General features: G+C 49.2%; 1 protein-coding gene across 3 annotated transcripts; it reads left to right on the top strand.

Moving 5' to 3' along the window:
* The first annotated feature begins 9,400 nt into the window (after nucleotides 1-9,400).
* Nucleotides 9,401-115,940, top strand: LOC144113830 (sodium-dependent noradrenaline transporter-like). 3 transcript variants are annotated; one of them, XM_077647171.1, is made up of 15 exons: nucleotides 9,401-10,305; nucleotides 78,173-78,472; nucleotides 78,846-79,070; nucleotides 82,753-82,884; nucleotides 83,578-83,806; nucleotides 88,241-88,379; nucleotides 88,432-88,566; nucleotides 90,018-90,121; nucleotides 95,060-95,297; nucleotides 96,750-96,890; nucleotides 105,355-105,454; nucleotides 105,717-105,817; nucleotides 106,530-106,697; nucleotides 108,343-108,417; nucleotides 110,393-115,940. In XM_077647171.1, exons 2-15 carry the CDS (start codon nucleotides 78,226-78,228, stop codon nucleotides 110,414-110,416), a joined length of 2,058 nt encoding a protein of 685 aa, XP_077503297.1. In that variant the 5' UTR covers nucleotides 9,401-10,305; nucleotides 78,173-78,225; the 3' UTR covers nucleotides 110,417-115,940. The 3 variants fall into 3 exon arrangements, with proteins under 3 accessions (XP_077503297.1, XP_077503296.1, XP_077503298.1); XM_077647170.1 differs by lacking the exon at nucleotides 9,401-10,305 and adding an exon at nucleotides 58,230-58,332 and having other exon boundaries at nucleotides 110,393-115,900; XM_077647172.1 differs by lacking the exon at nucleotides 9,401-10,305 and adding an exon at nucleotides 71,342-71,464 and having other exon boundaries at nucleotides 110,393-115,900.
* The last annotated feature ends 14,340 nt before the right edge of the window (nucleotides 115,941-130,280 follow it).

Here is a 130,280-nt window from a genome sequence, read left to right as displayed (position 1 = left end):
ATATGCTGCGCAGGGTCTTCCTCTGCGTTTTGCAGCATGCCAGCAGCGCCAAGAGGAGAGGAAAAAGCTCAGTGACAACACAACGGCAGTGCCATTTAAAGCTGTCTCACAGCCTCGTTAGGATTTGCCACGAGCATGCTTTTTTGTTCATTGGCCGCATTTACCGCGGCTTAACGTCCGGTCGCAGCCATGCTGAAACGCAGCGTTGCGCGTCGGATTCCTCATCCCTTGCCTCATCGCTGTGTTGAGACAGGCTGCGGAAGTGCTCAACCACCGCGTGGTTTCTGAAGTTGTCCATTCCAGTGCACTGCCCGCTCACTCCTCGCCGCTACTTCCCTCTCGTTCTCTCTGCACCTCGCTCTCTAAAGCTTCACCCTAGTACTTAGGTGTGTTGCAAAAAAGCGCACTTGTTGTGAAGTTGGCACATGCCCGAGCGTGTGTACGTTAAAAGCGTGTGGAAATATGGGGGACCGCCTTCCGCCCCCCCCCCCCCTCCCGCACTCCCACTCCGCGGATGCAGTGTTCCCGCTCGCTAACCGCGGAGGGGTTCGTGCTCGAGGGAAACAAAGGGAGGGGAGGGGGGAAACAGGTTCTCCACAAGCGCTATGTACAGTCGCGAGTAAAAATGATTAGCACTAGTGACGTACCACCACAGCGGCAGATAGCAACGCTCGGAGCTGCAGTTACGAACACGCCGATAACAAAAGTGCCAGGTGTGTTCGCAAAGTCCGAAGTTACGCCAGCCGCGCGGTGCGATTTTCACCGCTGCGGTGACGTCGCTGTGCTAATCTTTTTTACTCGCGACTGTAGCTAAAGTATGTTATGTGGGAATAGAACCAGTTGTCTGAAAAAAATCAAATTATATACGGTGCTGCATTATGAGCGGTTATATTAATAGCTTCAAATGCTATTGTATGGCACTGGCGAATGCCGCCCAAAGCGGTAAGGCCATCCTTCCGCAGCTCTACATGTCTTACGGTAAGCGGGAAAATCAATATTTTCACGCATAGAGTCATGCCACTGACCGGTATTAAGCGCGATAGGAGCTTCTCGGCGGCGTATGCTTTGTTTTGACCAACACGTGACTCAAAATACGCGTTGTTTTCCTCCATCCAAGCGTGACGCTGGCCGACGAAACCTGAGCAGGCATTGAAAGGTGGCGCTAGCTTCAATGATTTTGGCGGGAAAACGTGGTGTGACCGCCGGAGCCAGTAGCCATAGCAGTCTCTTTTGTGCGTCGTGCCTGCCTGCGTTTCAAGCGTGTGCTGTGTGGCGTGCTCGTTTCTGACGGTGAAGAGTGTCGGAGAAGCAACAATGTTTATAAGTACGTTGAAATCGGTTGACCTGCTTGGTGTGCCGCGCGGTAGGTGCAGGAACACCGACTACGACTGCCCAGAGTTCAGGTGCAACAATAGCGCCGCTCTCCGCGAACTGTGGGCGCTCATCGGCATTCACGACCTTTTCGAATATCTATGTAAACAAATCGTCTTTTAATATCCTTGCTCAATATATTTTTTAGAATTAATTTTCCAACAGCGACGTTTTCAGGGTGATGTGTAGGGGATCTTCGTATTCACCTCCGAACTTCGCCTCAGGGTCAGGCTAAATTATTTATAGCTGCCATTAGACTCGGGTCGTGTTGTCAATCGGGAAAGATGACAAGAAAGAAGGAAAAAGAGTTGCTCTCGCTGCCGTTGCTGTAAGTCGTCTCGTTCGCCGTCTGCTTTCGGCCTGTCTCGGCGCCTTGCGCTCGTTAGCGTTTGCTCTTTGGCGCCAAAGTTTCGCGGCCGCGTCGCGGTTCGCGTCGGTGGCCATTTTTGGGAGAGGAAGAGTGGCGCCAACAGCGCCCCCCAAGCCGCCTGGCTCTTCGAGCGATGGGGCAGAATGCGCCCGCTCCCTTCGTCCTCCGCGGAGCGCGTCGAAAATTACGAAAAATATGGTTGATGATGTTTGACGTCCCAAAGCGACTCAGGCTATGAGGGACGCCATAGTGAAGGACTCCTTTAATGGTTCTTTAATAGGGTTCTTTAACGTGCACTGAGATGACACAGTACACGGGCCTCTAGAATTTTTCCTCAATCGAAATTGGACCGCCGAGGCCGGGATCGAACCCGCGTCTTTCGGGTCAGCAGCCGAACGCCATAACCACTCAGCCACCGCGGCGGCCTAGACGAAAAATATGGCATGCCGCGATTCACACAGTCGACACGAACATTAACGGACGCGTTGAAACTTTTGCCACGTTACACAGAACCGACTAGTACGTGTGGCCAGTGCTGCTCTCGGGCGGTGGTGCTAGCTGCAGCGGCAGCAAAGATGGAGCACCGTGGCTCTCATGCTGTGTTCTCATAATGACAGCATACGGACGGGCAGCAAAGCTGTTTTCTCTAAGCGGCTCAAGAACAGCAGACGTGTTAAAGCCGTCAGTTCGGACTTGCAGCGTTAACTGCAAATCCACTAAAAAATGTCGTGAGTACAAAAAGTGGGTGCTTCGTTTGGTGCCAAAAGTGCTGTCTATCTCTCGACTGCTTTTCCTGAAATTCGAGAGGAATGCTTCATTGATTACATCGAAATGTACTCATGTTATGCGAAATGTTATGCAATGATTCTTTGAAAAATACTCTTTGAGCAATGCTGCGCAATTTGGCTTCGCAAGCAACAGAAGTACGACTACTCTTCTCGAAGAATTTTCAGACTATGTTTACAATGCACTATAATATAATCACTCTGTGTTAGCCTTATTTCTGGACTTAACTAAGGCATGTTACACGATTGCCGATACGCTACTACTCGAAAAATTAAGCTCACTTGGTTACCGCGGTCATTTTAACAAGTTTTTTTGTCAATTATTTTACAGATAGGTTGCAGTGTGGGATGCTTGATACACTTAAAAAATGCGTATTTTGCTGCCGGACAAACGTTAACATACCAAGAAAGCACCAAACAATAAATTATTATTGGGAACAACATTTGCATGGGGTTCCCCGGAGTGTACCTTTAGGGCCGAGAAGATTCGCAACTTGTAAGCCGAGGAAAAAAAATTGCGAAGTAAGCCTTGGGGAACGAGAAAACTCTTGAAAAGGCTTAAAATTCTGCAAGTCAAATTTTTTAAAACTGTGCAGCTCAACCAACCAGGCGTCGTGAATTCTGGTAGGTATTTATTTATTACAAATTTTTATCCGTCTTATCTCTTGAAAGGTTTAAGAATGTTCGCATCTCACGTTCTCGCGAGGGAATTGTTTTGGTAGCAAGCTACACGTGGGGCAGAAGACGACATTGTGGGCATCAAATAAAGATAATGGTTAGACAGTTTGCAACAAAGCTCTGCTTCTCTCTAGGATGGTGGAAACATGCGACGAGGACATGAAAGAAGCAGTTTTGGTCTCCCCAACGGCGTCGACCACAGAACAGTAAAGAAAGCGAGGCAGGAGAGAAAAGGCAGACTTTCTTTAAAACCTAAGCGCCACACTTTTTGCGGTAAGAAAGGATGCCTACTTGTACAGCACGTTGACTGTGAAACAGCTCTGTTCGGCTCGACCTACAATCAGCAGTATAAGTTATTACCCATATAAAAGTCAGAGAACCAGTTCTTAATTAGAATAATAATTGGCTGGAGCTGTTTTTGCTCGTGCTTAGGTGTAATGCCCATTCCAGTTGTTCATCAATCTCGAAAGATAAATTTAACGCCTCACGAAAGTCCGCAAGAAAGATATGTGCGCCTCTTCTCTGCATGAAATTGTACGTTTGAAATGGTTATTCGCGATACCTGTCATAATCCGAAATTAACGTTCTCCATAGGGTAAGTTAGATCCGTATAGCTTTCTTGTTATGCGCCCCGCTTTTGAAAATTAAGCCGGCTATAGCTACTTAGTTTAGGCTGGTATCTCCCCTCTAGAAATAAGTAGTAAGAAGCGACAATAAACCACAATTAAATTCATCAAAGTTTCTGAAAAAATTAGAAATTTAGATTAAATTGACTCCGAAGGGTTAATTAGGCTTAAAACAGAAATATAGTCAAGTTAATTCCGTGAGCTATACGTTGAACCAGCTGAATTGTGCCACGAAAAGCACGTTTTAGAGTGCGGTCTCACAGCACCTGGCACAATAGAAATAGAATTTGTTGAATTCAATTCTAATATTTTGAATAAAATTAGAAATTAGTAAAAGTACAGATCAGTCTTGGCTTATGCGCCTGTTCACATTGAATTAAGTTTATTTCTACACTGTTGAAATTGATGCCGCAACTCGACATGAGAAGGCGCGCGCTCTGCTTGATCTTTAAAAAAGTACTTCTGTGATTGTTGACAGTATTTCAGCTGACATCTCTGCTTGCTCTCAGGCACGTGGTATTATTAGTGTTGGCTGCTCGGCCCACCTGTTTCTAGTTTTAAAATGGCGGAATTTGTAGTAACGTAAGGAGTGAGTCGACGGGAGGTGAGCTAACAACTTTTTATTCGGAAAGCTTTCCTGCGCATATTTCGGTTCTTTTATCAAGCAAGAACAAAGCGAAGCCAAGGTTTCTACATTTATGCTGCTAAAAGTTAGTATATCGAACGCACACTGCCGTGTCGTAAATGGGTCTACCTATTTGAAAACTTTCATTAAAGTTTAGGTTTGCGGAAAGGAAAGGCGCAGTAACTGTCTCACTTCTCGGTGAACACCTCAACCGCGCCGTGAGTGAAGGGATGGAGAGACTTTGTAAGAACTAAGACCGAAAGAGGCGCCGTAGTGGAGGGCTGCGGATTAACCCCGACCATCTGGTGTTCTTTACCGCGCGCTGACATCGTATACAGGGCACATGCGTTTTTTTTTTGCATTTAGCTTCCATGTAAACGCGGCCGCCGCGCCCGAGATTTGATCCCGTGTCCTCGAGTTCAGCAGCAGAGAGCTTTAACCACTGATCCAGCGTGGAGGGTTATCTGATTTCTTACGGACATGGAGTTCCTCCAGCAGCTCACGAGCGCCACTTCTGTGGCTTCTGCCCAAGGCATTGACACCTATTAAGCGTGTCTTACAGACATAGCAACGGTTGCCTTGCAACAGGACAAGGGCTGCTAGCAATCCCCAGCTCTTCCTGTCTCGATCTTTGTAAGAAGAGAAGAGAGAAGAGGACTCTAAGACGGTTAAATCAAGAGATTATAACAGAACCACATACAGGAGAGCACTGACATGATGTGCCTAGGTATAACATTGTTGTGTCTAATACGAAACTGCAGTTTTGGCGAGTTGCTGTACAGAGGTGAGCAGGCTTGACTACAGTGCTCGAGCGGTGTGCTGCTGAGCAGACGAAGTGAAATTTTAACGAAGCTGCCTTGCTATAGGGTTAAGTCGTTTGCACCTCTCGCGGTTTGTATGTCTGTCCGGCTGCGAGCGCAAGTATTATCGGCAAAAATCCCTATCTCGCTTCCTTTCCTCCTCACAGCACCGCTAGAGCGCTCTAGACGAGTGTGTTCACCTAAGTACAAGCCCTTCAGCGGCAGTGCATAACACACAAAGACGAAACCAGCGTTCCTTTCGCCTTCATTTCTTTTGAAGCGAAAAGCTTCACTAGGCTCTTCAACACCGGGCTTCGCGTGAGCCACACTACAGATTTGCCACAGCTGCGCATGCGCGAAACCGAGTGACGTCACGCGGAGCGCAGGCGGTCGCTGCTGCCGCAGCCGTCGTAGCCACCGCGCGCTGACTGTCGTCTGACCGTGAAACCGAGTGACGTCACGCGGAGCGCAGGTGGCCGCCGCGCGCTGCCTCCGTCGTCTGACCTTTCGCCATGGAAGGAGGAGAAGAAGACCCAGAAGTGGTAGCGTGGGAGTTGGCTCAAAAGCAGCGAAGATATGAGAAGTGCAAGGATAGACAAGCGGCTGAAACGCCAGAATCACGAGAGGCACGCCTTTCTAAACGCTTTTCGCTTCGAGATATCCAAGCTTAACACTATTGCTAAGCCTCAGCCCAACTTTTGTTTTTGTGCTTGTGCTTGTTTTGCGTTACGCCTGTTTACAGCGTCGTAACAACCGCAAAGTGGTCGCCAAGCAGCTCTTGTATGGAACGCCCCGCCAAAGACGGGCTGTGTTAGTTCAAGCTTAATTTAGCTTGCTTATTAAAAGCGAAACATCTTGGCACCCTCCTCAGCCGGTGTTTCTGCAGCTATAGCTGACCTTTGAAATGGCCGAAATTTGGAAGCCAACGAAACGAACGCAGTGATGTGAAGGATCAAATCTACTGCCACAGAGGGAGATGTAGCTTAATAGCAGGTGATAAATTTATCGATTTCCTTTCCTTCCTTTTTTCCTTTTTTTCTCTCTGACGGTCATCAAAATTCCCGCAAGGCTTTTCCACGGTCACTGGTCGCCGTCTTTATTTTTTCTTTCGCGCCGACGCGTCATTGGTCAGGTTGTGGGCCTTCTCTGTTACTGGTGCGTTCACCATCCAGACTTCCTAACATCGACGGATAAATGCTACCGAATCGTATTTAGCACAAAGACGCCAGCCGCGTCCCCATCCGCACTTCCGACCGCCGCTTCGTACGATCCTACAGCTTCGCTAAAGCGGGGTTTTATATGCATGTCGTGTGGTATTTCACATGATATGGAAGCAGTGTCCGTGTCTGCGTGGGTAGGGGTAGTCGCTGCGGAACCCATTCACGCTCTGGCGTCATACCCTTAAAGGCGGAGCTTAAGTGTCACCCCATTTCTTTTCTTTACAGTTGAAGTCCCGTTTATGGATCGGCGTTGCTTTTACCCTTTTACCAACCACTATGCTTTCCGGATGGGGATGGCCGACAGTCCTGCCTGTGAGAGCTGTGGTTGTGAGGAGACCATCGCTCATCTTCTCTGTGAGTGTCCTGCATTTTCGAGTCCAAGACATACACTGTGTTGTGCCCTGGACCGCCTCGATCCTCGCCCATTAACAGAGCAAAAGATCCTCGGTCCGTGGCCACAGCAGTCGACTGCCCTCACGGCATACAAGGCACTCTTTGCCTACTTGATAGCGACTGGATTGAGTGACAAATTGTGACATCGGTGTGCGTGTGTGTTATGCCTTTTTCTCCTTCTCTCTTCCTCCTTTCAGTCTCCTAATTCCTCTTCCCCAGTGCAGGGTAGCCAACCGGAACCCCTTTCTGGTTAACATCCCTGCCTTTCCCTCCTCCTCTTTATCTATCTATCTTATCTGAAGTCCGTCTGCCTATATGGGAAACGCTTCGCTGTAGTCAGACACAACTCAAGAACGAAGCGGGAGGTGCCCCCTACAGCCAATGGCGTCGACCGATTTTCACGACGCCGCGGTTAATCCAATTAAACCGTTGTTATTCCCCAATCATCCGCCACCCCCTGCGATTTCACACTAGCAGGCCCAAGGGGATCGCTCAAGGGGGAGGATCGGTCGACGCCATTGGCTGGAGGGCGCACCTCCCGCTTCGTTCTTGAGTTGTATCCGACTATAGGTGTGACGCGAGTCGTATACAGCGTCGGCTCCACACCGAGCGCGGCCATCGCCCTCCGCTTCATCCTACAGCAAAGTGGGAAACCGGCTGTGTGGACTGCGCCCAAGACTTAGTCTTTCCTGCTCTGTGTCCTCATGGGCTTACGCACGACGAGCGTCATGAATCACACCCAGTCTAACTAAGATTATTGTTGTTTTTATTATTAAGCCTTCTTGGAAGATTGGAAGGTAAGCAGACAGGAAGACACACATACCGTTTATATTAATGTTAAAAGTTGCACGGAGAAAAACGCACATAGTCGTGTCGCATGACGAAATAAAACGATTTTTGGCTCAGTGAAATAATCATTAAATAGCCATGCTTGCTAGCAAAAGTTGAAGATGAAAATGCGTAAACTGAGTTCCTAAGCCTAAAAAAAAAACAGACTCATCGGCCATCATCCTCTCAGTGAATTACCAGAAGGTCGCTGCCGCGAGGCATCAGCGAACGAGAATCAGCTTCGCTCATAATATACGCTGCGCTTATAAAGAAACATAATGCGCCGTTACAGGGAGCATACCGATCGAAGTAGACTTAAAGCTCGCGATTCTCTATTTTGCTGTTGTTATTGCCCGGATTGGTCGTAAACAGCAAGCCTTCTGTAACACTAGGGGATTTTTACTGCAGGCAGCTACAAAGCAGAAAGGGCACTGACCCCCCCCCCCCCCCCCATTTGCACTTACTGATCTCGCATGCACCTGTAGGCAGATGTTTTATAAGTGCTCTGCCTGTGTACGATGGCCGCCTTCTGAATCTCCTTTTGCGGGTTGCCGATAATTAAATGTGCGGCACTCTAATCATTAAATTCCACATTTCCCTGTTTCGTCTTCTGAGCACATTAACAAGCATCCAGTCCTTAAGTACAAAACAATGCGTTGCTATGTGCAAAGGCTAATTAAAAAAATTTCAGCGTCAATGCCCTCGACTGCAAAGTCAGCTAACGGCTCAAGTCTCCCGAACATAAAAGAAAAATATAATCGAGCAGTGGTCTAAATAAACGTCCCGAGCCTGTTCAGGGTCGAGCTCGGTCGAAGAACTGGTAGTGGCTGGATATCTCTCAGTTCATGCTCTTTCAAAGGTAGAGTAATAAATACCAGGCCCTCAAAACGACAAGTAACTGAAAGAAAGCTTGAATGTTTAGAAATAACGTCTGCCGTCGCAAAATAGTCACCATTTCGCAGCCTCATATTGAATCCCTCCTGCAAGAATTCGCTTCGTGGGACACGTCAAAGCTTCACGCTACGAAGCTCTGAGCAGATGCGCAACGTTAATTAAAACCGTCCTCTCCTCATCAGCACGTGAACGACATCAAACGCCGTCATTTTTCTTCGCCCTGTGCCCGGCGGTCCAGCGTACTTTTCCCGGCCCCGGGTTTCGACGTCACGCGGGCCCCAGACCCCACGCGCCTTCCTTCCCCTACCAAGCGGACGTCACCCCGGGGCGACTCCAGCGCCGCCCCCAGAACACAACACAAACTCAAAAGCGTACAGCCAATGCGGCGGCGCAAAAAAGTTCGGCTCAAGATTCCGAACGAAAGGAGGGAGAGGCAGAGAGAGGGAAAAAAATGGAGCGGTAAGAAAGAAACGTCAGCGCGCCAAGCGGTCGTTCCGCTGAGGAACTGAAACGGATTAGAGAAAGCCGTTGCTTTCGTGTTGTATTGTCATGTCCCGAATGATCGCTTTTAGCGGTAGTGAGGATCTCGACGCGTTACTTGTTTTGCAGCGCCGAGCTGCTGGCGCATTTTGAACACATCTTCATTGGTGATCGTCTGTAGAATGCGGCGTCGGCGATCCGAATTTTCCCGCCCGCGCCGCCTCTTTTGCGGGGCGCCCGCTGATTGGCCGAGAGGCGTCCGGGGCTGAGAAAGCAGCGGTGAGGAGGAAAGGCCGGTGGGAGAGGAGTGCGCGGCGCCGCTCTTCTCGCGTTCGCAGGTGAAAGACGTCCGAAGCCGGCGGGCACATGGCACTAGTCCTCGACGGCGTCTCTGTGCAGGCGGCGGCCGCAGACCGCTCAGCCGCGGCAGCTTCGACCACGGCCAGGTCGCCGGCCAACTTCCGTTGGGACAGTTGTGACCAAAGTGCGTTGGCGTGAAGCGGCAACGTGACAGCGTCACGTCGTCTTGCCGAACGTCTTGTGACTGGTCCGGGTGCAGGTACTCTCTCTGGTGCGCGTGGCATCGCTCTGAGCTTTCCCGCAAGTTCCCTGCTTGGAGAAACTGTTTTTCGGAGCCTGAGAGCATTGCGGAGTGGTACATTGGTTCTGTGCATCTCCACTGCGAGCGGTGCGCTGAAGTTTTGAACGAGCGAAACTTCAGAAGCAACGCTTACTTTTTCGTTAGTTTCTTGTGGGCTTGCACAGGTCAGCGTATATCCGAGTGCTTAAAACAGTGTCACGTCAGCTTAAATTACCTTCTAGTGTCCTGTTACCTCACTTAGTGAGAGTGTTAACGAATCAGAAAAAAAAAATCCATAGTCTGCAGAGAGTGCCCCGAGGAAAACCAAAGATGGGAATGCCATGACAGTCTCCGCGTACGCTTCTGCTCCCGAAGTACGGATCTCCCTACTCGCTCCTATACGGCGAATCCTTGCTGCAACTATCAGCCGCTAGGATTCTGAGGATCAGCTCCCCAGAGGTCCCGCTCCAGGAACTGTCAACTATATCCCTGTCACCGCGGTCCCTCAAACCTCACGTCTGCGCTGCTCGTGCTTAGCTACGCCTATACCAGCCAGCAGAGGTGCAAGTGAGCCAAGGCCGACTCTACTGACGGCGGCTCTCCGTGTCATGGAACGGCGGCCGGCCGGCGCAAGAGCTACAGAAAGCTTCTGCTGGTAAGTGACTTTTTGTGCAATACTCTGTGACCTGAACGCTCTCTCGACGCCAGTGACCGGAGCGATTCGCTCGACGCATCGCTCCACTTCGGCCGTCACTCGCTGCAGCTGCCTCAAGAACCGGTTTCGTGGTCCGGTCCTCTGCCACGACTGACGGCCAGAGAACATGAAGCCAGGCCAATATGATCAGTTTATCTCAGCTTTGAGAGCAGGCCCCGTTGTAGAGTCCATCGTGGCGGAAAAGAACCGTCAGCGGTAACCGAAGGAGTCGGAAACGAGAGCGCATCTCAAAACACGGCCCGTTTTGAGATACGCCGTCGTGTTTCCGCATCGTGTTTAACGCGAGTCGAGAACGAGCTGCTCGATGAACCTCACACACGATGGGAGCGCAGATACACTTGGCGAGTGCCAGTGTTTATGCTTTGTTGTAAATTTACATAGTAGCGGGCGCAGCGCTGTCATCCTCCAACGCAACTCGCTTGCTTTTGCAGCACCGTGATCATAGTTTCGTTTCGTGCTCTGTTGGTGCTGAGAATGTTGTCGCGTGGAACATAAACGGCGCCTTGCTATTTCAGAAGGGCTGTCGTCGCGAAATAGTAAGGCTTCAGTCGAGTAGACGTCGTCAGCAGCACTGACAAACCAAAAAGGGAGCATTTTAGAACACCAAAGACAGTGTGTCGGCAATAGATTTCATCAAATCACATAAAAAAACAACAACTGAGAAACAAAAGAAACTTAATCTAAACATTGCTGTCTGTAGGGCCTGTCTGCCTGTAGGGCCAGTGTGGAAAACTTTTCTAAGCATTGTTCTTGTTTCCGCAAACAGCTCATGTAGTATTGTTATCGCGTGGAAACAGGACGCAGTTCTGCAACTAAAGGGACTCGCTAGCAAGCTGTGATCGCTACTTGATTAATTTCTCATGCAGCGAATATCGCTTGTTTCGGCTGCGAAATAACGTTTTAAATGTTGAATGTTGTGTTTGGTCTGGACATGTCGAGAAATCCAATGCTGGAAAGGCAAACCTTGACGTGTAGAACGTAACGAAGCTGTTCAGTCCTGAAGCGTGCTGCGCGAAAAGGCGAACGGTCTAGAAACAGGAAATACACGCGCTCGAAAGTGCACCTTGGGCCGTGTGTTTTTGCCTTTTCCTTTCGTCTTTTTCAAAGCGCACTTTCTAGACTCAATTCGGCCAACTGGCCAAACTTCCAATTCGGCTAAGAATTTCATCATTCACTTAAATGATGTTCCTTACTATGTGTCCGTTTTCAGCTCCGAACGCTTCGCCAAGCCCCCGTCACGTCCTATCGCGAGTTTGATCTATTGTAATATGCGAGAGGGGCTGCGCGAACTCTCTTTCATTTTTTTCTTTCGTTTTTATTTTTGCCTATTGATCAGCTGTTATCAGGCGTGCTTCCATACTTTCTCCGCTCGAGCAAACTGAAACCGCGAAACAATGAGCTCGGCGTTATCTGTGTTTGTAACGATGTGTTGTGCTAGAGCGACGCTCCAAGCCGTGCCGTTATGCTTGCCGGGGCAACTGCGTCGCAGACTGGCTTCTCCGCACGCCTTTCCGAACCAACGGGAAAGGAATCAACGAGGGGCAGTGGTCGCAACTCGTTAGCGATTTAGACGCTCAATTATTTCGACACTCCTAATGCGGAGCGCCTCACAAAGTCCCGGAGCCGAGAAACATGCACCAAAACCGCACCTCCGACACCACACACAGGTGTTCTTTTCCGCTGCTGTATAGCGCCAAGATTGAGAGAGTTACCGGTGCTTTGTCAGCGTCAACCAGCGTTCGGTTCTTCTACAAGCATCCCCTTCAGCAGCACCTTGACGCTTTCTTATCGTGTGGAACTGAACGACCGCACTTTTCCCGTTAAGACACATGTCTGGACTCCTTGCGGGGTCTGCGCGAATAGTGGTTGCAGATAAAGAGTTGCGGCGTGGTTGGTGAAGACTATTTCCTTGGTCGAAGCTGAAATGAGTTACCTCTTTGCCTTAGTCTTGTTGCGACAGCCCGCGTTGCTTTGAGTTCTATGCCACGCGTCGTTATCCCGTCCGTCGAAAACCTTCATACCACGCGCAGTTTTACTTCTCGTTAAAGTGTTTCAGTGTTTTGCAAGCTTAATAAGTGTTTGTTTTTCGTAGCAGAACATCGTAGGCATTACGTCACCTTCCGTTCACAGTCCTAAACTTCAGTTTCACGTCCCTCTTCGAATAGCACGACGCAATCCAAGGCGCTAAATACCGCTGAGCGATAATGGAAGAGTGTTCGGTGACCTCCAGTTTCTCACGTGCAGTGAAAGGATCAGCACGAGAGAAGGAAGTGTCATTTAAATCATATTATTTTGCTTGCATCTGCTAGTAAATGAGATAGCTGAGGTGCGCAGTACCATGGGCAGGTAATGTTCGTGTCGTCACACCGGTCCGCGCTCCTGTGCAATGAACTCAGTGGAACGAGTCGGCGAGCTATTTCCAGCACGTGTACAGTATGTGTCACATTCATACGTAAACGCTTCGTTACGACCTCGTATATGAATCTTCGGATGCAGAAACTACACGACAAAACACATCGTGAGTTAAAATATGACTCTCGGCATCCGAAAAGTCCATTCCAATTCCTAACCAAGAAAAATTGCTCAACATCTGCGGTCATTTGGAGTGATGTGATCGATCACTGGCGGAATGGTCGTCCGTTGTGGTCGTTTGCTACAGCAGCGCTGGTAAATCGACGCGCTTTCCCTTTTCGTCTTAAACTGCCGCGTAAATGATACCGTCATTTGATCGCTGCGTAGTTAACCTGACCTAAATGCGAGGCTGTAGGCCGAGAAAGGAGTCCGGCACACGCCGTAAGGATATAACGTGACGCATAGCCGCAGTGCAAGTGACGCCCCGAAGTGAATGGAGCAGTGGTATCATTCCTACCGCTTCGCTTTCGTACGCGCATTCATCAGTTGCCGCCTCATGCACGCGTTGCGCATGTACACGTTGCTCCAGTGAAAGACTCGGTGCATAACACTAGGCTGTCTCCCTCTGTACGCACTGGCTGCACATTTCGCCGAACATTGAGAGCGAACTATCTTCAAAACAGCTCTGGCAATCATTCGCACCGGGCCGTTAGCAGTTAAAATTACGACGTTTAGTCATAACTGGCACGGGTGTAGGTCGCAGCGGATGCCACATTCAGCACACGTGTGAGGCACCAGCAGGGACTAGTTCACATTTCATACCTTCAGGAACGGGGTGCGTTATAGCGAGCGAACAGAGCATGGATGGGAGAAAAAAAAAACGTTACGGGCCTCGGGAAGCTAACGGGCGATTCATACTGACGCGAAGTTTCTTGCGTGAAACATTGCACTTGCTCGGAAACATTTCACTGCTAAAGTAGAGTAGTCAGCAAGTCCCCTTTTGCGGGGCTAAGCTCAGACAAAGAAATTTTACTGCGCGTCGTTTCGGATGTAAACGATCTACGCAGAGAGGGAAAGAACCTCGAATGAGTTCTGTGCCGCGCGTTGTGGTATCGCTGCCAGGTGAGAAAGAAACGGGCGAGAGAGTGCGAAACGAATATAGGAAAACTGATGCTGAGTATGGATTTTTATGGCTCAAGGGCATCTGTGGCCAAAGAGCGCCATGGCACAAAGTGTTTTCGACTACTCAAGGTGGGGTCAAAGAGCCATTTCCCAAGAATTTCACCCCAGATAAGCCAAGAACCAGGCCAGGGGAATGCTTGTACCTATTGAATTACCGGTGGGTGCCCGGCAGCACTGGTGGTCGAACCCCGCACCTCCCGCATGAGAGGTGGATGCTCAACCACTTGGCCACCGAAGTGTGACCTTGTGGTAGAGAATCCGCCTCGCATTCGGGAGGTGCTGGTGTGGCCAAGTGGTTGAGCATCCGCCTCTCATGCGGGAGGTGCGGGGTTCGACCACCAGTGCCGCCGGGCACCCACCGGTAATTAAATGGGTACAAGCAATCCCCTTGCCTGGTTCTTGGCTTATCTGGGGTGAAATTCTTGGGAAATGGGTCTCGGACCAAACCGTTGCCTTGACGGATCAGTGATAAGTTCCGCCGTCAAGCAACGCTAAATTCGCCTCGTGTGGCAGAAGCCCAGCTTCTGGCCCTTTTACAATTTGCCTGTGAGTCTACTCTCGACGTTTGTTCCAAGCCCACAGGGACGGGATTTGAAGGCGGAGGCTCCTTTGCCAAGCCATGCAACCCTAGCAAGCCGAGCACCAGACCGGGACATAGCTGGTACCCATTTTGAGGAAACCGGTGGGTAACCGACTGGCAGCGGGAGTCGAACCCACTATCTCCCGAAGCCGAAGCGGGTGTTAGGAAAACTAGCTCAGAAAAAGTAAGAGGAAATTTAGTGATAAACAGTTCGGGAAAGACTCAAACACAGATCTAGCCTGAGTCGAGGAGTCAAAGCGCCGCTCTGCCAAAAACGTGTCGAGAATGCTTGACCCTAGCCTGCCCAAAAGTGGTCAAGACGTTCTCGATAGTATAAACATTCTGCTGGTCCAGCTTGTTCCGCATATTTATTGCACAGGAGCGCCAAAACCAGGAGGGGACAAAGTGGAGAACCACTCCCACCTTAGGCGTACTATCAAATAAGTGTTTATTTCTTATTTTCGCGCAGTCTACGCACCATGTCGCGAGACGAGTTCGTAAACGTAAAAAAAGTGCAATGATATAAATGCGAAGATGCCTATACAGTCGCACATTTCAAGCCTCTTGTATACAGCAAGGTAAGAACGTTTATTTGCTACATTGCTACAGCACAGATAAGAAATTCATTTCGGTAGAGGTGAAATGCTTAGAAACCTTTGTGCTAGCGATGTCGGTGAACGTGTGAGAATCTCAGATGGCCGAAACTGATCCGGAGCCCTCCACCACGACGTCTTTTACTCTCTGCCTTCTTTCACCCCGTCATATGTTCCTTCCCTCAGCATCTTCATGTTTTTTCAATGTAGTTTTTAAGCACAGAATGATTTTAGTTCCCATCATTCTTTAGCTCCAGCAGAATGGTGGGTCTAAAGATTATCATGCAGAAAACTAAAGTAATGTTCAACAGTCTAGCAAGGAACAGCAGCTCACAATTGGTAGCGAGGTACTGGAAGTGGTAAAGGAATACGTCTACTTAGGGCAGGTAGTGGCCACTGATCCGAATCATGAGAGGAAAACATCTAGAAGAATAAGAATGGGGTGGAGCGCATATGGCAGGTTCTATCAGATCATAAATGGCAGTTTACCAATATTCCTCAAGACAAAAGTTTACAACAGCTGTAGTTTACCGATGCTCACCTACGGGGCAGAAACGTGGAGGCTAACGAAAAGGGTTCAGCTCAAGTTAAGGACAACGCAGTGAGCCATGGAAAGAAAAATGATAGGTGCAACGTTAAGAAACCGGAAGCGGGCAGAGTGGGTGAGGGAACAAACGCGGGTTAATGACATCATAGTCAAAATCAAGAGGAATAAATGGGCTTGGGCAGGGCATGTAATGCGAAGGCAATATAACCGCTGGTCCTTAAGGGTAACGGAGTGGACTCCAAGAGAAGGCAAGCATAGCAGGGGGCGGCAGAAAGTTAGGTTGGCGGATGAGATTAAGAAGTTTGCAGGCATAGGGTGGATGCGTCTGGCGAAGGACAGAGTTAATTGGAGAGACATGAGAGAGTGAGCAGTGGGCGCAGTGAGGCTGATGATGATGATGATGATGATTCTCTTCAAACTCAGGCCAACATCGTCCGGGAACTACAGCGAATTCCTGAAGCCGAACATGAGGCCAAAGTGATCCGAAAGCTTCCGAACTTTGCCGTCACAAGGTATTCAGGAGAAAAAGAACTTGAACCGCGAGCGGGATTCGAACCAGAGACGGCGCTAGCACCGAAGCTTCGTTTTCCGATGCCTTATAGACCGCTCGGCCATCGCCTCTCTCGCGGCGCATCCTTATTGGTAGCCTCTCGTGCTACATCCGCTCCTTCTGGGCCGCAAAAGTTTGCTGAGGCGGCTGAAGAGCGGCAGTATCTCGTTAAAGAGCGAAAGCAGCGAGATACAATAAGCACGCTAGAAAAAGCAGCGACTGAACGCGTTGGAACGTAAAGCACCGTAAACGGTGGAAAAAAGCAAAGCGCACTGTCCGGCTAAAGAAAACGGTGGCATACGGCGTGGCTTCTGAAGCCGCTGTCCAACAGGGCTGTGAATGCAAGCGCTCGAAGGCGGGATCATGTTCAGCAGACAAAGAGGCCAGACCAATAACCGAGTGCGGATGCGCGTACTAGGAATCGCTGCGCCTTTCCTGCGGTGTGTATCACGCTTACATTTAACCTCGACGACGGGATGGAGCATACATTTTTAACACGCTTTTTAACAGCTGTTACTTAACTTACTCTGCACAAACAAGAAGTAAACATTTAGTCTGTATTGAACAAAGTGCGTGTTCAGTTTGTCTCTTTCGGCTTCAGGCGCTCGTGTGCGTAGAAACTTGGTCATAGTAAACAAATATATGTATAATAAATATGCGCGTAGACTAAGGTGTACAGGCCAGTTTTTAGCGCAGCATGATTTGGTGGGATGCCAAAACTGCATCGCAGTAACTGAGACTACACGCATAGTGTGGGCGGAAATGGCAAGGAAATGCAGGGAGTTTAACCAGAAGAAGGTTCGAGTTAGCTGCCCTGCATCGGCGGACAGAAGGGAAAGGAGGACTGAAATGGGGAAGAGTGAAGGGCGCTAGAAGACGCATACGCACACTATACGAGGTAGCCTGCGCGCGGGATTTCCTCTCTCACTGCTGTGTTTGCTGTTATTTTCATCCGTGCTTTCGTTAAGAATGCATACAAACGGCATGCGTGCCCGTGTTAAGAAATATGTGCGTCAGACGACGCATGCGGCTATCTCTTGCACATGCTGCCGTCGTTAGCTTTACGGCAACGCGCGTGCCACGATTTTTTTTTTTTTTTGAAGCCGTATCCTTCGCGCTGTGTGGGTACAACGCTGCCAGTGGTGATTTCCTGTTTTTGCGGTTTGGAGCGCGAAGTTGGAATATAAATCTCGGAGCGCCACGCCTTGGCGAGCACAAATAAAATACAGGGAAGCGAACAGCTCAGCGTCGCTGGCGGCAAGGCGGAGTTGGGACAGACCCATTTATATGGTAAAAACGCGCGAAGATACCACTGAGGCGACAACGCCATTGAAACGGATCGATTATCATTTCCTCTTCTCCCGCATCACCTCGCGGCGGCACCTTGGCGGCCCGATGCATTTCGACGGGGCAAAGAAGAGAACAGATGGATAAGAACACCGGGGACACGGCGCGGAGAACACCGGCGCGCATCTTGCTCTGGCAAACTCGAAAGGCTTCAGGTGAAAAGCAAAATTTGCCTTGACCCTCGAAAGCGATGGAGAGAGAAAAAGGCACAGCATGACACGCGGTGCGTATTCCCTATGCCCGGGAACAACGTGCGAACACGAACGAAAGCGAAACTTGCCCCCTTTTTATTTTTCTTCGCGCGGTCTGAGTTGACGTCAGCAAAGCAGGAAAGGGGGCGAATCTGTGTCGTCCCGAATCGGCGGCGTGAAACCCATTTGGTGCCGGGCGCCAGCGGGAATCAGCTTGGCGAACGCGCGCTTGAGGAGAAAGGTGGCTGCTGCTGCTGCTCCAGAGGGGGTCGAAAGCGGTCTGGCCCTGTTCCTTTTTACTCGCACCAGGGCCGCTTCGCTCGGACGGTCCGCATTTAGTCTGGTTGCGCCTGTCTCACCCGAATGCGTCAGGCTTCCCGTTCAGAAGGGACGTGCACACAACAGGTGTCAAGAAGCACCGTAGTATAGAGCAGTATTGGAAATGACTTGGGATCGTCCTGTTGGGGTGAACAAAATCTCAGTGGTTCTGCCCTGAAACAACGACCGTCTGGCACGAGTCGCAGGGGCTGGATTACATCCCGACAAGCCAGGAAACTAAACGCGTTTGGTGGCCGAGAAGTTGAATAAGCCACTCATACGAGTCGCAAGCACTCACGCATTGACTCGTGCAGAGGCTCGATGAAAATCAAGCCTCTTAGCTGTTATCTGCGTCACCATGGGAACGGCCGGCTGCTGTCAGACGCTTCCAGTTGCTTTCCCTCCTCCTCTTTATCTATCTATCCAGCTGCATCGCACACAAGAGCACTGTGCGCGTGGCTTCTGCCGCTGTTTGTATTCGGAAGAACGTGCACTAATGCCTATTGCTTGCAAAAGTCAGACATGGTGACAACTGCTCCGTTGTTAAGGCGAAAAGGAAGCGCGTTCTAAGCTGGAGAAAGGATATATAATCGTACATATGATTGAGGTAAGATTCACTTCAATGCCACTATATGCAGCAATATCCGGAATTGTGAGTAGTTTTAGTAGCAAAAAGCTGGGCTGTAGAAACTGTGTTCGGTTGCCTGTCCATAGAGCTTAAGCTTCAAGACTACGTTTCAGTTTCTAGTCAACCTCGGCAAGAATGCGTCGTGTACTTCGTCGACATATCGAACATTATCTAATTTCTCGTATACGCGGAAGAAAACGAAGGTTTCATTGAAATTTAACCGCGAAAACTGACTAGAGTGAGATGACCGATTACCCCCCCCCCCCCCCCCCCCCCCCCCCTTAATCTACGGAGCGGGCAGAGAATTTCACATTTGTAGTTACAACCAAACATACACGAGCGCGCACAAATATGCCCGTGCACACATCGCAGAGCGGTAGTTTCATATCCACCGTGGTTACAAATCATGTTTCAAGCATACATTCGGCATGCAGCCGGTTCACTAAGGCAGGAAGATGAATTATATGAAATACATCATCTTTCAACCCACGCTATCTTGTTCTTTGTTATCCGTTTTCAAGACAATGCGCAGGAGATCTATTCGCGTCATGATGCGTCATCAGAGTACACGGATCTCAAGCAACTTTTTATGTGTCAACAATGACGCCGTTACTGTAATGCATCACTGCCCCAAGCAACACCGGAAGCGTTCGGCAATAAAACACGGTGGCACGCCTTTCAACGGCCCTCGTCAGTGTAGCCGGGACCTGTCTCGCCGGAGCCTAGCCGCGAACTGCAAGCATAGCTTTCGCGTCGTCGACAGTGCACAGCGCACTTGCATTACGCGCATTTTCTTCTTCTTTTAATTCTTTGTTTTTTTGGGAGGTAGAGGGGGGGGGGGGATAGGGGCGTTTTAGAGATACTGAGAGTTTCCGGCCTTGACTTTTTCTCAACAGTCGATGTGATTAAGAATTTTCACATTTCGTCTGGCGCTTTCAGTTGGGCGTCATGCCGCATATTGCCGGTTCGCGCAGCGCTTGCCAGTCTCTGTGTGTGTATGTGGTCTAGTGTGAAACCCGTCTGCTTTATAAAACTAGCAGTCTTAACGCAAGGGGATAGACGTAGTCCATTCTACATGCCAGGCATTTTCCGTTTCATAGAAACACATAGGCGGGAGAATAAGCGACCGCCCTGTCACTCAGATGTCAACTCGTCTCCCACCTCCTGACACCAGTGGACGCGATGACAGGGCCCGGGTCACCATTCAGCTGCCTGGCTTACATTGTTTCTTTTCCTGAGTGCATTCGTGCGCCGGGCTGCTCCCATGCCATCCGTTTCTCCACGAAGGGCCTCGAAAGAGGGTGTTTGCCCTTTCAGCTTTGGTTCCTTTGATCCATGCACAAAGGCACGAGGAGGGGAGAAAGAAATGAAGAAAAGGCACAGCCTGGCACCGCTTCCCATGAACAAGCGCTTAGCAGGGAAGCCACATGTAGCACGTCCAAAGCGGCGCAGGAGAAACGCTTTATATACATAGCGATACTAGAGAGAATGAAGTATAACAAACGATGCAGTTGACTTGAGTGCCCGAGACTATAGAGCGGCAAACGACTTCTTCTTTTGCAATGCTGGGAACATCCATATACAGTCAGACTTAAATGAAACACGAACACGCATATAGGTTTATTTGATTCCTCAAGGGTCTCATGTTGAGACATTACACGAGGGAGTGGGCGTTACTTGCCCTACTTTCCTACTTTGCAGCGAGATGTTCCTGTACAACCGGTTTATGGATGTCCACTTCGGCAGACAGTTTACCCAGAAACATGTATCAGGCTAGTTGTACACTAGATCTGAAAGTACACACGTAAAATATTTAGTTTTGTTCACAGGCGCTGTTCGCGTTTCGTTACGGCCTGACTCTACGATTCAAGGTTCTGGAATGGCAAGTAAAGAATGAATTTAAAATGTTAGTTAACTAATCAGTTTCTCCTTCAAAACTTCAGCGACCGAGAAAATGAACATCGCAACGCGGGAAGGAACAATTATGCATGCGAAGTCAACGTGCGACAAATGGGACAGCGATGAAAAGAAACATAGTTGTAGACACAAGTGCTGCAATCATGTGCCAACTTGTCCGCCTACTTCCGTAGTACAGTTAATGAGACGGATACTGTATAAAAATAAGAAAAAAAACAGCGGATGACTGGAAAACGAAGATGGTGCATTCTTCAAACGCACCGACACTTCCGCGGGTGTGATGTTGTTCGATGTAGCGTTCTTTTTTTACGTAAAAAACATCCACCCCCTCCCACCTTCCCTCCAGCGGTGAATCTCTTCCATTACCGGAGCACCGGCTCTTGGACGGCGTCGGACAAGGGCGGCTGTTTTGCTTCACTACGCGAACCTTAGAGCCTAGGGCCTGGCGGCATCGGACGATAGCCCAAACTGAAGGAACACGCGGAGGGCACGCACCCGGCGTTCAACAAAGAGGTCATCTAATGCAGTGTGTTGTTGGTATCGCCAATAACCATCGGTATTCTTCCACAACGGCATGCGGAGGCTATTGCAGGGGTGACGTACGTACTGTACCGTCACTGGTGGGGCCTTCATAGAAAAGTGACGTGCTCTTCGGAAACGGGACGTTTCAAACTTTAACTTGAATGTAACATCTCTGCCTTCCATCGCTTATTAAAAATTCAACGCTCAGGAAGCAAAAGTTATCGAACGCTCCTCGTACATGTGTCTACGACTGCTACAAACAAGCACAAGTTGTGCAGAAAGGACGTAATGCAACGCCACGCCGAAATGTGCGTACGGCCGACACGACACAAAGACTGCAAGTACGGAGAGAAGCGCTATAGCTTCGGGGTGGAGCAAAAAAGAAGTGAGCGCACAAAAGTACTGCCGTGTATTGCCGTAAAGCCGCCAGGTTGCATTAAGGAGATGGACGTGACCCAGTTTATCCAAGGGGCTTGTATCTGCCGTTAGCAGCACGTCAGCTTTCCTCGTCATCATAGCCTCCCTCTCTCTCTCTCGGTTCTGCGCGAACATCTTTCCGTTTCCTTTTCCCTCGCGAAGGTGCGAGCACGTATAGAAAAGCTTACCCAACCGCGCGGCCGATAACAGCGCGCGCCCTTGAAAAAAGAGCTTCGAGCGGAATGCTCGACCGGAAACGGAGTGGCGCTGCCAGAAGGAAGGAAGAAAGCCGCGGAAGGCGCGCCGAGAATACTCCTCGCTTCCTTTATTTCGGCTCGCGCCGTCCTTTCAGAGAGAGAGACGTTGCGAGCTTTATCTTGCGGCGCGTCTCTAGGGAGTGCGCGAAATGTTTTTTTTTTCTTTCGCGGGCTCGAATTACGCAGTTTTCACCTCTTCGCTGTCGCCATGTTGGCGAACGGCGATTGACGCACTTGCAGCGGACGTTCCTTATGGCGACATTTTTAAAGGTGTGAAAAGATGGGTATCGCCTCGGAAAGGCTTGGCCCACTCAGGCGCTGTAATTTATTTCTCAAGCATCGCTCTGTAAACACCGGCGAGCAACAGGCAGCTCGGGAGGGGTCTATGTTCACTCAGCGATAATTACGGGGTTTCATAAATCTCAAATAGAAGCAGAATCACGAGGAAAATTTCCGCGAAAACCTCGGGGTTAAGACGGGGATTGACGATTGAAAGCACAAAATACTTAACTGGAATTGTTTCTTAAGCAAGTGGCCGCTCTGGAGAAGAAATATTACATGTACCTGGACTACGAGGTAGTGTATAGGCATACTTCTTGTGTTATTTTACCAAATCTATATAGGCATTTGTGGTTCGACGTGCATCTCAGGAACAGAGTGGCAATGGCTCCCAAAGACGAACCGACAACTTGAGGAAGGAGACAGCTAATGCGGGTGGTTTAAAAAGAAATTTGAATGCTTCCTGAGCCGAGAATGTCGACCGCGCAATCATACCGTGAGTAAGGAATGAAAGATGCACGTGGAGTAGGAGGCACTCTTTAATATTTTGTGCATATGTGGCAGGTACGCGATTTAATGAACGAATGCACATGCTTTAAGGCACCAATCTCGCATTTATTCCTGGTATGAAGCGCTGTTTATGGCTAGTCTTTCTCGCTTTACCTAACAATGGCTTCCTTCAAATGTATGAAAATACTCGTTTGTACGTATTACTAAAGTACTAAGGTAACACGACAGCTTTTGTCAAAAGTTTTGAGCACATGGGGGTTTGCTTCAAAGCCGTATAGTAAGGCTCTTGTAACATCCATGGAAGTCCTGAAGTTTGAAGTGGTGAGGACGATAATTCTTCTCATCTTCCAGAGAGGTAGAACACGGGCTGCATAACGACCAGAACTGTGTGGCCCAGATACTAACCACCCTGAGCTCTTAGACTTTTCAGACAGACTCTACGTCGCAACTGATGTATGCCCGTTAGTGCCCGAGGACACCGTTATGTGCAGCGATTGCATGGGGCGAGAGCAGAAATTTAACACGACCACACCACAGCGCCATGACGGACGCGAGTGCGTCATTTATTGCAGTATGACGTCACGAAACTCTTGTTAAGCTAGCGAAATTCAAAGACACTAGCAGAGAGGGAGATAAAGGATGGGGAAGGAGTAAAGGCAGCGAGGTCAACCAGCCAAAATGCCCGTTTCACTGCCACACACATGGGGACATGAAATGTAGTGGGACAGACACCCGGAAAGGAACTAAAAACTAAAATGTCCAGCTTGTGTCACCTACACGTGGGGAGGAGGTTACGGAGAGAGAGAGAGAGAGAGAGAGAAGAAAACTTGACTCGGTCGTGTTGATGATGTCGAACCCCGACAATGAATTGCCGCAAACTGGGAATTCATGACTTCAGGCTTCTTGCGTCCCACAGAGAAGTCGTTTTAAAGCCTCTGTATTCCTCACGCAGCGAGAGCAGCGGGCAACCACGGAGTTATTAGCGGCTCTGAAGCACTGAACTGAGGGCGCCCAAGACCTTGCGGAGTACTGAAATTTCAGCTCACAAATAGTTTCAAACACATACAGTGAATAATTAATTATATCCGATATTTCTTTTTTATTGTGACTGAGCGTGGCGTAACTCGCGAAACCAACGACTTGAGGCACGCAAGCCTTTGTAAGCATAATGCATAGCAGCGCTGTCGTACACTCTGTCCGATCCGTTTACCATCAATGCGTGCGCCATAAGCCAGTGGGAACGGCGCGTCGCTTGCCGGTTGCTAAAGCCACATCCGCTTCACGAGCACAGTTAACGGGCCCCGTGAATGGGCTTTAATCTTAGTTGCTTTTCGGAGCCGCGCTTGCTTCAACCGTCAGAAAGGCAGTCAAATGGAGGCACGGTGAAAACAATGCTACGGAGAGTAAGTGTGGAGAGCAATTCGTACATAAAAGCAGGCCACGTTCCGCGCTCTACCCCTCGTGGCTGGCTACAGCCAGTTCTTCCGCAGGAAACGCTCGACGGAGTGAACAACCAGGACAGATGTTGCTTCAAGTCGCCGATGACTTGTTCGCATAGCACACTGGCTTGTACAAGACAGTTAACTTTCTCGGACAAACGAGTAGAGCGCAGAGCGGCATCTCAGAAGAGCACGCTCTTTTAAATTAACGAAATTATGTGAAAGTTAAAGCAACATGCGGTCTAGTTTAAATGCTTCCTTTGAGACACTCCAGTTAACCGATTTTAATCTGTGGCTTGACAGAAAGCCAAATGCAATACATTATTTCATGGACGAAATGTACGAAAGATGTGCCTATTACTGATTGTTTTACGAGCCAAGGAATTGTGCCAACAGTTTACAGCCACGGTGTATAGCACAAATGTTCTATAAATGCAAGGCTACGTAATGACATTTTTTTCGATGGTTTCAAAAAATCCAGGCATTGATAAGGTGTGTTTTATTACTGTTCGTACGATTTCATTCTGAAATCGCCACTCTTCTCCGTCAAGCACCACGCACAGAGGTGTTTCCCCTTGAAGGTGGGTAGCACCGCAACCTGTCCTTTCTTGCCGTCCACTGCAGTGCAGAGATGACAACTTAGTGTGTCCTTTAACTTACCTTTGACATAGAAATTTCTAGAGCGGTCTTTAAAAACTTAATCTCGCTCTTTTTTTTTCGCAAGAAAACTTTCACGGATTGGAACTGATTACTTTGTAAGATTTGAATGGAACTTGTGGCTGCGATGACGCAAAGAAAGGTTACTAGACGGGACCTATTTGAGTGATGAAATGTGTTTGATTCACTGTAGTTGATCACCAGTGCTTCCTTAATCTCTCGCACCAGTTTGTTTCTCCCTTTTTCAACCGCAGTGACCTTCCGCATGAAGGCAAACATTTATTTCTCACGTTTTATGACCTTTTTATATTTTATAATCAACCTGAGTTTGAAATTTTTGCGTCCTTTTGCGGTTGAGGCAGTAGAGTGTATGTCACTATCTTTCTCTGGAATAGGGAAAGCAAAATAGTGAACAGTGCACAAAAAAGTGCACAAAAAGTGCACAAGGTGCACAGTTCACAAAATTTGTTCAAAAGAACAGCGAAAAGGGCGAGTAGGCGACCCTTGTCGAGGTTACTTCGGAAGACGTTGCTTTTTAAATACTAGTTCAAAAACAGCGGAATACCGCGCCAAGTGGATATGGATGTTTTTCGTCTAACGACAGAAAATTGCAGAAAGCGTGCAGGGGCGTCTTCCGTGCTTGCTGACCTCTGCGTTGCAAACAACGTTTTCTGAGTCGCGAGAGATATCAGCAGAGCGTCTGCGCTTCACTGGCCCATCACCGGAGGCATAGGGCTTCGGAACGAAAAGCGCAATTTTGCTCTCCAGTGATTATTCAAAGCTGTTCACGAGTATTCTGGAAAGAAAAGAGACGACCCACCGAACGCGCGGATGCCGGTACGCGGATGCAGCAAAACAATGCAGCGTAAATGCACAGCCGCTACGGCTCACCCAAGCATATGCTCACCGCAACACTTTTGCGACCCGCAGAAGAAAGTGAAAATTGGCAGCTTACATGTGCACGATGTCCTCGCATGCAAATCGAGCGCCTTTTCGATTCATAGGCTCCGGAATTGGGATCGAGTTACCTGAGTTATGCTGTTCCGGGAAAAACGTTAGGGTAAATAGGAGCGCAATGCTGTTCCGAGAGTGCCAACAAGACAAGGAAAAAGATCAATCAGGCTAACGAGAGGAAATGGAAATGCGACATATTTTTGTTATTGTCTAATTTGGGGCCCACAGCACCTAACATTTACAATGGTATGCATTCTGGTGGGTTGCTACAACGTAGTTAAAAAAACGGTACTAAAGTGACTCCATGCATTGTCCATTTTTTTTTCAGAAAGTAGAATTCAACGTTTCAAGAAAACATGTTCTGCGTTTCGAACTGCTTGTTTTTTTCTCGCAAGAAAAGAAAAAGAGTAATGCGTTCTATTGCGCCTTTATATTTTCCGTGCGATTTCAGTGTCACTGGGATGCAATGCATGACCTGATTAGAGAAGCCCTTATGAGCGAGTTTTGGTGGCCCATCATTCTGACAGAACGCGACCATTTGGCTCGTTTTGCGTCACACAACTAGTACACACCAGCATCACAGACGTCGTGGGGGGGGGGGGGGGAATAACTGAGCATTATCGCGCGAAAAAAGCACGCACACAAGTAGGGGAACAGACAAGGAGCTCTGTTGTCTGTTCGTCTTCCTCTGTCCGTGGTCACCTTGCTCCGGGGCTGAAACAAACAAACCAACAAACGCCGGGTTAGAAGGACATGATTCACACGTGTAATCATTCTGTCATTCTATGCCACGTGCACCGCTCTCAGCAGTACTCGTGGTTTCTCTTCTCAAACAATGCAGTCGGAGTCTCGCTGACGCCTCTTTTTCTACTTTCTGTCTAGCACATTTCTCTTTTTAGCTAATCGAGACTTGTGCCGACCACAGCGCTTGTCAACATATAGGCGACAGTCACACTTTTTACAGTACTTGCACCAGGGTTCCTTCCAACTCACCACAAGCATACACTTCCGACTTGTTGCTTAAAGATCTGCCATGTTGATCGATCATGCTGCTTAGTGATCGGCAGGGTGAATACGGTCGCAGTGTTCGAGGCCGGTTGGACGGACAGCTGGCTAACCACTGCAGACGTGCTGCTCTCAACACGAGTTTGAATAATCTTTGGCGATTTGGAGTCCCAAACACTCAATGAGACAAATCATAGAGGTATAGGACACGTCCTCTTCTGGTGAGGATTGCGCCAGGGAGGGGCAAGATTTCGTTTGAAAAAGGAATTTGGCGTTTCCAGGTAGTGCTCGTTGTGGTATGACGACTGTGCAGTTGCTGCAGTTATAACAGCAACAATGCGAGCATTGTGCAAGCGTCGATTGAGCGCCGAGGCCTTTACTACTTTCTGAAAACAGAGGCGTGAACGTACTGCCTTCTTTGGCATTTTCAAGATATAATACAAATACCTTTAGTTCAACATCAGGGATGTTAGGGGTGCATCCAAAAAGCCTATGACTGGCTAGACAGAGGTGCGTACCCCCGTACATAAAAACCGGCAGCAACAGAACATGGACAGAACAAAAAAAAAAGATTACAGTGCATAGGTAAATATCATATTCAATAAAAAATTAGTGAACATCCTCTTGCAATAATAAATAAGTGAAGTCGGCAGAATTAAGACGAAACGCTCGGGAACACTGAAGAATGCAAAACGAAGAATAACAATAAGAACGGAAAAAGGGAGAAAGGAGGAGAAATATTGCAGGAAGAAAAACCGTATCATAAGGTCCTCAGGGCTCGTAGCGCCGATTAAGAAGAGTCGGAATTAAATGTCGGGGCATTTGACGACCGTAATTAGTACGAAAGGATGGCACATAACAGACGTCGTTGTTACGCTACCAAACCAGTGGCGAGCGAACAGAGAGTTTGGCTCATCATATCCGTATTATATAATTATTTAACCTCTAGACTTTCAGCCTGTATCAATTAATGTCTAGTCACTTGTGTACCATTCCGACTGCTGCTATCCGGTGCGCAAATAAATAGGAACAGCAGAACCGGCCTTTCCCCACGCGCCCACTCGCAACAAGAAAGAGAAATGAAAATATGTGATCGTGCTCAGGAACTAACGCGTCTGCCGAGAAGCGGATTGTAAATTGCGGGGTTTTAACGTGCCGAAGCTACGCACGGGCTGTGAGGGATACGACGCCGAAGTGGGGGGGGCTCCGGATTAATTTCGACCACCTGGGGATATTTAATGTGCGTCGACATCGCACAGCACATGGCCGTCTTTGTATTCCGCCTGTATCGAAATATGGCCGCCGCAGCCGGGATTCGATCCCGCGACCTTGGGCTCAACAGCCACACGCCACAGCAACTAAGCCGCCGTAGCGGGTCTCTTCTGAGAAGCTGAGTATATTTCAACCTTTTCCTCTTCGTTTGTCGATGTCTCAGGATGACGCTAAGCCACTGTGACGAGTTGCAAACACCAGGGTTAGATAACAAAGCAAACGTTGAGAACGGCAACTGTTCCTCTGCGCGTCCGAGAGCGATGATTGCAAGCGGAACGGCCGAAGAAGGAGAGGGGTTCGAGCAAAATCCTGTCGCAACCGTGTCCGAAACAGTCCACTGGGCAGCGCTGAATGCATGTTTGGCTGACGCTCACGCGATCGCCTTCTAAACGAGGGCGACGGTATACGTTGGCGGGTGCGGCTGATGACCTTGCAGAGGGGCGGTTAATAATAATAATTGGTTTTTGGGGAAAGGAAATGGCGCAGTATCTGTCTCATATATCGTTGGACACCTGAACCGCGCCGTATGGGAAGGGATAAAGGAGGGAGTGAAAGAAGAAAGGAAGAAATAGGTGCCGTAGTGGAGGGCTCCGGAATAATTTCGTCCACCTGGGGATGTTTAACGTGCACTGACATCGCACAGCACACGGGCGCCTTAGCGTTTTTCCTCCATAAAAACGCAGGCGCCGCGGTCGGGTTCGAACCCGGGAACTCCGGATCAGTAGTCGAGCGCCCTAACCACTGAGCCACCGCGGTTCTCGCTTCTTTATTTCGTCTTCCTCATTAAATTGACCCCCCTCTCTCTATTGCTCTGTCTCCTCGTGAGCCTGTGAGCGTGCGGTTGTGAAATTAAATGAGAAGTCTACGCCCGTGCGTGCGTCTTTCCTGTCCTTTTGCAGTTGCCCCTCACGCGCTGCCAATGTTTTCTCGAGGCATTAAATTTCTCGGGTAGACTGCGACTAGCTGGTTTCCAAACCTTGATAACCCGCGAACTTCGAGTGTAATATTTAATGCGTGTTCCAACGTCCGGACGTTCGCGCAAGTGTTCAGGCGTTAAATATTCCCTATAACTGGTGAATAAGGTCCATTAGCGCAAGCTCAACCGTCAGGTCGCTAGTAGCCTCAGCAAGGCGCAGCAAACAGGGAAGTTGGGGGGAATGGAGGGGGGGGGGGGGGCAGGGGTGGCTGGTGGTTTAAGATATTTGTCTCCGCCTGGGAGGCGGTCGATGAGTTGGCTGGTTGCCTGGGTTGCCTGCGCAAGCCTGTTTACATATATATACTATGTAGCCAGCACACCCCTCCCAAGAGAAGTGTGTGTCCAGTTAACGTCAGGCCACTTGAGAACCAAAGTAGTCTGTACGGTCCCAGCGCCCAGCTACAGCTTTTAGCCTTCCATGAGGCGAGTAAAGCAATAAGCACAAAGCGTGCTGAAAAGTGACTGTGATGAATAATTCGTGGTATGGACTACCAGCACTGTCTACTCTTCTAGTTGCTCGTTAAGAGACTTAGCAACTGCGCTGAGAACTAATTACTTTGCGCGCATCGAAGCTTGTGACTGCAAACGAGTGCAGGTTAAGTTTAGCCACGTTTTTGCTGTGGCTGCAACGGGTATAGAGGCCTAAGATAACGCGCGGCTGCCTTTTCGCCACCTGACGAAGCCAAGCATTTACATAGAGATGAAATACGAACGAAATAGCACTGCACCTATAATACATTGCGTAAGGAATGAAAGAACACAATGGACAAAGAAGCAAGAGTGGAACACACGCGCGCGACATCGAGAGTGCAAGAAAATCGGCAGAAAGGCCTTGAACGATCGTTTCTTAACAAGTTTTATTTACCTGAAGTCAACAAAAATGAAGCGTGACTAACTTTGCAGAGTATCGTCGGGTCACTGCGCTACGGAGCTGGCCGCTCGTCAAAGGCATGCAGCCCAGCCCCAGGTTTCTTTCTGTTTCCTCGGCACAGCGACAGACGCCAGAAAGCTTCACTTTTGAATGACGCCTAAATTCGAACTTCCCTTCGGGAGCCCCATATCTCTCCAAGCTGACAGGCGCCACACAACTGATGGAAACTCAGTGCGTTCCGTGGCCTGTCGTGACTCCTGGCACCTGCCTTGTGAAACATCGTCTTGCCGTGCAGTGAAAACTTTCCTACATTCACGGGTAGAGAGCAAATAACAATGGCGTGGCTGATTTCGGGTACTTTGTGTCGGGTTTCCAGGGAGCACATATGCCGCTAACGGCCACTCGTTTGTTTGACCACCGTCTCAAACTCTAAGGAATCACGAATCGCCTGGTGTCGCGTTCTTGCCATTGACTAGGCAAGGCTTCCACGAGCCTGTTAAAGCGAACATTTTTTTTATTTCTTACGGTGTACACGCAGGAATGACATAATAAAGGCCAACCCAAGCTTATGTGCATGAGGCACGTTATTGTATTATGTGCATGAAAATCATTCATTTATACGCCTCAATCTACATCTTAATTCATGAGCTATTTAGAAAAGAAACGAATAAATTTACTTTCAGTTGCAGTCAACTTATTCGCGGTGTTTTTTCGCAAGGCTGTCTATAGCAGCAACGTAATTATCATTTTTAGACCATTTTAGACGGAAAAAGAAACCTATAGCTAAAGCTTATTTTTCAGGTTCAAAGCTTCAAAGTTTATCCAAAAATATGTGCAAAGCTTACACGTTCACAGAAGGATACATAAAGAGGTCCCAAAATTGAGCACTGCAGTAAGACTTCTTACATTAAAACGCAAAAAAAAGAGTAAAATGAAGCATCTTATATATGAATACAAAAGTGGTATTTAGCGATATTTAAGGCAAATACTACAGAATTCCAACAATAGACACACTAAACACTGAAGATTCCAAGGACAGACTTAGGACCAAATAGACATAATGTAGATTAAAACAGTATCATGATAAATCAAGACTAAAAATTGCGCGAGCCTAGTTTGCAATGAAATGAGGACACAGATGACATCGATTTCAGGCTGTAAGGTAATGAATTATATTATTTCATTACAGAGAACCCAGCTTTCTGAATTCCATAGTTAGCTCTAACTTTTGGTAGTGCAAAATTATTGTGCGAGTGCATATCTCGTCGGGTTATGGGTACTCAGTTTTTGAATCGGCGTATACGGAAGAAGGTTACGGTTACTTAGCACGCGATAGACAAATACGCCAAGACTGAATCTTTTTAGGTCTGAAACACTGAGGATGTTCAGTAGAGAGTACAATGGGGTAATGGAGGTGTCCCGATTAGGCCAAGTGTAATAATATACGAACCGCTTGGTTCTGCATCGAGTTGGTCGTGCTGAAGAAAATATAGCTTAAATTGGTCCCAGTCGTTTTAATGGTGGCTTTAACGAATATTAGCGGTAGCCAGGAATAAAGTTGTCGATAATTTGAAGACACATGTGGCGAAGTCTGCTCATTCTCTCACAGAAGAGCGCTCGCCAAACACGCAGTGTTAACGTTTGACTGCCCACAACTTGTAACACCTCATTACACCCCCCTCCCCCCTCGCCTTCCTCCCTGCCCGCGACTTGCACGTGGCATTTGAATGGAAGACCATACAACTGCATATCCAGTACTACGTATTCACTGGTTTTTTTCACTACAGAGACAATTCTCTTCTAGTGCTCTTAGTGACCAGGACATGAGGGTGGCTTTTTTAACCTTTACAAATCATTGTTTTAAAAACCGTGAGAGGCACGTCAGAGAACTTTGTGCACGTGGATTGTACAGAAAGTCGGACATTACGTACGTGATATGTTCATTAATTAGTCGACCAATTAACTAAAATTAACTGATGAATTTTTGTATTTATAATTTAAGGGGGCAGGGTTATATTGCGAAATTGAAGGCCGTTACGAATGAAGGTGAGCCCTGTTTTTAAGTTTTCTTAATCGGCAATGTGGTTCGAAATATCAAACGTCAAAAATACGCATTTCAAAGCTCGTTGAGCTGGCTTTCCAGCATTGCATATTTATAATATGGCGTTGCTGCGCCTGAGTATCGCCACCGAAATCTAGTAGAATTCTTCTAGATTACCATATACACAAACGGTGTTCGTATTTGATGGATACGAAAGGCGAGCGGCGCCATTTTATAAATATTTATTAAGGAAAAAGAACCCCTAAAAGGCTTCAAGTGCGCATTTTTGACGTTCGGTATTTCGAGCTACCTTGCTGATGAAGGAAATTTAAAGAGGGCTCACCTTCGGTGCTGACGGACCTAAGTTTTTGCAATATAACCCTGCCCCCTAAATTTAAAAATAAAAAGTTTATTAATTCATTGTAGTTAGTTAACCCTGTAATTATTACTGCACAACTCATCACGTCCAGAAACGGTTCCAACGTATCTCTCACAGTTTTTAAAATAAAGATCCAGAAAGGTTAAAAAAAATCACCCTGTATATACACGAGCGTATGCAAGCAGTCGTTCACAAATTTGGTACATAGTGCACTTCCGGCAGGCAGGAAGCAAAAAAAAGTATAACCTAAAGAGCAAATCACGAGTGCTGTTACATTTAGCGGATTCATCAGCGACATAAACTGCAATCTGAATAACGGCGAAAGCCGAAGTTGCCTTCTGAGTGTGCTTTGTGAATGAGCTTTGCAAGGTGACAAGCGCTTCTTATTCTAATCTGGTGCGAACCGCGCTCTTGGCGCTGTTCTCTGCTGCTCTAGCCAGAGCTAACAACACACCTGCAGCGTCGTGTTTGCTCGTTGCCGCTCTTGCCACTCACACGCACACAGACGCACACGCGTGCGCAGCGTATGGCCTCAAAGCACGTCGTCACAACCACCAAGGTTAGGCGGTAATGAATCCTTGAACTCACGGTCATTGCTTGCTTGATTAATTGCACACGCTCGGGATTTCGTGGCGTCCAAATATGCTCGGACGCAGACGCGCTGTCGCCCGTTTAGTTCCAATACTGCCGAGAAAGTACTGACGCCATACTTCGTAAACACGAAACCAGCTTGTGTTTGATGCCACGCTTGCTGAACACAAGTCCGTTGAACGAAGTCAGTAGCCCAGTTCGGCGACGGCCGGACAGGAAGCAGTTCTGGACAGTCGAGTGTCCTGGATCACGAAGAAGAAAAAAGCGCTTTTATTGTCTCTCTCTCTCTCAGTTGCCTAAGCCAGCGCAATGATGAGAAGCTTAAAAAGCGGTCATGTTTGAGTATTCGCGAGTATGTGGGCAAACAGCGGAAGCGATTTTTAGCAGCTGCCAGCCACTGGCCACTACGGTGTAAGACCGCGGTTGCTTTGGGCCAAGCCCGTCGTAAAAGCTTTTCGGTAACGAAGTACGACGCATTTGCTTAAAGAGCGGACGCATACATTTATCACATTCTCCGAGAAGGCGCACGCTTCGCTCTTTGCATGCATTATAGTAAGGTAGTGAGAGCCATTACTGATATTTTGAAGAGTGTCGACGTGGACTCGCGGCTTTAGGGGTGTGTATCTTTGATCCATTCTTGATTCCTACTTTTCTATCCCTTTATCTTTCTCCAAACTGCACAGAGGCAGGCTACCGTAGTCGGTCTAAGAGTGACCTCTTCTATAATTTCTCGCTTCCGGTTTCGGCATCACGTACTGGGGTACTGTTGTGAATATCTCAGGCTGAGGGCCTCCAGATACAATATGCTTTTATTTAGTAAAAGTGAACAAATGAACACGATAACGAATAGAACCCTCACTTTTTGGGGGTTAGAAATCGCATATATATCAAAACTTTTTTCATTGTACAAGAAAATCTTAGACTTTTGTAGCGTTAGATGCTACTACGGTTGCTGCCCTGGTCCCGCAGTGCGAGCCAACACTACCGACGTATCTCTGACGAGAGTCTGAATAACGCACAGCCGAATGACAATCATACCTTCTATCTCCACACACAAAAAAAAAGTTCCTTGTTGGTCTGAGTCCTCCTTGCATTCTGGTCCTGTTTTTTTGTTTTTTTTTGCTCATTGAATTTCATTGATTATTTGTTCAGTTGCTTATCACATAAACATGGCGTGGCTTATCAACTATGGCGCATACTGAGGGGGCATGGTGCGTTCCGTGCTGGCACTTGTCGGCGCCTGTCAGCCCGAATATATTGAGATTCCTCTACCCTTCTAGCGCTTTGGCACCTCGCCGATGGACCGTAGAAAACTGTGTGCATGTTCGGCCCTAGATTTTCGTTTTTGATGTTGCGCGCACGATTCAGGCCTGTGATGAAATCTGAAGCGGTAAAACGCAAAGGCAACGACGCACACCGATGTCTTGTGGTCTTCGTAACTCGTATGTAAAAACAAAAAAGATAAATCAGGAGTCTGGCAGCCGCAATGCTTATGTCTACAAACTGTAGATGTTCGGAAGCAACGCGCGTAAAACCGAAAGCAGCGTGCCGCTGGCGTACGGTTTGTGCTTGCTGCCCTCGGCCCCTTCCCATCAAACTTTTTTTTTTAGCTGCTTTCAGCCTTTCTGGAGCGCCTGGCTATGTTCTTGGCAGCTGGGACAGGTAAAATCCATGCCGCTCTTGGGAGCATCTTTAAACATTCGCCGCCACGCATCCCAGGCGGCCTGAAGTTGTTCCGAAGAGATGCGTCAGGTTCTTGAGGGCTTTATCCCCACGCGCTCCGGCCTTTGCGCCATGCGTTGCGCGCTTGCTTGCCAACGTGCTTGCCTAGCTACGCTGTCCCATTTGCCATACGCTCGCAGCGCGCACTGTTCGAGTTGTGGCAGCAGTCGCGTCGAGTATACTTTGTATATAGCGAACGTATAGCGAACATTGTTGCGAAAATGAGACAGAGCTCTTGCAAATTCGCCTCTCCATAAAAGTACCTATCGGCGGGTATTTTTATTCCACTAAGAAAACAAACGGTCCATCCCTCTTGGTCGTCCAGAAAAAGCGGCATCGAGTGTCTACCATGGTCGCTGTAGGTGGTTCATTTTCTCGTTTTAACTTGTGTTGTTACTGTTGATATCGTTTTCCGGAGACTAAAAGAGAGCATATCAATCGTGCTGCTGTCTCAGATGAGCGGTAATGATAATGCGTCTCCCGTGATAACAAATGATACTGCATAATGCGCTTCCCCATCCAGCGTCTTCACTTATCTTCGCGAGGGCAGCGTAAGAGTTCAAGATTGGAACATGCGCGAACGACGGAGCTCTAAGAAGCCGTCCATGTAGTCGGAAGCGGTGCCGGCGGGCTTTGTGGGTGGCTTGAAGCTCGAGGGGTGTGACACGACGAAATAATATTGTGGTCGCTGCTCCGGCAGAGGCCGCATCGGAAGAAGGATAATGGCATGTCATCCATGGAGTCATCTTTGAAGGAATGGGGGCGTAAGGATCTCATGTGCGGGCGTTTGAATCAGCAGCAGCCGTGTAAAACGGAGGACTTGACTCGCCGAGTACGAGGATCGCAGGCTTAACCACAGATGATGCGTAATAGGAGAGAATCAGGTCCCTTCCGGGACTATGCATATGCAGCCGCTGACCATGTAATGAGCGTCCAAAACTTCGTGTGTAACGTAAGTGAACTCCTGGAGAATTTTTTCAAGTTCTTTACTGCTTGAGACCACGTGCCAGCTTCCAAATGCGCTTAGGCCTATTATGTGGTGTCTCCTGAAAGGGGCATTTACTAAAAGCTTCAGCTTCTCAATTTATTCTAGAGACGATACCTAAACCGAGACTGTGGTGGCAGGCTTATTCAAAGCGAAACACTGCAGAAGCTCCATCACCGCTTCAAGTTTCCGACTGGACGAGATGCGCAGCCCCCATCAAAGGCATGCAGCCCATACTTCTAAGCTGTTTAGCGGGGCTCCCCAGCATATCTAGCAGTTCAAATCTTGGGAGGATTGAGGACGCGAAGCCATTTCTCTTTCCAGAGATTATGGTCGCTGAGGGTGCATAACAGGGCATACAGCAGGCCTCACAAGCAAACCCCTTGGGCCGTATACTTTTGACAGGGGGTGTACATGCCTAAAGCGGCTGGAGCAGGTTTCAACGAAAACCTTGTATACTGGACAATCCTGACGAAGTTGTCGGATTTAGAGACCGTGCACAGAACAGTTGTGGAATCCATAGCAGGTGCATCTTGAGGGAGTGGAGGAAAAGCTGTAGAGCAAATGAGCAAGGTTGTATTGGATTTAGAGTGGCTAGACGGATTGTTGGTTGGGCCCTTTCTTACTGCGGAGCCACGACAAAGCACACGACGTGTCGCTGAGTCGACGCTTGTTGAACGCAGAAGGATGCTTCTGGAAAGCCTGGTTTAAAAGAGGGCAACAGAGCGGCTGCGCTGCACCAGTGCAACAACTGGCGTAATTGCTGCTAGATGGTGTTTGAGACCCACTCACGACGGGAGACAGCCTGAGCACTGAAACAAAACTGGTGGTGAACGCCAAGCCTAATGAATAGGCGCCAGGAACAGGCAGACACCGATCACAAATAGCCCAGGAAGACGCTCACAGCCGGAAACACGGAGCGAAAGACTGCAGTAGTGCAGGAGCACGCCTGATTGTACGAGTGCTGGAAAACCTTGAACCGAAACCTTTTAAAAGCGTCGGTAACATGATGTGGTAGATGGTTGTCAAACGCGTAGGACTCGCGAGAGATTGGAGGCGAACGTTGCACTGTCTGACAGAGCAGAGATCGAATTCATTCGCTGGAGTCGTCACTGGCCGGCGTCCGTGCTGTGGCTAATCGCAGTAATCAAGGAAGAGATAAATAAGGCACTGGTTAACCAGGAACCGACCTAACGCACGTAAAGCTTTGCGAATGTAGCGCCAGATTCTTCAAGTTCCTTCGCCTCGTCGCGGAGCACCTTGGTAGCTGTCGATTCAGCCACTATGCGTGCACGCATGAGCAGTAACGCTCACACAGAGTTGAATCCACGTCACGTTTATATGTAGTTCTTTACGTTCCGAAGAAACTTTCAAAGTGTAAATTGCCTTTTGTATTACGCTGAGATCTCGGGTGTGATTCGCTGACGGGGCTGGCACACTTACATAGGGACGAAATTTACAAGCGTTCGCACTATCAGATCTCACTGCACGTATAGGGCGATCCCGTGGCATATTTTAACGCAATCCCTGAGCTGCTTATTTGTGTAATAACACATACTCGTATGACACTACTACATGCTACGCTGAACAGTAGCGTCAGTGCCCATCTTGGCTGCAGCATGCAGTTAGTTCAACTGCCTCCGGACACCTCCGCCTCCGGGGGGTGAATGCCCCCCCCCCCCATCCCCCTACCCTCATTCTGGTGCCTTGCTTTTGTCAAGGGCTTGCTCCAAGGAAGCACTCTGCAAGCCTCGATGTACCCAATCGAGGGCGCACTCATGGGCTTGAGCAGAGCACAAACGCAGAATTGCCATTTATCAAGAGCATGCTCAAGTCCTGGCCATAACTCAACGCTCTTTATAACGTTGGTGTAAGCACTGATAGGTAAGTGAAATCATTAGAGGTTCTCAGGGCAGCATTACGACACTAGTCAGCGTGTCTGTTCTATGGGGCCCCCTTTATGGGATCTCTTTTTCCTTCAGTCTTTACGTAGAGTGCAGTGATCCTCCGAGGCATTACTGTGCTTGTACGGTGCGTTATCTCGCCCACGATGAAAAGCGATGAAAGGCGATCTCCCCTCTGAGCGGGCACGTTGAAACTCAAGCCGTCAATGGGCGGCGAACGCGGCACGCGGGCCGTTGCGCAGACATGTTACGCGCCAGGGTCGAGAACCGAGTTTCGAAACTGTCGCCGCGCCGGGTGCCCAGCACCCTTAGTGTCGCAGGAAAGGCCCCCAAACCCGACTCCAATCTGTCGGCTAATTACTTTGGGCGCTCTTTCATGGCAACAAACGGCGCCCTTTCTTGAGATACACGGCGGGGTCGAATGAACAACGGAAGCAATGGCAGCGGCCGGCTTTCTGCGGAGGCTGCGCGCAAGACGCGGGGCATCAAATTGAATGGCCTCTCCTGGCAAAAGTGGCGTGGGGCCGGGGAAAGAAAAGGGAGAGAGGGGACGCGAAGGGGGAGGGAGCGAACTGGTGGGGCTCCATCGCCGCTGTCGTATATTACGGCCGCAGGTGCTCGGGGCCCCAGAATGCGGCCAGTCGCTCCCAAATGATGCATTCTTGGCCAACGCGGCAGCCGCGGCGGCCGATATAAGGCCGGGACACCGCAGGGGACACCTACTCTTCCCGCCCCTCCTCGCCCCGAGCGCTTCCCTACCCCCTACTCCTTCGGTCTCCACAGGGGTAGGAAGACAATGGGGGCCCCCCTCCAGGCAGGGACCCGTCTCGGCGAAAATAATGAGCAACCATTTAGAATGGGCCGAGTTTGAGGCATTCGCCCGAAAGAACGTGGGCGCGGAAAAGTCGGCACCTCCGTCCTCCTCTCGATCCCTCTCGGCCTAATTTCGCGCGACGTCCTTTAATCGATACACACGCAAGCACGTGTTCGCGGCTCGTTTCTGCCGCGGCCGAGATACTTGGGGACCCGGTGTCGCATGGTCGGACCAGATAGAACGGCCCGACGGCGGCGCCGAGCCCCTTCGCCCCATTCTTCGACGGGGGCGACGGAGCCTCTTTGAGAACAAGTGCCTCCGGCGGCCTGACTCGGCGCTATGCTCGGGCGCCCGCTCTGTGTTCTTAGGTTGGCAACCACCCTGGGCTAGCGAAGACTCATTGCCGAGGACCGCTTTGGAGTGCCGAAGAAAAGTTTGCTACTTGCAAGCAGGCATGCATAGCGCGTCTGCTGCTCATTGTACACCACACAGCAAGTAACCGCCTCGATGTGACGGCGTGTTCTCTTTGTATGCAACTGGCAATGCGTTCTCTAGTGCCCTTCAATGCACGAACGTATTCTTTGACTTTCATGCCTGAATTCTCGCTGACCCAATTTTGTGCGCGCTCTAAGCCTACCCGGATAAAAGTAAAGATCTAGCACCCATGTTTTAACAGCGTGCACTGTATAAATGAACACGAATAGCGTCCACCTCATCCACGACCGCGTAAGCGCACTAGATGGATAGGTTATCATGCTTGCGGCGGTAGGTAAATGTGAAAAGCCCTGATGTTTTTCAAAGCGGCCACTGCATAAATGGACACGTAGAGCGCACACCTCATTGATGACCGCAGGAGGCGTACTAGATGGATTGGTTACTCATGTTCGCGGCAGCAGGTAAAAGTGAGAAGCACCAATGTTTTTAAAAGCGTGCAATGCACATATAGTCACGTATATCGTACACCTCACTGATGACCGTGTAGGCGTACTAGATGGATTGGTTACTCATGCTCACTGCAGCGGGTAAAAGTGAGGAGCACCAATGTTTTTGAAAGCTGTCACGTGGATAGTCTATTCAGGACCCAGGTGGGAGCTTGGAAGGAGTTGCAGATGAAGAACCAGGTGATGGCTTGCATGGGAGCTCATGCAAAAAGAAGAACCGGCCTGAGCCGAGGAAAGGCGAGAAAACACGTCACGTCTGCAGCTTTCTGTCGGAGCACGCTTGAAGAGCAGCATAGAATACTTTATTGTCCAGGCAGGCTGAAGTGAAGAAGACAGTGAATTATTATTATTATCATCATCATCATCATCATCATCATCATCATTATTATTATTATTATTATTATTATTATTATTATTATTATTATTATTATTATGAAATATTTTCTGTGTTAAACGCCTTTCACGTGCACTTTGCTAGAGGCATTTGTGCATGCGTGTGGACCCGCCGCTGTCGCGGCTGCCGAGGCGGATGCTTATTCCATCGCCGCCATTAGCATGTTGCTCGGACCTTCTTCAACAAATTTCGCAAGCTTTGTAGAAAGCAGAGCGAACGTCGTGCGGTCGTGTGTTGCTGGAAGAACACAGTCGCTGTGCGCGGCCGGGTGGATAGCAATAGGAATTGTTCTGTGAGGTTCCTTGTGCGTAGCTGCGAATATTCTTGGCGCTCCCAGACGACGTGGACAGCGTCGTTGGGATTCGGCAGCAACGGCACGTGCATCCCTTCGTCGGGGTCACTGTTGAAAAACTGGCGCCGTAAAGCCGTGGGTAGTGCAGTACTCGTTTCGAGGCGGCGAACCAGAGCTTGCGTGCCCCTCGGTAGCTCCTGCAGCATAGGAGGAAGGGTAGAAAGTGGTAGCCAAGCAGCAGTCGCAGTCGGTGGGAACGCATTTCTGCAGCGGTTGCACCCAGAGTTGGCGCCAATATTTCCGTGCGAAGGAACTGGGGTAGAAATCGCGAACAAGCCATTGGTTAGCGTTTCATTCTCGAGGTGCTGCAAGCAATTCAGAGGATTCAAATTTACCTCTAAACAGCACCTGAGTTGAGTGACAGTTGAGTTCCTTTGCACGAGGCTGATTTTGCGATTGAGAAACAAACCAATTCTGAAGCTGAAAGAAAGGCGAAATGTGATCCACAGTGATGTAGCGGAATCACATTTCTAGCACCTGTATCAGCCAGTGAGTTCCATACGCAGGTTCCATAGGACACGCTACGACCGCGACGAGAAACCATGAATTTCTAAACAGGGACTAACTTAGCAGTTTGAAAAATTCATAATCGAAGTTAGGTTTCTGCAAAGGGGCGCAGGGACTCCCACGTAGCCGCGCTATAGAGGCCGGACGGCCACAACTTGTTACTGAATGTGGTGGTGAAAATTAACGGCATAAAATAATAATGCAGCTTAAAAATTAAACTGCGTTTCGCGGATTAATGCTGTGCCTGGACGTAAGGCAGGCAATACTATCCTCCAAGCCACGAAACACTTTCCCGGACGAGACATAATGCCCAAGATCAGAGGTTTCTGTTAGCAGCGGTCTACAGAAACCCAACAGAACTCGTACCATTTTGTAGGGCCGCAGTCGCTGTAAGGACGCTTGTTTCCGAGGCAGAGTCTAACGAACTTCGGTATCTTGCGGTCGGAACGCTTATCGAACTCGTGGCTGCCGTATTCAGAATTTCTCTTTCCCAGGAATACCGTTTGCATGTTTATCGGACATGCATCTAATACTTCCCTGCGTAATATACAGCGTCTGAATTTTACAGTCTACGCATCCCATGTCGAAGAATAGCTGTTTTTTTTTTACCTGACATGCCGATGGCAGGGTAGACTACGTACGTGTCTGGTAGGCGAATGCGAACGGCGCTGTATGTGAACCCAATGCTGTCCTCGGATGCCTCGTATGGTAACTTTTATCCTACATTTTAACCCAAAGTAGAGAAAACGAGCTTAAGTACGGCTAAAATCGCTGTCTTTAAAAAAGCAAGTTTATCCTTGAGCTCATTGTTTCACTACGACACTACAGTGAATTTGTAGCCGGAGCCGAACTACTCATCTACAGTAACACCGAATAGTAGCAGTTAGGCCCACCGTAAGATACATCATAGCGTCCTCTTTCAAATAAGCGCAATCCCCATTACCCAAAAAGGTGTCAGTATACCTTGGCGCTATGCCAAGTGAATTAGTTGCAAACCCCGCACTTAGAAACCCTGGGGTATTTCAGCAGCTGGTTAACACTTCGGCGAGGCCAAAGGTCTGAATATTTTGCACACTTTGTCTTAAAAAATGATGCAGCTTTGCCGAGCCTAAAAAAGGCGTCAGTTTGATAGAAGAAGAAATGCTGTTCTCATTTGGGAAATGGTGGTACCCACGCTCTAGCTAATCATCACGTTTGGTACTCTGAGGTAACAGAAAATTGAAATGAAAATTTAAAAAAATCCAAGGCAACAAAGGCGCCAGGAAACGATAGAGACAATAGAGACTTTTAGGTGACGAAAAAGTTTAGCGCACTCACGATGACTTTCTGAACAGGATGACATAGGGGATAGCGAGGCGTCAGACAGACAGACAAACAGAAAAACTTTATTGAGCAAGTCAGTGCTCAGGCGAAGTACAATAACACCCCTCCGGTAACTTTCCCGCGCATGCGCACTGGCGCCCACTCTTCCCCAATGCACCTAACCGATAGGGTCATCCTATTCTAAAAATTCCTATTAATGCGCGCGAGCAGCCTTGTGCACTCCGCCCACGATATTAGCCATCCACATCTCCAGCTTCCATAAGGCGGCCACGTTTCAGTGAAACAGAGCGGGAAGCTAACACTGCATAAGTTAGATATTTCCCTGGCGTCACATATAGGACTGCTTACAAATTCGCCCTTTATTGTCGTGTCCCAAAATTTTGTGCTGTATGTGGGTTGCCAATGGTTTTTGTTTCCTCAGTTTGTCCCAAAAATACTTTCACACAGCCGCATTCTGGTGATGCGCACTGTACTTGTCTTTCAGCTTCTTCTACGGTTTACTGTCGGAGCGTTCGCTTAACTTTCTACAATGAAACACAAGCTTCTTTTTAACGAACGATTTCACGGAAAGGTGTAGCCCCTGACATCATGCAGTACGTTTTGATAAATACACGAGCTTCACGTGGCTTCTGATAAAGGAAAGAAAATACCATCTCTATTGACATCAATGGCTCCGTCAGGTCAAGTTTAGTATTGCAGATGTCGTTATAAGCTCTTGGTATCCAAGCTACATTCCAAGCCTCTTTTTACGCTTCTTTCTCGGACGCGGAATATCGCCAAGAGACAAAGCTCTGCGCGCTTTGTATCGTGACATTTGACTTTGTTACATTGCCGCTGCCCCCGAGAAATATCTCTAACTTGACCTATAGTGTTCATGCCAGAAGAGTGAGCAAAAGCTTACTCCTCTAACTTTAATAACGAATAGGCAGCGCGCATCAGTCTTCTTTGCAATCCTTCAGGCGACGCAGGGAAAATTTGCTACCCGTTCGGCGCTGGCCGAAAGTCTCGAGAAGGCGAAGGTGAAGATTACGTGACCTGGCTGCCCCAAAAAGGGCGCTTGCGCGGTGTACGCCTGCAGCTGTCGCCCCGCTGCGGAGTGACTGATGGACAAACAAAGAAGCACGCAGTGACGCGGGTCCCTGCTGTGGTCTGTCTGGCTGGACAGTTTTATGGTGCGGCGTCTACATTTTGCCTCACACCTCCGATGCCGCGGCGAGGTGCCGCGTGCTGCAGAGAAACATTTTCCCCACGCCGGGAGTTCAAAGAGGCCGCAGTGGCAGGGAATTGGCAGCCGATGCGTGAAACGGAGGCAGGCAATCGTTCTTTTCTGGGATCGATCAGCGGCCGCTCTCGGTGCGTCCACTCGAACAGCTGGCGGCATTGGGCCACATCTGGCGGAAAGCAGGGTTCGCGCCGCCGGGGCGCCAGCCGCAGCGAGCTGCTCCCTCGGCGTGCGGCAAGGGAGACACTCTATCGCCTTTCACCTGTCCGATAACGGTGCGACCGCGTCGCGCTGACTCGTTAGCCGCGTTCAACGCGCCACGCGTCAGGGTCCTCCTCTCCTTTGAAGCGCCCCTTGCTTAGATTTGAACTTATTCGAGCGCGCGAATTTTGCGAGCTTTTGAGACAAAGGCGCAGAGCCGAAACTTGAGTTTGCAGAGCGCAAGCCTCTTCCTCTGGCGCAAGCTTTGGGTGCAATGTTGAGACTGGTGGTGTTTCGGATATGTCTCTGAAGGGTGCCGTATTGTGTTCTGTCCTCGAACGTAGCGGCTGTACTGAGTTGCTTGATCTTGTCTGCGTGGAGCCAGTGAGGCTGGACTATATTTTGCACTCTCGCTGCTTTCAGTATTCGCACTTCTTATACAAACTTCCTCGACGTGTCTTTTCCTTGCAGGTTGCTGTGTAGACTACCTCTGGGTGCGGTAGACGAGCTTCGTATTAAACCGCTGCGCACCGTGTCGAGCACACGGGTCTTGCACCGAAGACCACTGGGCTCCGTCACCCCCGTCCGCTTCTGTTCTTTTTGCCAGTTGTCAGTAGGGGGCGCAATTTCCAGGGTCATTCTGTGCGCGTGCGGCTGGCGAGAGCCTGCTTGGGTCCATCATTTCCGCCATTTGGACATAGCCTGTTGGCATAATATAGCTGTTCAGGCTACTTTGAAACTACGTTCTGCACGCTAGCGCTGGAACGAACCCCCAATGACGACATTAGCGAAAAAAAAAGAAACCAAACAAAAAGAAGAAACATGATGCAGCCTACCGAAGCGTCTTCCGGTTAACGTTCTTCGTTTGGCAGGTTTCGACAGTTACGACCCTACTGCGAGCTTATATGGTTTAGGCTGTGCAAGAGGCTCACGATTTTGTTTGCTTGCTGTTTTTATGCCTCATCATAACAAAACTACCGCTGAAAGGCGGTCGTATAGAGGGGGAGCCCTGGGGGAAATCGGTAAATGCGCGGGCCCGTCCCCTCATGATGACGCACGCTAACAGCCGCCGTCTGGCTGCCGGCGTGTCGCGCATAGTCAGCGCATTTCCCAATGGAAATCAAATGACCGCGCAGCGTTCGCACTCTCGAATTTTGTTTTGAGGGCGCTGTTCTCTCACCTCGCTTGCTTCTCGCCGAGAGTGTTGACGCGCGTTTTGAGCCCCACAGGCAAGGCAGGGAGGGCACCGCTCTTACTCCCGACAGCGTTGCATTCAAGCGCTTCGCACTTGGTGCAGCCAGAAGGCAGCGAGTGATGGTTTGCGCTGATTGCGCGAAGGCGCGGGAGGAAAGGGGTGCGGAAGAGCGGCTGACCGCGCGAAAAAAGAGAGAGAGAGAGAAATGTAATGAATGCAACTCGAAATTCCCGCTGAAAACTGCAAACAGCCTCGGAGTCCTTTGTCAACAGGGGTAAGTTCTATGCGGGGAGTCCTCCCAGAGCCTCAATTGTCGGCTAAGATTCCGGCTCGGGTCCCAGCACTCAGCAGGAGGCTAAGGAGACTGCGCTCAGCTATGCGTCGCTTTCAGCGAAACGCTTAGCGCTCTCTGGGCGAGTGCACTCGAGCGGAGAGCAGCGCGCACTCGAAACGATTAGCGATGACGCGAAGTCGCGCACGTCGTGCGCCGAGTATCAGCGACACGATTGCTCCGAAGTGGATAAACAGGAGGCAGATCAAGGCGAAGTCAGGGTCGAAAAACAAAATCTATTCGTCCTCGGCTTTGTCGAGAGTTGAGAACATGTTAGCAGCGTGAGCAGCGTTAAAATTTAAATTTCTGAAGAGATTGTCGTAGCACCAAATAGTTTACGCGTCATTTTGATTTTTTTTTTTGTCAAGGTGGATTTAAGGGATGTTATATATTTGTTAAAATTGTAGGGAATTATCGAAAATAGATTCATTAACTTTTTAACTGGGGGAAAGTGGGGCAAAATCTGACGTTTTGTCACTTTGCGGCCCCTGACTTTTACATGAGCAATCGTATCAAGTGGGTATTAATGACAGCTAGGAATGCAAGGGAGCGCAAGTTTTACACAAGGACGAAGAAAAGACGGGAGACACCACCGCTCTGGCATGGCCCGTAATATGTCCACTGCAAGTGAACTTAAGACTGAGAAGATTCGCGGCTTGAAAGCAGAGGGAGAAAAAATACGAAGGCAGCCTTGGTGGACGAGAAAACTGTTGAAAAGGCTCGAATTTCTGGACGCCACATTTTTGAAAACTGTGCAGCTCAATCGACCACGCGTCCTCGATTTTCGTAGGTATTTATTTATTTCAAATAATTATCGGTATTACCTCAAGAAAGCGTTAAGAATGTTCTGCACCTCACGTTCTCACGAGGGAATTGTTTTGGCAGCAAGCTACAAGTGGGGCTAAACGCGACATTGTGGGCCTTAAGTAACCATTGATAGTTTGCTCCAAAGCTCTGCCCTGGTTCTGTCTCTCTCTATGACGGTCGGAGCGTACAAAACGAGAACACTGACTGCGGCGCGATGAAGACACGAGGAAAGCACAGCAGAGCATCAAGCAGCACCGTGTCACCATGCAAGTTTTGATCTCCCCAAAGACGGTCACCACAGAACGGTAAAGAAAGTGAGGGAGGGTAGAAAATGTAGACGTTCTTTAAAACCTAAGCGCCGGGGAGCAAGGATGGCTATTTGTGGCAGAGCACACTGACAATGGAACAGGCTCTGTTCGGCTCGACTTACAATCGCGTCCCAAAGCTCGTATTCAGGTACTGCGAATCGAACCAAAGCGCATGTGCATTCGACACGGGGGTGGCGAAAGCATGTCAGCCGTGACACCAAAACAGAGAAAGGCTGCGAGGAAGGCCAGAAATTGAAGAGAATCGCGTAGCGAGGCTGCACGCTAAGCCTGTCATAGTCTATGGGTCAGGGAACCACGCAAACAACGTCGGGTTGTGCCTAGGTACAGCGTTTGTTATGCCAATAGGCTCAGAAGAGTTTTTTTCAGTAAAGTTTGCCTTTATTACGTTCAGAAAGATTGTGCCTGTGACCATGGGGCCAATCTCATCGACATTCACAGGAACGCGCTGTAATATATTGATTTTGGAAGCGCGTCTATTTTGCTCGAGGGATTGGGGGCAAAATGCAACATTTAGAACTTTTTCATATCCAAAAATTTTACTCTGTTTCCCTTCAGCCTGGAGCTTCGTATCTGCTGAGCGGAATGCTAGGGCGGTACCAAATAAACATGTTGTAATTGATTCTTGATTCCCATAAATTCTGGAAACAAGGCGATAATTCGTAAATTTGTGTCGCGTTTTGATCCGTTCTCTATTGGATTCCTTGCATGATACGCGTAATAATAATAATAATTGGCTTTTGGGGAAAGGAAATGGCGCAGTATCTGTCTCATATATCGTTGGACACCTGAACCGCGCCGTAAGGGAAGGGGATTGAAAGGAGGGAATGAAAGAAGAAATGAAGAATAGAGAGGTGCCGTAGTGGAGGGCTCCGGAATAATTTCGACCACCTGGGGATCTTTAACGTGCACTGACATCGCAGAGCACACGGGCGTCTTAGCGTTTTTCCTCCATAAAAACGCGGCCGCCGCGCCGCCGCGGTCGGGTTCGAGCCTGGGAACTCCGGATCAGTAGCCGAGCGCCCTAACCACTGAGCCACCGCGGCGGGTTCATGATACGCGTATATTTCGGAGTTTAAGGCAGTCAGTATCAAAGTCCGGTCTACAGTGCAAACCCTCACAATGAGCGCGAGCTTGAAGCTGTATCCGTCCCGAAAGTTCTTGTATGAACTTCATGTTGAGATCCCCTCGACCTACACAGCAAAGACTCTCCTGCGGATACTGGCAGTGCATGCAGGCATCGGCGGCTCAGCTGGGAAGTGGGAAGTACAAAATCATCATATCCATTTAAAGAGGTGCACACTCTCCTGACGTGTGCGCGAGATTTCCAGAGTAACGGAATGATTTAGGATGTCTGCTTTGAGTTTTATGAAATTCCTTGCAGCATGACAGCCAGTTGAATATTGGCGCAGAATTCTTTGCTTAATATCAGGCGCTTCTTCATCATGGAGGCGACCGGTCTTGTTAATTATTTCTCCGCACAGGGTGAGGGTAGCTATAGTCTGTCCGCGATAGATTCCTATAGTGAAGCGGGGGGGGGGGGGGGGAGAATTAGCAGCAATGCTCCGAAACACTTGTGAGGCTGCGCACGTTTTACTAGGAAACTACTTGGACAACAGCAAGCAATTTTTGTCTTCAGTAAAAACTGACGATTCTATGGCTCTTTCTGGGTATGTTGATGTTTGTCTGGCAGCAGGATTCATCTGTCGGTGAGAAAATTGCGTTTAAAGGTTTTCCCGCCACTAAATTCAAACTTGTGACGTCTACACCGGAAGGGACTCCTTGACCACTGTTTCTTAGGGTCAGCCTCCGGGATCGGCGCGGAAAAGACTGTGTCGACGCAGAACAGTTCACTTGCGAAATGAGGCCGGGGTTGGTGACACCTGTATTTGATTTTTTGGCCTTCTCTCGATTATAAAGAGCTCTGTTTGGATTGAAAGTGGTGTCTTTGTCGTTATAATGCGGTGATATATTGATAGATTCAGGACAACTTCAGTTCGTCCTTTGAGTAGAGCGCGGCCTAAAGCCGCAGAGTTCCGTTCTCCCGAACGCCGACCGTGAATTCACCGCCGTCGCTAATCCTTCGAGGATACAGTTAGCGAAGCAGCTGAAGAAACTTTCGTTGCGCCAGTGTCCGCCTCTGAGGTGTCCGCCGTTCACCCCCCGAGGAAGAAGCCTCTGGCGCAGCTATCGCGGGAAACGTAAGCACCTCTGTCGTGGCGTCTATAACATTTCGCGAGCCCGTAAAGGAGATTCCACAGCTAGAGCTTATAGCGTAACGGTAAAGCCCGCAGCGGTGCACCCAGTTCGCCGCTGACGACCTTCCCTTACAAAATTTTTTTTCACAGAGTCTATAGACTGTCTATATACTTCTGTCTATAAAGTCTATAGGCTCTCTATTGGCAAACTCCAAAGAACAGTCTACAGGCAATACAAATCCTATATACAATCTATAAATTTATGTTCATACACTTTTAGCAAAGTTTTGGCTATAGACAGTCTATAGACTATGAATATACAAAAGGAGATATCTATAGGCAAGCAATAGAGTCTATAAGAAGTCTACAGACTGTATGTAGACCATTTTTGTAAGGGTCTTCAGCACGGTGACGACGCGAGGGCGAGGAACGCAGTGGCCCTCTTGTAGCGCCGATTACGATGGCTTATCGATGCTGAGAGCGAGATGCGAAATCAAGGTCAGGACGCCGTTCACCAGTTCACACTCCGGCGACCACGAAACGCTAATGCAGGGCACCGCTAACTATTTTCACGCGTCGGTGAATCGAAACGCGGGGGCTGAACAAGCTTTACAGGGTTTCACGCTTCACAGGGCTAAGGCCTAACTGGTCGAGGAATCGTCACGGAAGCCAACTGGAATCCCACTGTATGCAGCAACTTTCAAAGCCATTGTAGTATAGTTTCACTAAACGAACGCTTTATGCAAGGGTTAGGACTCATTTAGGGCGTGTCCGGAATTGGGGTCAAGTTCGGGTACCACGGAGGCGACTCGTTTGGTGTGGACGTGGTGGGTAAGTCCTGGTGCCATTTGGGCTTTATTCGTATACCTTTGGCCGCTGAATCTTCTAACTTATACATTCATTCGCCGCAGCGCACGGGGGAAATGGGTTGCGCTAGCTGGCTGCGCTGACCGCGTTCACAATTCATTTGCTGTTCCACCAGTGAACGCGAGTCACTGCCTCTAGATTTGCTTCTACGAACGTCTTTAGACATTTGTTTCCGCTCGCGCAAGACTACGAACCCGTAAATAATACATGCGGCCATCGCACGGGCTGCACACAGCGCCAGAGTCGGAGCGGAAGAGCCCCAGTTTGCTTTGTTTACGGCGTTCCTCCGAATTCCGGTTCGTTTTAACACGATCGGCTGAAATGGGATCAGGTGCGCCAGTTCGAGCCAGCGCCCCTTCCCGCTCGGGAGGGAAGCGGGCGGAGGTGCGAATCGCCGAGACAAAAGGAGGCGCCAAAGCAGCCGCATCTTGTGCGGCGCTACGCTTGTTTCCGCAATTCGCGAGGACTGGCTGATAAGGTACCGTTTTCTTCCGATACCCGCTTCTGGCAAGCCGTCCGTCGGTGTGCTGTGCGCTTGCTCGTACGCACTGCGCACTTGTTTCGCAGAAAGGGATGTGCGCAGGCGGGGCTCCATTCTCGGTAGTCGTTTAGTTTCCCCTCGTTGCCGCTGTGGGAACGGAACCCATCCATAACACAACGAACAACAAAGGAGGAAGCCGTTGTTATTAGGTCAATCCCCTCCCTTTCAACCCAAATTCGAGTTTCTTTGAGGCGCTCCCTGAGCGCTACCAGGGCCGCCGAAACGCACACGTGCGGCTTATTCGCTTCGTCAGTGACCCAGTTCTTGTCCGCGAGTAGAACAGGCGCCAAGCGGCTTAACAACTGAAGCAAGTGGTGTTTATTTTATGTGTACGCATGCTGAGTGGTAGCTTTTAGGCTGTCATCTAAGGAAAAACTGCCAACTTTTCCGTAACGATATTCCCTGCTGGGCCAATTCTCTGATGACGTCATCAGGCTCACCCGACTCCAACTGACCAATCAGAGAGCACAGAGAAATTTGAAATTCCCCATGAAATCACCTGGTTGGTCGAGAGAGGTCACATGACCTCGTTACGTCGCACAACCTGCCCACTGTTAGCGAACTCAATGCAGTTGCCATCCGCCCACCGTGGTGATGCGCATGTGCCTTACAGGAGCTCGGGAAGAGCAACCCGGGTATCGCGAGCCTCACCAGTGCCTGTGTTCGAAACAGCCAGCAGTGGCGCATCGCTTAACTGCTGCACCACTGCTGCAGTAGGGGTACGAGTACTCCCCGCGATCTATGACTGCGATTAAATGGGTCGCGACGTCATCAAGACCGCATGAACAGCAGTGGACCAATTATAGTGCACCGCCAAAGTTTAAAATGTCAGGACCCCCAAAAATGGGAAGTTGGCCCATCTCCAAAAAAGACCCCCGAAATTTTGAAAGCAGGCCCATCCCAGAAAATGGATTACGGTGGATTAGTGGGTTGGATTAGTATAATCCCGTATGATATAATGAAATGTACTGGAATATTCTAGACTGTGACGACTCATGCACGCCATATAAGGTCAAGAGAGCCGGTTCCTACCGTAGTTTTAGCGGCAAAATTGCGAAAAACATTAAACACATTGTAGACACCACAACAGGCAACCTGAATGCTATCGCATTTTCTTTCTTAAGAACGCGGTTAAGGAAGCCCATAAGTTTTTGCTTTTCGAGTGCAATGCGAGAGTGTATTCCCACTGCCAGAATTTAGATGTATAACGTGTCGGGAAAAATCTTTTAGTGCGATGGCATTTAGGTTCTCGTCTTGCAAAGACACCCGGTTCCTCCGTAACGGAATTCTGTAATTGGTCGAGAGCGTCGTGACGTCATCAGCACCGCCAAATTTAAAATTCTAATGACTAGAAGGTTTGAGTATCTTCCATTGGATTAACATATTGGATCATATTAACCCGACCCACTAATACAACTTAATCCACCCGGTAATCGCCACTAAATCCCCGCTAAATCACCTTTATCCGTTTTATAGGGTGGGCATAGCTACTTACAAAATTGGGGGTTTCCTTTGGAGTATTTTAGGACGGGCCAAAGTCCAAATGCTATCACATTGTATTCTTCAGGAATGGGGTTAAGAAGGCCCCAAGCTTTTTTCGCTCACTTTGCCGCGTGCTCTATAAGGGGCTTGACGTTATCGCTTTGAAAACTGCCCGCCACGCTCGCGCAATGGAAACAAGGCAAGGAGTTAAGATAAGTCACGTGTCTGGAGAACTAATTATATTCATTAGTGGGTGCAAAGTAGACGGCGTCAATATACGGCCGCTTGTTTCTATCTGGATAGACCCTTTACAGGTTTACAGGTATGCTGTAAAACAAGGTACACTTTTAGCAAAATACTCTCAGAGATAAAACAGAAGCTGCCTCTGTGAGGTGGTGGCACGATTATGTTCAAAGATTGGGTAAAGTCTTAGGTGAAACACCATATATATATATATATATATATATATATATATATATATATATATATATATATATATATATATAGCAGAGAAGGCAAATGAAGTGAGGGGCTCGTTTGACAAACATATTAAAGAAGCCAACAGTCACCGAAACGAAGGTGCATAGGGGAATCTTTTTATTTTTTTATATCTAGTAATCAATTAGTTTTTAAAGAAAATTACTTATAAAGCAGCAGAAAAAACAACCATGCCGCCGGTGGGATCCGAACCCACGACCTCCGAATATCGCGTCCGGTGCTCTTCATTTGCCTTCTCTGCTATAGCTTAACGGGGGTCTCGGTTCTGGCAGTCTTGATGCCATAGGTAGCATAAGAGGGCTCTCGCGCAGTTTCCGCCCTCGCCGTTAGATGACGTCTACGTCACACTTGCAGTATTACAGGACGTGCTACGTCCGCCGCTATGGACGAGGGTGGCGCTGGTGAACACTCTCAAGGTTCGCTTACACGCAAAACATGAATACCCACGAAAGCAGCAGATTGGACAGCCGTCGCCGTAGCTCAGTCGGTAAGAGCACCGGACGCGATATTCGGAGGTCGTGGGTTCGGATCCCACCGGCGGCATGGTTGTTTTTTCTGCTGCTTTATAAGTAATTTTCTTTAAAAACTAATTGATTGGTACTAGATATAAAAAATAGAAACATTCCATATATATATATATATATATATATATATATATATATATATATATATATATATATATATATATATATATATATATATATATATATTTAAGTTCGATTAGGTAATGGGTTATCAGCTGAAGTATCGTAATCACTCTTTCGTCCTGAGGGGGGTCGAAAACTATGGGAGTTACTAAATTAATTTTTAAAGAATAGAGTAATGCTGCTAGATGAAATATTTTGACAGCGGTGTGCGTTGCATTGGTAAATAGTGGATGGCGTCCCGAAGACATCTGACATAAAATGCTGAATCCGCTGGGCTTGGCAAAGCGAATGTCGCTAAGGAGAAATATTTAATTGTAACTTGCGGATGCAACGAGCAGCGCCGTGCGTGGTACGGTGGTGCAACAAGTTTTTGATCAATATCTTTGAACTTTGCAGCCCTAGAGGCGAATGACAGCACGTAAAGGGACTTCCGCTAGATGGTTGTTGCCGCCATCTAATAGATTCAGCCTTCAGTCTGGGAGAAGTTCAACAGTTGCTGCCTCGTCGACAATTTAGTAGGAGAAATCCCGCACGATTAAGCAGGTACTGCCGAGTAGAGCTTTAGAAAACGATCTCATCCCAGTGTAGCGTGCCAACTCAGCACTTAAGCATGAAATGCTGCCGTGAAATTATGGCGACACGCACTTGACACGATTCCAAAAGGCGCGAGTTGAAGTGAATTCCAAACAGATCTACACACAAGCACCGGGCAGTTCACTCTATAAGCCTGCTGCATCTGACTTTTCCGGAAACTTAGAAAATGAGATAATGTAGCCATACCAAGTAGTTTCTATTTAAAAATAATCTGCATATGTGCTTTTTTTTTAACGCATTGACTTATGGCGCACGTTCGGTTCACGGTAAAGTGAAATCAAGTCCGGGCGAAGCTTGCACCCCTTGTTGCGCACTGAGAAAAGCAATGTTTGAAAAAAAAAAAAGATCTGCCGACGTGCCGTGCCAGAGGGACAAGAAAAGCGCATTACACGTCTTCAACTTTGCCATCGCTAACACGCGCGGTATCAAAACAGAAGAGACGTTGAGACAGCGGGCGAATGTTGAACTGGCGCAGGCAGATCCGTACACGCCATAGATTTTTAAATGCACCGACGTTAGCGCTGACGCGTGTGTCACGCATGGAAAACGCACTCTGCCGTCACTACAAACAAAGTATTAGCGTAGAAAGCCGCGCTTATTTTCGGGTTCCTGAAGTGCGCCTTTAAGTTGGTAAGGTTAAGTGTGGAAAGAGAAAAAGGGATTATTGGAAACAAGGTTTCCGACTTTCCGACGACTCAACCTTGCCAAGAAAAGACAGACAAGAAGAATTTCATGCAAACTCTAACACAAACAAATATACGCACAATAGTAAATGTTAAGCAAGTAAACAATAATAGATGAACAAAAAAGTAGGAAATGCAAGTCGCGCTCAGAACCAAGCACTGCATATCCGCGCCTTGTCCCGTCTTTTCTTCCCTAAGTCCCTGTTTGTTCGCGCGGTTACAATATGAATTCCATTTCAAGTGAACAACTAGACCGCCTGTCTGCCGACCGGAAAGCCTCTCATGGCAATGAAAGCCCTCTGTGGAAAATCTCAAGGAAGCCGCATTTAACGGAAAGCTGACAGTGGAATAGGAAAGTTAAATATATGACAGATGCAGGTGTCCTAGCTTGTTCGTGTTAAGGGCCTTTATTTCGGTGAGACATAATTAAGACGAAACCTTATTTAGACTTCGATTGCACTTTTCTGGGTGTCTGCCAGAGTGATAGGGCGCGCTACAAGAGAAAATGGCCAATAAAACGGCCTCTTGCCCTGCTGCTTTTCTTTCAGTCAACAACCTTAGGGAAAACAAGGCATTCGGCAGCTCCATGCGTAGCAGCCCCTCCCTTTCCAGCTTTCAGTTTTTTGTTTGCTTTTTTCGGGCAGCCAGAAACCGCAGCGGTTAATTTCAAGCAGCATTTCTACGTATTAGAGCATAGACTTTTCCTGCTCTCTCTCCTTCTCCTTTATTTTGTGTATCGTGTATCTGAGTGCGAACAGCCGATATTACTCCCGTGAGCTGAGGTGCAAGAAAATGGGCACCAGTTTGACGCGCCCCGTTCAACGTGCACGACAAGCTCTGCATAATTTCCATCTCCAAATATGCTGAAAAAATGCATTGCTTCATGAAGCACGGTAACAATAACTAGAAGCACGGTAACAGCAACTAACGAGAGAAATGTTCAGGTGCTCGCTGGCTGAATAGTGCGCTATGCAATAGTAGTAACGGAAGTGAGGAAGAGGGCGAAACATGAGCTGTGTGCAAAGGCACCGCCTCTCGCAAGAAGCCGTGGCACCCGTGATCGGCTACTGCTTCCTCGTGGCTCGCAGCGAGCAGAGTCCGCTCAGACACCATAAGAGCTCGCGTATTTGTTACCCGGAGTGAGTGCTCGGTGTTTTGGAGAGTTCAAAAGCAACCAGCTCTTATCATATTCCTACAGCTGGATATGGGGGAAACTGTGCGGGGTTTGTGAAGTTGGTTCGCCGGGCGTATCACACCAATCCGCGGAGGTGAGGAAAGCGAGAGAACGACAGGCTAACCAGACATGGGACTCACGACTGCCGGGTTGGAAACCGAGCAGGCGTCTTTCAGCGCAGGGATGGGAAGTGCGTCTACTGGCGTGTGCATGTGAAAGCAGCAGGTGCGACGTCTTACGCCTGGCTCTCCTTCAGGGTGCCCGCCTTGGGCGCTCACAGATTCAAGCAGAAGTTCCCTTCGCTCCTGAAAGCGTGCTATAAGTTTCTCTTGTGGGTTGGCCATAGGCCACAATGTCACGTTGTCTTTTACATCCAGGGTGATCTGAAATCTGTTGCCATCAATATGAAACTTCAGCTTTCGGAATAGCCAGAAGACGTGCCGTGGAGGCATGTCTTGGCTGCAGGTTGCCTTGCTAACTATGGCTTTGCCAAAACCAGACGTAATGAATGGAGGGCAGACGCATCAAGCTGTTCTGCCATTCGGACGCACCCCCCCCCCCCCGCCCACACACACACACACACACACACACACACGCACGCATGCACACACGCGCGCACAGGTACACACACAAACTGATGTCATAATATAATTATATGAGTCATGTAAAACTGAGCGTGCCGCCACCAATTAGCCCAAAAAATTTTTTGGCTATTTCGACGCGTTACATGCACTGAATAGGTTGCTGTGCCTGCAAGCTTCTCGGAAGCGCAGTTATTTTGGCTCGATGTAGCCAGAATTTGTAGGGCCAAAGCGCCGAGGGTAACTGCGTTTTCGAAATTATAAAAAAACTGATATGGATATTACTTACAGTGGGCTACACACCTACTCAGTAATTAAGGAGTCTAACAGCAACAGTTAAAAATTTAACTATTCAATATTGGTTAACCAACCTGCTAGTTAGCACGTCTTAGCTGTATTTTGATTTACTACACCGCTGACAATGCTATGCCGAAAAAAGTGTCCTAATTTAAGAAAGCCTATTTTTGAAAATTGTGTAAAATTCTAGATGAAGCATCATCAACAGGGAAGCTGAATTTTTTTTATTTTCCATTGGCTGCCCGCCTACACCAGGTGCTTCAATTTTTTTACTCCCGATGTGAGGGTATGTAGCCACACGGATGGCTTGACTGGCTGACCTCCTTGATTTGTTTTTATTTATCTCCTCTATTCCAGAACAGTTGAATCATAGGAACGCTCAATGAAATCACAAACCTGTCACTTTCATCACGAGTCATAGCTTACACTGTTAAAGGCTCATTTATTACCTTCAACTTGAATTAGCATCGATGCTTCACGAGCAGGAGCCATCCCGCACCTATAGTGCATGGTTGATCTCGACGAAGGTGGACACGCGATAGCCTCCAGCATTGTTCTTGTGGTGTGGGGCCAGCAACCGCCTCATTACCGAAGTCTGCACAGGGGTTCTCGGGAAGTTAGTGGAGTTCAGTACCCAGAAGAGCCGTAGCAATGGGGCCTGAAAGTTACAGCAGAGCAGACACTTTTGTGTTTTGCTGTGCCTTAGGCCAGAACTGCTTGCTTTGCCCAGCTGCGGAACCTTGCTTAGAACTGAACTGCTCACGACTGTATCGACAGCTATAGCTGTCATGGGTAGAAGTGCGCGCTAGCTTCCTTTCTTGTTTGCGCACTGCACCTCTTTATCCATCTGTCGCGGATCAAACAATGTGCATATAGGGGCACACGTAAAAGTTCGGCAATAGACGTAGCTGGCAGTCGGCGCCGAGTGCGTCCCCTTGTGTCTTCGTCCGTGTCGTTTGCGCACTTTTAAGAATTGCAACTGTGTTAAATCGTCCAAATCTCAGGACGAAGTAGGGCGCATAGACGATCGCTCCTCAGTGAGTCTCACTTTATCGTCTCCCGTCGTAGCCTTAGCCGTTTTGTTTTATGAGTAATGCCAGCGATACCTTCGTCCCTATTCTGAAAACTGCCGCTATCAGCGCCTGCTCACAGCCGATGGTAGCCATGAAACTGAATTTTATGTCAGGCACGTAGTACAGTCGTCACTCAAGGACAGGTCTGAGGTTTTGTGAGTGGACTGTTCCCGCACAAGCGGCATGAAACAAGCGCTTAGTCCGCACCTAGGAACCAGGTTCATTTAAACTTTTTCATCAAACTTTAAAAGATATTTTGCACATAAACACACATGTACAGAGTTGCGCATGCCTGTGCGCGCGTAATTAAGCGCCGTTAGGAAAGCACTCACCTTCTTGTTGTGTGGGTGCTTTTTTTTCTCCTTATACTTTCTTAACGTTCACAACGATTGCCCTCGAGAGCGGATCTGTTCCTGCCGAGTTCTGAGCGGACGCTGTTTCTGAGCTCTGTCCATGGAACCCCACGAAACTTAACGGAGAAGTTAGTCTGTCGCGGTCGCGGCTAGTCTGGCGAACGGAATGGAGCTGATATTTTTTTACTGTTAGTCTGAAACTCTTAAGTGATGTCTTGCATGCCTATGTCCTCACAATTTATCACTTTTATCTGGTATCGCAAGCTGAGATGACGTCTCCGTTTCTTACATAGGCCCCTTTTTTATCTCCATGAGAGGCGCTCATTTGCCGAAACGTCAGTCAGTCTTTCCCGTTTAGTCTGGCGAGTCGAGAGGTCGCGCTTCAACCATCTGCGCTGAATTTTCACTGCCGATTCAAGGCTGCGCATGGCTGCGCGTGGTTCGACTCGCACACAGGTCCACTAGCCGCCTATCGACTTCTTTTTTTTTTCCAACGAGAGGGTCGCGATGTGAATAGGAAGGCGCGGAGCGGTTCATACCGGCCTTTATGAAAGCCCGCCAAAAGCATCGATCTTCAGATGCTCCAGAGGGTCGGCAGCATGGCGAGGAGGAGCGGTGGGCGCTTATTCTGAAATGAGTTCGCGGAAAATGAGCGCCGCGATGCCTTGACAGAGCAAAATGACGAATACGCGCCGCCCGTTGCCGGAGGATGAAGAGCAAAAGCGCCGTTGACCAGACTGGAGAGCGCGCGGGTTTGGCCCTAATACGTGACGTGGTTTAACCAGGTTTCCGCGCCACCACCTTGATTGTTGTGCAAGGAAGGCCCGACTATACGTGCTAAAAGAATATGACGAGAACGGTGGAGATGTCAAGAACGAAAAATAAGACAAATTAGTTCGTCGTCAATAAGCGTAGTTCTTAACGCCGACCACTCACGCATTTCCGTCGTGTCACGCATGCGAGCGCCATTAAATATTTTTATACGCCTCACATGGTGACATCTCGCACTAATACAGCGTACTACTAAAAGAACGAATCTCCGTGGAGCGCGTTGTTCATCCGGACGTTGTTTACTGCACGCAGAAAGGCGTTCGTCGCAGGAACAGCAATTCCGCGTCACCCGACGTGTGTGCCGGGACAGAAACGGTGCAGTGCAACATAACCACTCGTGTATCGTTGAGCGCGGCTTTGTTGACCAACGTCTCAGTGAGGGCCCCGCTAATCAAGCCTCCTCGAACGCACCGCGGCATTTTCCCTTTCTACGGAGAGCGGTCCTCACGCGATGCCAGATACGAGAGCTGACTGTTCCTCGCTTCCAGCAGCGCTGTGCGCCTCTCCGGCCAACTGCCCACTATAAGTGGCAGAGTCAACTCGGGGGGGTGCACATTCTCATCTTATCAGTCACTGCTCTGTGCGTACACACACATAAGCGGAGCGCACAACAGATAATGACTACCGGAGGAGGCCAGGGGTCGCTATTGATCCGCGGGGGGCCGGCCCCCGTGGAACGCGTTTCACGCGGATGCACGCACGTCGAGGAGCTCCGAGCCAGAGCGGCTGCGTTGGTGCCGGGCTTCAGGGTAAGGACGACGCGGCGAATCGGCGGCATTGCGACACGCCCGCGTTGGCGGCAGCCAGCGTAGAGGCGCTAATGGGGCTCTCCGGGAGGAGAGGCCGGCCCGTCACCGTGGGGTCCCGCAAGTGGCCCCTGCCCTCCCTCTCGAGTCCACGCAGGGAACCAGGGGTCCGGCGAGAGGCCACATGCGCGCCTGTCTCGACCTGCCCTGTGGAGGCTCCTCGAGGAAGCGTGCCGTGAACCCAGTGGCTTTAGGCGTCGCTCTCGAAAGCGGGCTGTCGCGCAAGGCGCCTTGCAAACATCAATGTCCCGATCTGCCGATGCGTGTCGTGTCTTTCTTTGGTTTTTGTGCTCATCTCTCGGGTTACTATACACTGTCGCATCGCTGTGAAGCCGCATAATTTCCTGGACATTTAGTGTTTATATGGAGCTTCATCGTCAGAATGCTGTTCCGAGCTGTGCACATGGACAGCTTCAGAAAGAAATGACTATGCGCGCGCGCGCGTGTGTGTGCGCGTGCGTGTGTGAGCGTGTGTGTGTGCGCGCGCGCGAAAGCGTGTGCAAAAATCAGACGTGGTTATTTGACCGACCGAAATGTCCGACACATTGTCCTTTTTTAAATTCGTGAAGTGCACACATGCATGGCTGCAGCGCTGCTAACAGGAACTTAATTGGGCATCCGTTGCGTTTTTTTTTGTACTCTTTTGATAATTTGTGTCATGTGGTAGGGTTTTTTTTATAATGACGCCAACATACAAGGAGGAATATAGTCTTTAAATGCCTTATTTATATTTTATTTATCGCACAATTAATTTTGAACGCCATGTTACTGTTGCTTAAATGTGGCAAACATACACTGAACATGCCGCATAGCCTCGTCTGCGCGCTGTAAGATGTTATACTGCGCATATCAGGAAACATGCTTGCCGACACAATGTTGCTGAGTGTTAAGCTCACCTGGTAGCATTCATAATTTTCTTGTTCTACCGTCCTAGATGGTGATCATAATATTAACGGCTCAAACTATCTCAAAGGTTTCAAGTCGTTTTATCTCGTTATTTTTGTTTTTCAACATGAGGTAACTACTCTCTGTTAATTTAAAGTTGCCGTCAGCTTCTAGCCCGCAGCCGTAAGTTGAGGACCACATAAACAAACAAATAAACAAAAGAACGAAGAAGGGAAGGCGGGGAACCTAGCGCATAACAAGTCTTGTTGTCGTTGCTGAAGGTTTGAATTTGGCATGCCTCGGTTCCTTGTCGGATGAATGCTTCCGATTGGTTTGTGCCTGCCGGTTAAACTACCCTTTACTACTCGCGCTCGCAACATGCCTGGCGGAAACAGGGCGCGCCTGATAATTTACACAGAGGGTACCATACCTGGCACCCTGTTCACGCCTCTCCTGAAAAGATAGGTTTTCACCGGCAGCATTGATTACCGCAACGTCGTGCCATACATTACGCCTCGGCGCCACAGTGATGGCGCAGTGTGGGCGCTGGGCCGCCGCCCGGCACCTTGGCACGCCCACATGCTCGGCGGGGCTCCGTGCCGACCGCACCGGAGCGACATCGACTGCGCACGGGAGCAGACGTCGGCTCACCGGGGGCGGAGGTAATAGGCCTGCGGAACTACCCCAGTGCCACGAGTTGCTTAGCGCGAAGCGCTTAGCCACATTTGAATCCAAAGTAAATGCCGAATTTCTCTTCACAGAGGGTAATCGCCGGACGCCATTTTCCCTCTTCTCAAAAACGACGCCTTTTGCCTTGAAAGTTTCGTCTGCAGCGGCAAGAGAGGAGTCCTACATATTCCGCTCATCACCGCAGCGCGAACAGACGGGCCCAGAAGGACGATGAAAGCGCTAGAGTGCTCGACGAGGGACATCAATGGTGTTTGTAATAGAGGGACGCCGCGGAATGGTCCGGCTGCTACCGCCGGTCTCCCTGAGAGCGATCTCGCTTAAACTAGCCCACATTGCCGTCAACAGGCATGGCCCGACGTAGTTGTGTGCCTTCGCTTGCTTCTTACATAGTCGAACGTGCTAGCTTCGGCATCAAGTTTTACCGAAAAGGAGCTTCGTGCCCGTACATTACGCACAGACTGGCTTAGCGAACTTGGAATTATTGTGCACGCGAGTCGCACAGACGCACCAGCCCGAACGGAATGATGCGTTTAGCGTCAACTGTGAGAACGCCAGGTGGCGCCAGTAGTGACCTTGACTGACAGCTGCGGCAGAGATCAGCATGGCGAGGCGTCTGGCTTCTTTTTCTGCATATCCACTTGACTCGCGCTTCGCCCCGAGCCCACTGCGCGCGAAAAATACGTGGTGTCCTGAAAGAGTCGCCCGAAATAGTGCGAAGAGTTACGGCGTATAAGCAACAAGACAAAAAAGCTTGAGAGATTTCAGTTTTTCCTTCCATCCTTCATCTCGCCTTCATCTCGCAGCTGCTGCTACAATGTCGTCTTTAGCAGCATGGTAGCTGTGTTTTGCGATGAACTGGTAACGGTACGCAAGGCATGAACACTCAGGAGTGCATTGAGCGAAACTTCCCACGTCTCTGTCACTCTTTTACGTTGAATAACAAAATCGCCAGCAGGAGCCTCATCATACAGCAAGAACACAGCATATGCAAAGAGCCAAACAATACTTGCGCGTTGCGCGAAGGCTGCAAGCAGCACGTTTTATTAAACGGAGTGAGAAAAATGGGGTAAGGGATATATTGCTCGAAGATAAATTTGCCCTCAGTATGTCACAATAACCCTGCCGCGCATATTCAAAAATAAGCGCGAAGATCTCCCGTTCTTCACCTTGTTACACAGCCGATCTTTCCTGAAACATTGGTGGCTGCGGCCCCGTAGCCTTGACCTTGTAAAGCAGGGGGCGGCCTTCAGCTCAGACAGGCACTCTCAGACTGGGGCGCAGTCATGGAGACAAGCCCAATTTAAATGCTGATGCGAGCGAAGTGTGTGCTGAGCGACTCCATTGCCTGTCTAATTTTCTGGTGAAATATTGTCACGTATGTCCCTCCAATCTGCTCGTACTTTTCGACACTTTTGTGCTAAATTAGAAAGCATCCCTGAGGCTAACTGTCCGCCTTTACGTGGCATATTACGTGACAGCTTCCTCCTCCTCCTCCACGTTTTCGATTGACGAACAACGCTATATCGCGGCGCGCGTAATTGACGTTCATCGGAGGCTTCCGTTAGCTGCGGTGACGGCGACGGTGAAGGTTTGTTTTAACGCTTGTCTTTAGTGCTCCGCTGATCCCAGAACTTTTTTGAAAAGCTGCGCAGACGCTCTGTGAGCTGCGGCTCTTTGCGCACACATTATAGAAACCGGTCACGTGATCTATACTGCCCTTTGCGCTGTGTTTTGGGCTGCCATTGTGACGCTGTTAAGCAGGGTGGAAGGCCATTTGTCCCATCATCACACACGAAGTGGGACCCTACAGTGCAGGTATAGATTATTTGGTTTGGTTATGGGGGTTTAACGTCCCAAGGCGACTCAGGCTATGAGAGACGTCGTAGTGAAGGGCTCCGGAAATTTCGACCACCTGGGATTCTTTAACGTGCACTGACATCGCACAGTACACGGGCCTCTAGAATTTCGCCTCCATCGAAATTCGACCGCCGCGGCCGGGATCGAACTCGCGTCTTTCGGGCTAGCAGCCGAGTGCCATAACCACTCAGCCACCGCGGCGGCTGTGTAGATTATTTATGTGTTTATTTATATATCTAAAGAACCAGTGTGGAGAGGGTAACTGTATAAAATCGAAAAAAAAACATGCGCGTGAAATTGCCGAAAGAACTCATGTCTCATTAAGGCTGTTTGCAATGCAGTTAGCAGGTACACGGAGAATGTATATTTCGTAATAACTTGCCAAAGTATTTCTTATATTATTTTTAGGAGTGCACGAATATTCGTTTTGTACGCTTTTTCGCTCAAGTAGCGAATCAGCACAAAAAAATTCGGTTCGTATTCTTTTCGGTTGTATCACTATTCGATTCAGTTTTTAACTACACGATTCGCATTCGATTCGGTAGCAAAGCTATAGCCTATTCGCATACGATTCAGTTTCGGAAAAGTACTGTTCGCACTAAACCTCTTAACGCAGGAAGCTCGCGGGTTGAACGCCAGGCGTTCCGTGCCTTTGGCTCGCCTCTTTCGCAGGCACGTGAGCGAGGCATGGCGACCGAACGTCGGATTACAGTGCACTCTAGTTGAGCGTAGTAGTCGAATCGAGGAAGCAAATGCGTCCCGACCCCCGCTACGCCCGTTTTTCGCCTCAGCGCGATGGCGACGTTTCGGCGTGTCTCCCGCTACGCTGCCGGGCCTCTTCTCCCGCGGCCTCCCCGTCTTCCCGAGGTACCGATTTCCCAAGCCGGGCCGACCTCAATCTCGCCCGGCTGGCCCCGAATGCGGGGCGCCGGCCATGACAGCGGGTGCGGAATCAGCATGCGCGCCTTTACATATGCGAAGGGCGTGGGGACCGGTGCCCCTGGCCCGACACGGGTCCTGACGTCAGATTTCCCAACCGCGCTGTCCGAAATAGACGCCGACGACATTTGGAGCCACCTCTTCCCTCGCTGTGCGAGGGGGAAGAATGGGGCCTCCTCGGGTCCCCCCCGGCCGCCGGGGTCCCCCCTTCGCGCTGCCATTGTGCTCCTCAACTTCTCTCGAGGGCGCCTGCCGCTCGGCCGGCCCCATTTGCAATTCACGTCAGCCGCTTTTAATTTTGGTTCTGACGTGCCTTTATTCGGGGGAGCTCGTCGTCTCTGAACCCCGGTGTTTTTTTCTTCTCTGTTCTCTTTATTCCTTCAGATAAACACACTCGGGAGTCTTGGGGGAGAAGGGGGCTACGAATTCCTCATACCTGCCCGAGTTTGACGCGAATTCTCTCGCTTTCCATAGCTCGGCGATGCTCGGGGGCGCGTATTTGACGCTTCTTCCTTGTCGTCGCGCGTGACTTCCATTTTAATCGCCGGCGTAACAAAAACCTCGCAGATGTGTGCGCCGTGAACGCTTCATTCCCTGTCGATAAATTATGCCACGTTGAGCAGAACTGGTTAATGAAATAGAGCGCATCGCGAGTACAGAACGCTCAAAGAAAAAGAAAGGCTTGTGTAGTCTTGAGGCGCAAGCCCCCGTTCTTCACCAACGGCTCCCCTAAAAGGACGCTAGGTGCGAAAGCGCTGAGGGCTTTTTGTTGAAAACGCGCAACTTAGGCCGATATAAGATCCCGAGTGAGTCCTCTCGCATACGGTTGCCGTGAGGGGAAACTAACTTCCCGGCCTGTTATTTCCGAGGACAGAGATAGGGTAAAATGCAGCAAAGTGCTTTCTGTGATAAGCGAACAGAAAAAAAGGAGTAGCGCAAACAGCAAGAACGGACAGCAAAGGCAAGAAAGGCAAAAGCGTCTGCATCCTGCTCACCGCTCACACGGCATCGTAACTCCTAACGGGCGACTAAGCCGCGTTAAGCCGTCTCGGTCTCCGTCGGATCGAACAGACGCGGAACGTTGGTTTGTTGCCCTTAAGTATACCGCCCGCATCACTAATGCTGCCGTCATCCGCTGGCATCGGAGCCTTACGCAACCGTGAAGCATTTAGGTTATCGACGGGTGCCAGATGGGAAGCATATTTTTTTTCTTCTTGGTTACCGCACAGCCGTTAATAAACAGGCGTTATTGATGAGCAGCATCACCCATCTCACCAAATCGAAAGGCTGTAAGATAAGCACTCTTGAGTTTTGATGCGCTGCACCGTGTGCTGCTTATTTTCAAAATAAATGCAGATCTGGTTGCGGGACCGCATCTTGTCAGCGGGTGCGCTTCATTAAGCAGATCCAGTGGCGAACTGCTTCTGGGTGGCTGGCAAAACTACGAGAACTTGACACGAAATTGTAGCGTTTAAATTGGATTTCCAACTTCGCCTTTCGATTGTATGCCAACTCTGGCTGTAACAAATTATTTTCGAGCAAAGCATGTACATTTATTGGAGGGTATCTTCGTTCCAAATCTCTAATCGCGTTTTCTACTCTAATTACGTTTTTTCACTTATATATAAGGAAAACTGCTTATAGCATCCTAAGTTTACAATGTCGTCTGATAATTGATTTCAGAAACTTAAGTTACCCTATGCACTGCCTTCGTTTAGAGCCATTACGCCTATACTGTATAGTGTGTCAGAGAGAAATCTACTATTAACTTCGCTGCGCTGCAGTGCATAGAATCAAATCATACGGACTGTAAAGTTCATTTCAAAGCGATGCATTTCAACTACTTGAGAAATTTGAAATTTTGTCATTTACTAAATTATGCAAACAAAGCTTACCAGTTTTACTGTACCACTTACTTAACCTTAGCGTGTCTGCAAAATGACATAACCACAATATTATCATCCATAATTTGCGTCAGCTAACCATACTTATTATTACCCATTGCATAACCAGGCAGATGTGGTACTGAAGAGGTAGGGTGGCCACGGCAGGCACAGGACTAATTGGAGATGACTGGGAGTGGACCTGCTGTGGACATTCGGCATGTTTACAGAGTGCTGTTAAGCCATTGAAAGAACTACGCGGACATCAAGCGTGTCGTCAACATGAGGTCTTTCGTGGCAGGGGGGCTTCTCTCCTTATCGCTGTTTCATTATCTTTGCTTAGATCCTAGAGCGGGATGCGAGAACGATGTCTACTGTTTTTCACAAGAGCAGACGAAACGGAACAAATAACAAACAAATAATAACGTAAAATACCGTTTGCAAGACGGACGTGAACAAGCACATAATTGACCCTCAGCAGTATGTGGGTGAGCGTTTGGGGGCAGTCGTGCCACGAAGAACGAAGGGTAAAGCCTTGGCTCCAAGAAGCCACGAAAAAGTTCCAAGAATAAATGGCTGTACAGCAGTTGAATCGTGTGCCCGCGCCTGTGGCCGGAAACGCAAAAAAAAGTGCCTCATCTACCTCATGCGAAAGAAAAAAGACGCACTAGACAATTTAGTTCAGGTACCTAAGAAAAAAAAAAGAAAAAAATCTCTATAACCAAGAAACGCAGGAGAAAGGTGGAAACTACACCGTTATGGCCGAGACACGATACGACCTTTGGGAGTTGGCGTATTGAGCTTCACGTTTGAAGTTTTTCCCTCATGACGATCCTCAGCTGTTACACTTTTCTTTGCCTTTTCCTCGCCTTGCTTGATAAATGAGGTTCGAACCGAATGAATAAAAAAAGCAAATAGTTCAAAACCTATCGGCAAAAAAATAGAAACGAAGATCGTTGGGAATAGTTTGGTTCGACGATAAAGAAATCACCTGGTCAAACAGCTGCCTCTTGTAAAATCTTTCTTCTGCCAGCACCGCCCGTACGGAAGAAGTATATAAAAAATAAAACTAGAGGGAGGTGCGAAGGGCTCAGCACACAGAAAGTGCTATAGGTTTCTTCGAACTGAAACGAGAAATGAAAAAAAAAGGGGGGGGGGGGACCCAGGTAAAAAGAGAACTTTCTTTTTGTAGTTTCGACAAACATCGAGGATCTTCCGTGCTCTTCAGGTTCGACGGAGAAAAAAAAAAGAATTTAGAGGGCAATAATGCGCCGAGCGCGCTCAGCCGCCCGAAAGCGATATAAAGCGGGAATAACGATAAAAGAAACGAAATCCACGACCCGGGGCTATAATTTCCTGCGCTCGAAGCACCTTTTGCTCCTTGATCGTGTACTGGGTCAAGGTAGAGTGCAGCGTTGGAATCAACACTGTACGGACAGGAGAGGCGTGCGTTACACTTCATTACTTGTAGCCTATACCCCCTGCTGAGCGCTATAGCTGCCGCCGTTTCACGTGCTTTTTTCTTAATTTTCTTGTCCCTCCACGCTGACCGGTTAGCCCGCGCGCGCGAGCGGCGCCGGATTGCGCGCGTCTGTTTGCGCGCGTCGCCTCCGACGAGCTGGAAATGAAGAGCTCCAGGGTCCGGCACCTCCGCCGTCCATCTCGGCCGGCGCTGCACCAAAGGGCTACGGGTCACAAATTGGGTTACCTTTTATTTAATCAAGCCCGCGATCACAGTGCCCCACTTCCGGGCCCCTTCATTTTAACGCGGCCGTGTGTTCCATCCCATTGACAGCTCCCGCCGGTCTCTCCGGCACTGCCCCCCCCCCCCCCCCCCCCCACCCACGGGCGGGGGGCGGCCTTTCGCGCATTTCCCTCCTGGCCAGGATTACCAGAGGCGTTGCTGGTCGGGGCGGCTTGAAGGCGCAGAGACACGTCTTGCGCGTATATAGGTATATAGGTATATAGGAAGACTTTGACTGATACGAAGGGCATGGCATCACCTTTCTGGAAGACGGGGAGGAAGCGTCCAGAAAGCGGATCAAACTATCGGGTTGGTAAAATAAGAGCCCCTACGTCTTCCGCCACGTGTCACGACGGACTCACGCGGCCTGTGTGTTGGCTCGACTCTGGCGCACATCGGCCGCCAATTGTCGGGTTTCTCGCAGCCGCGCGGCGGTGCGGGAGAAGCAGAAAGCGCCCGGGATGGACTCCTCATCCGGGTCAGTCCGGAAGCAGCCGCGGCTGCCCCTGATGAAGTGCCAATAGGCGGCGGATGGGACGTGGTGCGCGTAACGCGGTTTGCGTCTCATCGAACCGATGCAGAAGCGCGCAGGAATCAAACGAGCCGCCCACGTTCGGGCTGCCCTGCGCAACAGCGGCGGGGCTGGGCCTACCGCCGATGTCTGCCGACCGCAGACAAATCGCATTTACCCTAGAAATGAATCTCCGCCCGCACACGAAACGCTCAGAAAAGAGGCGCTGGAGGGAAACCACTGCGGTGGCGCCTGCAACTACCGCGCTGGTGACCCCAACCAGGCTGTATACTGCATCGCGTTGCGTCAGCCAAGGGTTGAAAAAAAAAAGGCAGGTACGTATTACGTAATTTAATGAAAGCAGTATTTCCTCGCACTTTGAGCCAGCGCGCAGGAGTTTTGTGCCCGGACAAGAATGACAGCAAGTGCGGCTGTGGGAATCTAGGAACGTTCCATCAACGGCCTCGGAGAGCGTTGCCGGACGTGGGATGTTATGTGGCTATAGCTCTAAATTGTCTATAGTGGCGTTCAAGGGCAGCCAAGAATACTGCTCGAGCTTCATTTGCGCAAAAGGCGGCAGTTATTTTTTCCCTTCCAGTCCCGAATCAAAAGCGTTTAATATAAAAAAAATTGATACCCAGGTACTAGCGTAAAAGATCACTAGGTAAAAGATCACTAAATCAAGGTTCCCCTCGTTCTTTATAATGTATTTTATTTTTATGATTCCAAATGGCACCGCCGCGGTGGCTCAACGGTTATTGTGCTCGGCTGCTGATCCTAAAGTCACTGGTTAGATCCCGGCCCCGGCGGCCGTATTTCGATGGAGGTGAAATACAGAAACACCCGTGTGCTGTGCAACGTCAGCGCAAGTTGCCAAATTCCGGGAGGTCTAAATTAATCCGGAGTCCTTCTCTACGTGTCCTTCTCCTCATGACCCATGTGTCGCTTAGGGACGTTAAACGTCTCAATTTACAGTTTGCATGATTCCAAATGGGATCAGTGGAACTTTGTGGATGCGTAATGCTTATTGGGGTGATTTCTGTGCAATTTTTCATTTCCCTTACAATTTTCTAGCGATAGCTACATTACGGTAGCATTTGGAGCCTTCAGCGTGGCGGCGCCACCACGTTGTCACGTGGTTGGTCACGTGACCAAGTACCACTCGGCCAGCTGTAGCTATCGCGTCACTCCAGGTTTAACCAGAGCTAAACCACCGCCAATTTTTTGAAACCACGCTTATCTTTGTTGAGGTAGAGGTTTGTGCGACAGCTCTCACCAAGAATACGCGAGACTGATATTACACGAAGCTTGCCCCTGTATTTCGCTCACCGTGCACGAGGCAGTGCACGGTCCTATCTGCAAGCGCAAATCTCGAGTTGGTGGAAGTCAAGCGCTGGTTCTCCCGGGAGGCACGGTGCGTTAAAAGGTAGGAAAGGCGCACTTTCTTTTAACAGTCGTGCCTTAAGGAGGGCCCAGGCAGTTGGCGCTCGGAACTCGCAGCGTCGAGCTCTTCGCTCCGAGTAAAAGTTTGCTAAGTGATGTTCTCATAGTCCTCACAGAATATGTGGACGGATCTGTATGCTGAAGGTGTTTCTTTTGGCGGCGGTTCGTATTTTTCTGTCAGTGGCGCTGTTTTCAACAGTTCGTCATTCTGCACCCCCACAGGTGTTTCTTCTGTGACAGGATGGCTTCCAACTTTCGGCGCCGCTAAGTTACGGCTTGGTTCTTATTCGTCGCCGCAGTTCTCAATGTGGGTGTCAAGGCCGAGCTCGCATGCAGGTTCATAATCTGCTCTCTTCCCGCGCGCTCGTTGCGACGGCTTCGTCGTCGAATCAATCGATATCAGTTACCGACACTTCGCCGAGTGGGGTGAACCCCTTATTTTCTTTTCCCCCCAAAATCACGTGCGCTGGATGTATATCGAGGATGGAACGCACCTTCTCATAGAAAAAGTGAAAAAAAAAGATATGATATTCATACGAAGTAAGCAAATGCAAGTATCTCAAACCCAACCGCGGTCAGTGCGTATTTTACGATAGAGCCTCCCGGTGATTCCATTTGTGCTCGCTCTCCCCTATGCTCTAATAACTGTCGCCTGTTTTCTCTAACGCACTGAAATACGGTTCTCCGAACGAAATCATTTTTCAGGAGTAGCCTGAGGCGTACTAGTGCCCCCGTCCGCGATTAAAGAAAAATTGATACGTTTTTTTTTCTGTACAGTGGCAACCGACAGTGGCGCCAGCAGAGCATACGGATTTTCTGTACCCATGTTCTGGACAACAGCCTTCGTCTGTGGAGTGAAATGTGGCTGGCATATGCAGATAAAGGGCAGAAGTGGTGAATTTATTGCGAAATTGGTTGAAATTGTTCCCTCTGGTGAAGCCTACGGTCTTCTGAAACCTGTTGATTTTAATAGGAGTCGCTGGGCCTAAAAAGCTTAAACCCTTGGCCACGTTACATGCGACACACTCTGTAAAACTAGTAACGTTCCATTCATTCCGCTCCGTATCCGTCCTCATCCGTTTTACTTTAACTAGGTGTTACCTTCCATGGCAATGGCCATGGGACGCAGCCCGAGGTGCAGGCTCCTGTGTGCTCTTTTCTTACTCGTGGTTATATTGTACTGCGAAAAAACTGCGAGAAACCCTTTTTTTCTTAATTACTTTGAATGCACTGGCGCCAGCCGATAGGTACCACGCCCACGGCCCGCGAACGTAGAAGATGTGGTGCGAAGTCTCCGAGTCATTATACTTTTGGCGAGCTTACGCTCCAAACTTAGGTGGAACGCTGTGCTGCTGTTTGCTCTGCACGCGGTTGCTTCAGTGACGGGGCAGAAGTAGGCAAAGCATGCACAGTTCACTCTTCCGCAAAACAGGTCCCGCAGAATAGCAAGGGGTAAGGAGAATTCGCTTGGTGGGCAGCCATTTCCGACTGACGTTTGTCAACCTGAGCCAGTGTCGTGTCCCCGGTCCCCCCTTGGCCCATTCTTTGAAGGGCGCCCCGTTTTTGGCGTCTCGCGTGCACAGCGAATGACCCTGGTGTAGGATCTCTGCTTCACCGCAAATCAAAACCGGGTTAGGTTTAAACGGAGAAGTCGATTATTTTAAGGACGATGGCAGTGCATGGGACGGAACGAGCTCTACACCTGGGCGTTGAGCAAAAAGGTCGCCCCATGGGCACAGCGGCTTGACTCATAACTTTCACGAGATTACGGTGGTATATCTCAAGCTGTGTGTCTTAAAGGTGCACTGAAGAGGAATCTGAACTTGTCTTTTTACCGCGGGAACTCAATCTACACGTTCCGGGCATTCTTAGAAACTTCGAGTTATTGTCCTGTGCGGCCGATTGCCTTAATTAAATCGGATTAAACGTCCCGGCTCCCCCCCCCCCCCCTCCCCTTTTTTTTTCTTGAACTAAACGCGGTAAGTAGGTGGAGTCAACGAACGCGTGGTGAGCCTTTCAGCCAGTCCAGTGGCGGCTTCGCTTTTTATTTTTATTTTATTTTGTTTTTGTTTTAGGTTCCTGTCAGTAAACAGTTTCAGTCACAAACAATATAGCCGAAAATTAGGCTCACGGAAATAAATATACGCGTGGACTCTTTGATTTAAGTATCACTCCGCCGATGGCAGAGCGTCAAGCCGCCGCGGGACTGGCTGACGCGTTGGTTGACTCCTCCTACCTACCACGTTGAGTGCAAAAAAAAACGGCGGGAGCCGGGACGTTTAACCCCATTTAATTAGGGCAATCGGCCGCACAGGACAATAGGTCGAAGTTTCTAAGAATGCCCGGAACGTGTAGATAGAGTTCCCGCGGTAAAAATACGAGTTCAGATTCTTCTTTAGTGCACCTTTAAGAAATGTTCCTAGCACTGGCGAGACTGATTAGCCGTTTAGCTTTTCCATTCTAATAGCGCATGCTGGCGTCGCGACTATTGTCGCGTGCTCTGAAAAACATCTCTGTGAGCAGGTTTTGCATGACGTATCTGAGTCGCGTGAGCAGCTGGAACAGTTGGGTTGGTCGCTCCGAACTAAAGTATAATATCCCCCGTGTTAAATGTGCTGACAGCGCCAGTGACAAGCACAAAGCAGTCCTCTCCTGCTACCTTTGTGCGATTCGCGCCGCGGAGTGACCATACGTGGCGCCCGATACGCTGGTCGTTAATCTGTCGACAGCGCCGGCAAGGCGGCAGGTGTCGCATCGCGGTATCGCGTCTTGGTTCGACGCCAGCGCGCGGCGGCCCTCGAGTGTATATCGCGCGCGGTACAGGTGCGGTGAACGTCGGCGTCTCGTTGGTTCCCCGCGGTCATGTTGGCGGGGGGCCGATCTCATGCTTGGCGAGAGCCGCTCGCAGCGGGGCGCCCATACTGGCAGCGCACGCCCCCCGGCCACCACCAGCGGCTCGCAGCCGGTGGCTTGTTAAAAGGTTCCTGTTCAGTGGCGCGGCCGATGTCCGCACCGGGCGCTTCTTCGCCGTCCCGCGCCGAGAATGCTCCCGGCGCTCCTTCGGAGACCAACTGGCGCCGGTGCACGTTGCAAGGGCGTGACTCCGAGGCTCGTAGGCTGCAGGTACGAGATTTCGTTCTCTCTTCAGGCTTTCCCCGCTGGTGCTAACTGCGCTTCGTTGTTCATTCCTAGCTCTAGAGCTGCGCTTTCCGTCCGTTTCAGGCTCTTCCCTGCCGACGCCGAAGCCCCCTCCCCTCTTCCCTTATTGCTGGGCACAAATTAGCATCTGGCTCTTGTTAAGCCTTTACTGGCCATAAAATTCTCAGACCTTGAAGGCTCTGCGGGCGGAAGAGTTGGGACTCGGTAGAGTCGGCAAAAATTGTAAGAGAACTGCCAACCTTATATGGCGGTACGCTGCGCAGGCCACCTGCGTGTGTTGTTTGCAGCGTGTAGCAAAGAGGGTGCGAAACTGTCCTGGCATCTGTTTCGACTGTGCCGGTACTGGCTTTTTTTCTTTCAGTAATCCAAAGTGCAAACCGTACTTGGCTACTTAAATATCGTGGTGCGGTCGCAGTTTAATGAGAATCATGACGCTCATTGTTGCCACTCTTTTGTTCGTGATTTATCAACGCAAGCGCCTCCTGTCCCTTGTCTTCGGCGCTCCTGGCGCCAAGCGACACTCGTGCTAACACTCGCCCGCAAATGTATGCGTAACGAACCACGTAACGATTACCGCCCCGGCAAATAGTGAGCTACTAATTAGTGCACTGCTATTTAACGACTTCCTCATTTGTTTATTCTGCCATTGCCTTTGTTGCCGAGGGCATGAAACAGAGCCATGCACTGTGCATCCGGAAACTACTCGAGCGCCTGAAATACACGGCGATGTGTACAGCGGGCGCTCGACTGACCGTAAAGTCTTAAACATGCCCAGCGATTAGGCTTTGTGATGTTGTTATAGCTGTTGACATAGTAAACAGACTAGTAAACATAATTCAATGATCCCCATGCGGAGGTTCAGTCGGTAGTCACAGTCGCGTTTTATAAAATTTTTTACGATGTGCGGTTGAATCAAGGTGCTTGCTACATAAGTCTTGCTCCGTTGTGGAAACCATAGCTAGCATCTGTTGGTCAGAGGCTGAATTCGCAAAGCCCCTCGTGCGCAAAAAGGCCTCGTGACAGGCTGGCGTCTTGACCGCGTGCGGTTAAGTCATCGCCAGCTTGCGTGCGAGAAGCTTGCTGACTGCGGCCGATGATATTAGATGACTCCATTTGTGCCGTGCCCATCACTGCACAGCCTTAGTTTAACAGGGCGTAGAAAATGTTTGGCATCATTTCTGAATTTAATCTTTCAGTGACAAACTGAGAGTAGCGCTTCTGCTGACTTTCTCAGTTCTGTCGAGTGATTCAGTTACTGAAAAAAAAGGTCAGTATTGACATCAACTCCTTCAACTGTCCGGCTAATTTACTGCTCTTAGTAGAACGGTAGGTTTTAATGCTTTGAGTGATTAGATTGGAGAACGACAAGACGTGTCTCTACGAGACTATTTTTGTACCCGTTGCAGGTTGCTGAAGCTGACCTGTTCGGGGATTTTCATTGCCGAGATTGGGGGCAATTGCCAGCACCTGATATCGTAGATGAGAACATGTGTCACACGAAAGCATGATTTTTGGAGCCTCTATCTGGGGGCGCTAAGATCTGCGTCATTGCGGGGAAATAGGAGGCCGGAGTGCGCTAACGAGGCTCCGCTAATACGAGGCGAAATGCCTTGGCGGCCATGATGCTATGGGAAAATTCTTGACCGTGGGGTCTGCCATTCAGAGCGCGGGCCTTATGCCACTCGTGGGGTGATGATTGTCTTGGAACCTGCTTCTGAGCGGTTATGTTCAATGTATACAAAAGAGGGCTGGGGATGCGGGCGCTTCAAATCACCGCGGTGATGATGCTGATAATAGTCTGGAGTAGGGCTAGTTGTTAAATTGTAGACATGACGGTAAACAGCTTGTAGTAGCGAGACAAGAAAGAGACCACACACAAGGCGCTGACTGCAATTGGAAACAATGCACCGTTTGTAATTGCTGGAGGGGATTACGTCACGCTTGGTGCAGTAAAAAATAGAGAAAGATGAAGAAAAAAAGACCAGTGGTTGCGCGTAGTTCATTTTGTAGGTCCGCGAAGCGTGATTAAAAAATAAATACTTTTCGCACTTAAAAAAGATGCAGCAAGTGGAAAGTATCCAATGAGAGCCCATGCCACGGGACAAACAGCCTCGTGTTAAACGAATGTGCGAATCGACGTTTCGTCCCACCCCTTGGCTAGGGCATCTAGAAATGAAAAAAAGACTACGGAAATGGGTAGGCGTCCGGCCTTTCGCACATAGAACAAGTACAGGCAAAACCGTCCAATGAGCGGCGGAATTGGCAGACCGATGTCTTCATTTCAACGAGGGAGAATAGACTGCTTTTGGGCTTGCGCACAGTCAATTTATGTGAACTCAGTGGGCATGCTCCTGCGCTACTTTCATGTCTTAGACATCGCTTGATATCCTCGTAGAGAGATAGAGAGAGCCGGGAGGATGAGATGCCGGACAACGTAAAATGAGCAAGGGGCGTCAGGGAAGCGTCAGTCCGCTAGCCAAAGTTTCGACGAGTTCGCTGGTATTCATACATATTTACGCAAGGCAATAGAAGTAGTAGCCAATACTTCTGTGAGTGCCAAATTATCGCATCACTAAATCAGAAAAAAATGCAGAATAGGTGCCTCCCACTTGTAACCGGCTGAAAATTTTTATACGGCAACGGTTGCACAAGCTGTGAGCAAGGAGAAGAAGGGTAAATTCGTATAGACGCGCTAGTATTCTGGAGCTGCGGGAAGAAAAAAAAGCCGACCATCCCGACTTCGTCGCGGGAGGTGTTGAGTCACCAGCGGCACCAGTGCTTGGCCACGCACTGTGGGGGAAGCAGGCAGGCCCTGCGAATCACTGGGACGGAGAGGGGTTAGGACGGATGTGACGAGATGGGCTCACCGGCCACTTGCGTGCGAGTCGAATCCACAAAAGTGGTGCGTATAGCCACTTTGCACATTTTAACGCGACATCGTTGAGGTTTCCGTTATAACTGCAGAAAATCCGGCGTCGTCGGTGTCGTCGACCGGAGAAGCAACCTAGGCGGGCCACCTAGGTCACGTCACCTTGTGGCGTAATCACAACCTGCCCACCTGATTGTAAGCAACCTGACCACTGTGGCAGGTGGCAGGCAAAGGAGTGGTATGACGACTCCCTGGTAACCATCAATTTAAATTCGGGAATCACCAATTTCGTGTATATGGTCATTATTAACCTATTACCGCTATCTCGCCATACCCTAACGGCGGAGCTTGAGTGTTCCCTTCAATCTTTAGTTAAGTTTGGTACCGCCCAACTGTTTGAATGCAAAACAGTTGCTCCACTTTTTCGTTCCTACTTAATTCAGCTGGAAATCTACAGCTGCTATACCACATGTGAAGAAAAGAACACTTGGCTATCTTTGGCTCGTGGACAACTAGTGCCTTATGCAGAACGACGTTATACGCGTACATTAACGCAGCGCCATTAATATCTACTGGGACCTGCTGGTCTCTAATGCAGCGTTAAAGCGCTTGTATTGTACCATGTCGGAGAGAAAGAGCTGTAAGCACCTGTCATCGTTACTGGACCTAAAGTTCCTCCGCGTTTATGATATCGTTTAATTTTTACATTAAACACAAAAAATATACCGTTCACGAATATATTTATTCACGAATAATATACCATTCATGAAAATATACCATTTACGGAATTGACTGTAGCGAGAGATTTAATAGATTTTCCCCCAATTTAAATACAGTCACCGTGCCAGGGATTCACTCCAGCGGCCGCACTTAGTGTTTGTATGCAAGCCGTGTGTGCGAAGATTTACATCAGCCATGAATTGCTGCGACTGTCTGCACTTTCTTTGTCAAGGACTGCGGAACCATGAACTTGCCCTGAAAGTTCGGCTCGCATAGCAACGCACATACTGAATCATCAAAGCAAGGCAGATAACTTAAAGATAGACAAAAGAGAGAGAGAGAGAGAGACACTCGTCACAAGGCAGGTGCTCACTAATTCGCCATGAGTAATCCTTCTAATCCCAGCTTTGCAGATCTGTACGGACACGTTCACAGGTGCGGGGTCCTTAACGCCGCCTTCGTATCCACTGTGAGTATTCCCAGCGCTAGTGGAAAGGAAACCCTGCCAAGGCACGTTGGAGCCGCTGAGGTTTTTCGCAGGCTGTCTTAGCTTGAACCCTCATGGAAGCAAAGAAGGAAACGAGCGCATGGAGAAAGCGAGGCGCAGTCGTTTTCTACGCAACAGTCGACGCATTCGGTCGAGAGTAGTTCCTCTGCGAAAGGATTTTATTCCGTAGGGACGACAGATGCGACGACAGTGTTGTTATAACAGTTTGACCAAAGACCGAGCGCCACGGGCCCCGCCTCATGCAGAACGATGGAGCACACACCAGCCTTCTTTGCTACAATCACTGCGATGATACGAAGTGAAAAAAAAGTCCTTTGTTGAGCGCCCTTAGAAATGCACTGCTACTCTGTGCGGATTTATAGAAAATTTACTGCAGTCGCGGCAGGCCTATAGGCATGAATGTTGGTTTCACGTTGCGATGAAATTAGGCCTGTCTTCCAAAATGATGGCATGGGTAAACGTGCGAGTTCCAGGGCGTGAGCGACGGAACGCCTCAACAGCCCTTGGTTGCAGCATAAAAAAAAAGCGTGAGGGTTCCCCTGTACACCATATGTAGGAAGACGATGAACACCACAGGAAGCTGATTGGGATCTCTTGCAAGAAAAGCGATGTCCCTGAAGGGTGTTCTGGCAGTCCCTAGTCGTTACAGAATTCAACAGAATCTTATATTTATTCCCGCTCGGTATACGCGTCCCGGAAAGTCAGCTGCTTGATTGGCGTTCTTCCCTCAAACAATTTTTGTTTGTTGTTGTTCTACGTGCAGCCAGCTATCTTCTCTTTTGGCACGAAGTCCGCAAATGGCACGAAATTAATGCCTGTTTAAATGCGTATTTCGTGCACAATTATTTCAAGAGGCTCTCGCTACCATGCAGTAGATTTTGAGGCTCGACAGGCCGCCTACAGAAGACTGCTACCGCAGTCAGCCGGTGTCTTTTGGCGCGCAAGTCGGTATAGTTTCAGCGCTGCCGACGTAGGCTGCAGTAGAAACCTCGGCGAACGCTTTTAACCATACTCTACTGCTGCGAGCACTTCTACGTCTCGCGGACGATAGGCGCGCACTTCGATCACGCCAATACGGCGCAATCGAGCGAATATCTGGGGGGGGGGGGGGGATATATCGTGCTCCCTGACCCGAATGCCCGGTACCTGGCGTCAAGTCGGCCCCTTATTTATTTCGCGGCCCGTTCTTTCTCGAAGACCATCGATTTCTGGTCAGTGGGGCGCGTCAAATGGCTGCCCCAAGGCCGCTCGTTAGCATTTCCCCGAGTGTCATAATTCTCAGCTCGGAGCGCACACGCCGAAATAATCGCCGGCGCCGCAGAACGCGAAAGACAATCAAGGGGAACAACCTGCGGGATCACTGCCGCACTCTGGCCAAGATTTAGGGCGGCCGGCGGAAGCGGTGGACTCTCCGGATCATTATCTGCCGACAACGATTACGGACTGCGCGGTGGGCAAACGATGCATAAAGCCCAGAGGAAGCTCGATTCCCCCCCCCCCCCCCCCCCCCTCCCCTCAATTTTCTCTTTCCATTCACCTCCCCCACCCCCCTCTTCTTTCTCTTTACTTATTTCTTCTTCCATTCTGATCCCGCGCTGTCTGTCTTCTCCGCATGCAAACCGCTCTATGCGTCATCCTCTTTGTTTCGCCCCTATTTGCGGCGGCTTAATTCCACCACTTTCCACCCCTTCGAGCGCGCGGCGCGAACTTCTTTTTTTTTTCTTCTTCCATCCGTCGTTCTCTGGCTCTCTTAGTCTTGTTCTTTAGAGCTTTGGTTCGCTCTTGTTCTGCGCTGAAAACCAATTTCCAATCTGCGCAAAAGCTCCGCCACGCGATTCGCAAATGACGCAAACGCCCCATTTATTACGTATACCACTCGCAGAGGCCCCTTCGCGGGCGTCTGTCCTGACATATACATGTGCGGCATAATAAGCTCATCACGGCGCCCCCACATGCTTCGCGGCATATACATTTTAGGCCGATTCGTATATATACGATGTTCCTACGGCCGAGACACTGCAGCTTCTTGTTTTTCAGCGCGTTCAGAGGAATGGCGAGTTTCGTCGCAAGCGATGAAACTTTTCGCGGGGAAGCACGATGCAGCAGAGTAACCCCCGCCATCGCAGTCGTTCCGTATAGAAGTGCTTTCGAATGTTTCGTTGAGCTGGTCGCAACGCCCCTTGTCGCGCTTCACGCTCAAGCTTCGTTCAGCGTGATTTGCTGCGACGGTGACAGGCCGTATACGATTCTTGGGAAGTGCCTTGGCGGTGTCCACTCACTGGCAGCCCATCGCGGTAATCACGTTCAACCGTGAAACCTTTTGTAAAATGTCACGCGACTTCCTCGCTCTATCTAAAGTTTAACTTAAAAAAAAACTCACTCAAATGTGACCTTTCCAATCTTCAAAGTGTATTTGATCACCCGGCTACTTTAGCAGTTGGGCCGAATAAAGAGTGGTGTGAGCTTATGAAGACAGACGGCTCATCTGGTGGCTAATGTGTTGCCCCGTGTCGAGGCCTTGTCAGGCCACGGCCTCACCGGTTCCTGTGAGCAGCGTCGTGCCCTTTCCGTGCAGCTCGGCGGGGCCCCGCACAGCGGCGCGCCCGGACGGCGCCCAGTGAGCAGGCTATGCCCAACAACAACAGCGTGGCGGCCGCCAAGCCACCGCAGCCGGCCGCCGAGCCGCTGCTGCCGGCCGACGAGGCGGCGCAAGATGCCAGCCCGCGGTCCCAGCCGCCCCAGCACAGGAGCCCCGGGCCGCGCTCGTCCAAAGACAGCCCCGTCTTCTTCGAGAAGAACAAAGTGCGCCGGATGCGCCACTCGGCCATCCGGGACGATGGGTACTGCTCGTCCACCAGCACACCTCTCTCCTCGGGTGGGTGCGCTTCTCTGGGAGTAATGGGCCTCGTCGTTAGTTATGACATCGCGTTATGAGAGAACTATTTCTTACTCCAAGTTCTTCTGGGAGGGGCAGGACAGCGATGACGGTTAAGATTTTATGCTACAAAGAGAAGTACAACAGAAGATGACGTCGTGCTAGATCGGTGTTCCCATATCAGCTACTGTCTCACGCGTTTGCTGCAAAATATATTTGAAATCTAGAGTGCAGTCGTTCCCTGTAGATATCCTCAGCTTCTAACAGATGGACTATTTTGGCGGGCTAAGCGCTGTGTGTGCACAAAGTAGGCAGTATCCGTGCCACCGCTGTCAGTGACCAACCGGGCGCGCAAAACTACTGGGCCGCGCAGAATACGTGGACCACCTGAGTGGCACCGAGGGGCAGACGGCTGTCATCCTGGCCGACGGGGTGACCTCGACGGTGCCGGTGGCCAGCAAACCACACGAGACCAAGGTGCCCGGCGAGCGGCCCACGTGGAAGAACAAGGCCGACTTCCTGCTCTCCATCATTGGCTTCGCCGTCGACCTGGCCAACGTGTGGAGGTTCCCCTACCTCTGCTACAGGAACGGCGGAGGTGAGGGCGCCTACTGGCCTCCCAGTCTTCCGGTCGAGGTCTTGGCACTGGTTGATCGCCTCCTGATACTGGTGTCTACTTCACAATAAGCCTGCTTTGCATAAGTGACCGCCAATTTGACATGCAACTGTTTACAGCGTTCATTTGATGACGTCAGAACAAAGAAGCCGCGCATAGACAGGAGAATTGAAGACAGACAAGGCATCTGTCCTTCAGCGCCTTGTTTGTCTTCAGCTGTCGCCCTGTAGTTGCACTGTGCCCTTGTTCTGAAATAGAAAATGCACCAACCAGCCCAAGCAATCGTACTGTTCATTTTAGTTGCGTTCTTGTCAGTCAAGTCACCTGGCATTCCTTGCAGACGCTCGACTCGCCACCACACTGCCGCCCTTGCTTTTGATTTCACGCGCAAAAAGTTAAGCAAAAACAAGAGAGAGGGATCCACACCTTATAGCTGCTAATCACTTTTGAAGATCATGTGACGCGACTGTGTTTCCGCCCGCAAGGGTGAGCTCGGAAGCACTTTCGCTTTCTTATTCCTCCTTTGTCGGAATAGCTGGGTTAATGAATTGGTTGTCTTCGTCCATTTTATTACCTTCTAAAGGCCAATAAGAAGTTAGTTGAGGATATCACGTCTTGCTGCTAAGCGTTACTATAATAAGAAAGCAAAAATAAAAAATCTGATGAAGACGAGATCTGACACACTCCTTAAAACTGAAGGCTTAATTAACGAAACAACGATATTATTGAAGTGAGAAAAAAGGCATGAGGGTGCCACAGGTGTCCAAATTTTCCGGCCTTGAAGTTGAAGCTAGAAAAGTCCAGTCAGAAAGAAAAATGGCTAGGAAAGTAGCACACGGGTCTAATCTGGACTAACAACGGTATTTTGCTGCTGAATTGCACAACCCAGGTGCGGCAACAGATCATATGTAGAGCGAATATCATGTACGAATTGCAAACGATGTACCGTGAAAAGTGTGTAGCAGCTGGCTCAAATTTCAATTATTTTTCGAAGCTAGAGTTCGCGACAGCATGTCAGGGGCCAGTTTCTCAAAGCGCCTAATTGAGTACAGTTTGCGACTGACTTTCGCCAGTGATTTCGGCCTAGTCAAGCACCCGAAACGCAAACTGCCAGCCACGGATGCTCCTTGCTGGTTCGCGAGCAGGCTGTGAGAGTTCGCCCCCTGCCTTGCTGCTTCCAGCTGCAGCTTACACCTTACAGTAGACTGTGAGGCGTGGTATACTTCTTGTAGGTCACCCTGCTCGGAGAAAATAGGATTAGCGTAGAAAAATGGAAAAGAGAAAATGCGCACACAAGCGGAGACGGCTGTAACACTTGTTACAACATATTCCTAATTCCTAGGAAACCCCTGAAAGCGGCCATCTGCCGTTGCGGCATATATGTCGGGGTCAGTAATTTCCTACACATGTTGTGTATTTCGGCCGCGGCTTAAAGGCGTGTGCCGTCAGCTTTCATATGACTACTGAAACTAGAAGAATATCTTAGTTCAAGAGAGGAACAGTATAAGAAGCCCAGGCCTGACATATGAGATTAGCCAAAAGAAAAAGGCTTAATAATTAACAACAAAAATGCGCGCAAAAATTACGCACCTTGTTAACTCAGCCACTGTGCCCCTGCTTCGAGCCCTGATAGACTAGGATGCGTGCTTTGGCGACAGCTCCTCCCGTGCACCTTTCTTTCGAACGCCGTGACGCACCACGGGCCAGTAAAATTGCGCAAGATGCGACATCTGGGCATACGATGCCTTTAAAACATCCTTTGTTATAGAACATTACCGAGGTCGGGGATAACGGGGCCTGCGAAATAGTACGGCGGTGCGGCCTATAAAACTGACCCCTTCAGAGGAGACGGAAGAGTAGAGGCGCACATACTGAGGCCACTGGTTAATTAAGAAATTATAGCGACCTTCATCACGTACTGCCAGCTGAGGTTCAGTGGCGCAATGAGCGATGAGTAGAGCTCTATAGATCTTCTCGCCGGACCAAACAGAGGACACTTCTCGGCGGTCTGTCCACAAGCCTTGGGCGCTGCAGTGTTCGAGTCGGCGGCCCGCAAAGCTGCAGTGCTCACACGGGGCAACGACGGCGGAACACGGCGCTCGGTGCAAGTTGCTTCTGCGCGCTATGCGCAGGCTCTAGTCAGTTGGGAGATTCGTTTGTGCGCACCGCGCGGTACACTTACAGACGCGCTAATCGGGTCTTCCTTACGGAATTCAGAAACAGCGCAGATCGAGCTCGGCTTTTTCCGAGAAGCGGAATGGAAGTCAATTTCCAGCCGCTTACCGGCAGGCGCCACCGACGCCACTCGGCGCCCCCCGTCTGATTTTCACATGAATGGTGCGCTGCACAATGCGCGCCTTCGAGCGAGGCAGCTCCGATCAATTATAATGTAAAACACACGGTATCGCCGCGCTCTTTTCGACAGCTCGACAAATATCGGCGCCCTTTAGCGTAATTGCTGTTGCAGCCGAGTTTACCCGCTGCGAGATGGAAGTCCCGTGGCACGCGGTGCATACGCACTACAAGGGACACGATTTTTTTTCTCCCTTCCTTTCCGTGTCAGTGGCACGAAGAGCAATCGTGTGATGGCGCGTGTCACGGTAGTCGTCACGTGACCACACGAAACAAAAGCAGCAAGTGACGGATTAAGCGAGGCATGTGTACGCTTCTTTTAAATCCCCCATTTTGCAGGATACGACAATAAGTCCCAGAATTTTTCTCTAATGGAAACGCGCCCGGGCTAAATTTGCATGCGCCGCGAAGTTAAAATAAAAAAAGGGAGAAGGATGTTCTTTTATGTGAACATGTGAACCATACAGCGTCGTCGTTCGAAATGTCAACTGTTCTGAAAAGAGATCTGGCCTACATTTACGCTCCGTTCGTTCAAGACAGCGCAAGGCAAAGTGCAAGGTAAACATACCTGTATAGCGCTGGAGAAGATGTACACCCTTGATCAAAAGTCTTCGGGTTGCAGGGTTTGCTTTTCGGCCATTTAGTGGAGCACTCGAGGCACCCGTCAAGCGCTAAACCTCTGTAAGAGGAGAACTTTCTTCCTGGCCTTTCAAGGCTCTTTTTGTCTCTAAGGGTGCTGTAGCGCTCCATTATGCACCTCAAAAGCAGACCCTCTGCCCCGAATACTTTTCACCAAGGCTGTACATGTAAGCACAGGCAAGCACTTCTCAGCGCTCTTTTTTCAGGTTAAAAGATGTTGCACCTCGTCTTCAATCAGTTGCAGTGCAGAGACTTTGAAAGACTACGGGGTGAAAGGGGGAAAACCGAGCACAGATGGATGCTCGTTTTCAGCAAGGACAGGGCCTTGCTGAATGGTACGCCCTTTTTAGAGCGCAACTCTTAGGCGCCCGTCCGTGGATACAACGTCGTAGTTTTCGCCGGCGTCGGCGTAGTCGGCTTAGCATGCCACCTGACAACCGTGTCAGGTATTAGCAGACCGAAACACCGCCTTCCACGGCGAGAGCGGAGGAATTAACAGCCGGAGGGTGGCCAGCAGCGTAACACGCCACCATCTATGAGCGGTGGCGCAGGTGGGGCGTGTGAGGAGCTGCGCTCAAATTTCTCGTTGCCGACTATCGTAATCGTCTGTCAATTTTTTGCGTCTAATATCACCTACGCTTTGTGCTTCCATTTTTTTTGTATGTGTCCCCAGGTGTGTTCCTGATACCTTACATGCTGATGTTGATATTTGGAGCCCTGCCGCTCTTCTACATGGAGCTCGTTCTCGGGCAGTACAATAGGCAAGGTCCCATCAGCGTCTGGAAGCTGTGCCCACTATTTAAAGGTGAGTTCGTCTGCTGGCCCGTATAGAAGAGCAGTTGCTGCGAGCCAGTCATCTTCCCACATCTTTTTCCCGCGTCGCCTCGATGACCTCAAGCGGCAGTTCCTCCCCTAAAATTTCGAAATAGCACGTAGTGTGTACCTGTTAATACAAAAAAAAAAGAAACGTCTATTTTACCCCCACAATGTATACTGGTGCCCATGCAAGTTTTTCGAACAAGGAAATTACGAAAAAGCTTAATTTCATCCCTGCCTGGAAACGTGGCGTGACACTGATGGGTGTACTGTGCAGGGCTCGCGGGGAAGTGTGGACCGCACCCTTCAGTATTATTGAAATGGTTGCGGCTATATCCAGTTGGAAATCTTTATCTCTACAATTCTCAAGCCAACCCCACTTTTCAGTTACCGGGTTACTGAGAGTGGTAGTGTGCTAGACCATGAGATTCATCCACATTAAACGTCTTAAAAGGTATACGTGTGCTAAAAGCTGACGTATTATGTACACCAATGGCAAATACGCAAAGTTGCTCAGAAATTAGACTAAGTTGCTAATAAACTTTCCATGCGCTTGCTTACTATCCAGCGCACTGCAGTTTCATCGTCGGCCTGTGTGCTAATATTAAACGCACAAATACAGAAAGTTGAAAGTGGACCCAGATGGTCGCCAATGAGTTTAAGAAAGGCCGGCGGGGCGCAGGCGTGGGCTACTGTTCGGTGCTGGTGTCCTGGTACGTGTCCTTCTACTACAACGTCATCATCGGCTGGGCGCTGTACTTCATGTTCTCGTCCTTCCGTGCCGAGCTGCCGTGGTCCCGGTGCGGCAACCCCTGGAACACGGCCAGCTGCTACAGCGGCACGCTGGCGCAGAACGACTCGGAAGCGCCGGCCGCCGACAACCGCACCTCGCCCGCCCTGGAGTTCTTCAAGTGAGAGATACGCGCGGCCGGCCACGGCCACCAGCGAAAGCGGCACGGCGAGTCGGAGCGAGGATGCCCGTCGATGCTACCGCAACAGTAGCGCGCGTGTTGCGTGTCCTTGCAAAAGCATCGGGCTTCGCAGGGCAGCCAATGTGTTGTTGCCATACTTTTTTTTTATTTAACGGAGACGTAACCAAGAAGTAGACCGGACAACGCCGTCCCGTCTTCTTCTTGTCCCCGTTTAATTAATGCTGCTGACATAATACGGATGGTTGTAGATTAGTGCCAGTATCTCTTTAGAGTTGCCCTGTGGAATGAATTTATTAAGATGAGCATGGAAGTCCCACAGCATTCACGTTGACCAATTTTGTATACAGATGAGGTGTCCGCAAAATATAAAAGAAAACATGCTCGCGTCATTCGTGCTTGCACAATGCGCGTGCTTATGTGAATGGTGTTTGTGACCCCTACACGCATCTTAGCACCGACGTTCCAGCAAACGCAACTCCAGCTCCGGACGTCTTGAAGGCAGTCATGTACGCGTCAGGAGTCTGTAGTTAAAACTGTACGTGGGTTAAAACAGCGCAATGCTCTTCCCAACGCCGAACGGCAGGCGATGTTTTCCTTCAGCGTTTAGGAAATGTCTAGAATGATTCGATCGGTGCAAGTTGCCTGTTTTTCAGAGCACAAATGTGGTCTTGAAGCTTGATTCATGAGTTGAGCGCACGAATGTGCGAATTGAATGCTCGTGCGCAGTGCAGCTGAAAACGTTCTCCATGATAATCATGTTCTTAAACATTACTTGCTGCGATGCGCAGAGATGGTTATGTGATTTCTTTACAACCTCTAGGTCACGCAGGTACTGCGCCCACGGTGCTGCTAGTCTGGCAGCGTAGCATTAGCAGCGTAGCTTCCAGAACACCGAGCCGCTGGTAGAAGACGCCCATTTCCCGCAAATACGACACGAGTTCTTGTTCGTCTATTATTTATTTATTTAAGGACACTGTAGCCCTCACTTGAGGGTCATTACAGGAGAAGAATTTAAAAAAAAGTAACAAAATCTCGGGTACTGGCAATATCCCATCAAAAAGCATGGTCAAAGCATGAACAGAGAAACAGCAACACATAACAAAAAAAAAGTTCTTAGTTCTCTCGTTGCCTATAGTATAATTCCAAAAAAACGTTCAAACTTTTTGACATTTTTTTGCTGCTGCAGGGCAGTCCGTAAGGCCATTCCACAAATGAATGCAATAAGGGAAGAAACAGTTTTAGGAACCATCTAGGTGTGTTTTATAAGACAGTATTTCGGCACTGTGGATCAAACGCGTACTGCGTTTTAGAGGAGGATAAATATATGTTTCTTTGTTGACTTTTTTTATTCCTAGTTACCTGGAAAAAACAATTTCAGTCGTTGTTTATCGCGACGGGTTTTTAACAGTTCCAGACGGCAACATTTCAGCATGTCTGATGCAGAATCGGTTATTTGATAACGCGAACATACGAAACGCACTGCGGTTCTCTGAATTTTTTTTAGTTTTTCTTGTAAGTGCACTTGGTGAGGACTCCAAATGGAGTAGGCATGCTATACTATAATTATATGCAACACAAAACAATTGTCAAACCAAGAGCAGAAGGCTAGTCTGGGGTTTTGATCAAAATATAACGCAGCTCTACTGCAGCTCCAAAAAAAAAATATTGTCTGCATGGCGTCTTTAGCTAAAACTGCAAGCAACAGTAGGATTGTTTTCTGAGAAAGAATCGATTACTTTGGTGATGAAATACTTCCTACCGTAATTCTTAGATTACGCAATGACCTATAGTACGAGAATAATAGCAATGACATCGGGACCTAATCACACTGTGAGAAATGCCGCAGCGTATCCAATACCGACTGCAGTAAATGTTGACACCTCTCTTCTTCGTCTGGTTCGTCGACTTGACTTGATGCAGGGCGCGTGTATATCAATGCCATGCTCCGCGTGGCTTTCGAATCGCTCTGCAGACAAACTTCATACGAGTTCAAGGTCTCGCCGACGTTAGCTTTTTCTTCTGCACGCATAACACTCGGTGCAGATCTAGGGAAGCCGCGATGTCGTCCTAGCAGTTTCCAACGTACTGTCGTTTGCAGGATGTTCATACCAATGCGCCTTATTTCCGCGTATCGGCGAATGTAGTAAGCGTCTTTTGCGTTGTCTTCTTTCTGCTTCATTTGGTAGTGCAGACAGTATTTGCGCAAGGAAAAAAAAAGACTTGCTCCAGTATTACCCACACAAAAGCTGCTTTCGTCAGACAATTCGCTTCCTCACTTTGTTCCCCGCGTGGCTACGGAAACGAGTTCCCTCCATTTTAGTTCCGTCGCTGTCGCAAGCCGCAGAGCAGACGAAAGTGCTTGACGAACAAGAGACTAAGCTGCGATAAAGGGACACAAAAATGACGCGACCAAACGGAGGCCCATCGCGAGAGGCTTTCGCAACCTGCGTTTCTCGGGCGGGGAAATAAACGATTTCCGCGAGGCAACTGGGATGTCCCGCTGCCAGCGACAATTACTTCAAACTCGCGCTTTCGCCGACAGCTGACACCGGCAGCCGCGACTCGCAAAGAAATGCCTTGTCTCCCACCTTGCCCAACAGACTCCGCCGTCGGGAGCAAAAGAGCGCCTCCAAGACCAAAGAAAGCGGGCGCGAAGGAGGCGGCCCCGACGCTGACACCCGATCGGCGGCTGCAGATAAAGAAGGGCTTCCACCTAACACCACGCGGCGGCAACAGCAACGCTCTTAGCGGCGCAGAACTCACTTTTCACTCGGGCGAGGCAGGCAGGAACGGCAGCTGCGCGGCGGAATCGGTCGCAACCAGTTTGCTCATGCGGGCCAGTGTATATATAAGAACGCGCGGCGGTGGTCTGGATGCAGAAAAAAAGAAAAGTAACTCGGGAAGACAGAGACACAAAAGGAGATGCCTTTAAACAATAACCGAACACGGAGCGTGGCAACACCCCCTGACCCCTTGCTTCCATCGGCCGTGCTCTGATAGACGGGCCAAGGCGCGCCACCGTAAAGGGTCCGTCTGGGCGAGCCGTAAAACACCGGCGGGCCACGTGCACCCGCTTTTATCTGCCGCTTCCGCTCGAGGCCCCCCCTTCGTGGGGGGGAGGCCCGTGGGCGATTTCGGGCCCGACGCCTACGGGACACGGGGCCCTGCGGTTACCATGGCTACTATCGTGGCGCCGTGCACTGTGCCACCTACGGCACCGGTCGCCGCACTGTGTCCGGCTTTCTTTCGAGACCGGTGCGTTGCGTGCCCCTTCGGCGCAAGCCGGCGCTGTCAACCCTGCCGCCACTATTTATACCACGTCTGCTGCTCCTGCGCCCACCCTTTTTCTGTTCGCGCTGTGTCGCGCAGATCAGCAGCCACAGCTCTGAGCGGCGAGCCCCAGGCATCCAAGTTGAATTCGCAGCCGTAGCTACGTGCATATTTCTTGCGCGCACCCGCTGGGAAGGCGCAAGAACACTCGATTTCGCAACAAAAATTATGGACAGAAACGGAAGTGCCGGAGTCAGCTGGTCGTTGACTTGTTGCGTACGGCAGCGGGCGGTGGACAGCTTAGCGCCGAATGCGAGGTCCCAACGAAAGTTTTACGGAAAGTTTAATCGTGTTGGACGTTTCAGTTAGAGTATTTTCGTGTACTATCTACAGATAATTAACGAAACGTTGGCCAAAAGGAGCGGTTATTACTGCATGCAACTCGGCTTAAAAATCCTGAAGATTTCTTGTGAATACATTTCATGTCTAGATCCAACTATGCCTCGCTGCAGAATGCGTATGATGCGTGTTATAAATTTCCTCTCCAACAGCGTGTGTCCGTGGGCGCAGCACACTGACAAATAGTTGCCGATTCGATCAATCCGGGTGCAGAAAGGAGACGCAAATGGCAGATCAATTCCGGCAAGAAAACTCATTATATTGGTACAAAGTGTTCACACTGTAGTAAGACGTCGTACCACAATGAGCGCGTGTAAATACCACGTGGACGCTCCTGTGTCCTAGTTAACAAGATTCTGCGATTAAGACTGTGTTTGCGTTTTTCATAACCCGCAGCAAGCTTTCCATTAACTTGTATCAGTTTTTGTTTAAACGTTTACCTCGTTCTGCTGGCACTTGACCCCAGACCTCGAGTAGCGTTTGAACCCCAATGAACTCCAAAAATTCAGTGAGTTTTCCCAATCAGAGCAGTCTGGCTGCCTGTGACATGCCATTATGCATTCTGCCACTCGCGTGCTACACACGCGTAGTGGATCAAGAGTTGGGACAGTAACTCGTGCATGCGCAGCACCTCTGGTCTAAGCACGAACGGGCGCTTAATTCGCGCGTTAGCAGTACAGAAGCGAACGCACAGCGGGTCGGCAGTCTGTTCGAGGAGCGTCAGGGGTCGTTGTCGCCTCGCAGCCGGGCCGTGCTGGAGCTGCACACGAGTCCCGGCATGCACGACCTGGGCAGCCCCAAGTGGCAGCTGCTGCTCTGCGTCTTCCTGGTGTTCATCATCCTCTACCTGGCGCTCTTCAAGGGAGTCAGCTCTTCGGGAAAGGTAGGCCGCTGCTCGCCCCATGCGGCCTCCACTCTCATCACTTGTGGCGCAGGTGGTCTGGGTGACGGCCACGGCGCCCTACTTCATCCTGACGCTGCTACTGCTGCGCGGAGTTCTGCTGCCGGGCGCCGGCCAGGGTGTCCAGTACTACCTGCAACCAAACGTCGGCAAGCTGCTCGACACGCAGGTGCGGAGCCGCTTCCCTCGCCCAGCCGACGCCATCTCGGGGTGACGCTTTTCAACTTTTGAGCACGACATACACGACCAGGAGGAGAGGACATACGCAGGAAGGGCGCCGACTAACGACTGAACGCTTTGTAATCTCGTGGTCTCGTGTCTCCCACTAGCCCACCTGCAGAATGTCGCCGTCAGCGTTTGGTCTCAGAAACGCTGCCTGCTTCGCAGTGGGCGGTAACTCGATTGTCACAACATTTACTGAGCGATTCTCTCAGCTGCCGAATAGGAGGGTTCACGAAATGAGGGAGCGGGAACACGAAGATTACGCACTATCACGCAATGTGCGCCCGCATAGCACATCTGCATGGAACCTTATACCTTAACACACTGTGCCACCAAACTCGATCTGATCTCAGTTACCGCCTGTTACATTATACAGTATACGTTCAGCGTGCTTAACCGATCGTGAGTGGTTTTATTTGCGTTTCGTTCCACCCCTATGCTACCAGTGGTGCAGGCAGTGTTTATTCGAATAAAAAATAGAGGGTGCCGGCCGCCGTTACCGCCTCGCCTAGGGCTGGCACATGAACAGGGACCGGGGCTGAAGGGCATCGGCGTAAAGAGGAATAAACAGAATGAGGGAGCAACAATAGGAAGAAGGCTAAAAAATTCGTTGGAGACGCTTAGATATATCTTAACTGCGGGAAGGCGAAAGCCGTTTGCGACTCATTGCACTGATTTGAACTTGCCGCGCTTGAATTCATTTCACGACAGAGGAGAAGAGCAGCTGGCGCGAGCGTGGAAGAGAGATCACGTGACCTACGTCACGTGACTTAAAATTTAACGGAACAGACGCGAGTGTGAGCCATTAAAGGCTATCGCCTTAAAAGGGACAAGATATTTACGACTGCATACAAATATAGGCGTGCACCAATAGAAGAAAGAAGCTGCGCGCCCATAACTGTATCCTAACATACAGTTATACGAAATAATTTATTGTCACGGATAAGTCGGGATGTGGTTTCCCGAGTTCTCTGATGCTCGCAGGGCAGCACACACGTAAATTTCCCAGCTCAGTCTAACACTCACATTGACATCACGTTCGCGGGCCCTGCATGCAAGTCTGATATTCCACCGCTACCCATTTTTGAGACGCTGTTTGAGAATTGAAGAAAAAAAAAACTTAGACTTGGAAGAAATATGAATCAATGCTATAGTGAAGCCCCAACAGTAGAGTGCCTCACGTAAGAGACGAAAGACGCGAAGCGCTCTTTTGTCGTCCTGCCAAGCGCTCGTTCGCACGCTATGGGCGCGCGGCCCTCGTCGACGCGCGTCGGCAGCGCCACAATCTTCGCAGCGCCGCGAGCGTGCTTCGCGCGCGCACACTTAGCGTTTGTAAACACAGCGTGGGTTCGCACGGGGCCACGCGGCTGCTCACGGCGCGTGTTTTGTCCGTCGCAGGTGTGGGTGGACGCCGCCGTGCAGGTCTTCTACTCGGTGGGAGTCGGATTTGGCGTGCACCTCACGTACGCCTCGTACAACCCGTTCAACAACAATTGCTACAGGTACGCGCACCAACCCTTTCTGCGTGTGACGCGCGGCGAAGCCCCCCCCCCCTCTTTTTCTGCTCCGCTCTTTCCCGTCCTGTGCGGCCGCGCGGCGCGTGGTATCAGCGACCGCTCAATCGGGGGCCCCGCGGGGTGCCTTATTAGCCGAGCTCACGAAGCCCGTTCGCGGAGCGGGACTATCGCGCATGTAGCGCAGCATTTATAGGGCGTCGCTAGAGCAAGGTATCAACTTCAGCCCGCGGGTTCAGAGAGCGCCGGTATATACTCTATAGGCACGCCTTCTGAAAGTGGTGTCTCAGATTCATTGCTGCATGTATCGTAACACGGCTCTCTAGCGCAAGAAATTGCGCATAGTACGTTGGTTTGCCTTTATACGTATGACGTCAAAAGGGGGCAGATATATCGTACGAAAAACGGGTGGGGGGCGGGGAACTTCTTTATTTTCTGCCTTCTTACCAGGTTTTTCACCCATTAAAGCATACGGACCATTAAGAAACTTTACTACGGACGAACAGGGGGTATTTGCGAATTCCGAGCTGTATTTTGCAATGATTGTTTTCACGAATCATAGAAGACCCCAGGCCTCGTTTCGAGAGCGTGAGACCCCCGACGATGCCTGCGCTGTTTGACAATAAATCCGCACTGCTCGCCTCCAGCTGCCACATACTTTGCTCCGGAATGACAGCGCAGGTCCGTTGCGCCCAGAAATATTTGAGCCCTGCAGTTTGGAGTCAGACGCACGACTTGCGTCTGTGCTGTCGGCGCTTTGCAGCGCTTTGTTTTTCTCAGCTGCAACAAACTTGCCTGTCTACCCCGCTCGTTATACTGCAGGCGGCCCCCACCGGATAGGGCATGCTTAACTCCCTTCTTTCACTGGGCGAATCCCTTGCGGCCAAAGATTTGTAAAAAACAGTCACTACACCTTTTTATGACTAGATTTCGTATTGTCCCTCCATAAAGTGGAACCCAGAGCCATCGAACATCGCACGTACGAAAATAACGTTTGATTCATCGGCACCGTCGCACTGCCCAGCAGCACGTCGTCCTCCCAATACCGAAGAAACCGCATCGGTGGCCTACTGGTTTCGGCATGCGCCTCGTTTACAGGAGGTGCGACGCTCGATCCTCAATGCCGCCCGCTACGCACCGCTTTTCCATTGTTACAAGTTTTTCCCTGCACTGGCTGTCGGCTTCTCTTGCGTCAAGCGCTTGGGGAGATTGGTCTTTAACCCCAACTTGTGTACACCGAAAACACCTTGTGTCAGGGGCTTTTGGCCCAGGTGCCCTTGCGTCATTAAAAATCGGATAATAATTATCAGTTATCTAGGGCGAGTAAAGCTTGCTTCGCCCTCAACAAAGTGTGTCGCACTGCGCTGAAGTGTGCTTTCATGGTCTTCGCGGGTGGTTTGGTGAGGAGGAAATTTATTTCGCGTAGGCCACATAAGCCTCTGGGAAGTGGGAAAGGAATTCCATCAAATGGCCGAAAATTTAGCCGGAGTTTCTCGCTACATATCCAGCTGGAACTCGCTACATATCCAGCTGGAACTCGCTACTATCAACGACTGCACCTTCAGTTTCACAGGGCTGCAAAGCATTCATCATGCCCGTCACTAATAACTCGCTCATTATTGCAGAAGTAAGCAGCGAATCACCACGAGTTACTAGCCGACCGCAGGTGCTGAGAAATAGATCGAGGGATTACCTTTCTGATAATGCCCACTCCGGTGTACAATGCTATCAGTGATCACCCAGCGTGTGCTTCCAGTGCTGGACAAGGAGCGGTCATTGGGTCTGTTCGTTGCAGCAAGGTGGAGGCCAGGCCACCAGGAGTCAGAGTCGCAAGGCCCCTGACTCCTTTGGTATGACGTGTAGTGTGTTCTCAGAAAGGGGCTATATTGGCGAGCGAGCAAGGCAGCAGTAGGTGAGGGAGAGGAGGAACTGCGCGGTGAACACGACGCCAAGCGTTCTTCGCGTTCTCTGGCCACGCCTGAATAGGGAGTGCGGGCTGCCGCCCAAGACAAGTGAGGGCCATAAATGCGAGCCGCCACAGGCTTAGCCTTGTTTTTTTCTCCGCTTCGATGTTCTGTAAACGTCGTTAATAGCGCTCCGGTCAAACCGCTGCGCGCCTTGCAGGGGCGCCTGGTGGTCCCAGCAGTCCTCACACATACTGAACGAGCGAGTAGTGTCCTAGGCGAGTCACGTCATGGGTCTCATGCTTGCGCTTCGCGATCGCCATCGAGTCAATGCCACCACGCGCATTGAGAAACACTACTGCAGGCACCGCCTGTTTAGCCGCATACTTCGCTGCGGTCGTGGAAATTGATTTCCTAGCTGTACTATCTCATAATCGAGTGACTATAAAAAAAACTCTGAGAAAGTAAGAGCAAATGCCAAGCAGTTCCAAGTACATTGACTGGAAGTTAGTATATAATGGAGAAGAAGCAATTACTTCTCGTTGATTTTCAAGCAGGGCGGAGCATGAAGTTATAGTGTGGCGGTACTGTATACTCTGTACATTCTGGACGGCAGCAAAAAGGAATAAAAAGACTTGACGATTAAAAAAAATTAACCCCCACTTTACTTCGTTAAACTAAATGTGACGTAGGTGCGCTAGCACAATATATATGGACCCTTGGCATACGTTGCTTATGACGTTTTTGCAGACAATGTAAGTGGCAGACGGCGGGACGCTGTTTCTGCCTTTCCACCTGAATGCAGCTGCCGCGAAACCAGTTTGCCTTCTTTCCGCTAGGGCGCATCAAGCGCTCTACCCTCTGTTTCATTTGGCTACAGCTGTCGTACACGGGTTTCATCCTTTCTAAGCGGCTACATCTGCCGCGAAACCGGTTTTCCTCCTTCGCCAGGGCACATAGCGGCTTTTTCGCTAGGGACCCACCTAGGGCTAGCGCAGGAAAAGGAAAGGGGAATTTCCATCTCCCCTCTTTTGCAACCTGTCGCACGTCGCCCTCTCTTCGTCTTCTCTCTCGCACTTGCATTTCCCGCTTCTCTGAAAGTGCAGAGGAGGACTTCCCTCTCTCCACTCTGCCACCTGCCAGCCGTGGCAGGTGGAGGCCTCATCCGCAGCAGACAGGGCGGCTTTTTTGCTAGACAGGCATCTAGTGCTAACGCACTGAAAACAAAAGCGAAACAAGCAGCGACCATTGGAGGAGGCAATCCCATGCGCCTGCTTACTAGCATCGTCGCGTGCCTGCTTGGTTGATCCAGAGAGGCGTCATTGGTCCAATAGACCTACGTGAGCGAGCATCGCTTTAACGGAAAGAACTTTCCATCCGCTGGCGGCAGGCGCTCGCCCGCTGTCGATAAACTATGCCACTTTGTGACAGGCCGCTTGCGTGAGAGGAAATTTTAAACGCGATTTTTTCTTCGTTAGAGTGCGGCGCAGGCATGCTGACTCATTCGTAGCTGACACAAAGCCTGAGCTACGGCTTCAGCGAGCCGTGGAACGCCCAAGAAGTGTCTCGTACGCGTCAGGGCGGTACGCAAAAAGACGCAAAACCCGGACAGGTCGCGCCCTGGCAGTTTGTGGCGAAAATAAGCTTTTGCAACTCCGCTGCGTGCACTTGCGTGAGACGTACGCCGTGGCAACTGTTGCGTGACCGTAAAATTATGCTCCGCGTTGCATAATGCATAGAAGAAGGTACGCAACACGTCACGCTTTGCATCGCGTTGGCACGAGACGAGTGACGCTGGCTTCGTAGTAACGAGGTGCTGATAACCGAGGCTTCGCACGTGTAATTGCCTTTTAACCGTGCGTAACGTAACGTGTCACCATTAGCACTTCAAATTCAGTTGGCTGCAGAAGGGAGTGATGTAGCTAATTGTAAAGTTGTGCCTCGTAGCGACGTTCAGTCTGTTCTTTTTTTTTCTTTGCCCGTAAGGAAAAAAAATGTCCTGCCTGGTATGTTATGCGGAATTTAAAACGGTGCTAAATTGAAGCAGTCGGTAAACTTGTTACATTGTTGATGGTGAAAAATGTGCACTAGGTGCGCATCGGGTGAAAGAAAGCGTTGTGCCCAGTTCACATCATCCCTCTGTTGTTCCCCAGTTCTGCTCTGGAGTTTACAATAGATATTTGTCTTAGGTAGTAAGCCTATGCTTATTCAATGAAGCCCGCTCGAACTGTTCAGCCGCTGCTTCAGGATTATTTGCCTTGCCGAGAAACTCTCTGCCTTCGGCAGAATTTGCTGCCCTCCACATGTTTGACCGCGTACAGAGCAGAGCAGTTTCCCGTAGCAAACGGCGTGAATTTCCCGAAGGAAATATTCAGCTCGTCTGGCCAATGCCCGGCATTTTTGATTGAACGCAGTTTGCCTACCACACAGTTTGGCTGTCAGTGAGCTTTGGCAATGTAATCTCAGCTCGACTAAAACACAGTTGTTCGAGTGTGACAAAAATGTTCCTCGCGTTGCTAATGCGCATAGTGCTGACTGTTCACATTGTAATATAAAACCGAAAGTATATCTGCTTCGGAAACGAGAAGGAAAATTGGCTTCTTATTTTGGTATGCGTCTTGCCTTTCATGCTACTCGCTTTTTCACCTCTCCATAGCATGTGCATTGCCCTCTCGTAGGCCTCGTATTGCATGTAATGTTTTTCTTTTTTTTCGACTGTGTATACATTAGTGCTGGAGGTTTACTCTGTTCGGTATCACGTTTATCGCCTAGCTAGTGCTCTTAGTTCTTATTTAACTAGGCAAAGATAGCCGGTGCCGCCTAAGGATTCCAGCATATCCAAACAACAAAGGCAGGAGAGTAGCCCAGTTGTAAAAACGATCATTTTCCCCCCCTTTTTTTACCGAAGAAACCGAGCGCACGAAGCCTGTCCCGCTCACTGGGCCCGTGCAGCTCAGGCCCCCGTGAGCGGAGCATGTGGGCCCAGGTGGTGTGCAAAGGGGCGATCGGCGTGTGCACGCAGGGACTGCCTCATGACGACGGCGGTGAACAGTTTCACGAGCTTCTACAGCGGCTTCGTGATCTTCGTGTACCTTGGCTACATGGCGGCCAAGCAGGGTGTGCCAATCCAGCAGGTCGCCACCGAGGGACACGGACTGGTGTTCCAGGTCTACCCCGAGGCCATTGCTACGCTGCCCGGCGGACCCCTGTGGGCCGTGCTCTTCTTCGTCATGCTGCTCACGCTGGGCCTAGACAGCGCGGTCGGTGTTGTCCACTGTCACGCATGCGCGTAGCGAACGGCAAATCGCTGCGATCACTCAGGGGACACCAGATGAGTGCCGTGTGACGGATGAGACGCAAGAGCATCTATAAGCATGGATGGGTGCCCTGAATTGGAGCACCGAAGCGCTGGGCCATCGGAGTAATGTAGGGGGCCACTGAGGGCGGGCGATTGGAGTCTTGCTGATGTCAGCGCCAGGGTTTAAAGCTGCCTCCAATACTGCCTGCGACGTGGAAGAGGCGCGCGCCACTGTTTACAGCAATACATCATGCGATTATACACGACACAAAACTGAAGGGGTACCTGTCCTATTATAAGCCCAGCTGCCCCGGTTTCGCGTCGTCGTCGGTCGCTCCCCTCTAGCGTAGAAAGACTTGGAACAAAAAAATAGCTGGAACGGGTACAAGGTCACTTTACCGTGGTCTCTCTCGATCCACCGGAGAAGGCCCGCTTGGGCGACCTAATTCGAACCGGAGGCCCCTACACGGATCGTCCCTCAGCCACGAATGCGTCTAATCGTTCATAGGACACTCGGCTATAAGCGTTTATTCAGTGGCAGCTATGCGTGACATGTTTTAATCATTTCGCGAATCAGCTAGCTCTGATTACTCGACGTACCTTGAAATTAGGCGGCTGTAATTTTTCAGTTTTCCCTACAAACCTCACTCTAGTTTCTTTACCTGGTGCATTAGTGTAAAATCTGGCCGTAGCTCAGAACCCTGCGCTTACATGTTGCAATTTTTTTATTTATCTACAAAAGCTGCTGTCTCGGAGGAGAGACATAGCAGGAGTGGGTACATACATTAGTAAAAAGCAAATAATATGGGTAGCATAGAAACAGAGAACATACAAGCATTAAATACTATTTTAAGTCAAACGCTGTCTGCATATGCCAATTGCGATGACTTGAATCTTCAACCGCTTATTTTATGTTGAAGGTAAAACATCGTCAAAGTGGTTACAGTAACAAATGCGTCTTTTAAAATTTCCTGGCTTAATTTGCTCCTACGCTGAAGCCACTTGAGAAAAAGGGTTAGTTCATGCCCTACGAAGTTGTGCCGCTTTTCTCAGGCGCGATTCCATGATATTTTTCGCTATCTCGTCCGCCTTGTAAGAGAACAATTACAGCGATAGCGATGCATTCCACACTAAACCATACCATTCTACGAAAACTCTGACGATCTAAGATTATGGACTAGTTCAAACTCATTGTTCCGTCCCTCTTGGTTCCCGGTCGCATATGTTTCCCGCTCCCTCTTTAGCGTTCCCGCAAAAATGCTGATTGGAATGCCCCTCATTGCACGCCAGCCTCGTTCGGCGACCCGCGTCTCGTCTCGACTGGCAGAGCAGGGCCGAGCACTCGTCGCATCGCTGTGCATTGGCCGAGGCGCAGGTGGCGCTCTTCTGACGGGTTCTTCTCCCCCCTTCTCAGATGGGCGGCCTAGAGAGCGTCATCACAGGCCTCATGGACGAGTTCAAGACGTTCTTCTCGCGCTGGCGCTACCGCCGGGAGGTATTCACGGCGATCGTCATCTGCGCCTCCTTCTGCGTCTCCATCGTCAACGTCACCAGGGTCAGTAGCCCCCAGACGCGTCCACCTGTCGCCATGGGCGCGTACTCGGAAGCAGCGCATAGATGAGAGGGCGACACAGGGAAGCCGAAAGAGGGGAGCGTACTCTTTCGCTCTTAAGCTTAACGTCCTTATTTTTTCACGGATTTTGTTTCAACGAGACAGGTATCTCCCCCCCCCCTCCCCCCGACTTGGATCCGAGAAATAAGAAGTGGTAAATGGCGGGAAAATGTATTGTTGCGGCCGTAATACCGTCGTCAAAATCGACCTTCCACATAATCGCAGCCATGAGGGCGAAACGAAGACTCTATTCTTTTTAAGCTAGAAAGATTCCCTTGAAAACCCAATTGGTTTTGGCTGCGGCTGCGTTGCCGAATTTAGCTGAGAGGAAAATTTTAATTCCATGAAGCTCCATTGACGCCGCGCATTTTCCGTAGTACCGATTCTGCTAATACAGCCGCCAACATCTGACAGTGCTCACTTGGTGCTCACTTTTTTATTATCTTTCATTGTAGGCAGCTTTCTTGTAACAAAAAAATGACACTTTCCTCCTAAGAATAACATAAACAAGAAAACAAAGTATCTAGTCCATGCCCCAGGATTTCACAATAGGGTTCGCGGACTTCTGACGAGTGTTTGCTGCTTATTTAGGCCGTTTATTAGTTTTGTGCAGCTTTTTGCTGCCATGCTAACAGCGTTGGCGATTTCACTTGGTTTCGGGTGAAGATTTAGCACTTATTCTGCGGCTATTTTCACCTTGGTCACTGAAGGGCGACACCGAACATGCGGCAGTTTGCCAATGTTTGCGGTTCTCATTTATGATACCTGCTCTGATTGGTAGGTATAGCTGCAGGTTTTGTTAGACAAGCCCAAAATAGGGACCAAGGTGGAGTCCGAGAGCAGATGGACCAGTGTGACGTTAATGTTTTCGTACATTTCGCTACCCTAACGTTAAACGTGAGAACTTACTTTTCTTTTTCTTTCTAATATCGTTTTTAATATTCACATTGTATACATTCCGGGATTTAAAAAAAAGAAAGGATTGAAATAACAACTGTTTTCTCCGCATGAAAATAGTGCCGACTTTTTTTTTTCGTACTAACTTTGTATCGTAACTGTTTATCCCTGACACTTTGTGCTACCGGTTTACTGTGACAATAAGTGCTCATCATTGCATGCTTACTGCTTTAGTAATATTTGCTTACCGTGTACGTTCAGTGTGCTCAGTTTGTTTGGCACTTTACGGTAAAATTTAATCACAAATAAAATCTCACGGAAACGAGTCAGCATCGCTGAATCGCAGTTCAGGACTTCGCAGCTAAATCTGAACTTTGAAGTTGAGGTTGTTAGCTACAGGAGGCATTAGTCTCGCGTCTTTCTGCCGGCAATAGGAACCACCTTAGCTACGCTTAAATAGTAACTAAAAACAAAAGCTTCTGGCACAGTGCTGTGACCTAGTAGATCGCTGCCACCCCGCACACAGATATCATTGTTACCACCAGCACTTTTTTTTTTGCATAGAGTACGCGCCAAGCGTAGCAGAGCTCGAGTCAGCACCACAATCCTTATATCTCTGCGATGGTACAGCAGGGGGCACGCAAGTCTTTACAGTTTCGCGCGAAACTGTAATAAATAAATAAATAATATATATATATATATATATATATATATATATATATATATATATATATATATATATATATATATATATATATATATATATATATATATATATATATATATATATATATATATATATATATATATATATAGTCACCGAAACCAAGGTGCATAGGGGAATGTTAATTTTTTTTCAATGTGTTGTGCTTATCAGTGGGATAATAATACTTAAATTAATCTATCGCCTAACGAAAACTACCTATAAAGCAGCAGAAAAAACAACCATGCCGCCGGTCGGATCCGAATCCATGACCTCCGAATATCGCGTCCGGTGCTCTACCAACTGAGCTACGCCGACGGCTGTCCAATCTGCTGCTCTCGTGGGTATTTATGTTTATTGGGTGTAAGCGAACCTTGAGAGTGTTCACCAGCGCCACCCTCGTGCACAGCGGAGGACGTAGCACGTCCTGTAATACCGCGAGTGTGACGTAGAACGTCATCTAACGGCGAGGGCGGAATCTGTGCGAGAGCTCTCTTATGCTACCTATGGCATCATGACACACACACACACACACACACACACACACACACACACACACACACACACACACACACACACACACACACACACACACACACACACACACACACACACACACACACACACACACACACACACACACACACACACACACACACACACACGCACACGCACACGCACACGCACACGCACATATATATATATATATATATATATATATATATATATATATATATATATATATATATATATATATATATATATATATATATATATATATATATATATATATATATATATATATATATATATATATATATATATATATATATATATATATGTATATATATGTATATATATATATATATATAGTGCCGGATATTCTGACGGCTTCATTTCGGTAAAGGCGCCCATGCACCAGTGGCACTGAATGCAGCAAAATAGAGAAGGCATAGGTGGGAAAGGGTACAGTGGTGGGATGCGGAGGGTGGAGAGGTTGTCCCAATAAATGTGCCTGTGGCGTGCTACTTCACCGCTACTACATTGGGGGCAAAGGAAGGACAGAAATGGGGAGAGAGTTAAAATAGGAACTGCTGATGTCATAATAAAGCGAGCTGCCTTCACGGTGCACTCCTAGGCACAAGGAGTTTTGTGTGCGCACGTGCGCATTATAGGCGCGCCAACGCCTGCGATTTCGGGGTGTAGCGTCAAAGTTGAAATTTTCCTGAACACGCCGAACGTACGCATTGACCACAGCGACATTCTTCTGTGCCAAGACGCGCAGTCGCAGCGCAACAGCAGTATTACGCGTAGCGTGCCAGAGCTGCAATGTGCGACGACATATCGCTGCAGACGAGCGAGACAAATCTGGTACTGGCGTTTGTAGCTAGAAGCGTCCCTTGTCCCTTGTTCCGGTTGTGCGCCCCCACGTAAACGCAGATCCTACCCCTCTGCTTGTGCTGCGGATAGCAATGGGTGGGTCTACAGACTGGTATTATGCTTGTTGGAAATTTACTCAGTTTCACAAAAGCATCCTGCATCATGACAAAAAAAGGAGCACACAGCCGCAGCATTTCTGCCATAACATGCAACGTTTCACACAGTTTTTACGTTCTGTTTGCAAACTGCGCACCGAGGTATTTAAAAAAAATGACCCTGCATACCATGAACTGCTTCGAGCGTTGCGCTGATAAGCCGGAAAAAGTGCAGCAACAGCTGGTGCCTCCACCATCGGCCTGCCCCTTTCCACCGCCGACGGGACAAGCAAAAGCACGCGAAGGAGTCTTTCTCCCACCTTGTTTCTAATAGGAGGACAAACAAGTTTGCGGGTTGAGCGAAGTAAAATTCGCAACAGCACTGCGTACGTACCTCTCGCTGGGCTGGCGTCGTCATTTTCCACGGGAGAACTGCGCCATTCGTTTCACTTTTGTGGCCTCTCGAGAAACTCGCCACGCGTGAAAATGCGTGTCGCGCAACTTAGTCCCGCGTTAAATATTAAACGGTCCATATTGCTCAGATGCCTCATGAATGCCTGATAGTGCGGTGGTCGCCACAAGAATTCCGCTTTTCCTCTTCACTTTTGCGTGGTTTAAACCGAGTGAACAAAACATCTCATGAACGCGAGATTGCGGCCGCTCGAATGCGTTGTAGGCAGTGCGGTCACGCTTCGCTGGACGTGCCATGACAACGGCCAACAGCACGCTTGCTCAGTCACGCGGTGCCAGGCACCCACAAGATGGTTCGCCTGAGCCTCGTCCGCTTTCATAGGAGCTTTTAAAACGAAAACTTTTCTCAGCATAGCCTCCCATCAAGCGTACTTAGGCGCTTAAGGGATTTCGGTGGGAAAGTTCTTGTCTGCTTGAAAGAGAAATTAAATTATTAACATTGACGGATATTTGGCTGATGAGAGACTGAGAACAGGAAATAGAGCATCGCGCCAACTAAGTACACGCTTTGAAAGTGGGCTGTTCTGTTATTAAACCGCGGCTCGGGTTACGCAGTGCTCCAAGTCGTCGCGATGAAATCTAACAAACATCATTCGAGGCACCCGAAAACTCTGTACTTTGTCTTTTGAAGAGCATGCGGAAAACACGCGAAATTGCGATTAGCTTCGTCGTCCACCTAGAATGAAAGAGAAGCAAAACAAAAGCAATTGCCTTTAATCAATTTCCTTCAGAGCTTCAGCCTTACTCCTATATTACAGCGAACACGCCTTCCAGAAAAGAACTCCATTTTTGTGCAGACCTGAATATCCACTAAGCTGCTTTGGGATGGCGACAAAAATGGAAGCCATAGTTAAATCGGTCATCAGAGGAAGCTAAGGGAGAACCAGCTGTAAAGCTTACTTTCTTAAGCTGCAGTGAGGACAACCTCATTTTGCGCATTCGGCATGGAAGTTAGATGTCGCGGGAAGAAAAGGAAAACTAATCATGGTCTGAAGCTGCGTGACCTTGATTTCACATTTTATAGCAATTCGTCGCTGCTGACATGAAAAAACTGAGAACACGAAAGCGGTAGAGCAAACTACCAAAGCGTCTCTGGGCACACAGACAATGAAGACAAATGCTGTCCCCTAGTTTTGCATGATGACCTTTCTGCTTGGGTATTCAGTTTGAAAAACGCGATGACACAAATAGTCTGATGATTTCGCCAGCATAGTATGATTCCCGTATAAAAGCTGAAGGCAAAGTTGGCAAAATGATCGTAGCAATTATTAGTCGAAACTAATACCACCATCACCTCATAACTAATACGCAGACAAAGCATTCGTGCACCTGCCGCTGCATTTAGCAATGGAAAACAAAAGGAGAAATACCATCACACATGCAGAATCGTGTACTCACCCACGTGCTCCCGAAAAGAATGCTTCGTCTCATACGCCTCTGTGTGCTGTGAAGCACGCTTGTCAGGAGCATTGCATGCAGCTGGCGAACACAGTCGATCACCTAGGCAGGAGGCAGGGAATCATGCTCAAATGCCTGGAAGTGAACTAACAACTCTGAAAGGGGTGTTAGCCAAATTTACGGCCCAAAATCAGAAGTGCAGCAAAGACACAGCGTAAAATGGTGAATGAATAAGAGGATACAAAACGGGTCCCTGCTGCCGAGAGGGAAGGACTCCATGAAACGAGGAGGAAACTGTCCGCACACCAGTTCCAGGAACACATAAACCCTCGGCAAACGCTGGACATCCGTTTCGCGCTCGCTTAGAGTGCTGAGAAACTGCCAGACTCGGCGATCATCGGCGTAGACAGCGGCGTGCTGCCGACGCGTGGCGGGTGTCCCGCCGCCGCCGCCTCGCCGGGGCACGAGTGGCTCCTTAATTAGCGCGGCCGGCTCCCTCCGACCGCGCACCGGGGGCGTTTCATTGTCGCCGGGATGGGCGGACCAGCTGCGCCGGCCACCGCGACTCCGCCGCGGGCGCAATTACGGGGGCCGAGCGCACGCCTTGCGCTCTGTCCACGCGCAAACACGCGACACGGCAATAAAAAGAGGCCTGCGGCGATTTACTCGCAGGCGTCGCCTAATTGGCCTCGTCCCCTGAGTCGCCACTGGACTTCTTTACCCTGGGCCTGCACGCGCACGTGACACGAGACAGCTCCTTACTTGTAAAGAAAAACGAAGTAAGCACAGGGCATAATAGGCCATACCACAAGGTCCGGCGCGCTCCTGGAAGGAGCAAGCTGCTCGAGACTTGCTGATACAGCGTCATTCTTTTTTTTTCGAAGCATGAGGTGTACTTCCAGGTGGTGTCAGCTGATTGCAGGCAGGCGATTGCGAAATCTGGAAGCCTGTCAGCCAAACACGGTTCGTCACCAGTGGCCAGACAGTGAACGAGTAAATTGAATTTTCGAAGCGAGTGGCTTAAGCCAGTGAACGAGGAGATACTCTGAGAGAAGCGAGACTCGAGACCATACCATGCACAATGAATCGCTGCAACTGATGGCGATTCCTCCGAGCAAGGGATCATACTGCTTTAGCCATTTTGTGTTTTCTTGTATTTGCGGCTTGTTTGAGAACTTCGGTGTGCAACTAAAAGAGCTGTGTGGTGTAAAAAAAAAAAACAGCTTAAGGGAAATTAACGATCGGTTTCTTCTGTAGAGAATCCCGAATTTTGACTGCAAGATAGTGACGTGGAACTGGTGGGAAGAATATCAGATGCCAAGAGTAGCGCCTTCAGCAATTTTGAGAGAGCTCGGCCGAAACACAAGCGCTCTACAGCTGGTGGCGTGCGCCCGTCATTACGACTTCAGTCTACGCGATGCCACAACGTTTGAGGCACAATTCCTTGTACTGGACTCTTCTTCCTGACACATTTCTCCGTTCCGGTGCATTTCAAGGGCACATACTTTCTCGTTACTTCCCCAGACATGGCTATCGAAAGTGCCGCGGATCGGATCCTTCTTCACATGGCTAGGGACCCTCAGAAGCTCCCGCATCAGCATCTGGTGCTTCCTCTAAATCTTCACAATCTCCTTGTTATAACAAGGGCATGGTGAAGATCTTCGCTTCGAACATAAGTACCGTAGTACTTATGTTCTGCATATGTGCGCGCTGACTCTGGCGCTTGCGCAGTCACTGAAGTTGATAACTGGCCGGCCTCCATCCCCCTCGCGAGCCTTTTCCAGAAGCTGGCAGAAGCTTAGTTCAAAACCTGTTTCATCTGTGGGTGAGCTTGGGATTTGCTGCTTTCTGCACAGCCTGTCTCGTGATGGTAACTAGCCATTTCCGCTTTTCTGTTACGCCCGAAGTCAAAATTAAATTGAAGGCAATATTAACGGAAAAATTAATCGGTGTGTGTATCATGCTATATATATATATATATATATATATATATATATATATATATATATATATATATATATATATATATATATATATATATATATATATATATATATATATATATATATATATATATATTTACACACTGTTGATTTCTTTCATATGTATAACGATCCCCTCATTTCCCTTCCCTTGTCTGCTTATATATTTGCGGCCTACCAATGCCTATGCGAACTACATATTGTACGATTAAAACACACATGCGCGAAATGTAGGCCCGCCGTCATTACGTACCAGTCTGTTTTCCTTAGAACCCTTCATGAAATTGTATTTACTTCGGAACTAAATTTTGTCAGACCGAGTTAATTATTAAATAAGCCTCAATCCGGAAATCTGCACTGGTTTGTAGAGTTGATAAATGTGTAAAATCGTATTTTACCTAGGCATATTCATCATTGCACTACTCAAACATCGCTGCGATACTAAGGCCACATTAAGGGGGCTTTTGTCATCTTTAGTACTGAGTTCCTTTGGCCTAGCCAGACTGTGCAGCAATTTTTACGAGGACTACCATGCATCTCGTACCTGGAAGAACGCAGGACGGCTGCCCACTGTTTTCAGGCGAAGCATTTAGCTTCACCTGTTTGACAGAATAGCACGAGAGGCGATAACTTTCGCGCGCATTTATAGACCAAAATTTTATGCGTGTCCTATTCACAGGTAAGCCAGTTTTCTTTTAGAATCATCACACACACTGATCCTCGGCTATTTTTTACGCGAGGAGGTCGGGCTTATCAATTTTTTTTTTGTGGCCTCTTTGCTTGTTCTCAGCCGGCACTTTACGGGCTGCCTTAGAGTACTTACTCTCGCAGCACTGATTTTCAAGTGGCGCACCGCTCTCAGCTCTAGGAGGCACAAAAAACATTTTTTTATTACACAGACATGCATTCTAGCGTTTGCAGGCCATATTTTTGTGGCAACGCATCTGTGTCCACTCTGCAGAGCTCACCTGTGCAACAGTATAGACCACCGATGTCTCTTCTTAAGCGCACACTGCAGTGTACGTGGCCGCGGAGGTATTAGGATGAGTTATCGAGGTGAGCTTGGAGAAGTAGAATATGATGCAGAGAAAGAAGCAGAAGACGAATAAGAAGCATGCGGGGGCTTCTACGAGAAATCGGTGGCAGTGCATTTGCGCAGCAGTTGCACACAACGTTTCGCGTGCGTGTCTGCACGCTCGGAACGCAGCACAGATACGGAAACATTTATTATTATTATTTTGGACAGCGAAGGTGTGTTAACCTATACGTGACTGACTGCAGTTTTATGATCGTGTTACTTAGGTGGACACTGTTACACTAAAGGGAAATGAAAGACGTGCAATAGGCCTCTTGCATTTTCTTTTTTTGTAGTCTGTTAGTAAACCCCTGGTGGTGCGACGTGTTTCGTACGCGAAATAGTGGACAGAAACCGCAAATCACTGTGACAATTGCCTCCGTCCTTGCCGTCATTCAATTCGCAGGGGGGCGGTTACATGATCACATGGCTGGACACCTACTCCGCCGGAATCTCCCTTCTCTGTGCGGCTCTGTTCGAGTCGATAGGCATCGCCTGGATTTACGGTGAGCTGACCATGCAACTGGCGCTCGGCGCGCAACGAGCACGTGGGCGCACGGTGCTGCCACCTCACGCGGGCTGCCGTGAGCTGAAGTGCTGGCGACGAGAGTTTGTATAGTCGACAAATTTCAATCGGAAACTTGCATTTCTGAGCAGAAGTTTGTTTCTGCACGTGATAATTTTTTGTTTGTTTCTGCACGAGAGTCATTTTTAAATTGACCCGAATTAACAAATGTTTTCGCTGCGAAACTGTCTCCCATGTAACAGGCCTGGACCGATTCTGCGGCAACATACATGAGATGTTGGGTTTCCGTCCGGGAATTTTCTGGAGGCTGTGCTGGAAATTTATCACTCCGACTTTCCTTGTGGTAAGTTCCATGTCATTGCAGCTTTGGCCGAAGCACAGCATGATATTAGGCTCCTCGATATTAGACGCCTTGATATTAGCTTTCATGCTTTCGAGAGATAAGAAAACGTGAGCAAAGCATAACAGCAAAACAAGCGATGAGCTGCCAGAATGTATGTAGTACTATTTTTTTTCTTTCGCACGCATGCATGTATGCTTTGGACGGTCACTCCATAGCAACAATCATATTTAAGACACGCCGCTGGAAATGTTGAGCGGAATGGCACCTTGCCCCTCTTAGACCAGCTCGCTTCGCTGCGATGTTTTCAATGTTTCCTATCGGTAGTGCTTAGGTCGACGTTCACTGCAAAGGCTCCTTTGGAAACACTCTCCACTTGAGGTGTTCTCAGAGCACAATACTATAACATCGCTTCGTATTGCCCGTAAGTCCTCCCTCGCTCTGCAACCGGCAAGGCATCCTGGTTAAGCTCAACTTGCAAGGGTGACTGTCCTAACCTGACAGCGGTCGCAAGTTTGAGTTCCGGACCCGGATGAAGTTTACAGCTTAAACTTTGCAGCCGTCGGATTATGTTCAGCGGTACCCTAATAGTGGTTCGATAATGGCGGTGTCTAAATGCCCGGCCTACGAGCCTTCTGAAATAGACGGCGCAAGTGCCTCGGTGCGGCTGCGTTCCACGATGGGGCGCTCATTCGTGGTGCGTGCGCGCCCGCAGGCGGTCATCATCAGCGGCGTGGTGAACCAGGCGCCGGTGGAGTACCACAACTACCGGTACCCGCCCTGGGCCATCAGCATGGGCTGGGGCCTGGCTCTCTCCTCGGTCTCCATGGTGCCCCTCGTCGCCATCATCATGCTGTGCCGGGCCAAGGGCAACTGCAAGCAGGTGACGCTTCTTCCTCCTTGCAGCTCGTCCCGTGCGTCTCGCGACGAGCGCTAGAAGTCGCATGCTGCATCCCTCTGTGCTCGTAGATTTCTAAGCGCTAAACGTTCGCTGGCGACATTCTTGCAGTAAACTCAGGCCATCATGAGATGATCATGTCGCCAATGAACACAGTGAAGTTAGCTGATAAAACGACTTTTGTACTACACTGATCTTTCGACGAGCCCAGCTGAGAGACCCTTGAGTTTTGTAAAAAGTAAGAAGAAACAGCCATCATGCGAATTACGATAACCGTCGTTGATTACAACGAAATTATGCTCATTACCCTTTCTGCGCCCATTTTTTTGGTTTAAGTTCACAGTCACTTAACGAGGTGTGCTTTTGATTTGCAGAATATGTGGAATCTCTTCGCTGGCGGCAGCAAAAAATAGATGTATGATACACAAATTATTCGCACCGTTCATGATGACCACTCTGGCCACAACGCTTACCTCGTGACACGCGGCCTGTGCGTCAGTTACGCGAGCCAACGTGACTTATGAGATGCGCTGAAGGCGTATGTAATGAACTCCGAATGAAATTCGTGGCAGCAATGCCAACCAGCATGGATTAGAAGCTGCCGAACAACGGGACATTAGCAATGCGAACTCTAGCGCTTCTCTTAAAATTCCTTCACCTTCTTCTTCCTTCTTCGTCTTACCGCGCTTGCCTTTTGCCCATGTGGGGTCTCTGTTTTTATCTGATGGCCTCCTCATAATCCACACGTAACACGAAAAATATTGCATCAAAAGTGCTGGCTGCTTCTACTTTTTGACGCTCAGAGAAAACGCAAGCCCATCTACGGTGCGCAAGTAGAAGCTGTTTTAATTAATTTCAAAAGTACTGATAAACGCGACTGGTAATTGTGCGCAATGCGCCCCTGGGAAATGAAGCATGTTGCGTATCGTCCATGTGTGGGTAGCTTTTGCCCATAAGAATTTCATGGTTACACAATTTCCTCAAAAACGGCTTTAGTCATTTATTCATTTTTTTTCGAGCTTGCCAAGGACGTATTTTATGCGCTTGTTTTCTTCACTTCTCTTTTTTTTCTTTTTGCCTAGCATTGTTGTTTATACTGTTTTGCATACAGTCTGGTTTACAGTTATTCTAGCGATGCGCCGTTTGCGGCACCAACGTGATGATTGGGCGAGGCGTTGGTACAGACGTGTGCAGTACTCATGTTCGGATTCTCGCTTCCTGCAACAGACTCCGCTGGCCACTGATCGAAAGTCCGAACGTCTTACTCACACGAAGAATGTCGGAGTTCAAGAGCTGACCATCATTTGTTTCTCCGAATATCACACAAACATCACTTTACCGGAATCCGAGACATAACCGCGATCTCAATAAAAGTATACCTATGCTCGCCTATAGTCCCCACTGCACCGTTCGATGGACACGATGGGCCTGGCATAGGAGCAAGTGGCTGCCTGTTGCCCAACATTCGCTTCGCTTATTGCGATCACCCCCTCGAAATGTCCCAATTCTTGATTTATTTCTTCATAAGCGCGGCGATGACTTCGTAGTCACGATGTGAGGTCTTGGCGCTATTTCATGCCGGTGCTGTTCGTAAGAAAGCTGCTACACAGGTGCGATGCTTCTGTTGCAGAGAATCGCGTACACCATAACGCCGGCCGCTGAGAGGCAAGAGGAGAAGGAGAAGGGCGTTGTCGAGAGGTTCAAGGTAAGCTGGCTCCGTTCTTGTCTCCTCCTGACGCGCGTCCTGCATCATCGTCGAAGGGAACAACTATTCTGCTCCCTCCGCCGGCAGATTTGCGTTACGAGAGTGCCAATAAAAAATCCGCGGTTACAAGATGTGGCAGAATGTGGATTTCTGCTCGTCATGAGTCGCATTTCGGCGGCTTTACCGACTGGAGCATGTGCCACACTCTCTCACTCGCTCGTCTTTTTTTGTTTGTTTATTGCTGTAAACATGGGTTACCACGGCAAGAGTGCGTGCTCAAGGAGTATAATATCGAAGCCCCCCGCACGGCGTTTTTTTCTCCCCTGACAGACTCGTTCAGCATGACAGTAAGTGCACGGCTAGTCGACATTGACAACTAATAATGTGTCGTTTCCGCGAAATATAATCAACTTTTGGTTATGCCTCGTTGTGCATTAAAAAAAATGTAATCTCATCAAACAAGGCATGAACGGGTACTGAACGCGATTCTGTCTATCAAGGTTTGGGCGCTGACGGGGTAGTGGTGTAGCCAGAATGATTTTTGAAAACCTTTTTTTTTCGGCTACAATCACGCTAAGTGCGCGCTTTTAAAGAAAAAAATTCAAACGCCGTTATTTTGCAGATTACCAGTACTTTCGTCACAAAAAACGCGTAGATATGACTTTTCTTTCGAAAAATGAACTCCTTGGGACATCCACTACACGCACGGTACAGTGAAAGTCAAGTGCACTATCAGATTTAAACGCTAAATTGCGTGTTCCAGGAAGGGAATAAGCGGAGTACCAGTTTGTTCTCCCATTCTGACGTCGACGGCATCAAAGGCATAGTGCTCTTGATGAAGTCTTTGGGATTCAATATTGCAATGAGTATTATTGCATTGAGCATTGAGCATTACTGCATTATTGGGCAACACAGCATTTAGGCTCAGCAGAAGCTAAAGCATGTTTTTAAAGCATGTATGCAGCGATTTGCACATTACTGGCGCCTAAATTCAGTCAATTCAAGGACAGCCAATTCACGTCGAAGTCGCACCTTGCGCTGGCAAATTACGCCGGTTAGTAAAATATCAGGATAACATCACTACTGAAAAATTGTGGGCTGTTCAAAAGGGTGGCATACTAGGCTAGTTGGGGGTTATCTCTTGTATTGTGCCCTCGTCGGCATGCGCTGTTTTCTTAAGTACATTTCTTATGTATATAATACTAGTAGGAGGCGTAACAGAAAGCATTGAAGGTTGTAACGTAGCGTCGAGGTTAGCGTTTTACCAGGCGCCTTGTATGACCTTCTTCTGTACGCAAAAGGAAATAATTCGGGTATTCGGTTATGCGCTGAGATATAATGTCTGTGTAAAGTTCGAAACACGGGAATACCCCATTCACGCCGTGTTGGTCTATGCAACCAACTTATGTTTGGTCGCACAGATGAACTGTGCGCAGGCGAGGTGCGTAGGTGAGGCATTTGGATGTGCTGTGCTGACGTATTCGTGAATATCAGAGCACCAAAATGTTGGCACGGCCCTCTAGCTATAACGCACTGCACAAGCAGTTTTCAGAGGCTTAGGCAACGAATACTCGTGTGCATAGCGCCGCAGTGGAAGCGATTTTAGATGTACGTACAGACAGCGTCCACTGTTAAGCTTAATCAGGAAGTATTATGAGATTTCGACGATACTTAAGCTACACACCGACCATTTAATGACATCGGTAAGAAGCGAATACGGCTTAGAGTACATAGTATTTCACCACCTCGCGGCCTGCAGTTATTAAGGGAGACCTCACCAATTACAGATTTTTTTATGAATGAGGTTGGGCTGTACACGTGTCAGCTCTCTTGCTACTTGTGCCTTCTTTTCATGCGCTTTCGCGACCACATGTCGTGGACGACCAGTGGCTTACGCTGTATGCTGTGTCATGTTCGTGCACACGTTGCGGACTAACAGCCGGCGCTCACGATGCTTTTTGCTTGTTCTCTGCAGCTTAGCCACTGGACATACGTCTAAGCTGCTGGACATAGACCATGGCCTCTACCTTTGCTGAAGATGCCCCCATTGTGACAGTACACGCATTTGTTTGGACAAGAGTCTCTGTGTTCTCGCCAAAGCACCGAAAAGCCAGTCAGTTTCGTGCGCTCTCTCCCACGTGTTCCCCGTTTTGCGTTGCTTCCACAACACCCTAGGCTAGAAGACTACCAAGGTGCTTGAGAGAACGTCGTACGTGTCGAACGGTTTGTAACGTCGGCAGGTGTGCTCATGGTGGTGCGGCCAGACGCTTGTGCCACGGTTTCCTGCTCCAAGGCCAGCACTACTGCGAGGCCCACTGCCAGGGCGAGGTGCCTCTCCACGTGCACCAAAATGTACGGCGAAAGTGCGGAGATTATGCAACACGCCAAAGGTCGAACTCTATAAAAGAGCCGAGTGCGACGCCGACAGAGCGTCGGCCGAAGCGCTCAGGTAATTCCATCGGCTAGCAGCTGCAGCTGAGAAGGTTGTCGCAGACGTGCGCTACTCACACTGGTCTTATCTGACGCTGCTCAGCCGTATTTACGGGCTACGTCTCTCCGGGGACCAACAGCATTCTCCTTGAACGTGGCAACCTTTCCTCGTAGAGGTCAGCGTCATCTTCGTGAGGTCGCTAGATTTTGGTGTAAGTCTCTATGGTTCGGAGATTCAAACATAACCTTCGATCTAGCTTAGCGGGTACGTCGCGCACTACCAGTCCCTGCCCGTGCCGCTGTGTTTGCTGCTGACACGCTGATGGTCATGCCGGTTGCGTAGTCCTTCCAGGGAGGTCAAGAGACTTTCGCTTGTAGTCGAGCCCCCGTGACGCCCAGCAGACCTGCACAATGTCCGACAGACAACTGCGTGGTCCCATACCGTAAGCTTTCGTGTGCTGATGCATGTAATAAGCTGATCAAGGAGCGACCCTCCGTTGCATTGTAGAAGGCACGGCACGTAACGCTGTCGTCCAAGTCCGCTTCCTTTGCTCCACAAATGCCGCAGATGAAAACAGTACGGCAGTTGCTTTCCCGTCCCCGAAATTAGCATGCACGCTTTGACGCACGTCACGAACAGCAAAACAGTGCAATATTTATCAACGGGGCCAGTGTGCCAGGCTAAAACTGCCCAAATGGTATGGATGGCCGATCAAGAGGACATTTGCACTTTGCAGAACTGCTCCACGACGCTGAGCTTCTTTAGAGTAGACCTCAGTGAATCTGGGGCTCATTCTGGTTATGTGGCACGTGTTGGGGACCACCGGCGGGTTGTTTTAGTTAGATTAGATACTACTTTTGCTGTGTCGTTGTATGTCCAGAGAGCGAGGCTGCGTATCCCAAGGCAGAGCTTCACATAACCACAGCTTTTGTCTGTTCATCGTCCCTGCTGCACGAAGTAAAAAAACGATCAGTAAAAATAAAAATAGACCTTCATGAAGGTAACGAAAGGTGAATTTACGTACACCCTCATAGGCCATAAGGAAGGATTTTACGCTATTCGGCTATATTTTCGCAGTTTTACTTCGAGCTACAGTATCGACAGCTGACAGGTGGGTCCGACTGGAAGAAATCTCGTGATATTTAAGCCCTGCTTGTATTAAGTTGGCTTGCCGCACCTACAGTCCTTGAGGGCCCCTGTGGACGCCTTTGGGTTGTTCAACAAGCCCATGGAAAGGCCTTCGCCAAAGCTCTATTTTACGTAAGACAGCGCGCTTTATTTCGAATGCTTCAGGACCAGTCACGAAGTACTTTCACTTTTCGTGACCCTATATACGTAGCACGTCCGAGGAAAGCCGTGGATGTTTCACTGTAGCGCACATTATTTTATAGTGACTTGTATATACATAGCCGCTGCAACGCGCATACACTGGCGTGTGGGTACGACCCGTAGTGCTCGACACGCGTCAACAAACCGCACAAAACAATGAGCGTTCCATTCATGACTCAGCTTGAGGCTTGGTGCGCGAAGATGCCCTCGCTGTCGCTTTGCATTTCCGGCTCAGTGTCGGAGCTCTCCGGACCTCCCATTGTACCATTGCCCTTCATGTGTGCAGCTTGGCGTCAGCGCAACCGCTGCTGGCGACATTGTTGCCGCATGCTTTCTCATCTCCTCGCGAGAGTGAACTGATCGTGACGAGCGCTTCGAGACCACACGTCCAGCTTCTCCTGTCGGTGGGCTTCTTCGTGCGCTCAAGTGCGCGAACGGAAAGCGCCTTTCCGTTGCAGAGTGAGCCCGCGGTCAGGCAGCTGGCCTCGCGTCGGACGCTGTGGGCGAAGTTCCGTGCGGAACTCGCCCGGACTAGTTTCGAGCTTGACACTGACAACATGCACATTCACGCCTTCCGTCTCCGCGTTTGCCGTATGTCGTAGTAGTCTGTCACTAGTGGGAGTACGTACCTCTGGCAAGAAGCAAACGGAAAGAAACGTGAAGGGCTGCGAACTTCATTTTTGAACTGGAACAGTAAGACGGTTCCGTCTAGCCTCAGAATGTTTTATTTTTATGTTTGCTTCGCGGTGAGGCGAGGGCTTCACGGAATCTAGATTATATTTCCCATATTCATACCTTCCCGTGGTGGCGAGCTTTTCAGGCATCATCTGAAGTGTTTCATGCCATACTGATCGCAAGTCCACAAATATAGACTGTCTACCTTGAGGCGATCGTCAGAACGTAGAACGCGTTTTCGTTTTCTTTTTGGTTTATTTTGATTTCTCTTGCTTGCATAATGTGAACACAACCCTAAATATTTATTTTTATTTGCCTACCAGTGTGAACCATGTCACTGTAACACAAGACAACAGCTGAGAGGAAGCCCCATATTTGAAAGTGCACGTACTACAGCATATCGCTTCTGCGCACAGAATTCATATTACGAGTATGGTCTTTTTGTGCATTGTTCATTATTTTTCCGACGTGTACTTTGAATGTAATCAACTCAGGGTGTTGGAATGAAGTGGCGTTTGCCCGACGCTGCGTTTGTCGTGGCTCATAGCGCCAGCGGAGACGCGTCCAGATCGTAGTCCATTGTCTAGCTTTGACCACAGTGGTGTCCAGACATGTGTGCTATACGGGCAGGTTCACTGTAAACACCACTTGTGTCCACGCGCACACAGAATGAATTATATACTTGCCATGTCAGCGTCGGTGCATTCTGGAGGCCCTTACACGCAGCTCACTGGGAGACACCTCGCGGGTTATGTGAGCGTAACAAAAATAGGCTGTGTTTGCTTAGCTGCCACGCCGTGTGCCTCATTGGAGTGTCTCTTCGCACGAGTTTGGTGGCGCGGCAATTTCGCCTCCCGTCTTAATGTCTGCAGCATGAGGCTGTTTTTGAGATGAGCGAAAAATTAAATAAAAATAGGGATCGTGAGCGGGGCGTGGAGTGGGCGCTAACAGGTTGTGAATGTCCGCTGCCTCCAGAGAAGTTTCTTGGCGGGATGGAGCTGTACTCCCGAGACAACTGGTGGTTGATAAGCGGCTGGGGCGTCTCACCGGACGCCAACGCGGCTGCCCTCGCGTACAGCGCTTCCCCGGCGCGTTGTTTCCATGTAGCGGCCGCGTTACCCCTTGAGACCTTCACCCGCCAGCCCCCTTTATCTGCGTAATGTGTGACCGTTAAATTCAGAGTGCGCGCTTAGGAAAAAAAAGCCACTTGACTATTTTGCGTGGATATGCGCTTCATATTCAACACGTGGCAAGCATGCAAGGAGTACTATGCGAGCCTCTTTTAAGGGCAGCATTATTTTTCTCTCGCCAAGCACGTTCGTATTCTAGATGTGCGTCCGAGAGGCACGCTCGTAGTATTCTTGAGCCTCGGCGGCGGCGGCGGCGGCTGTGGTGCTCGCTGGCCCACGCGAACGTGCCGGCAGGGTGGACCTGTGACCGCGGAGAGGTCGCTGCGTCACGGACCGCCACGCACGTAAAAACATCTTGGTTCTTCTCGCTTGTGAAGGAGAAATGAGATGAATTCCAGTATCCGGCAATATGCACGTTTCAATGCAATAAACGACAGAGCGGCGGAATGGTCAGAGTCGCGTCTGGTTGTCTCTTCCTGCGTCTTTGCGGTGGAAGATGACTCATCCCACCACTGGACAGGAAAGAGAAATCGAAGAGGCCAGGGCTGGAGGAAAGACAGGAATATGGAGATGAAGTGACGGCGGCAAGCTAAATGCCCCACAGGCTGCACGGACACAATCCCTTCTTTACTATAGAAGAGAAAACGAAAACACAGGAGGAGGTATAAATGATCAGAAACGCACTCAAGAGGCGAGTACAAGGTTTGAAAGCTGTGACCCGTTCGACCACGTTTATGGTGGCCATGCCAAAGGCCTCCACTTCGGCTCTGCACGGGGTATTCTGCACTGTCGAGTGACTGAGTATAACTAGCCAGGAAGTTGTTTTTTTTTCTTTTCCGACGAAGCGCTTGGACATCTATTCTAACTTAAGCTCACCAGCATTTTTCCCAGCTTTATCTGCGTGTGTGGGTGTAAGGATGCTTGCACACTTACAAACGTGTATCTGCGGCAGAAAAGAATCTTTGATTAAGCAGAAATGGCTTGACATACAGGAGTCCACTCACTAAGGCACGCCGGCCGCTGATCATCCTCAACAACGCCTTATGCATTGAAAGAGGAGAGGGAAAAAAACAAGTAGAATAGGCATGCGAGTCGCAAAGAACAAGCTCCGATAAAGATGGCAAGAAAATCGAGCCTTCTGGAATTCACAGCAATGTGCGGCGCTTATGCCACCACCTTGGACAAAACTACAGAACGCTCCGTGGCATGTCTGACTGTCGAAGCTTCGTTTTTTTTTTTGCGCTGGTCATGCCACGAGCCTGGCAGAGACTGCAAGGGCAGGTTGTAGAGCGCGGCTCGTCGTCGGAGCTTCGGGTCACGCCCTCTGGTCGGGGAACCCCTGGCGGCACGCCCAAGAGAGGTGGCTCCTGTCTTGTTTTGCGTTGAGCAGGTCTCCTCTCTTCGGCGCCTTGTCACGACGACGTCAGGGCGCACGCGTCGAGCCCTCACCGAGCACCACGCTGGCCGCTGCCTTACCGGGCTCTGTAAGCGGCAGGGTTAAATAAAAGTAAAGGAAACCAGTTTGTAGGACTGCGTTCCAAAGAACCACGGTTCCCGATGGCGAAAAGCCAGCGCCGTTCCCGCCGATGTGTCGGCAGGCCTGTTTGCGTTTTGAGCGCTGGCACGTGAAACAAGCGGGCCTCGTTCGGCGCTAGCGTGAATTTAATTATTTGCCAGCAGCCGGGCGGTGTCTCCACGCTTCCTCCCGGGCTGACGAGGCCCCACGCGCGCTCTCACGACGCAGGAGCCGCACCACGATTAGATTTTTGTTCTCGGCTGGCTCTTTCATTTCTGTACATAATCAGTGGCGCTCATGGGTTCTCTTGTTGCGCTGTTGTTCTTCATGGTTGGTTGTTCTCGCTCTCTTTCTGCTGTTACTACTCTGTGCCCGCTTTGTTCGCGCGTGAAATGGGTGTTGAAAATAAAGCAAAAAAAGAAAACAAAATGCTGCGACGGCGCGCAGTGTCTTGTCACCGTTCAATCACGCTCGCTCTCCGCGGCCTGTCGCCCATCGGGCTGTCGGCGTCATGGCCCGTTATCGTCCGGGTTTGCCGCCACCTCGTTTTGGCGCAATTTCCGGCTGCCTGCCGCCAAAGCGCGGCCCTGTCTGCCGCTGGAGCCTACGATAGCTGCCGCCACCTTGCTGGCTGCACCTGTTGCTGTTGCTGCCGCCGCCTGTAGGGAGCGATCCGTCCAACGACGCCCATGATGCGAACTTTGCTTCTGCACGTTCACACGGGCTTACCCGTAATCAACGAGCAGCCCGCTCGCAGCCTCTCGACTCCTCCACGGGCCCTCTTGACGCAGGGGGCAACTCAAGTTTTGCGATTAACTGCAGCCGTGCAGTGTTGGTTCAGCAGTGTGCGCTTAGCTACAGCGATTGAGTTACTGAGGGAAAACTCTAACAGCGTCCGCAGAGCAGACAGCTACAGGAGCAGGCCCTGCCGTCACATGGCCAGACTAGAACACCGGGATGAGCCATGAGCATGTCGCCTGGGCACTTTTCGCACGGAACTTTAGGTGCAATGGCAGCGTGGTTAAGGCGAAACAAAAGACAGCTTTCGTTTTTTTTTTTTTGACCGATGGCGATAGACGAGGCATTGTGAAAATTGGGGCAAAAGTCACAGACGAAATGTACAGAAGTTTGCAAAACTGTGTCTACTACAAGATGCCAGCACATCCTTTACGACGGAGCGTACACTAGCCGGGCCTTTGCGCAACAGTGCCCTTCATGGGCAGCGATTTTCCTTCCAGACGATTCACCCCACGCGTAGCATTTTTTCGCTGTAATGACCTTTTTTTTGTACTCGCTATACAGCATTGACGACTGGAGATGAAAGTCGGCAGAAAAAGCAGCCTTGTCCCGCCCTTGCCGCTTTCTTACTGTTCGATACCTCAACACCAACTAGGCAGACGGTGCGTAGTTGCTCAAGCATTTCAAACCTCCACCTGACCGAGAAGGGACGCCGTAGTGGATGGTTCCGGGTTAATTTAGATCACCTTGGGTTCTTTAGCATCTATCGAAAGCTCAGCATACGAGCGTTATTAATTTCGCCTTCCCCAGAACGCGGCCGCTGCCGCCGCCACCGGAATTTAATCCCCGACCTTGTGCACAGGCCGGAACTCCAAAGCGTCCGATTCACCGCGACGGGTGATACGGAGGACGTAGCCCGGCGTGAGCACCGCGTCCGCGCTTCTGGCAAACATTTCAGCGTATGCACCCCGATGCAGGTGGCACCCGTAAAACTTAATCTCATATGGCTCCAGTGGTGTGTTGGAAAAGAGCTGCCTGACCTTTCGAGGCCCCATTGCACGCCATCGAGGTTGCCGTTTTTCCATGTGAAGTCAGGGAGAAATTTTCTCAGCATGCATTTTTTTTTTCAAATATGCTGTCTTAAACGCTCCACGAAAGCTTTTTACTTTCGGAAATATTTGCGCTCACACAAGACAGGACAGGAAAGGGGACACACGCATGTGCAAACTTCAACCGGATTTTGTTGTGAATCAAGATATATATACGCTTTCACAATTGGTATGATCATTGAGACATGACAAATAAAACAACTATAATGCTACACGCGCTGAAAACCAAACGTGACCCTGACATACCAGTTCCCCGTCGCAGAACTTCGATCTAGTAAAGCTACACCATGGAGTACTCACGCAACCATGGCCATATATAAGAATTTCCCTCGCCTCGACTGTCTCCCGGGTCAGCTGATTCCTATGCGAGTATGAAATAAGGCAGTCATTAAAGATAGAACCCTTTGCACAAATCACAGTGATCTGCCATATGTGCCCATGACTGCTTTGCCGTACCTTGAGATAATGTTCGCTCAGACGCTCATTTACGCATCGGCCAGTTGGACCGATATAGAATTTCCCACGTGACGATGGTACCAGATAGACTATGCCTTCTTTGCAGTCCACAAACTTCTTTTGGTGCTTTTTCGTGCATCTTGTAGTCTCATGTTTTATTGGGCAGCTCTTTCTGCACAGTCTTGCCAGTTTTGTTGAGGCTGAGAATATGACTTTAGCATTGTATCTGGCTTCGGATTTTCTTGCTACTTCTGCGGCTTGTTCTTCTTCATTCGTCTTTGCCTTAATTTTTGTTTTGCGGTACAAGACGAAGCCAGAAAGAAAGAAAACATGGCTGTCATACCATAAATTCAGAAAGTATCTCATCACCTCATGAGGATCTCGATACAATGCTGAAGTCATATTCTCAGCCTCAACAAAACTGGCAAGACTGTGCAGAAAGAGCTGCCCAATAAAACATGAGACTGCAAATGCACGATGAAGCACCGAAAAAAAATTTGTGGACTTCAAAGAAGGCGTAGTCTATCTGGTACCATCGTCACGTGGGAAATGCTATATCGGTCCAACTGGCCGATGCGTAAATGAGCGTCTGGGCGAACATTATCTCAAGGTACGGCAAAGCAGTCATGAACACATATGGCAGATCACTGTGATTTGTGCAAAGGGTGCAGCTCTATCTTTAATGACTGCCTTATTTCATACTCGCATAGGAATCAGCTGACCCGGGAGACAGTCGAGGCGAGGGAAATTCTTATATATGGCCATGGTTGCGTGAGTACTCCATGGTGTAGCTTTACTAGATCGAAGTTCTGCGACGGGGAACTGGTATGTCAGGGTCACGTTTGGTTTTCAGCGCGTGTAGCATTTAAGTTGTTTTATTTGTCATGTCTCAATGATCACACCAATTGTGAAAGCGTATATATATCTTGCAATCACAACAAAATCAGGTTGAAGTTTGCGCATGCGTGTATCCCCTTTCATGTCCTGTCATGTGTGAGTGAAAATATTTCAAAAGGTGTGAAGAACCAACTCGTCTGAAATGAAACGCTTCTGATCCACAAAAGCGGTAACCGTTAAGTCCCGGCAAAGCGCCCCCCCCCCCCCCCCCCCCCCCTTGCCGCTGCTCGGATAAGTCTACAGACTCAAAAACAGTGACGAAAGTATGCGTTGTCATTTTCGGCTAGCCTCAAAAGTGCCGGTGGCAGCGTGCGGCGCATGGGGTCGAGGCGCGTTTCCCTGTTCTCGTTGATGGGGCTTCACGTCCCAAAGCGAAGGCTGCGAGGGACGCCGTAGTGGAGGGCTCCGGATTATTCCGACCGCCTGGGGTTCTTTAACCTGCAGTGACATCACTAGCACACGGGCCTCCAGCATTTCGCCTCCGTTGAAATGCGACCGCCGCGGCCGGGATCGAACCCGCGTCTTTCGGGACAGCAGCCCAGCTCCATGACCACTGAGCCACCGCGGCGGCTGTTTCCCTGTTCTTATCGAGTTTCACGAACTAAAGGTGGCGCTTCATTGCATAAAATACGGCGGTCAGCCTAAGCAGAATCGCTCTTCTCTCGAAATGTCACGGTAAACTTGCGCTTGGTTGTCGACGGTGGTAACCTCGTGCGAGGTAAAGTCTCTTCTCGATGGTGTAAAATAAATGAACGAGAGAAAAGGAGAAAATCACTGTCAGGTGTTTTCAAACGCCATTAAAGCGGAAGCGCCATGAAACGGCGTGAAAGCGGACCGGTAGGCAGTCGACGCACGCTTAGGACAAAATTCAATGTCTACGACTTCGACGATGAACACTCTTGTAAAATAAGTCAATTAAAAAACCAGGAGGTCAGATAAACAAGACCCATCGACTGTCATTTTGCCCCGTTGCTTCACAGACAGCATGCTAGAAAAGCTGGCCAGCCAGTCGCTTAAGTTTTAACTTAAAATAACTGGTGCACGCCTTTATGATTTTCCGGGCTCATAAGTTTTCTTAGGCATGCGCTTTTTTAATGTGTACATATATTTCTAATTGTGTTTACAGTTATAAAGCCAAAACAATGAGGTGGCCTCTTTCAGCGCACTGTCTTTTGAGAGCGGTTATTCGAGTCTAGTGCTCTCAGTTTGTTCGTGAATGGCAGATGAAGGACATGCAACGAATGTAATATCGCTATGATGCAATTACTTCTGATCTGTTCTATTAAACTCTTGCCATTCTGCCCGTCTGTCTGGCTGATTCCAGCGACAGGGAGGGCAAGGGACAACTAAGGTGAAAAAAACTGAGAACGAATTGGAATTCGAACAAAATCATTACATCGCCTTCCCCCCAAGACTCTCTATGGCTTACAAAGAATCATACCTCTGAACACGCATGCCGTGGCATGCGTGTTCATGCGAGGCAGCCCACAGTTACAGGGATAGCCGCTCAAAAACGTATTTTTATTCGAAATGTGGCCGTTAGTCATATGTTCTACGCGATGTTTCATAATAGCGCCGCGTATTTACATAGATCCTTCTAGGCTTGGCAGATCATCTGTTTAGCCTAAGTACTGAGTTTCCAATAAGAACTGCGCTGTCATGGTCCTGCGAGTGTTCCGCTATGAAAAAATTCTGCTCCCATGCTCTCTCGCCATTATTGGCACCACAAAACTCACGCAATGACGCTTAGAGGCTCTTCTATCTCGTTCGCGTACAAACATCCAAGTGACAGTGCTGTTCAGATATACGTTTGCAGCAAAACTCAGGAAAAAGCGGCTGAATATACCGGCGAACCACTCAGGCACCTGAGCAAACGACGCATTTCCGCTCGGGCCGATGCTTCTTGGATCAGCTTGCGGCGCCTCCGCACCGTGGCGTCGATTTCGTGACAATCGCCAATGCAGGGAGTTTGTAAATTAGATATCAGTCCATCGAGAACGTCTGGTTCGTGAGAGAGAAGGAAACGCACCACTGCAGTAGGTGCAGCCTGCTCGGCGCACGCTTTCATTGTTGCCACTCTCTTCTATTCTTCTTTCCCCTTACCTAGCACAGCCCAGTTGCGGTGACCCTGCATAAGGAGGCAGTTACTCGGTTGCGCTTCCCTTGTAATTTCAGCCACCTAATCTTACTAGCACGTTCTTCCTAATAAGAATCACTGACTCACACGCCGCTCGCGTGGCAGCTCCGAACGAATGTGAGCCCGTCAGGTCAGCACGTTCTTTGGTTTGCACAGCGCGTGTGCAACTTTGCCCCCAAGTTCACTTCCCTTTCCCACCCTCTCGGCCTCCAACGCCACATACAGCCTCTTCCATGAGCTACAGCTCGCGAGAGTTAAAGGTGCTTCCTAACTCATAGCCACAGTCGAAACTCAGGGCCCTTCATCCCCTCCCGAGGACTTCCTCGCAGGGACGCTGTTGGCGTACGACTTATCCAGGCAGGCACTCTCCTGACTCCAGCGCTTTTCCGCCGTTTCCACTACGGAAGAACATCGCCGCCCGTCCTTGGCACACGCTTTCTCTGCAGGGTCAAGGCAGACCTTGGTTTTACAGTGGCAGGTACCACGAAGTGCTAACCACAGCCCAACCTATCATTCAGCGCGGTCACACGCCCGTGTGCCAGGGGCCTGCCCGGCACCCATGTCCGTGCCTCTCCTGCAGGCCTTTGGAACCTAGCGGCCTCTCATCACGCTTCTCCGCGACCGGCTGCACCTCCAGGGGCGACACCTGCTGGGCGACTCGACCTGCTCAAATCCCTCGCCTCAGCTTCAGCCAGGCTCTAAACAATAAAGCGGCAGCAGCCCTCCATGCACTCTCTCTCTTTCGTTCCTTCTCTAACTCACTATCCTGACCCGTCAACTGCAGCAGGGACAACGCAGCAATAAGCATGCTTTCACTCAATCACTCGCCAGGAGGCCTCAAACGTGGCCATGATGAGGCTGCGCTGGGCGCCACTGAAAGGTAGGCCTGCGGAAGCTGTGCAAAAACGGCGCTGCATCACTGGAAGAGGACGTCATTACATGCGTCACAGCCAGCCCGACTTTCTTCGAAACACTGCATCCCTGCAGAAGGCTGCGTTGCTGCGGCAAGCAGCTGAATGCAGCGAACTAGATTTCGCTCGCGGCGGCCTGCACGCTCAGCATGTCAACAGGGCACAGGGTGATTTTTTGAACGTTTACATATATTTATTTAAAAAACTGCGATAGGAACGTCAATGAGGTCTCTGCAGGTGGGTTGCACTGCGAGACGGGCATTATGTGAGTGATAGAAGTAAGAAATTTCGCGATTAATTAACTAAAATTAAATAATTGACTTTTTAATTTTACATTTCAGGACGCAAGATTACATTCGAAAACTGAAGGTAGCCAACATCGAAGGTGACCCTAGTTTTTGAAGTTTCTTAATCGGCAGCGTGGTTCGAAGTATCGAACGTCAAGAATATATATTCGAAAGTTCCTTGCGTTGGCTTTCGGGTATTTCATATCATAAAATGGCGTCGCTGCACGTATCTATCGCAGAAATCAATTGAACTTCTTTTACGACATCATATACAAAAACAGTGTCTGTATTTGATATAATAAAAGCGTGCGACGACATTTTATGAAGATGCAATGCGGAAAAGTGGACTGAACGAGCTTCCAAATGCGAGATTTTGACATTTGATATTTCGAACCACATTCACGATTAAGAAATTTTAAAAACAGCTCACCTTCGATGTTGACGGGTTTCAATTTCGCATTATCAGCCTTCCCCTTATAATAAAGAATAATAAATTGATAATTTAAATTTAGTTCATCAATCCTATAATTATTGGTTCAATCAGGTACATTATGTTCATCTAGCGGTGCAATCCCCATACACTGACCGTACCGATGTATATCTTACAGTTTTTAAATATAACAATCTGTAAACGCTAAAAAAAAAGAATTTTCCGCGTATTGCTATCGAACATTAGAAATTTGTAGCCGCCGCGGTGGCGGAGTGGTTATGGCGCTCGGCTGCTGGCCCGAAAGAAGCGGGCTCGATCCCGGCCGCGGCGGTCGAATTCCGATGGAGGCTAAATTCTAGAAGCCCTTGTGCTGTGCGATGTGAGAGCACGTTAAAGAACCCCAGGTGGTCGAAATTTCCGGAGCCCTTCACTACGGCGTCCCTCATAGCCTGAGTCGCATTGGGACGTTAAACGCCCATAGACCAAACCAAACCAAACCATTAGAAATTTGCAACTGGGCTTTCCAGCAAGGATTGAACACTGCACCGGGATGCAGCATCCGCGCCTTGAACGGGCCCAGGAAATCCGCCGAACTAAAGGGCACGCTTAACGCGGGCTGAAAGTCGCACCGGATTTTCTCTCGTTCATGATTGCATAATGCAGACCTCTAGAGTGAGGAACTTCATTTGCTCACGCATATTATAGCGAGTCTCCTGCTGAACTTGTACAATTCGTCCAGCCGGAACGGAGACAAGACGCCTTACTTTGCACGCAGATCAAGAATATTTCCTTTTTTTAATTCTGGAAATTGAGACACCCAAACCAAGCACACGAATATGCAACTAACGGCAAGCCCCAGACACCAAGGCGAGAGCTCTTTTATATCAGTGTTGGCGGTAACGCGTTGCAAGTGATGGCGTTGCCGGTAACGCGTTACTTTTTTCGGTAACTTAGTAACGCACTTGTTGCCAATTCGGAACTATAACGGGTATCGTACTTCCGTTAACATTTTTCGGTAACGCGAGGTGTCACGTTAGTAGTTACTCGGCTTACGGGCATCCAGACTCGAGCATCCAGACCCGCCTCAGCTCCAGCACAACCTAGGACGACTTCTTCGGGGAATACCTTCTCGACATCGGCGCCAACTGAAGATGAGGAACTGTCTCGGTACCTTTTGGTGCCGCGTAACTTTGTGCAGAGTGGGCTCAAGGAAGGCTTTCTACGCGTTCACCAGCTCTTCCTGGAAGTGAATAAAAGAGTACGATGCAGTGCGTCCGTCGAGCGCCTATTTAGCGTAGGTGTGGACGTATTCACTAGGAAGCCAGGCAAGCTGTCCAATGACAGCTTTGAAATGCAGCTGTTGGTTAAATTCAACAGCAACATGTAGTCATTAGAGAGTTGTCGCTGCATTACTCTAGCGTAGTTTATCAACTTTGTTTTCGAAATAAATGTTGCCTCTTAATCTCTGAAACTGCGGCTACGTTTCTGCTTTTTCAATCCCTGAGCGAGGGAGGCTGACCTTGAACACCTTCACATAAACACTTGCATTTTTTGTGGTAATTATACAGGTTAAAGTGAAAAAAATATTTGTTTGTATGCGCAACCATATTTTCCCGGAACTATGCCATTTAAGCATTTCTTGATTGCTACACAAATTGCACGTCTATTTTGTTAGAAGTACAAAGAGCATTTTGGAACATCACATTTGTTCAGAATCACTATAAAATTGTGCAGAGCTCAGCGATGTTTTCCTTGTGAAGTTATAATTGATTATGTGTCATTTTGTGTTAAATGTCACATTCAGAAAATATCTTCACTATGTGCCAGAGAGATACAAGCCATCACATGTAACTCTGCAGGCAACTCTAGGCCACTATAATATTGCTAAGTTCCTACACATTTGTGCAAAGTATTCTCGTTAAATTAGGATTTCGCGTAAAATTGTTGTTTGAGCTAGAACTTTTATATGAAATGTGAGCGTTATAAAATTGTTATCCTGAGTTCTTGCAGCGAAGACGCACTGATCAAAATTTATGGTCATGCAGTAAATGCAAAGTGAAGTGCGGTACATTTCTTTCGGCAACGGTAACTATAACACATTACGTTTTTGGTAGCTAACGTAGGGCGATAACGCGTCCCTTTTTTGCGTAACAAGTAATGTATTTTTTACTTTTTTTCGGTAACGCCTACGACACTGTTTTCTATAGAGCTTGTGTCGGGGGTGGATCCAACGGTGTTTATTGAAAGCTATGGCCAAACGATGTGCATGTCTTCTCGCCTAATCAACGTCCCTATCAAATAAGTGTGTTTTACCTGAACATTAGTAAGAATAAGCTCTTAGTTCAGCGCTGATTGCCGTAACTGGGTACAGTTAGGAACGTACGTTGATGTAATGTTTTGACTACCGCTAAAGTGGCATCATAGACCAGGTGACAAGCGACGTCTTGGATGATACTTTCGATGTACAACTTCTCGAAGAATTTCGCATCAGTGACGGAACTGACATTAATGGTTAGAGATGCCGACATAACCAGCGCGAGTTGCTAAACTTCAACGGCGGCCTATGTGGTATCACTCTGATATGCAACTCAGTGGGGAGCCTCAGGAATAGGTCCGTATTAAGCAAAATGGCGGCCCTGTGCTAATGGGCATCCAAGCCCCCTTTCTCTATACTGCCCTCTCCCCCTGTCGCCTGCTACGCTACTGGAAATATGCTATGTTTCATTTTACTCGCACCAAATTAAAAAGAACGAAGTGCGATCAACGGGATTATAATTATTGTTATTATTATAAGGAAACCAACAAAGCTTGCTTGAAACGCTTGCTGTTGTGAACACCAACTCATACGGTCACTTTATGATAAATCTGCATTCTGTTTTCAGCAAAAGCTAGGCTTTAAGGAAAATTTTAGTGTACTGAAGACGAACAGGAACGTAGAAGAGACAACACAGCTCAGATTTCGATCCTTCTGAAGCTAGGCTTTGTTTGCATCACTAAGCTTAATCCCGTGAGGAGACGCATGGCTGTATCCAAAACATTCTTTATTCAAATTCGAGCATCAGACTACAGTAATCGTTATACACGTTGCTCTATTAATATCCAATAGATATATACAATACTGAAAGCAATACAAACACCATAAAATTCACTAGAATACAGATGAAAATTGCCAACCGTAGTTACAAAACATTATTTGAAAACATTTTCTTTAAAGGTAAGACAAGCAAGGACGACACCAAATAAACGTGGCACTATCGAAAACCACAAAAATACAGTTCTTTATAAGCACGCTAAATATCAAAAGAAGAACACACAAGAGACGAACAACGAAGATTTGCATATCTTGAATTACACTACTTCACGTTTCATTGGAAACGTGGAGGCTGGGAGGCGAAACAACGAACTAATTGGAACTATTCATGTATAGTGCAAACAGTCCTCTTTTAAAATGGCAACTTTCGCGCCTTTGCTTTGGAGAAATCACATATAGTCTCTTCGAAGGATAGATCGCGGAGGAGGACACTTTCAATGAACATGATAGCAAGTGAGTTCACCTTGTCGTCAAGGAGGCTCGTACGAAAGCTATTTTTTATCAGCGACTTGGAAAACGATCGTTCGGTCTCACAGTTTGCCACTGGTATGCTTTAGTATATTCAAAAAGGAATAGAAAGGTTCGCAAACACATCAATAAGCTATCTTTCGTGCAGCAACGTCATTATTCCCCGGAGACTTCGAAGGTATCAAAGAGAGGTCGCAAAGAATTAACAAAGCCTTCTAGAGACATCAGAAGGTCTACAGCAGTTGAAAAGTCTAGGCCTGGTTTCTGAAGTGCTACGCTCGTTTTGTCAAAGCGCTCCAGGATCTCACTCCAGAAAATCGCCATGAATGCTTACTCTAGTTTTGTCATTTCCTTGAACAGAGAGTGCGCTTCGTTCCTAGTGTCACCGTTTCCTTGCTCGTTCTTTGATATAGCTTGAAGGCCAAGCAAGACTGCATTGGATTTTTTTTCATAATGGCCTTACATGATTCAGCGTGTCTTGACCACCTGGTCACAGAATGACCTTTCAAAACAAGCTACTGGCAAGTTCCGCCCATGCTGTCCAAAAGATACCTCCATCGCTTAGGTGAGGCAGCAAACAACATATACAGTCTCTGAATTACACTGAAAAATTCGACTGCCTCAAGGCAACTGTCAACGCTACACGCGCCAATAAAGTTCAGTGAATTACCAGCATACGGGACGTAGACTGCCAATTCTTAAAGGTGGTTGGTTTAAGCTTGCAGTCCTTTGTATTTTACTGGCCTATTTCTCGCATTATCATAAGCTTAGCCCCTACAATCATCAATTGAGATGCCACTGGTCGTGAAGAGGGACATCACGGTATCTAAAAGATACAAACCGATATGCGATTCGATTCGAACAAATCCAAGAAAGCGTTCGTACACATTCCCATTTAAATAGTATCATAAAACAACTGACAGCTGATCAACGTGAGTAAGGTCTGGAGTCGAATCAACAATTAACTAGAAGTATTTTGCGTGTTTCACTTCGTCAGCGAGACGTTCCTTGACAGCCTTTGCCATATGCTTGACAAATTCGTCACAAATGGTTTTTGACAGATACGATGGGGGACCTTTTCCATTGTTCCCGTAGCATTTGATGTGGTCCTCAAGAAAGCGATCAAACTTTTCAATGGCCTCAAGCACTCCCATATAATTGCTACTTCTCGCTGAACCAAAAACTCCTCACTGCCCCTAAACGCTAGGTTGCGCTAAGCTAGAAGCTGAACTACAACGACTACGCGCTTCAACACCTCTGTCCAGTAAGCGGTCTCAGTGACAAGATGCTTAACCAGCTCCTTGTCAATTCTGCTGCTCGAGTTAGAGCGGGCGAGCCATGCTATCTCGCAGTTCCGGTGCTCGACGCTATTTTCATGTGCGCAAATCTTTTCTTCTGCTCTTTTCCAGTCAGAAAAGCCGTGCGCGGTGAAAGCACTGGGGTTGCTTGAAATCAAAAACAGTTTGCACATTAAACAGTAAACGGAACCTTTGGACTCCGTGTACATTAACAAGTGTCGCTCGTATGCCTCCCCATTTACAGCCTTTCGCACGAAAAAAAATGAGGTGACATATAGCGTTTCTGAGTTTTGTATTGCCTTTCGGAAGACGGAAAATTTTCTGCCTGATTTCGAAAATACAATGGCCCTTTCTCAAGGCAAACACTCCGAAAGTTGTCAGTAATAGCGTCCGGCCATTTAGCAGGGTCGCTTAATTCGGAGAATCTCGCAACGTACCTCTTGCTGGGTGGGTGTCTGCACTTTTCTGTTGCCGCAACGCTAAGCCGCCTCATTTGTCCCTTCGAGGCACACTTTGTGGTTGGGAATATGATTATTTGAAACCAAACTAGCAGGAAACAAGTGAGTCGGTTCTTGGAATGTTGTTTCCTGGCACCCGTCAGTAGAAGGAGGCTCATCGGGAGGTTTGGCACCTGTTGATAAGCACTAGTAGAAATCGGTCATGGCGGACCGGACACCTGGACATCTGTGGCAGGGGCCCGGCCGAGTAGCACAGATGTTGCTGACTCAGGCACAGGACAGGGCTCGGTTAGCGTCGGTTGCACAGCAATATGGAAGACCGAGGTGGGCACCCTTCTCACAGGATCCAGACAACCAAGATGAGTCAAACCTTGTTTCTTGTCAGGAAACAGTGGTGATGGAGTTGGCAAGGCCTCCGCAGAAGCACAGTCGGTAGTATTGGCAGTTTGACACGGACTCTGAGTAGAGCGATCATACTGTTCCGCGGAAGCTGCATTCAATAGGTACTTTGCATTCTTTGGTATCTTCTTTTCACGGTCTTCTCTGCCTAACTTCGCCTTTCGTTTAGACGCAGCACTTTGATGCTTCCGACCGAGAATTTTTGCATGAATGGATGCTAATTGTTCACCGCACTGGGCACTTCGTCAGTCCGACGCGGCCGCAGGTGTCCAACGGTGGCCGTCCCGATGACTGGCGCACGCTGCCTGGATGGTCCGTGGCTGGCCGAGAGTGGTGTGTCCCCAGACGCCAAGCCGTGCCTAGCTGTCCGATATAGCTCAACTTTTGCTCTCTAACCAGGTTTAGCAATATTTGAACCAGAGCTAATTTTTATATCCCGCGGCCCCTGTTCATAATGGACTTTATACAGAGCGGCCTACCGCTTTCTATGCTTAGTCAGTTGTATCTTTCACCATGTATGGAAAAAAATAGAAATCGAAAACTGGTTTTTGGGGAAAGGAAACGGCGCAGTGTCTGTCTCACATATCGGCGGACGTGTGAACCGCGCCGTAAGGGAAGCTATAAAGGAGGGTCTAAGAGAAGAAAGGAAGAACGATGTGCCGGAATAATTTCGACCACCTAGGGAGCTTTAACGGTCACTGACATCGCAAGCACACCCTAAGGCGCCCTCCTTTATTCCTTCCCTTGCGGCGCGGTTCAGGTGTCCGCTGATATGTGAGGTATATACTGCGCCATTTCCTTGCCCCAGAAACCAATGTTCATTTTCATTTTCTATAGACCGTCGGCGTTCATTGTGTTCATTGCCGTTGGCGTTGGCAACGTTGATGCTGATGCTGATAGGAAGAAAGGAAAGGAAAGTGCACGGGCCTGCCTACTGGCTCAAGCCGAACCACGCTCACTGCCTCGTGGTGAAAGTAGGAGAGTTCAAGGATAGGAGAGCAAATACAGAAAGAAAACGCGTGCTAATAATCCCCGGGCCGATCCCGGAGGAAGTGCAATACCATAACAGAAAATTGCACAGATTCCCAGGCCGCTTACCGCCACTACCTAAAGGGCGTGGCGACGTCGGCCACACACCGTATTTTTGCCACAGCCACCTCTCTCGACCGAACGGTTACTCTGTCGTGGATCCCTGGGCATGCCTCGATCCCCGGTAATGAGCGCGTTCATGCGCTGGCCCGAGAACTCTCCTCCCGGAACCCGGACGATCAGGCACCCAACCCTGCGCAAGAGGCCCCATTGGTCCTTTATACATATCATCAAATCACCGCATTCTACAAACTCAGCCGCATCACATTACCAGCACCCCACAGTACTTTTTCGTCCTTATCCTGCGCCACATGGCGACAATTACAGACGGGCTGCGTTATTTCACACTACCGTTTCTCATGCTTTCACCCCACCTTTCCTCCTCATTTTAACACATGTGGCGTGCCCAGATCCACATTTTTCCACTACCTTTGGGAATGTCCTTCCCCACAGGTAGTACCCCCCATCCCCAATCGCACTCATTCTTCCTGGGAGGTTGCTTTACGGGCCACTCAGCCCGCCGGCCAGAAATGGCTGGTGGATCGGGCCTTATGTGAGGCACAAACCCGTGGACTCCTGAACCAGTAGGAGACCACCATGGAAGATTTTTGTTCTTTCCTTTTTTTCTAATAAAAGTTGCTTCCATCCATCCATCGTACCGGGCCAGAGTGCTTCAAGTCGAGCACGCCGCCATATTCCAAACATAAATTTAATATCTTGGGTCCAAGGACCCGCAGCAGATATTAAATCAGGTGTCTTGGCAACGTTCTAGACTCCGATAATTTTGAGGGAAGAAGGGTGCATAACTGGTTCCCAGGGACAGTGGAAACCTCAATCGCACTTTGAGGTACGTGGCTGTGGTGAGATAGAGATGTGGGCTGCGCTGACAACGTTGTGGAAGATACACAGCACTGCATCAATAGGCCGCAGCGTTCATGGGGTGACTAACCTCGCGCGACAAATCATTAACTGCCACTTACCAGGGTGGCAGGATGGGCGCACTGCCCATCCAGT

The sequence above is a fragment of the Amblyomma americanum genome, chromosome 1, assembly GCF_052857255.1.
Source record: "Amblyomma americanum isolate KBUSLIRL-KWMA chromosome 1, ASM5285725v1, whole genome shotgun sequence".
Lineage (NCBI taxonomy): Eukaryota > Metazoa > Arthropoda > Arachnida > Ixodida > Ixodidae > Amblyomma > Amblyomma americanum.
Note: the sequence above shows the minus strand (reverse complement) of the source record. Positions and strands in the feature narration are given on the sequence as shown.

What these genes read in the sequence shown, in the direction of transcription:
- LOC144113830 (XM_077647170.1), top strand. Translation starts at nt 58,275, where the DNA reads ATGCACGCACGTCGAGGAGCTCCGAGCCAGAGCGGCTGCGTTGGTGCC. An exon ending in GCAAGCTGCTCGACACGCAG is followed by an intron (nt 88,567 to 90,017) that starts GTGCGGAGCCGC and finishes TGTCCGTCGCAG; the next exon opens with GTGTGGGTGGACGCCGCCGT. An exon ending in TCACTCCGACTTTCCTTGTG is followed by an intron (nt 105,818 to 106,529) that starts GTAAGTTCCATG and finishes GCGCGCCCGCAG; the next exon opens with GCGGTCATCATCAGCGGCGT.